Source organism: Thalassophryne amazonica, chromosome 2, assembly GCF_902500255.1.
Source record: "Thalassophryne amazonica chromosome 2, fThaAma1.1, whole genome shotgun sequence".
NCBI lineage: Eukaryota > Metazoa > Chordata > Actinopteri > Batrachoidiformes > Batrachoididae > Thalassophryne > Thalassophryne amazonica.
The window spans coordinates 133,101,864-133,229,684 of NC_047104.1; the positions used below are offsets into that span (position 1 = coordinate 133,101,864).

Here is a 127,821-nt window from a genome sequence, read left to right on the forward strand (position 1 = left end):
ATTCAAACTGATGAATAATTATGCTGCGTTCTACCTGTGGAACGCATATAGACAGCATTATGCACAGCCCTCATTCACTAGCTTGCTGCATGATGCACCATAAAACAAGAATTAAATGTCTGAAATAGAAGATTGTTTTATGTGTTTTTGTGTCCTACTAGCGTGTACATGAGGATGTTTATATGCTGTGCGGTCTTTGTTCACAGCTGTGATGCCAGATACACACTTTGATATGTGCCTCTGTTTTTGGTCTACCTGTTACACACGGACCCATTTATTCTTAACGAAACAAACACAAAGTAAAGTTAAATATGCCCAAAATATACAATGAATGATTTGTTTTGTTTTTTTACATTGTGTACAATCAGTTAATGCCAAGGTTTCAAACTTTACAATACAGACACTATCAGCACCTGTTAATTTTCCCTTTGACCTTGATAAATCATGTTGCATGTGCAAACCTCACTTATTTGCATGTTTCTTCAAACAGCTTTATACAAACAAACCCCAAATTGCATATTCATGAAGGAAGATGAACTAAACTGACAATACATGCTATTTGGGGCATTTCACAGACAGGTGCATTTGCAAGTTTTGCACACATTTATGCACTCACAAATCTTTGCCCTAACTCCTTAACTAGTCTCCTGAGTATTAACGGTAGAACTGCCTACTCCATACAGCACCATACTGTATTTCTTAATGTTTGTTATAAATGACGTCCAAGGCACATTCATTAATTTAGGAATGTACATGTATCCATCCGCTGAGATTTCTAAATGTAGCAGGATGAAGGTCCTGGGTCCTGATTGAAAAGACATTCCCACTAGCTTGGCTAACAGGGAATTCCCTGTAGCTGTGGTAGAGGAATGGTCTTTAGTGCGAGCTGTCCGGGGTCACATAAAGAACACTGGCAATAAAAGTGATGATTTATAGTTAAGATAATCCTTGTATTACTTTGCCCAATTAAGGTCTCTGAAAATGGGGGGACTGTTCATCTCATTTCTCATCTTTCATTTCATCTTCTACTGCTTATCTGGGATCAGATTGATTGTGGCCATGGGGGGGGGGGGGGGGGGGGGCTGTTCATAGTTTGAAATTCCAGAATAGTTCATGCAGTATTTTTGTTATGCACCTTGAATTTAAGCTGAAAGTCTACACTACAAGAAAATATTATTGTTTCTTTTCAACGGCATTCCAATTTTTTTGTCCAAATACTTATGGGCTTGGGTCTCTGTCTCTCTAATTACCCCCCCCCCCCCCCCCCCACACACACACACACTTTTGTTTGTCTGTAATACTGTATTTCTCCTTCATTTGTCATTACACTGACTTTAATGGGGGCAGCTCAGTGCAGCAAAAAGGATGTTACATCTTTAAGAGTCCAGAAACTTGAAACCATGTTTGCGCAACAATCCGAGCGTCTCCGAGCCGCCAAAGTGTCTAGACCGGCGCATGATGGCAGGATTCAACCGATGGCTCCAGAAAGAGAGAGAGAGAGAGAGAGAGAGAGAGAGAGAGAGAGAGAGAGAGAGAGAGAGAGAGAGAGAGAGAGAGAGAGAGAGAGAGAAAACGGGAAGCTGGATGCTTCCACCTTCAAAATAAAGGCATTCTTTTAACGCTAAAATGGGTGCATCATGTTTCTTTTTAAGATATTTAACATATCCATGGGCGTATATTATAGACTTATAAGATTTTTTCTTACTTTTAAATGTAATTTCTTACTTTCTTCCATAAAAAAACATTTCCATCGTTGTATGACATTATCTGTTTTATTTTGAAGTTTACATGAGGTTGATAAGTGGTGTCTTTTTGGCTGTTTTGACTGTGGTGCGTGAGTAGCAGTGTGTGTGTGTGTGTGTGTGTGTGCACGTGTGCGCGTCCGTAAAGGACTTGCAGGGGAGTGAGAACTTTAAACGTCCTCCTTGAGTTTGGCTGAATCCTGCGTCTCTGCACTAAAGCTCGGGTTTGTTGTGAGGCGCATGAAGACGTTTCGGGTCGTAGACCCGAATAACTGGATAACTTGTGGATCGGGACTTGCTGCAAGAACTTGGCGGTGTCAGGATGGTTTGGGGACTATATGCGGGATATCTGGAGGGCTTTGTGACAAACTGAATCTTCTTTACGCAAGATGCTTGACGCCACGCACATTTTCTGATGCTCCGGTGTGGCCATGAAACGGTGACCGCAGGCTGCGCATCTTGCGCGCAGCGTGCGCAAACCTCTGGGCACCTCAGGCGGACAGAGTAAATCAATGTGGCATCTCCCGAGACCCGATACCATACGACGATACGACGCGCCCAGAACTGTGTAGGTTGTCGTATGTTCACATCGAAACGCTCGGGTCTCGTGCGGCGACTGTGGAGAAGCCGTCTGGTTACAGAGAGCGATGGGAGGGAGGGAGGCCGGCGAGGTGAGGGGGCACGCAAACACGGAAAGGAGCAGCGGTCTGTGACCCGCGCTGACCCGGCTCCCGGTCTCACGGAGGTGACGGAGAAGGAGGACGAGGAGCAGCCGAATGGTGCCATGTGCGTCAAGGAGGCCGGTGCGCGGGCGCACGACGGCGACAGGAGGACGGTGACGTGTTGTTTGTTTGGCGAATGGGACCTTAGACCTCGCGGCCCTTATTGGGCCATGAGGAAAGACGGAGAGCGTCCTGGTCAGTGCGCGCACAGACACGCGGGGATGGAGGAGGAGCTGGCGAGCGCTGCTCACGCGTTTCTGAAGAGACTCAAAGAGAGATCTCTGGACGCGCTGCTGAAGGCTGTGGAGACCAATGGAGGGGTGCAGAGCGAGTGCGTGATGGTGCCGCGCACCGACCACATCCCTCCACAGTATCTCTTGTGTAAACTGTACCGTTGGAGCGACCTGCAGCACCCGGCGCGCCTCAAAGCGCTGTGCCACTGCCAAAGCTTCGGCGCGGTGGATAGCGCAAAGGTGTGCTGCAACCCCTATCACTACAGCCGTCTCTGTGGGCCAGGTAATGACGTCGTCACGGGGAGAGGGAGGGGTGTCAACAAGTTGTTCTTTCACATAGATGTGAAGAAGGAGGGGAGTGAAATGAAACCCACACTTTTTGGGATTCCACAAAGATCTGTCCTGGGGTCCCTTCCAGATCTGCACCCAAACTTTCCACCGATGACATAGGCAGAGTGAAGGCTTAGAGTATTTGACTTTGTACCAACTAACAGAAAACCTTTTAAAACTTCAGGAAAACAAGTTAACATCAGGTTGAGGCATTCAGGCAACAATTTAAAACACTAAAATATTTTTGATTAGATTTCAACTTGCATTTTTGTCAAAATGTTTATTTCAAGAATACAACAAACCAGATAACTGGATTAAGATTAGTAACATTGCAAAATATCTAAAGTCTAACTGCAAAGATTTGGAATTCTTGAACAAATTGAAAAAAGTTCTGAGATTTGGCACCATTGTTTTCACTTTTTGGCACAACATCAACAAAATGTTTTTCGCACAAAACCAAAACCAAATGCAAAATAACAACATATAAACAAGTGCAAATTCTCACTGTTTCTTACACACTGCAAACAAACAAACAAATCTCCCTTACCCCAATAAACATCATCACTTCCAAGTTTTTGATTTCTGGACATCTGTGCCAGAACTCAGCAACTATAAATTTTCGGCACAGAAACTGTACCTGCTGCCGTGGCTAAATAAAAGCTGACAAAGCCACTAACCCATCAAACAAAACTGCAAATACCTCCAAGTGGGATTAATAAAGTAATAACATATTATCAATTACAAACATTTTTTTTCTTCTAAGTATCAGAGGCTGTGAGAGTGAGGAGTTCAAATCCCCTTCAAACTTGGACCACCACTAAATGAACATCAGTATCTTTTCATACAAATTTCCCATCAGTGACTTTGACAGAGGTCACCAAAGGTCACACGCAAAATGACCAAAATATACAATTTGTTGTGATAAAAGTCTTTGATAGCCTGCTGTTTTTGACTTGTTTTCCTGCATTTTAAATTGTAACTGAGTGGCTCCAAATGTTGCCTTCTTGAGGTTCTTTCTGCACCAAACCCCAGGCCCAACATATGAATGGGTAAAGGGGTGACATGTGGGCAAGACCCACGTGACCTGGACAGAACAAATGAAATTCAAACACACCCCAATCTCATAGTTACCAAACAAGTGAAGCTATGCTAAAGTTAACAGGCTAACTTTGGTTCAGGTGTTTGATTAGCACATGTTTTTGTGGACTGGGTGATGGTTGGATGCAGGTTTTATAATGTCTGACCAGCATATTGGTTTAGTAACTGTTGCACCATGAACATAAATACTGCATAACCAACTTCTTTGATGTCCGTAAGCACAATTAACCACACAGCAAACATAGTATCTCCGATATTTGCAAATTGCTCAAAAAGGACAAAGGGTTGAACAGAACCATTTTTATTTTTGTAGCAGGCTGTAAACATGATTATTTCTTCTGTAAGATTGTACATTTTAACATGAGAGTCTATGGAAAGTGACTTGCCTTTGGAGCCAGCCTCAAGTGGCCATTCAGGGAATTGCAAGTTTTTTGGGAGCTCTGCATTGGCTTAATTTCTCAGCACTGGAGGTTGGGGATTGTATATAAAGTACACCCCCTCTCCGCCACCGCATCACCCCCTCATCAATATCTGTCCCTGACCGGATCTTGATCAGTGTCTAGATGTGCACCAAATTGTAGATATTTACAGTAATTAATGTATTAAATAAGCTTCTCTTAAAAAATGAAGATGCCATATATTTGTTGAGAATGTGAAGAAAATGACACACATATGCACGCACGCATGCACGCAGCCAGATTTCATAATGTTAAGGAACATAAATATTCTTGGATCGCCCGTTTTCCTGGATCACACTCCACCTGTCCATCAAGCTTCATAACATTTGGAATGTTAGTTTTTCTGTCCTGAAAACAAACACTGAAACAAACTCCATGTAGGTGTTTCTAAAAATTAAAATAACAATGGGAGCAAAATGTATCCATCTCCAAATGAAACAAGCATCATTTGGAGATGAAGTTAATATTACGATTAAAATGATAAATTATATGATACAAAAGTTAAATGTGTGCGGTTTGTCTCTGGCCTGCACCTCAGACACAGTGCTGTTTAAAACTCTATACGTTGCATAAAATCACCTGCTATATCTCAGCTCTTACAGCATATGTAATATGTGCCATATTTTGCAGGCGTTGATTACAGCAGGTGCATTTTGTGCCTTGTTTCCGTCTGACAGTTTTACAGCATTTTAATGTCATATTTTATTCTCTCCACATTCCAAACACGCTTGACCTTCATTTAAAATGGCACAAAACCTCACTTCCCACGTTATGTAGTCAAAGGTCGATCTGAAGTTGCACTTGCACTCTTTTTTTCCTGTGACAGGAGGTCCTCCACTTGTTTTTCAGCGAAGGAGTGCCGATAATATACAGTTTGCACAGTGCTGGCGCCACACTGACTCGCTGCTATCTCACCGACTGGGGAGTCCAACAATTACTGACTCCTCTTTTAAAGTCCCAGCGTCCCTGAAATGTGTCAGCTTTTCAGTGCAGCAATGTTTAGATCACCCAAAGGTTTTAGTGTGTGTGTGTGTGTGTGTTTGATAAATGGATTAAATTCTAATTGATTTTTCAAAGATATTATGGACAAGAACATATAAGAAATCTAATTTTAAAAAGGTGAATTAGTATCAGAGCAGCACAGTGGCATAGTGTTGTCTCACTGCGAGGAGGTCGAAGGTTCACTTTTGGACCTGGTCCTTTCTGTGTGGAGTTTGCATGTTTTCCACGTGTTTGCATGGGTTTTCTCCAGGTGCTCCGGCTTCCTCCCACTTCCAAAGACATGCGGGATAGGTAGATAGAAAACTTTAAATTTACTGTAGCTGTGAGCTCTGTCTGTGCTTGGCCCTGTGATAGACCAGGGTGTCCCCCACCTCTTGCCCTATTTATTTATTTACTTTTTTAAACCTTTATTTAAGGTTATTTCCACTGAGCTTGAGACCCCTTTTACAAGGGAAACCTGGACATTTATAAAGTTTCCAATCCACCTAACCTGCATGTCTTTAAATGTGGGAGGAAACCGGAGCACCCGGAGGAAATGCACACAAACACGGGGAGAACATACAAACTCCACGCAGAAAGGCCACAGGTGGGAATCAAACCCATGACCTTCTTGCTTTGAGGTAACAGTGCTAACCACTAATCCACTGTACTGCTGTGCCAAATGACCCATGACCAGTGGGATAAGGCTTCATGTTTTCCATGTGTATCTCCTGTGACAACGGTTGATTAGTCAGGTTTTGTTTTTCCAAGCTCTTGATTGGCTGAGTACACCTGGTTTAGTTAATTAGCAGTGGGCGGAGCAAGAAGAGTTGAAAAACATGCTGGACAGGTGATCTCCAGGATCAGGGTTGGTGAAGGATCACAGGGGGATAAAAGTGACAAAATGGTCTGACAGACTCTCACAAGCTGAAATGAAACAGTTGAACAGATTTTTGACTTGAAATGCAACAAATTATCTTAAGCAATCTCAGTGTTGCCTGACTGATTTAAATTCAGGTCTCTTGTTAGCGGTGTTTATTCTGTGCATTCAGAGTAAAGTTCAGTGCATACTTTATCTGACAGATTTTCTGATTTGGAACAGTTGGGTGATTCTATGGTAACGGAATTACGACAACGGGGAAATTGTCATTGGGACTGTAATTCCGTTACCATAGAATCGCCCAGTTACAAAATTCTCCCTGATTTGAACTGCCTGCACTCATCCTTGGTTCATCAAGCAGCATATGAAAATTTTGCTGGGCACATTTTACTTTTTATGCCCCCGCTCAGTGAAGACGGGGGAAATTATGCTTTCACCACATCTTGGTGTGCATCTGTAAACCTTTTGCTTCTGTACAATAACTAAAGAATGCCTTATCTGATTGAACCCTTTTGTTGTTGGTGTATTGGGGGGCAGCTAGAGGAAGGTTCCTTTCGAAAATGGCCACTGTTCATTATCCAATATGGCTGCTATGGACACCAGCTTGATTTAGGTTTTCTGCACAATAAATGAAAAACACCTCTTCTCATTGAAATTATTTCTTGGTGGTGTACTGGGGGAGCCAGAGGAAGGTTCCCTGAGAAAATGAGGATCATCCATAATCCATTATGTCTGCCAGAGGTGTTATCCAGATCTATGTTACTTTGCAATTAAAAAAATCTGATTGATTGAATTTCTTGGTGGTGCATTGGGGAAGTGTTGTGAAAGTGTAGTGACACGGACCCACAACCGGGGGGCGCAAATGAACGGACAATAGAAGAAGTCAAATATGAACACTTTACTGTTGTGAATGCCACAACTACACACAGCAGATTATAGAACGAATACAGAATCAATCAATCAAGGTGTCGTGTGGGCAGGCTCGACGATAGGAGACGTCCATCTGGAGAAGAACCGGAACCACACGATTTCCTCCGCCACCGAACCAGGAGAATCCTGGAGCCGCCAAGTTCCGAGTCCCCAGGTGGCCACCGTCTCCGCGTGTCGGATCTGGTACTGCTGGCGAAGAGCAAAAACAGTCAGGTGTGGGTGTGTGTACACCCCGTAACAAGTATGGTGGTTATTCCACCTCCACCTATAATCCACACTCGTGTAGCTACTGTCAATCACTTAACTGGCGGGATGCAGAGCGAAGCAGTCACGGCATACGCCGATTCCTCAGGAAAACAGCTGCAACAACGTATTCACTGAAACAATGTTAGTAGTGATAACACTCAAGCTGAGAACGTTACCTCCTTGGTAGAACAATATCTCGGCAACGTGGTGGAGGTGTCATCCTGCTTTTATTAGGGGTGAGGAGCAGATGATTGGTGACAGCTGTCATAGCCACTGAGTGACAGCCGTCACCCCGGCCGCTCTTGTGGGGCGGCAGCGCCCTCTCGTGCCTGAAGCCCGCACTTCAGGCAGGGCGCCATCTGGTGGTGGTGGGCCAGCAGTACCTCCTCTTCAGCGGCCCACACAACAGGACCCCCCCCTCAACGGGCGCCTCCTGGCGCCCGACCAGGCTTGTCCGGGTGGTGACGGTAAAAATCGGCCAGGAGGGCCGGGTCCAGGATGAAGCTCCTCTTCACCCAGGAGCGTTCTTCGGGTCCATACCCCTCCCAGTCCACCAAATACTGGAAACCCCGGCCCATTCGACGGACGTCCAGGAGCCGGCGCACTGTCCAAGCCGGCTCCCCGTCTATGATACAGGCAGGAGGCGGCGCTGGGCCGTGCATACAGAGGGGTGAGGTGTGATGTGTTTTGAGTCTCGACACGTGAAACACCGGATGGATCCGCAGTGAAGCCGGGAGTTGGAGCCTCACTGCGGCGGGACTGAGGATCCTGAGGATCTTATAGGGCCCAATGTACCGGTCCTTGAGTTTGGGGGAATCGACCTGGAGGGGGATGTCCCTCGTAGATAGCCACACCTCCTGCCCGGGCTGATATGCGGGGGCCGGGGACCGTCGGCGGTCTGCATGGGTCTTCGCCCTCGTCCGGGCCCTCAACAAGGCCGAACGGGCGGCGCGCCACACCCGACGGCATCTCCGCAGGTGGGCCTGAACCGAGGGCACACCGACCTCTCCCTCCACCACAGGAAACAAAGGGAGCTGGTACCCCAGACACACCTCGAATGGGGAGAGGCTGGTGGCAGAGGACACTTGGCTGTTATGCGCATACTCGATCCAGGCCAGGTGTTCATTCCAAGCCGTCGGGTGTGTGCGGATGTCGTACAGCGCAGGGCCTGCTCCAGCTCTTGGTTAGCCCGTTCTGCCTGTCCGTTGGTCTGTGGGTGATACCCAGATGAGAGGCTCACGGTGGCCCCCAGCTCCCGGCAGAAACTCCTCCAAACCTGCGAGAAAACTGGGGAACACGATCTGAGACAATGTCTGTTGGTATCCCATGCAGACGTACAACATGGTGGACCAGGAGGTCCGCTGTCTCCTGGGCTGACGGGAGCTTCGGGAGGGCCACAAAGTGGGCCACCTTAGAGAACCGGTCCACTATCGTGAGGATGGTGGTGTACCCCCGGGACGGCGGGAGGCCCGTGACGAAATCCAGACTGATGTGGGACCAGGGGCGATGAGGCACAGGAAGCGGCTGAAGGAGTCCCTGTGCCTTTTGGTGGTCCGCCTTGCCCCTGGCGCAGGTGGTGCAGGCCTGGATGTAGTCCCAGACGTCAGCCTCCAGGGACGCCCACCAGAAGCACTGCCGGACCACTGCCACGGTCCTTCGCACCCCCGGGTGGCAGAAGAGCTTGGAACCGTGACAGAAGTCCAGGACGGCAGCCCTGGCCTCTGGTGGGACGTAAAGTTTGTTCTTTGGCCCTGTTCCGGGGTCCGGGCTTCGTGCCAGGGCCTCCCGGACGGTCTTCTCCACATCCCAGGTAAGGGTGGCCACGATAGCGGACTCCGGGACGATGGGCTCCGGTGGATCCGACAGTTCGGTTTTGACTTCATTTTCATGCACCCGGGACAAGGCATCCGACCTCTGGTTCTTGGTCCCGGGGTGGTAGGTGATCTGGAAGTCAAAACGGCCGAAGAACAGTGACCAGCGGGCTTGCCTGGGGTTCAGCCGCCTGGCGGTACTGATATACTCCAGGTTCCGGTGGTCAGTAAAAACCGTGAATGGCACTGACGCTCCCTCCAACAGATGTCTCCACTCCTCAAGAGCCTCTTTCACCGCAAGGAGTTCTCGATTGCCCACGTCATAGTTCCGTTCTGCTGGGGTCAACCTGCGGGAAAAATAGGCACACGGGTGAAGAATCTTATCGTTCTCTCCGCTCTGGGATATCACGGCTCCTATCCCTGAGTCAGAGGCATCCACTTCAACCACAAACTGGAGGCTAGGGTCGGGCTGCACCAAGACGGGTGGAGCACTGTTTCAACTCCCTGAACGCGGCATTGCACCGATCCGACCAGGTGAAGGGAATCTTTGGTGAGGTCAGTGCTGTCAGGGGGCTAACTACCTGACTATAGCCCTTAATGAACCTCCTGTAAAAATCTGCAAAGCCGAGGAACTGTTGCAGCTTCCTACGGCTCGTAGGTTGGGGCCAGTCTCTCACCGCCGCGACCTTGGCCGGATCCGGGGCAACGGAGTTGGAGGAGATGATAAACCCCAGGAAGGACAAAGAGGTGCAGTGAAACTCACACTTCTCGCCCTTCACAAACAGCCGGTTCTCCAACAACCGCTGCAGGACCTGACGTACATGTCGGACAAGAGTCTCAGGGTCCGGAGAAAAAATGAGTATATCGTCCAGATATACGAAGACGAATCGGTGCAGGAAGTCCCGCAAGACGTCATTTACCAAAGCTTGGAACGTCGCGGGGGCATTAGTGAGGCCGAACGGCATGACCAGGTACTCAAAATGACCTAACGGGGTGTTGAATGCCGTCTTCCACTCGTCTCCCTTCCGGACCCGAATCAGGTGATATACATTCCTAAGATCCAGCTTTGTGAATATTTTGGCTCCATGCAGGGGGGTGAACACCGAATCCAACAAAGGCAACGGGTATCGGTTGCGAACCGTGATCTAGTTCAGCCCCCGATAATCAATGCATGGACAAAGACCGCCATCTTTCTTACCCACAAAAAAGAAACCCGCTCCCATCGGGGAGGTGGAGTTCCGGATCAGCCCGGCAGCTAAGGAGTCCCGGATGTAGGTCTCCATCGATTCGCGCTCAGGTCGTGAGAGGTTGTACAGCCTGCTGGACGGGAACTCCACGCCTGGAATCAAATCGATGGCACAATCGTACGGACGGTGCGGGGGAAGGGTGAGTGCCACATCCTTGCTGAAAACGTCAGCAAGATCGTGGTACTCAACCGGCACCGCCGACAGATTGGGAGGGACTTTGACCTGCTCCTTAGCCTGGGAACCAGGAGGAACCGAGGATCCTAAACACACCCGATGGCAGGTCTCGCTCCACTGAACCACTACCCCGGATGGCCAATCAATCCGGGGATTGTGTTTTAGCATCCATGGGAACCCCAGAATCACGCGGGAAGTAGAGGGAGTCACAAAAAACTCTATCTCCTCCCGATGATTCCCTGACACCACCAGAGTTACTGGTAGTGTCTTGTGTGTGATTAAAGGGAGAAGGGTGCCATCCAGTGCTCGCACCTGCAATGGCGAAGGAAGCGCCACCAGAGGGAGCCCTACCTCCCTGGCCCATCTGCTGTCTAGCAGATTCCCTTCTGACCCCGTGTCTACCAGTGCTGGGGCCTGAAGGGTTAAATCCCCGCTAAGGATTGTAACTGGGAGTCGTGTGGAAATATGTGTGTGTCCCATGTGAATGTCTTGGCCCACCCTAAGCCCAGTTTCTAGGGGCGGACGTTGGTGTTTAACCGCTCGGGGCAGTCTCTCAATTGATGCTCAATTGAGCTGCAAACAAAGCACGCCCCGCGGGCGGGCCTCCTCTGTCTATTCGGTGGTCTGAATGTGGCCCTGCTCGTGTCCGTAGCTTCGTCAGCAGGGGGAGCTGTAGCCACACGGAGTGTAGAGGCCATGGAGCGTGGGAAGGGCGGACCTTTTTCGGACCCGGAAGGAAGAGGGACGGCGCGTGCCCGGCCACGGCCCTCCTCTCGTTCCCGACGGCGTTCCTCCAACCGATTGTCTAACCGTATAACGAGGTCGATAAGCCCATCTAATTCCAGCGGTTCGTCCTTAGCCACCAGGTGCTCCTTCAGGACCGACGACAGTCTGTTTACGAAGGCGGCGTGGAGCGCAGCGTTATTCCAGCTGGACCTCGCAGCCGCAATGCGGAATTCGACCGCATAAGCGGCTGCGCTCCGGTATCCCTGTCTCATTGACAGCAGCACAGCTGAAGCGGTCTCTCCCCTGTTAGGGTGGTCAAAAACAGTTTTTGAACTCCCTCACAAACCCAGTGTACGTATGAAGGAGCTGTGAATTTTGCTCCCAAAGCGCCATAGCCCAAGCGCGTGCCTCTCCTCAAAGCAAATTAATCACATAAGCTACTTTACTAGCATCAGATGCGTACATGACGGGACGTTGTGCAAAGACGAGCGAGCACTGCATAAGAAAGTCCGCGCACGTCTCCACACAACCTCCGTACGGCTCTGGGGGGCTTATGTATGCTTCAGGGTATGGTGGGAGGGGTCGTTGAACAACCAGTGGAACATTTATATCCTGCACAGGGTCGGCAGGAGGAGAAGCTGCAGCAGCGCCCTGAGCGCTCGCTGCCACCTGTGCGGAGAGAGCCTCCACCCTGCGGTTCAGGAGGATGTTTTGCTCGGTCATCTGATCCAACCGAGCAGTAAAGGCGGTGAGGATGTGCTGCAACTCACCAATCACACCTCCTGCAGACGCCTGTGCACCCTGCTCTCCCATTGACTGTTCAACTGCTGGATGACGCCCCTCGGAGTCCATGACGCTGGCTGAGATATCCTGTTGTGAAAGTGTAGTGACACGGACCCACAACAGGGGGCGCAAATCAACGGACAATAGAAGAAGTCAAATATGAACACTTTACTGTTGTGAATGCCACAACTACACACAGCAGATTATAGAACGAATACAGAATCAATCAATCAAGGTGTCGTGTGGGCAGGCTCGACGATAGGAGACGTCCGTCTGGAGAAGAACCGGAACCACACGATTTCCTCCGCCACCGAACCAGGAGAATACTGGAGCCGCCAAGTTCTGAGTCCCCAGGTGGCCACCGTCTCCGCGTGTCGGATCTGGTACTGCTGGCGAAGAGCAAAAACAGTCAGGTGTGGGTGTGTGTACACCCCGTAACAAGTATGGTGGTTATTCCACCTCCACCTATAATCCACACTCGTGTAGCTACTGTCAATCACTTAACTGGCGGGATGCAGAGCGAAGCAGTCGCGGCATACGCCGATTCCTCAGGAAAACAGCTGCAACAACGTATTCACTGAAACAACGATAGTAGTGATAACACTCAAGCTGAGAACGTTACCTCCTTGGTAGAACAATATCTCGGCAACGTGGTGGAGGTGTCATCCTGCTTTTATTAGGGGTGAGGAGCAGATGATTGGTGACAGCTGTCATAGCCGCTGAGTGACAGCCGTCACCCCGGCCGCTCTTGTGGGGCGGCAGCGCCCTCTCGTGGCTGAAGCCCGCACTTCAGGCAGGGCGCCATCTGGTGGTGGTGGGCCAGCAGTACCTCCTCTTCAGCAGCCCACACAACAGGGAAGGTTCCTTTCCAAAAATGGCCATTGTCTCTTATCCAGTATGGCCAATTTGGATGCCATCTTGATTTTCATTTCCATCCAATAAGTAAAGAACACCTTATCTAATGCAAACCACTTTTTGGTGGTGGGTTTGGGGAGTCTTGAGGAAGTATACTTTAGAAAATGGGGGTCATTACATCACATCCTGCATGTAAATCAGCAATCTTTTCTGCACAAGTAGACCATATACCATGATAAAGGCAACAGTCTGTTACTATAGAAATAACTTCAAGACTTTATGATCACCATATACCAACTTAATATAAAAGTGCCCTGCTGACTTGAGATACCACACAGATGGTCAAACAACATGTTTGACCAAGTGTTGGAGTTCAAAGATACATATGAAGTCTGCAAACCAGCAGGGGAGGACATCAGATCTCTGTGACATCACAAGCCACAAACGTTAAAGAAAGAGAAGAAAATAAACAAAATTCTGGCATTCTTGGAAGAACGATATCTCGGCGACGTGGTGGAGGTGTCGTCCTGCTTTTATGCGGGGTGAGGCGCAGATGATTGGTGACAGCTGTCATAGCCGATGAGTGACAGCTGTCAACCCGGCTGCTCTTGGAAGGTGGCAGCGCCCTCCAGTGCCTGAAGCCCGCACTTCAGACAGGGTGCCCTCTGGTGGTGGGCCAGCAGTACCTCCTCTTCTGGCGGCCCACACAACACAGGGATTCAGATATGGCCCTCTGCTACGTATACGTAACAGACGTCTGTAATATATATATAGGATGTCTCAAAAAATGTACCCAAAAGCACTCTGAAATATGAATACCAGGAAATGGTTTAACTGGGAAATAATAGTGTTTTTCTCATTTCAGGAACCCTAAAATTTGTTCTGCAAGACCTTAAAGTTCAGGAAAAATGTTGCAGTTGACCCTGATTCAAAGAACACAAATCGTTGAGTTCTGTGCAACGCATCCTAAGGGCTAACTTGCATCTCTTTCCATACAAAATTCAGTCTCAGAGTGAACTAACTCAACCAGAAAATGGCAAGGAAACTTGAATTTGCTAGGTGGTTTTTCCAGAAAACTGGACATGGATGATTTGTTTCATAGGAAACTTCAGATGAGGAGGTTACATTGATCATGTGGTGTAACAGATAAAGGGTTAAAACATCAAAAACGAAAGACTGAACTAAAAACTGTGCATTGGGGAGAAACATTACATTTTTTGGCCACATGATCATGCAGAAAATGTCTAATTAAATATTCATTAGTTTTTCTGTGCTATCACAATACTTTTGATTTAATTTAATTTATTCAACTTATATCACACCAACTCACAACAATGTTGTCTCAAGGTGCCTCACACAAAAACAATTAAAAAACAACTAAAAATTAATTAAGAGATTTAAAAGCACAATTTAAAAGACACGATTAAAAGAATAAGAAAAAAATAAAGGCAGACTGTTCCACAGAGCAGGGGCACGGTAAGAGAAAGCTCTTTGACCTGCTGTCTTTTTCATCACCCTTGGAACACAAAGTAGTCCCGCATCCTGCGAACGCAGAGCCTGAGCCGGTACGTAGGGTTTCACCAAATCCGCCAGGTAGCGAGGCACCAGTTTGTGAACAATTTTATAGGTTAACAGTAAAACCTTAAAGTTTGCTCTTTTGGGTACATTTTTTGAGACACCGTATGTATGTATGTATATATGGTTGTCCATTCGGCTGCTCCCGTTTTGTGTTCGGGGTCGCCACAGTGGATACAACCAGATCTGCATTGATATTTGGCACAGGTTTTTTACGCCGGATGCCCTTCTTGACGCAACTCCAATGTTACCTGGAGAAACACACACAGCCGCTGGTGTTCCAAAGAGGTCTCCCATCCAATATATATATATATATATATATATATATATATATATATATATATATATATATATATATATATATATATATATATATATATATATATATATATATATATATATATACGAGGTCTATTAGAAAAGTATCCGACCTTATTATTTTTTCAAAAACCATATGGATTTGAATCACGTGTGATTACATCAGACATGCTTGAACCCTCGTGGGCATGCAAGAGTTTTTTCACGCCTGTCGGTTACGTCATTCGCCTGTGGGCAGTCTTTGAGTGAGGAGTCGTCCACCCGCTCGTCGATTTTTTTCATTGTTTAGGAATGGCTCAGAGACTGTTGCTTTGTTTGATAAAAATTTTTTCAAAACTGTAAGGCACAACTGAGTGGACACCATTCAATAAATTCAGCTGGTTTTCGGTAAAAATTTTAACGGCTGATGAGAGATTTTGGTCTGGTCGTGTCGCTTTAAGGACGGTCCACGGCGCCTGACGGCGATCTGCGCTTCGAGGCGGCAGCGTCTCGCCGTTTCAAGTTGAAAACTTCCACATTTCAGGCTCTGTTGACGCAGTAAGTCGTCAGAGAACAGAGAACTTTCAGAAGAAGTCGGCATGAGGAGTTTATTCGGACATTCCATTGTTAACGGTCATTTTGTAATGAAAGAACGTGCGGGCAGAGTCGCATGTCGGGCTGGACCCGACCGTGGGGGGTCGCGGCAGGAAAAACACCTCCGTTGGAAATCTTAACGGGCAAGTTGGAACATGCCCAAGCTGTTAAACAATTTCTCAGTTACTCACTTGTTGAAAGCCATTAAAAGCCGCCTGAATTCTACAAATGGTTTTCAACACGGAGGTGTTTTTCCTGTCGCGGCGCACACAGATTTGCCGAGTCATCACGGAAACGACTCGGCGAATTTGCGCGTACGTCTTTCATTAAAAAAATGTCCTTAAACAGTGGAATGTCCGCATAAATTCCTCATGCCGGCCTCTTCTGAATCTTCTCTGTTCTCTCACGATGTCCTGGGTGAATTAAGCCTTAAATTAGGATGTTTTAAGCTCGAAACAGGCCGACGACAGCGCCTGGAAGCGCTGCAGGACGTCCCGCTCCGTGGGAAGTCCTTACACCGACAGAAACACCCCATAATCTCTCATCAGCCGTTAAACTTTTCACAGAAAACCATCTTAATTTCTTGAATAGTGTCCACTCGGATATTCCCCACAGGTCCAGAAAAAATTTTGATAAAGCAACACGCGCCGTCTCGAGCAGCGTGTGAAACAAAGGAATTCAGCCGAGAGGGCGGGACCACATCTCACTCAAGGCCTGCCCACAGGGAAATGACGTCACCGACACGCGTGAAAAAACTCACGCATGCGCACGAGGGTTCAAGCATGATTGGTGTAATCGCATGTCATTCAAATCCATATAGTTAAAAAAAAAAATAAAAGGGTCGGTTTATTATCTAAGAGACCTCGTATATATATATATATATATATATATATATATATATATATATGTAAGCCTGATCCCGTCAGATCTCAGAAGCTAAGCAGTGCGAGACCTGGTTTGTACTTGGATGGGACATATATACATACATACATACGGTGTCTCAAAAAATGTACCCAAAAGAGCAGACTTTAAGGTTTTACTGTTAACCTATAAAATTGTTCACGAACTGGTGCCTCGCTACCTGGCGGATTTGGTGAAACCCTACGTACCGGCTCGGGCTCTGCGTTCGCAGGATGCGGGACTGCTTTGTGTTCCAAGGGTGATGAAAAAGACAGCAGGTCAAAGAGCTTTCTCTTACCGTGCCCCTGCTCTGTGGAACAGTCTGCCTTTATTTTTTTCTTATTCTTTTAATCGTGTCTTCTAATTGTGCTTTTTAATCTCTTAATTAATTTTTAGTTGTTTTTTAATTGTTTTTGTGTGAGGCACCTTGAGACAACATTGTTGTGAGTTGGTGTGATATAAGTTGAATAAATTAAATTAAATCAAAAGTATTTTGATAGCACAGAAAAACTAATCAATATTTAATTAGACATTTTCTGCATGATCATGTGGCCAAAAAATGTAATGTTTCTCCCCAATGCACAGTTTTTAGTTCAGTCTTTCGTTTTTGATGTTTTAACCCTTTATCTGTTACACCACATGATCAATGTAACCTCCTCATCTGAAGTTTCCTATGAAACAAATCATCCATGTCCAGTTTTCTGGAAAAACCACCTAGCAAATTCACGTTTCCTTGCCATTTTCTGGAGAGTTAGTTCACTCTGAGACTGAATTTTGTATGGAAAGAGATGCAAGTTAGCCCTTAGGATGCGTTGCACAGAACGCCACGATTTGTGTTCTTTGAATTAGGGTCAACTGCAACATTTTTCCTGAACTTTAATGTCTTGTAGAACAAATTTTAGGGTTCCTGAAATGAGAAAAACACTATTATTTCCCAGTTAAACCATTTCCTGGTATTCATATTTCAGAGTGCTTTTGGGTACATTTTTTGAGACATCCTATATATACGAGGGCTGTCAATAAAGTATAGGTCCTTTTTATTTTTTTTCAAAAACTATATGGATTTCATTCATATGTTTTTACGTCAGACATGCTTGAACCCTCGTGCACATGCGTGAGTTTTTCCCCGCCTGTCGGTGACGTCATTCGCCTGTGAGCACTCCTTGTGGGAGGAGTCGTCCAGCCCCTCGTCGGAATTCCTTTGTCTGAGAAGTTGCTGAGAGACTGGCGCTTTGTTTGATCAAAATTTTTTCTAAACCTGTGAGACACATCGAAGTGGACACGGTTCGAAAAATTAAGCTGGTTTTCGGTGAAAATTTTAACGGCTGATGAGAGATTTTGAGGTGATACTGTCGCTTTAAGGACTTCCCACGGAGCGAGACATCGTGCAGCACTCCCAGGCGCTGTCGTCAGCCTGTTTCAAGCTGAAAACCTCCACATTTCAGGCTCTATTGATCCAGGACGTCGTGAGAGAACAGAGAAGTTTCAGAAGAAGTCGGTTTCAGCATTTTATCCAGATATTCCACTGTTAAAGGAGATTTTTTTAATGAAAGGACGCAGCTGGTGCGGTGCGGCGGCACAGGAAAAACACCTCCATGTTGATAACCATTTGTAAAATCCAGGCGGCTTTTGATGGCTTTCAGTGGAGTGAGTATATGAGAAATTGTTTAACAGCTGGACATGTTCCAACTTGTCCTTAAGGCTTCCAACAGAGGTGTTTTTCCTGTGGTGAAGCGTCGCGGCGGCTGCGAGCCGACGCTGCAATCCGCCCGCACGTCTTTCATTAAAAAAAATCTCCTTTTAACAGTGGAATATCCGGATAAAATGCTGAAACTGACTTCTTCTGAAACTTCTCTGTTCTCTCACGACGTCCTGGATCAATAGAGCCTGAAATGTGGAGGTTTTCAGCTTGAAACAGGCTGACGACAGCGCCTGGGAGCGCTGCACGATGTCTCGCTCCGTGGGAAGTCCTTAAAGCGACAGAATCACCTCAAAATCTCTCATCAGCCGTTAAAATTTTCACCGAAAACCAGCTTAATTTTTTGAACTGTGTCCACTTCGATGTGTCTCACAGGTTTAGAAAAAAATTTGATCAAACAAAGCGCCAGTCTCTCAGCAACTTCTCAGACAAAGGAATTCCGATGAGGGGCTGGACGACTCCTCCCACAAGGAGTGCTCACAGGCGAATGACGTCACCGACAGGTGTGGAAAAACACACGCATGCGCACGAGGGTTCAAGCATGTCTGACGTAAAAACATATGAATGAAATCCATATAGTTTTTGAAAAAAATAAAAAGGACCTATACTTTATTGACAGACCTCGTATATTACAGAGGTCTGTTACGTATACGTAGCAGAGGGCCATATCTGAATCCCTGCTGGCTCTGTGAAGCTGTTCTCACGTTATCATAGCCAAATATTGTGTTACTTCTCTGTTATTGTACATGTGGTTCTTTATGATACAAACTGTGTGAACAAACTACTGATTTTGTTGCACTTTAACTCTGCAAAAGTGCTGGCTTTTGTAGGCACCCAGACACAAGTGGTGACTATACTCACAGTGCAAGTAAAGCTAATGACAATAACATACATGTCGGAATTTCAAGAAACATGCACCATCAGCATACTTTACTGTCAAGAAAAGGGACGTGCCTGGTAATGATGCCACCCTGGGTGAGGTTTTACGTTGAGTCCTCCACCCCCAACACACACATTGACACTTTTATTCCCATTGACCTACACAAGCAAGTATTCAACAATGGTTTTTGAAAACATGTTTACTATGATCCCTTTAAGAGATTTGTTTAAGAGTTTATCTGTAGCTAATGAAACATTACAATTGTTATGACTACACTAGTGTTCGTAGTAGTTAACATGCCACTCTGTCATAAATATACATAGCCACACTTCTGCAACAATCCAGGTAAGGTTGAGAATTTTGTGCTTCAGTGGACTCATCTTGACACTGGCAATATTGTTCAACTGCTTCAACACTGGGACCTGCTACTCCCTTAATGATCTGTTTAATCACCAGAAAACCTTTCACTCCACTTGCACATGAGTCCTAAAGGCAATAACAGAAGACACTTTGAAGACACAGATTGGTGGACCTCATGTTGCGCCCAAAACACACCCATGGTCAATAAAGTGATTAAATACAACCCTGTGTCTTACTTTGTGCCCAAGTGAAGTTGGACACGCCCAAAATGCACTTATGATATGAGCTTTAGAGTGTGTGCTATGGATGGTCAAGACAGAAGCAATATCCCAAACAAGTGGATTTGTGTAGAGAGGGTTGTTAGATAGCTTACATGTTCTTTTAGCTATCTCATGAACACATTTCTTATAACCACATAAAGGTCTGCTGGAGTAGAATGCCAGAATTTTGATTATTTTCTTCTCTTTCTTTAACATTTGTGGCTTGTGATGTCACACAGATCTGATGTCCTCCCCTGCTGGTTTGCAGACTTCATTTGTATCTTTGAACTCCAACACTTTAAAGGCTATGTCACTCTTACATGTTGTTTGACCATCTGTGTGGTATCTCAAGTCAGTAGGGCACTTTTATATTAAGTTGGTATATGGTGATCATAAAGTCTTGAAGTTATTTCTATAGTAACAGACTGTTGCCTTTATCATGGTATATGGTCTACTTGTGCAGAAAAGATTGCTGATTTACATGCAGGATGTGATGTAATGACCCCCATTTTCTAAAGTATACTTCCTCAAGACTCCCCAAACCCACCACCAACAAGTGGTTTGCATTAGATAAGGTGTTCTTTACTTATTGGATGGAAATGAAAATCAAGATGGCATCCAAATTAGCCATACTGGATAAGAGACAATGGCCATTTTTGGAAAGGAACCTTCCTCAATGCACCATCAAGAAATTCAATCAATCAGATTTTTTTAGTTGCAAAGTAACATAGATCTGGATAACACCTCTGGCAGACATAATGGATTATAGGATGATCCTCATTTTCTCAGGGAACCTTCCTCTGGCCTCCCCAAGTACATACAGAGCAGATCGGCTGCGTATGTGTGTATGTGTGTGTGTATATATATATATATATATATATATATATATATATATATATATATATATATATATATATATATATATATATATATATATGGTGTCCATACAGAGCAATTTCCAACCACAATTATGCTTATAGCAGGACAAGATGATGTGCAGTCAGAGAAGTGTGAGACCATGAGGACATTTAACCATAGACTGCACAAACTTTTTCTTGTTCTGAGTATGTCTTGTTCAGGACCGTCAAAGCTTACTGCTTGCATTATCATGTAATCTCAAGCATATGTAACAGCACCAAAATAAATTTTTATTTGTGTCCCCACACAGCATTCCTTTCTATTCACTAACTCACAGAGCAAGAAAAGACAGAAAAAGCAAATGATAAATTAAAACTGAACAACAGGAATTTGTGATAAATGCATAAGTCAGAAAGCAGCACCTGTGCCCTGAACAGCATCTCACAAACCTGCTGTGACCTGTGATCTGGAAAAGTTTAAATAACTTGGAAGTCCCACCGAACTGTCATCCAAATAAACACACTGTTGAGCTGAGCCTAAAGAGCATACTCCATAAAACATATTTTATGTCAGACTAAATGGCAGGTGAACAACAGACACATCAGTCTTAACATATGTTTTGAGTTTGATATTTGAAGGAAGCAAAATAGAATAAAGCAGATTTTGTTCAGATGTGTTTTAGTTTAAATTTAGAACTAAGTACATTAAACCTTTAACTTTTAATTTTTTGTTTTATTTTCAGACTCCCCTCCTCCTCCATATTCCCATTCAGATGAACACAAGCCACTGGGTGAGTGTGCAAAATATAATTTTTAATAATATATGTTCTAAACTCAATAAATGTAGTCCCGCCCCCCCCATACGTATAATTGCTCTTTTCCCTGCAGCTCTTCAGAAACCTTCAGTTATTGTTTATTGTAGGATGTGTGTGACTGAGAGTTTATTGGCATCAGTGCATTAGTTGAGAAATTGTTTAAAAAAATGGCAATGTTGATATTAAAAGAAAGATAAGAATAATCCAAAATCCACATATGAATCCTAATCAACACCAAAATTTAGTGGCTTTTGGTTGTTGACTCTCGGTTTACTGCAATGAGTGACATCTTGGTGAGGGAGACTTTTTTTGCAGCTTCTCTCTGTGAATGATGACTGACCCATATATATATATATATATATATATATATATATATATATATATATATATATATATATTCAAAGAAGAGATCACATGAGAGGTGTGAGGAGCAGACTAAACTAACAATGGTTACAAACACAGCAGTGAATAATGACACAATATGACACAAAAGGTGACCACATAAGAGACTAACATACACACGTAACTCAGGCAATCGACTGACAAATGAACAAGCAGACACATGTGACTTAAAAGCAAACAGAACAAATTGACTCAAGTGCAAGGAATCAGTGAGGACTAAAAGAACAAGGACACTTGAGGAACTAATGGAACATAAGGTGACTAAAGACGAAGCAGACATCAAAACAAGCATGGAAATAAAATCTAAACATGAAACAAAACCTGAGACATGAACCCAAAATACAGCATCAAGTACATAAAATGCAAAGGCACCCAGAGAGACACTGACCACCTGCATATCCTCTCTCACCACATCCATAAACCTCCTCTTTGGCCTCTGTTTTCTCCTCTTGCCTGGTGGCTCCATCCTCAGCATTCTCCTCCCTATATAGCCTGGGTCCCTCCTCTGCACATGTCCAAACCATCTCAATCTTGCCTCTCTGATTTTGTCTCCAAACCACCCCACCTGAGCTGTCCCTCTGATATGGTCCTTCATTGTCTTTTTGTTAATGCTACCATCTCTAAGCCGTACAACATGGCTGGTCTCACTACTGTCTTGTAAACTTTCCCCTTCACTCTTGCAGATATTCTTTGATCACAAATCACTCCTGCCACCTTTCTCCACCCACTCCACCCTGCCTGCACTCTCTTCTTCACTTCTCTATCACACTCTCTATTACTTTGGACAGTTAACCCCAAGGATTTAAATTCATCTACTTTCACCACTTCTACTCCTTGTAACCACACTATTCCACTGGGCTCCCTCTCATTCACACACATATACTCAGTCTTGCTACTGACGTTGATTCTCTTGCTCTCCAGAGCATATCACCTCCTCTCCAGGCTAGACTCAACTTGCTCTATACTCTCACTACAGATCACAATGTCATCTGCAAACATTATAGTTCTTGGAGACTCCTGTCTGATCTCATCAATCAACATGTCCATTATCATTGGAAACAAGAAACGACTCAGAGCTGATCCTTGGTGTAATCTCACCTCCACCTTGAATGAGTCTGTCATTCCTACTGCGCATCTCACCACTGTCACACTATTCTTGTACAGTTATATGCAAACGTTTGGGCATCTCTGATGATTTCCATCATTTTCCTTTATAAATCATTGGTTGTTTGGATCAGCAATTTCAGTTAAATATATCATATAACAGACAAACACAGTGATATTTGAGAAGTGAAATGAAGTTTACAGGATTTATAGAAAGTATGCAATAATTCTTTAACCCCCTACCATCCGCCTCATTTTGGCTTGTCAGTATCTCACAAATAAGTAAAATTTCACATCGATGGACTATACAGGCTTAGAAGGTCTTAAATAAAATTAGGCAGGTGCATAAATTTGGGCAACAGAAAAAATACATCAATATTTAGTAGATCCTCCTTTTGCAGAAATAGCCTGTAAACGCTTCCTATAGCTTCCAATGAGCGGCTGGATTCTGCTTGAAGGTATTTTGGACCATTCTTCTTTACAAAACATCTCCAGTTCAGTCAGCTTTGTTGGTTTCTGAGCATGGACAGCCCGCTTAAAATTGCACCACAGATGTTGTTTTGGTGGCCGGCCCTTCCTGATAGAAGCTGTCAGTTGGCTTTGATTAGGATGTTGTAGGCTGATCGGGAAGGGCGGATGGGGGTCACACACACACACCACATTCACTCATGCACTACATACCTTCTGTCTTGCAAGAATAAATTGCATATATGAGTATTAATGTTCATAAATGGTTCTGCCAGTGTGGCATTTACTATTACTATGTATGCAGATGGGGCAAAAAAATTGCACCACAGATTTTTAATAATATTCAGGTCTGGGGACTGAGATGGCCATTCCAGAACATTGTACTTGTTCCTCTGCATGAATGCCTTAGTAGATTTTGAGCAGTGTTTAGGGTCGTTGTCTTGTTGAAAGATCCAGCCCCGGTGCAACTTCAAATTTGTCACTGATCCATGAACATTGTTCTCAAGAATCTGCTGATAGTGACTGGAATCCATGTGACCCTCAACTTTAACAAGATTCCCAGTACCTGCACTGGTCACACAGCCCCACAGCATGATGGAACCACCTCCAAATTTTACTGTAGTTAGCAAGTGTTTTCTTGGAATACTGTGTTCTTTTTCAGCCATGCATACCTCCCCTTGTTATGTCCAAATAACTCAATTTTAGTTTCATCAGTCCACAACACCTTATTCCAAAATGAACCAGGCTTGTCCAAATGTGCTTTAGCATACCTCAAGCGACTCTGTTTGTGGTGTATATGCAGAAAAGTCTTCCTCTGCATTTCAGCATCTCCTTGTGCAAAGTGTGCTGTATAGTTGAACGATGCACAGAGACACTATCTGCAGCAAGATCATGTTGATTATGACTGTTCTCATCATCCTTCACTTCAGCTTATCTGAGATTTTTCTTGGTCTGCCACTTCGGCCTTAACTAGTACTGCACCTGCAGTCTTCCATTTCCTCACTATGTTCCTCACAGTGGAAACTGACAGCTGAAATCTCTGAGATAGCTTTTTGTATCCTTCCCCTAAACCATGATGTTGAACAATCTTTGCTTTCAGGTCATTTGAGAGTTGTTTAGAGGCTGCCATTTTATGGCCACCTTAAATACTCTTTCTTGTGATTGGATTCACCTGTGTAAGGAGGTCAAGGGTCAATGAGCTTACCAAACCAATTTTGTGTTACAGTAATTAGTATTAAGTGTATTCAAATCAATAAAATGACAAAGGTGCCCATATTTATGCACATGCCCAATTTTGTAAAATAATTATTGCACACTTTCTGTAAATTCTACAAACTTCATTTCACTTCTCAAATATCAGTGTTTGTCTGCTATATGATATATTTAACTGACATTTCTGATCCAGACAACCAATGATTTATAAAGGAAAATCATGAAAATAATCAGCGGTGCCCAAACGTTTGCATACAACTGTACATGTCCTACTCTACCCTAACATACTTCTCTGCCACTCCAGACTTCCTCATACAGTACCACCACTCTTCTCTTGGCACCCTGTCATAAGCTTTCTCTAAATCCACAAACACAATGTAACTCCTTCTGGCCGCCTTCTCTGTACTTCTCCATCAGTTTTCTCCAGAGTATTCTGTAAATCTCAGTCTCTAAATATTTTTGCTTTTCCTTCATTCACCAGATTTAATGCTGTCTTACACTGAAACTGCGGCCCCTCTCTGCCCCAACCCACCTCGCATCATGCCAGACTATACAGGTGAGTTACCTGCATTATTTCTGCAGAAGGACTGAAAGTCGCCTTCTTTTGAATAGTTGTTTGAGCAGGTCATTGTGATCAAAGGCCATCTGTAGTCATGAAGAAGGAGGTTTTCCCACAAACTGTTTGGGAAAACATAAGGAATAAAGAGAAAAATGACTGGAATGCTGAATGGGTTGTTTCTGCATTTGCAATTGTCCTGGATCAAGACTAAGGGCCCGGTCACACGGCACACGACGATAGCCGAATGAAGGAAAAAAGTCACAAAGTCACAAATCATCAAGAAAAGGTGGACGAATGAGCCGGCAATTCTATCACCGAAAAGCCTGCAAATCCAGAGCACATAACGGAATGTAACAACTGAACCTAACAAAGGAAAAATGAAGCGAACGCCGACCTTGACGCTTTAAACAAAATCAAAACAAAACATGCGAACCTGCGCAGAGCCATTCCAGCTGCCCATGGCCAGAACAGCTTTCGCACACAGATGCTCCAGCCGGCTGGAACGTGCACACAGCTGTTCCAGCCTCAAACAGCTGGAACATGCGTAAATAGTTGATAAAACATTCTTGCCGCTATTGTTTCTATATGAAAACATTGCTTTTTGTCCCACACATGGACGAGTCATGTTCAGCTGGTCGGACCTTTAGTTCTTGTTCCGTTAAGATAATGGCAACGTTCGTGCAAGACGTCAGACTTGGGAGGTTGGACGAAGTTGAACGACAGTCAACCTTTTAACGATGACTGTATAACGACTCACAGGACAATATCACGATTTTGCGATGCAGTAAATTGCGCAGGCTTATGATACAAACAGACAGGTTTGTGTGTGTGTTCTTAACAGTCAGCTGAACTTACCTCGTGTGGATCTGCAACAGGGCGCACAAACAGATACGACACTTTTCAACAATATGAGTTAGATTAGATAGAACATTACTAATCCCTAGGGAAAACTCCTTTAGTGAAATTGAGGCTCCAGCAGCATTGTATAGCAGCACATAGGGGAGGAAGCACACAAAAGTGAAAGTAAAAAAAAAAAAATTGCAAATATAAATATAAATACCACACATACTGATCGCTGCTGGTTTCCTGGCTACTACTGTTCCTCTCCTTCCCGTCCTCTGTCTTCCTGTTAAATTTATTCATGTCACACTAGTGGGTGTGAAAAGTTTTGACAGTATGGTATTTTAGGTTTGACATTTGATTGACAGTCAAATGCGTCTTGATTCTTGATTTCACAGTCTTGTGGTGTAATGACTTTTGCTTGAGGAGTCAAAAGCACAAATTTAAATTATTTCCTCATCAGGCTGCACTTGAACAAAATGTGTCCGACTGTACCTCTGCCTATATAAACGAGTAAAGTGCATTTTGTGGCGTTATTATGTTGTGCTTTCCTTCCTGTATTCAAAGGCTGTTAAGACAGCCAAAAATCCCGGGCATAAAGTGTCCATTGTTACAGAGGTATGGAGGGCTCGGTGGGGGTCGGGGGGGGGGGTCTCTCTCGCTATCTCAACGCCACAGCAGTGTAGCCTTTCTTTCTGTCTCTTGTTCTCTGTCCGTCTCTCCCTCTGCTTTCTCCACAGCAAAATATTTCACTGGGATGAAGCTGCAATAAGATCCTGCTGCAAACTCCCAATCCCCCTTTTCCACTCAAACCACCCATCCCCCTCTTTCCCTCATTCTTCCCTTAAATCCCTCCATTCCTGGCAGCAGTTGAGCAGTGGAAAGAAGCTGGCATTTTAGGGACGGGGGGCGAGTGGCCCTGATGAAGTGGAGGTGTAGATTTGTGTGTATTTTAATTTTTTTGGTGGGGGGGGGGGGGGGGGTGTTGAGAGGTAAATTGGACAGGAAACAGCTCCGTCTAGATGTTTAAACTGGAGTTTTATTATTATTTTTAACATGTTGAGGCCGTGTGGAAAGTCCATGTAGTGTTGGGAGAAACACACAGTTATTCCGTGGAGTCTCCTCGGACTCGCGTGTGGCTGGTGTTGAAAGGTGAACGGCGCTGATGGCATCCGTGTCGTGAACGTACAGCAGTCAGGACCCGTTTAGTCTGAAGAGGGTCCGCGTGAACCTTTTTGGTAACACTGATGTTCCATCACTGCTAACTACACTTTCCTAATTTACACAGTGGGCCTCATTCCATCAGGGAGCTGAACCCTGTTTGTTTGTCTTTCAACACAATGTGATAAAATTTTAGGGACGATTATGCTGACTTTTTTGTTTGTTTGTTTGTTTGTCTGTTTGTGGACAGCCTGGAGTCCACAATTTTTCATATATCGTTATGGATTTTTTTTTTTTTTTTTTTTTTTTTTTTTGGACTGAAGATTCATATCCTAATGGGCAAGAAGTGATAAAAGGTCATAGGTCAAAGGGCAAAGTCAGGAAAAATATTGGAAAAATCCCTATCTTTAACATTGAACAATTTTAAAAAATAAGACAAGAAAAGATCAACTTTATTTATCCCAAAGGAAATTATGTTGCCAGAGTACAGAAACAGTCAAGAGTCAACTTTTTTTTTTACAATAAGTACAACAATTTATGCGAAATGATTGGAAGACATTTGCAGAAAATGTTTGACAATATTACACATAACTCTGAATAACTGAATAACTCTGAATAACCCTGTTCATTATGTATTCATCCTGCTGAATGGGGAGGAATTATACAGTCTGATTCCCACAGGTAGAAAACACCTCCTGGTGCACCTCGGTGGTCTCAGTCTATGGCTGAAGGTGCTCTGATAGGATGTCAGTGTGGCCTGCAGGGGATGGGAGGTGTTTGTCCAGGATGCTGAGCAGCTTCCTCAGCATCCTCCTCTCTGACACCTCCACTACACAAAATTCATAACTGTCAAAAAAGATCAAACTTCTTTCATATTTGAAAGCGTTTTGTAGGATGGTATCTTTTATCGACTGACAAAGTTTGATCTGGATCTGATCCAGATTACAGCTTTTGTGGCCATTTAAAATAAACATTGGAAAGCCCATTTAATGTACGAGGTCTGTCCATAAAGTATCGTACCTTTTTATTATTTTTTTTAAACTATATGGATTTGATTCATATGTTTTCACGTCAGACAATCTTGAACCCTCGTGTGCATGCGTGAGTTTTTCCACACCTGTCGGTGATGTCATTCGCCTGTGAGCACGCCTTGTGGAAGGAGTGGTCCCGCCCCGTCGTCGCATTTTCATTGTCTGGAAATGGCGGAATGATTTGGGGTTTTTTTCCATCAGAATTTTTTCAGAAGCTGTTAGAGACTGGCACCTGGAAACCATTCGAAAAAATTTTCTCGCTTTCGGTGAAAATTTTACAGGCTTCACAGAGAATAAGGTCTGTTAGTACAGCTTTAAGGACCCCTTTAAGGACGTTCGGCACACCGCGCTCCGAGCTGCGACGACGCGGCACAAGCCACCGGACCATTTCTAAACGGATGGCTCTGTGGATACGAGAACGTCGTGTGCTCTTTTTCTGGTTATCACAAGAGCTGGACATCAACCATTTTCCGGCAGATTTCACTTGGGCCATCCTTAAAGCTGTAGTAATAGTCCTTATTCTCTGTGAAGCCCGTAAAATTTTCACCGAAAGCCAGATAAATTTTTCGAATGGTTTCCAGGTGCCAGTCTCTAACAGCTTCTGAAAAAATTCTGATGGAAAAAAACCCCAAATCATTCCGCCATTTCCAGACAATGAAAATCCGACGACGGGGCGGGACCACTCCTTCCACAAGGCGTGCTCACAGGTGAATGACGTCACCGACAGGCGTGGAAAAACTCACGCATGCACACAAGGGTTCAAGCTTGTCTGACTGAATCATATCCATATAGTTAAAAAAAAAAATAAAAAGGTACGATACTTTATGGACAGACCTCGTATATTTTATATTATACACTCAACAAAAATATAAACGCAACACTTTTGGTTTTGCTCCCATTTTGTATGAGATGAACTCAAAGATCTAAAACTTTTTCCACATACACAATATCACCATTTCCCTCAAATATTGTTCACAAACCAGTCAGGCCACTCTGAAAGGTGCAGTTTTATCACACAGCACAATGCCACAGATGTCGCAAGATTTGAGGGAGCGTGCAATTGGCATGCTGACAGCAGGAATGTCAACCAGAGCTGTTGCTCGTGTATTGAATGTTCATTTCTCTATCATAAGCCGTCTCCAAAGGCGTTTCAGAGAATTTGGCAGTACATCCAACCAGCCTCACAACCGCAGACCACGTGTAACCACACCAGCCCAGGACCTCCACATCCAGCATGTTCACCTCCAAGATCGTCTGAGACCAGCCACTCGGACAGCTGCTGAAACAATTGGTTTGCATAACCAAAGAATTTCTGCACAAACTGTCAGAAACCGTCTCAGGGAAGCTCATCTGCATGCTCGTCGTCCTCATCAGGGTCTCGACCTGACTCCAGTTCGTCGTCGTAACCGACTTGAGTGGGCAAATGCTCACATTCGCTGGCGTTTGGCACGTTGGAGAGGTGTTCTCTTCATGGATGAATCCCGGTTCACACTGTTCAGGGCAGATGGCAGACAGCGTGTGTGGCGTCGTGTGGGTGAGCGGTTTTCTGATGTCAATGTTGTGGATCGAGTGGCCCATGGTGGCGGTGGAGTTATGGTATGGGCAGGCGTCTGTTATGGCTGAAGAACACAGGTGCATTTTATTGATGGCATTTTGCTTGCACAGAGATACCGTGACGAGATCCTGAGGCCCATTGTTGTGCCATACATCCAAGAACATCACCTCATGTTGCAGCAGGATAATGCATGGCCCCATGTTGCAAGGATCTGTACACAATTCTTGGAAGCTGAAAATGTCCCAGTTCTTGCATGGCCGGCATACTCACCGGACATGTCACCCATTGAGCATGTTTGGGATGCTCTGGACCGGCGTATACGACAGCGTGTACCAGTTCCTGCCAATATCCAGCAACTTCGCACAGCCATTAAAGAGGAGTGGACCAACATTCCACAGGCCACAATTGACAACCTGATCAACTCTATGCGAAGGAGATGTGTTGCACTGCATGAGGCAAATGGTGATCACACCAGATACTGACTGGTATCCCCCCCCAATAAAACAAAACTGCACCTTTCAGAGTGGCCTTTTATTGTGGGCAGTCTAAGGCACACCTGTGCACTAATCATGGTGTCTAATCAGCATCTTGATATGGCACACCTGTGAGGTGGGATGGATTATCTCAGCAAAGGAGAAGTGCTCACTATCACAGATTTAGACTGGTTTGTGAACAATATTTGAGGGAAATGGTGATATTGTGTATGTGGAAAAAGTTTTAGATCTTTGAGTTCATCTCATACAAAATGGGAGCAAAACCAAAAGTGTTGCGTTTATATTTTTGTTGAGTGTATCTGAATTAAACATACCCAAATCACTCTCATATTTGAAAGTGAGGTGCAGACTGCCACTCACTATCACCTGACAAAGTTTGATCTGGATCTGATCCAGACTGTGGATTTTGTGGACATTTGAATTTAATATTGAAAAGCCCATTTGGTGTACATTTTGCATTATATCTCAATCAAAAGTGCCCCAATCACTCTCATTTGTGATAATGAGGTGCAAATTGGCACTCTCAGTGAATAGGCTAGGTTTGATCCGCATCTGATCCGTATTGTGGATTTAGCGGATATTTGATTTTTAAATGGTGCAGATGTACAGTATTGTGCCATTATAGTTTGGTGGTAGTCGAAGAAGTAATAATAGTGTTTATGCTGCAAAAGAGACAAAGCTGAAGGCAGCGGTGTAGATGGAGGTGGTCTGTGCAGTCTTTAAAAAATTGATGACATTATATACAGCAGGGGTGCCCCCATTTTTTCGGCTTGTAAGCTACGTTTAAAATGACCATGTCTAAATAATCTACCTACATTACAAACGCTAAACGCACATTGGCTCATCAATTAAACTTAGTGCAGAACTGTAGTAAAACTCGATCCCCAAGTAATACTGACTTAAACATTTTAGTTGTTAAAAATTATTATTATTATTATTATTGGCAGCATGGTGGCTTAGTGGTTAGCACTGTTGCCTCACAGCAGTAAGGTCATGGGAGCGATTCCCACCTGTAACCTTTCTGTGTGGAGTTTGCATGTTATCTCCGAGTTTGCGTGGGTTCCCTCTCGGTGCCCCGGCTTCCTTCTACATCCAACGACATGCAGGTTAGGTGGATTGGAAACTTTAAATTGTCTGTAGGTGTGCATGCGGGTTTGAATGTGTTTGTTTGTCTCTATGTGGCCGTTGTGACAGACAGGCGTCTTGTCCAGGGTGTACTCCGCCTCACGCCCTCTGACTGCTGGGATAGGCTCCAGCCCCTCCGTGACCCTTAATTGGAGTAAGTGGTTGAAGATGAGTGAGTGAGTATAAGTAGTAGTAGTAGTAGTAGTAGTAGTATTTAGTAGTATGAAAAAATGCCTTCAAAAGTGGATCTTTAATCTTTACGCCTGGATTCACCCCTGGTTTGCTGCCTGAGCAGAAAGAATGGATAAAGTGTGTATTTATGCAGAAAGCACGACCTGATTGACGTTTTTTAAGTCATGTTGTCCTTAGAAAGAGACCTCAGGTGCATTTGGGGGATAAAAAGCTTGTAGTAAGTCTGATTATTTGTTGTTAACGCGTCACAGATCTTTAGCTGTTTTTAGTTTAACCACAGCGAGGGCACCCACAGAGCGGCACAGAATTTTAAAGAAAAGTGTTAAATTGTCTTTGTAAAGCTTATTGCAGGTGTGCTGTCATTGCCATGCTTTGAGATACAGTGAGACAACGGGAAGTGTTTTTCAACTCAGAGCTGCTGCACAAAACAGCGGATGAACAGCTCACAACATCAAACACTAAAACTGGGCAAAGTGGGTGCACTATCTTTGCAATTGATCGGTCTGTCACGGTCAATGTAATGGGCAGCCCTGATATACAGGGTTACAGTTAATTGCGGTCCTCTATACAAAACACAAAGAAAATAAAAATAACAAGGATTTTTTTCATACATGTAGCATCCTCAGGATGTGAAATAACGGCATGTAAAGTCCACTGGTATAGGTTGTGTTTATAGTAGTCTCACTGCCAGAGCACAAAGCATAGCTTCGTTCATCATGGTTGGGTGACTGCATTTTTTTTCTTTCTTGGCTGCAGAGAGAATGCTTCAGTCAGAGCGAGTGAAAAAGTGATGAGCCACATCACTGTGCTCACCGTATTCACTTAAACAAAACTGTGAATCTGACAAAATCGTATTTTGTGATTGTTTCAGAGCAGTTAAGCTGTAAAACACATAAGAGATGTACGGCAGAAAAAGTTTATTATTTTGGAGGCTGGCTGTGTGAGTGGAGTTTGTGTGCACTGGTAGATCCCCACCCATATGGATATTTTTGGGGTCTGATGCTGATATTAGGGACCACATGATTAATGATACAGATAAAAATAGTTTTCAATAAATGCCTCACTGAAACAACTTTCCTGTTAATTTTAACACAGTATAAAAAACTTTTTTTTTTAAATTTTCGCTTGTTCCTGCAGCTGCAATTGCACCCCCCACCTCCAAAGAGCACCTTAAACTGTCACAACTTGCACTGCAACCTTTTATGCTGTGGGGATGTTTTTCAGAAGCAGGAACTGGGAGACTAGTCAGGATTGAGGGAAAGATGAATGCAGCAAGTACAGAGACATCCTGGATGAAAACCTGCTCCAGAGCGCTCTTGACCTCAGACTGGGTCAACGGTTCATCTTTCAGCAGGACACTGACCCTAAGCACACAGCCAAGATATCAAAGGAGTGGCTTCAGGACAACTCTGTGAATGTCCTTGAGTGGCCCAGCCCAGAGCCCAGACCTGAATCCGATTGAATATCTCTGGAGAGATGTGAAAGTGGCTGTGCACCGATGCTCCCCATCCAACCTGATGGAGCTTGAGAGGTGCTGCAAAGAGGAATGGCCAAAACTGCCCGAAGATAGGTGCAACGAGCTTGTGGAATCATATTCAAGAAGACTTGAGGCTGTAATTGCTGCAAAAGGTGCATCAACAAAGTATTGAGCAAAGGCTGTGAATACGTATGTACGGTAGTGTTCAGAATAATAGTAGTGCTATGTGACTAAAAAGATTAATCCAGGTTTTGAGTATATTTCTTATTGTTACATGGGAAACAAGGTACCAGTAGATTCAGTAGATTCTCACGAATCCAACAAGACCAAGCATTCATGATATGCACACTGTTAAGGCTATGAAATTGGGCTATTAGTAAAAAAAAGTAGAAAAGGGGGTGTTCACAATAATAGTAGTGTGGCATTCAGTCAGTGAGTTCGTCAATTTTGTGGAACAAACAGGTGTGAATCAGGTTCCCCTATTTAAGGATGAAGCCAGCACCTGTTGAATATGCTTTTCTCTTTAACAGCCTGAGGAAAATGGGACGTTCAAGACATTGTTCAGAAGAACAGCGTAGTTTGATTAAAAAGTTGATTGGCGAGGGGAAAACTTATATGCAGGTGGAAAAAATTATAGGCTGTTCATCTACAATGATCTCCAATGCTTGGACAAATGGAAAAAAAAAAAAAAAAAAAACAGAGACGCGTGGAAGAAAATGGAAAACAATCATCAAAATGGATAGAAGAATAACCAGAATGGCAAAGGCTCACCCATTGATCAGCTCCAGGATGATCAAAGACAGTCTGGAGTTACCTGTAAGTGCTGTGACAGTTAGAAGACGACTGTGTGAAGCTAACTTATTTGCAACAATCCCCTGCAAAGTCCCTCTGTTAAATAAAAGACATGTGCAGAAGAGGTTACAATTTGCCAAAGAACACATCAACTGGCCTAAAGAGAAATGGAGGAATATTGTGTGGACTGATGAGAGTAAAATTGTTCTTTTTGGGTCCAAGGGCCACAGACAGTTTGTGAGACGACCCCCAAACTCTGAATTCAAGCCACAGTTCACAGTGAAAACAGTGAAGCATGGTGATGCAAGCATTATGATATGGGCATGTTTCTCCTGCTATGGTGTTGGGCCTATATATCGTATACCAGGTATCATGGATCAGTTTGGATATGTTAAAATACTTGAAGAGGTCATGTTGCCTTATGCTGAAGAGGACATGCCCTTGAAATGGGTGTTTCAACAAGACAATGACCCCAAGCACACTAGTAAACAAGCAAAATCTTAGTGCCAAACCAACAAAATGAATGCCTCGCAGATGTGATTCACAGGGTTGCTAAAAAAGCAGTTTGAACATAATAGTTTTGAGTTTGTAGCGTCAACAGCATATAGTACTATTATTGTGAAGCTGTTGTGATTATTGTGCCTTTTCTACTTTTTTTTACTAATAGCCCAGTTTCATAGCCTTAAGAGTGTGAATATCATGAATGCTTGGTCTTGTTGGATTTGTGAGAATCTACTGAATCTACTGGTACCTTGTTTCCCATGTAACAATAAGAAATATACTCAAAACCTGGATTAATCTTTTTAGTTACATAGCACTACTATTATTCTGAACACTACTGTACATATGATTTCTTAGTTTGTTTTTTTTAATAAATTTGCAAAAATTTCAAAAGTTTTTTTCATGTTATCTTCATGGGGTGTTGTGAGTTGAATTTTGAGGGGAAAAAAATCACTCTATTTTTGGAAAAAGTGAAGCGATGTGAATCAATCAATCAATCAACTTTTTTCTTATATAGCGCCAAATCACAACAAACAGTTGCCCCAAGGCGAATCCTTTCCGGATGCATTGTAAATCAAGCCCTGATACATATAAAACTTTCTTCAAAATTTTGTGGACGGACAGCCTTCTCTGTGTCCTTTTGCTTATTTGTGTTACAATGACAACAACAGTGAAGTGGAAATGTTTATTGCTCTACTCTACAATCCCTTGTGCTGCATGTAGCAAGTCACAATATTTTAGAGATATCCATATCTAAGATCCAAATTGTCACGACACACCCACAACAATGTCACTTACTGAACATCCCTCTACCTATAAAGACTTGGGCTGACAAAACAAAGACACAATGGGCAAAATAGGCTATGACTCAGTCAAGTGTCATTCATGATTTCTGTCATATTTATGAAGTGGACATAATCCAATGAGTTTTCTTCCAGGATGTGGTGTGTGTTTGTGTGTGGTCTGCCCCTCACACCTCATCAATGGAGCCAAGAACACAAATGAGACATGCTGAGACGTCTGCATGGAGCTTTTGTCGTGTGCTGTAGCTCCTCTTCTGCCAACATGAATCAGTTAACTACCTTAAAAAAAAACCCTTGATGTGGGCCGAGCTTTGAATTCATCTTTCAAGAATGCAAATGACTGGGTGTGCGCGCGCACCCGTGTAAGTATGTGCACGCTGTAAATCCTCTGGCATGTCATCCAAAGCCTGCGATGTTTGGTTACAAACTAATACTAATAATGCAGTTGTAGTAGCAGCAGCAGGGTGTGGTCTGTAAATCCTTCTATTGTTGGATCTGTTAGCGTTCCCTTTATTCCACAGTAAAGAGTTTGGCTTTCAACAAGGAAATGTTTTCTGGATGTTTGTCAGCCTTATATCTGCTCAGGTTGACCCTTGGTGCTGCGCTGCGTGCCAGACACCAAAAGAGCCAGAAAGGAATTAATGTCCGTCTCCATGATAAGCTTGTCTCACAGTGTTTGTCTGGGGAAAACACACACACGTGCACGGACATTGCATGTTGATCTTCATTTAGGTGGCTGTGTTAACATGTTAATAAACCTTGTAGACCGCCAGGATGAGCAAAACCTCCCAGAAGTGTCCCAGATGTGTGTATTGTGTCGTGTACACCGCGCCCCTCTAGAGAATAGACCCAGCGCCTGTTTTTCCATCTGTGCCACGAGCAGCACACAGCTAAAATAGACAGAAAAAAGATCTGTAGACATTCATTTTGACATCGTACCAATTTCACTTCTGGTAATCTTTGTTTTTCCTAGTGTCCCAACTCTGTATTTTCTTTTCCCTTTATATAAGAACGGATTCCACATAAAGTGAAATATGTTACAAGGGCTGCCACATACTGTGTGTAATTACATGTTAGATGCCTATAAATACAGCTACATTAGTCATTACCAGCGCAGCCAGAGGGGTACACACTTGTGATCACTTTGGTCTTTGTGTAACTGTTCGTATCGCTCGAACACCTGATCTGATTCTAATAAAATTTCATAGGGACATTGGGCCTGTGGGTGAGAATGAAAGCAGCCAAAAGAAAAAAAAGAGTGTGCCTCGAAAGGTCATGCTGACCAGTTACCTAAGGTGATGATTGGATGTCTTTGATACAAGGTGTCTTCGGGGGTCCTTGGGTATTGCTGGAATAACTCTGTATCAAACAAGCACTTACTAAGAGAGTCTAGGATTAGGAGTATCACTTGCATTGTAAGGGAGTGTCAGCTTTGACATTTTGGCCATGTGGTCCATTTCTCTGTACATGATCCAGCACCCCAGGACCCCAATACCTGGAGAAGGCCAAGTGGACACCCACATGTCACCTGGATGTATCAGATAGATGGTTACTTTAGAGATATCAAGGATTCGTTATTGTCATTCCTACCATGTAAAACATGAAAGAATGAAATTACGTACTCAGGTCTCGACGATCATTAATAATAAATAGGATAATTACTTATAGATGGAACATGAACATAAACATAATGTAAACAATGTCAGCATCATGACCTCAAGCAATCCCCCGGAATAAATGTAATAATGGAAGATCTTACTAAAACTACCAGGACCTCAATGAAACCGCATGAGAGCATATAAAATCCAACAAAAATCTAATATAAGATCCTATAAATGCTAAAAGCAACACAGTAAAAGTAAACAGGTATGTGAGATGCATTCAGAAAGTATTCAGCCAAAATACAATCAGTCACGTGAGGATCTGAAATTCTAATCCCTTTCAAAGTAGTCTCCTTGGGATTGCACACAGTTCTCCCAGTGGTTCTGCCATTGTTGGAAGCATTACTGGAAGACCTTTTTTGGAATGGTGTCCACCTGGGCCATCACGTTCTGCATGATGTCTTCTCGCCACTCAAACTGAGTCCCTTTTAGTGTTGTTTTGGGCTTGGAGAGCAACCAAAAATCAGAGGGAGCCATGTCAGGGGAGTATGAAGCCTGATGAATCACAGGAGTGTTGTGTTTGGCCAGGAGAGCCTGAGTCAGCTGAGCAGAATCGGTGGGTGCATTATCATGATGGAGCTGTCAACTTTTTCCCGTCCACAGATCCGGTCATTTGTGGTGCACAGCATCACAAGGGCGATGTAGGACCTTCTGATAATCCTCTTTATTTTGGCCTTCTGGTGCATAATAATGGTGCAACGTTCCACAGGAGTCAAAAGAAAATGGTCAACATGATTTTGACATCGCTGCACATTGCTGCAAGTTTTGTTTCCGGGTTGTACCCATGTCATCAGCACGAATTTCCATTACACTCTCCGCACACCCAGATCCTCCATCAATGTGGAATGTGGCAAACCTGTGCTTATCCGCACCTTGTCCACAACTCCTTGGATGGTGACACAACAATCATCTACGACCAAAGTCTGTATTCTGTCAATCACTTGGTCATTTTGCCTTGTGGATGGCTTACCAGAATGTGCTTCACTCTCCATAGATGTGCACCCATTTTTGAAGCCGTTGTATAAATCTTTTAATTGCGTTATGTTCATGGCATCATCACCAAAAGCCTTCTGAATCTAGTGAATGGTTTGCACTTGGGTATCACCAAGAGTTTGGCAAAATTTGATGCAGTACCTTTGCTCAAACTATTCCCTCATGTTGTAGCAAATGAGAATCTGACGGGTGCTCACCACACGTGTTCATTCTAAGACAAAGTGCTAGCCACCTATGTGCCCTCTGGGCAGGAAAAACTTCATGCATATGAAGGTTCCCCCACCTCTCTACCAAACAACAACTCGCATGCTTCATTTCTTTCTGTGGGCTAAAATAAATTCGGATAGTTTTAAATGTGCATCATATACATATAAACACACACCCTATGGACTCATTGGGAATGAGCTGGTTGTCTGCCTGGGCCGTTGCCATGCAGGACCCAAGGTGGTTCATTTGTGTCACAGATGCGGCAAAGCAAAGCACCAGTGCATGCTCCCACAAGTGACTTGAAATTACCTGACTTTCAATGTGTGCCAATGAAGGTGCCCACATCCACGGAGCCCCAGAGTGGCCACAGAGAGTAAAAAAGATATTGTAGAGCGATTGAAATATGGTTGTGTGTGTTTAAATCACAGTTTAATTCATTCTTGTGCACAATATGAATCCAGTGCATAACCAAGACATTCATTCTTAGATCAGCACACGTATCTCTCTGAGCATGCAACTATTCTGTGGCCAATAAATGTATTTGTGTGTTTGTTATTATCCACACAAACACAAAATAGCCACTTCTGTCATTCATTGTCACTCACTCCCACCGTGTGCATCCAATGAATCAAATGTGAGAACTAATCAATCATGTCAAGCAAACAATTGTATCTTCTGCACATACTTGGGTTTTGAGTACTCAGACCTGGGCAAACTGCGGCTCGGGGGCCACATGCGGCCCTTTGCATACATATTGTTGTCTTTGGCTGCTTTCAGTAATGCTTTTATTTGGTTAGACTCTTTCTCTCCGATTGTTCTGTCTGAGTTATTTTCATTAGTCACTTCCTCCAAACCATCAACATGTCTATTAGACCCCATTCCTACCAGGCTGCTCAAGGAAGCCCTACCATTAATCAATGCTTTGATCTTAAATATGATTAGCTGGCTATGTACCACAGGCTTTTAAGGTGGCAGTAATTAAACCATTACTTAAAAAGCCATCACTTGACCCAGCTATCTTAGCTAATTATAGGCCAATCTCCAACCTTCCTTTTCTCTCAAAAATTCTTGAAAGGGTAGTTGTAAAACAGCTAACTGATCATCTGCAGAGGAATGGTCTATTTGAAGCGTTTCAGTCAGGTTTTAGAATTCATCATAGTACAGAAACAGCATTAGTGAAGGTTACAAATGATCTTCTTATGGCCTCAGACAGTGGACTCATCTCTGTGCTTGTTCTGTTAGACCTCAGTGCTGCTTTTGATACTGTTGACCATAAAATTTTATTACAGAGATTAGAGCATGCCATAGGTATTAAAGGCAGTGTGCTGCGGTGGTTTGAATCATATTTATCTAATAGATTACAGTTTGTTCATGTAAATGGGGAGTCTTCTTCACAGACTAAGGTTAATTATGGAGTTCCACAAGGTTCTGTGCTAGGACCAATTTTATTCACTTTATACATGCTTCCCTTAGGCAGTATTATTAGACAGCATTGCTTAAATTTTCATTGTTACGCAGATGCTACCCAGCTTTATCTACCCATGAAGCCAGAGGACACACACCAATTAGTTAAACTGCAGGAATGTCTTACAGACATAAAGACATAGATGACCTCTAATTTCCTGCTTTTAAATTCAGATAAAACTGAAGTTATTGTACTTGGCCCCACAAATCTTAGAAACATGGTGTCTAACCAGATCCTTACTCTGGATGGCATTACCCTGACCTCTAGTAATACTGTGAGAAATCTTGGAGTCATTTTTGATCAGGATATGTCATTCAATGCGCATATTAAACAAATATGTAGGACTGCTTTTTTGCATTTACGCAATATCTCTAAAATCAGAAAGGTCTTGTCTCAGAGTGATGCTGAAAAACTAATTCATGCATTTATTTCCTCTAGGCTGGACTATTGTAATTCATTATTATCAGGTTGTCCTAAATGTTCCCTGAAAAGCCTTCAGTTAATTCAAAATGCTGCAGTTAGAGTACTGACGGGGACTAGAAGGAGAGAGCATATTTCACCCATATTGGCTTCTCTTCATTGGCTTCCTGTTAATTCTAGAATGGAATTTAAAATTCTTCTTCTTACTTATAAGGTTTTGAATAATCAGGTCCCATCTTATCTTAGGGACCTTTTAGTACCATATCACCCCAATAGAGCGCTTCGCTCTCAGACTGCAGGCTTACTTGTAGTTCCTAGGGTTTTTAAGAGTAGAATGGGAGGCAGAGCCTTCAGCTTTCAGGCTCCTCTCCTGTGGAACCAGCTCCCAATTCAGATCAGGGAGACAGACACCCTCTCTACTTTTAAGATTAGGCTTAAAACTTTCCTTTTTGCTAAAGCTTATAGTTAGGGCTGGATCAGGTGACTCTGAACCATCCCTTAGTTATGCTGCTATAGACTTAGACTGCTGGGGGGTTCCCATGATGCACTGAGTGTTTCTTTCTCTTTTTGCTCTGTATGCACCACTCTGCATGTAATCATTAGTGATTGATCTGTGCTGTCTTCCACAGCATGTCTTTTTCCTGATTCTCTCCCCTCAGCCCGAACCAGTCCCAGCAGAAGACTGCCCCTCCCTGAGCCTGGTTCTGCTGGAGGTTTCTTCCTGTTAAAAGGGAGTTTTCCTTCCCACTGTCGCCAAGTGCTTGCTCATAGGGGGTCGTTTTGACCGTTGGGGTTTTTCTGTAATTATTGTATGGCTTTTGCCTTGCAATATAAAGCGCCTTGGGGCAGCTGTTGTGATTTGGCGCTATGTAAATAAATTGATTTGATTTGATTTGATATTAAAAATGTCAAGCTTGTGTGTTGCAAATCATTAGAGAGGTTTATTTAGGTATATTTAAATATTTACATATTATTACAATAATAAACATTACCTATAAAAGCTATTAAATAGGTAATTTTTTGTAAAATTTGTAATGGGAGACAGCCGAGTTATCGATGGTGTGGCCCTCAGACATAATTCAGGTTCCCTATGTGACCCCTTGTAAAAATTAATTGCCCACCCCTGCATTACACTAAACTATGACCTTATTTATGTCTCTCTGAATTTGGAGCTCTGCATCGAGCACATGTGGCAGGGGATGTTTGAGGTGCACGTTTTTCATCTGTAATTGTCTGTGTTACTTTTACACATCTGAATTGATTAAATTGAATTGAATTTATGATCCAGTAGCGCTCCGTGACCCTTGTGATCTAGTTAACACTATGTCACAGTCAAAACCAATACCTTCCTGGTATTGCTTTCATACTCTACTCCCTGGACCAAAATCTTGGATGAGTTTACACACGAGACTTCTGTGACCCATGTGTCCTCTGTGACCCACAGTCCAAACCTTGTCACCATAATAACTCATCAACACTTCCAGGTATCACTTCCACTTTGGATAAAATTGCTCTGTCGAACAAAATTCTCAAAGAGTTTGCATGTGAGAGCTCTGTGACCCTTGTGAACCTCATGACCTAGTCCAAAGCATGTCATAGTCCAAACACTGTCACCATGAGAACTCATCAACACTTCCAGGTATTGCTTTCATGTGTGTGTGTGTGTGTGTGTGTGTGTGTGTCTGTTTTCATACTTTAATGAAAACATACCCAGGCGAGGCAGCGGACACATTAGTTTGCCACTTGTTTTTTCCATGTCATATGTTAATATACATTAAAACGCCTGCTTACCTATATGAACATCCTGAAATGGTGTAAAAAATGACATCTTTAAAACTCTAAAATTTCCTCTGTGAATGTGAATCCTGTTCACGTAATGAATGTTAAAACACTCTGCGTGCTCTCTCGAGGGACTGACATGCGCTCGCTGCAGTATTAACCCTATGAATTGGCTCTTTGACTGATGGGGCAAGGCCCCTGGAATGTTGGGAAATTGGGAAAGTGAGGGGGAGTAGGGTCTTGCAGTGAACGAAGTGTGGGGGGGGAGGGGTAGGTAGGGGTTGGGTGGGGGTCAAACTTTGGAGAGTGACATCTGATACGTGTTTGAACATATCACCTTTAATACTTAAGAAAGGCAGAGCTGAGGCCACATTCTTGGAAGATTAGATGGAGGCTTTGAGTGCACGGCGCTGCTGCTGCTTCACAGTGCTGCTGCTGCAAGGTGCTGCTGCTGCTTCACGGTGCTGCTGCTGCTTCATGGCGCTGCTGCTGTACGGTGCTGCTGCTGCTTCACGGTGCTGCTGCTGCTTCATGGCGCTGCTGCTGTACGGTGCTGCTGCTGCTTCATGGCGCTGCTGCTGCACGGCGCTGCTGCTGCTTCACAGCGCTACTGCTGCACGGTGCTGCTGCTGCTTCACGGTGCTGCTGCTGCTTCACGGCACTGCTGCTGCACGGCGCTGCTGCTGCTGCATGGCGCTGCTCCTTCACGGTGTTGCTGCTGCAGGACAATGCTGCTGCTGCATGGCGCTGCTGCTGCACTGTGCTGCTGCTGCACAGCGATGTTGCTGCTTCACGGCGCTGCTGCTGCTTCATGGTGCTGATGTTGCACAGTGCTGCTGCTTCACGGCACTGCTGCTGCTGCACGGCGCTGCTGATGCTTCACGGTGCTGCTACTGCTTCATGGCGCTGCTGCTGCACGGTGCTGCTGCAGCTGCACGGTGCTGCTGCTGCTTCACGGTGCTGCTGCTGCATGATGTTGCTGCTGCTGCATGGTGCTGCTGCTGCACTGCGCTGCTGCACAGCGCTGCTGATGCTTCACGGTGCTGCTACTGCTTCACGGCGCTGCTGCTGCACGGTGCTGCTGCTGCTTCACAGCACTGCTGCTGCTGCACTGGTGCTGCTGCTGCTTCACGGTGCTGATGTTGCACAGTGCTGCTGCTTCACGGCACTGCTGCTGCTGCACGGCGCTGCTGATGCTTCATGGCGCTGCTGCTGCACGGTGCTGCTGCTGCTTCACAGCACTGCTGCTGCTGCACGGTGCTGCTGCTGCTTCACGGTGCTGCTGCTGCATGATGTTGCTGCTGCTGCATGGTGCTGCTGCTGCACTGCGCTGCTGCACGGCGCTGCTAATGCTTCACGGTGCTGCTATTGCTTCACGGCGCTGCTGCTGCACGGTGCTGCTGCTGCTTCACAGCACTGTTGCTGCTGCACGGTGCTGCTGCTGCTTCACGGTGCTGCTGCTGTATGATGCTGCTGCTGCTGCATGGCGCTGCTGCTGCACTGCGCTGCTGCACGGCGCTGCTGCATGGCACTGCTGCTGCACTGCGCTGCTGCTGCACGGTGCTGCTGCTGCTGCACTACGCTGCTGCTGCTTCACGGCGCTGCTGCTGCTGCATGGCACTGCTGCTGCACTGCGCTGCTGCTGCACGGCGCTGCTGCTGCTTCAGTTTTGGTAGGTATCGGTTCATGAAGTGTGAAGTTGTCCACGTCAGCTCAGGTTTTGCAAATGATCTACTGAGCATTAATCATTGCCACACAGGCGACAAAAAATGAGATTCATGTGCCAAACGTGAGTGATTTACTTAGATATGAAAAAGTTTTTTTTAATTTAATCATTTGTCCCAGTGTGATTTGCACAAAACACTCAAAGCCAACAAGTAATGCCCACTTCCTCCTGCAGCCGCTGAGAATGTGGACGGGTCCTCTCACTGACCTGAACCTCCAGCCTGTTTGCTGGCACTCGTACAGCACTCGCTCTTATGCCTGACTGAGGCACATTAGACTATGGAATTCGACATCAAGTGCTGGCCCATTAACCATTTGCCATTTCCTCAAATATTTTCCATCACGACCGTGTTACTCTACAAGCAGGGCACACTGCTGAGGACACACAGCACGGCCCAATCACAGCCCTGTTATGTTTGCATGGCTCTTTTTTCCTGACATGCTTTTTTATTTTTTAATAATGCATTTAATTTTGAATTTGGAGAGATTTATATTTTAGAACAGAACGTTGGCATCTTCAGCAGAGGAACATGAACATTACACTCCTATTCCCCAGGGTGCCATTCCACTACGATCGTGCACAATCAAAAAAATTGCAAAAATGGGTTGAAATGGCTCAGTCCAGCTTGCCTCCTAACAGACTGGCTCATAAAGTGCAGATCTGGCAACCGGCGGGCACATAAAGTGTAGAGTTGGCAATCCGACCAAAAACAAAAGTAAGGAGCTGCACCCTCAACCAGAACCACAACAAACTCTGCCTTGGCTTAACATTTTTACCCAGACGGAGCACGATCAAACAAGTTTCAAGCCGTACTCACTAGCAATACCTCATCTAAACAAGTTTGATCAGGATTGAAGCTGCTAAGACCGTGAACACCTGGAAGTTACTGTGCACTAGCGATGATTTTATGAATCGAGATGAACAATTTGAACAGTTTGAAAATTTGACCCCGATGTCAAAACATGTGCCGTTGATGACCGTAACTGCTACATATACCAAATTGGTTTAAGATGGATCAAGAAGTCAATATGATGCTTCCAAACACATCCCGCATTGTGATTCGGGGATTAAAAAGGAAGGTAGTGCGCTCTGTGGAATAGCTCCATTATCGGCAAATACAAGGTTAAACAACCACAACCACCACTTTAATGTTTTAGCCCAATTTCTATGAGTACAAATATACATTAATATTATGTTCAAAGCATATAACTGGAACAGTGGTTTCAAAATCACCTTCTCTGAGTCACCGTTTTATTCATTTCACTGTGGTCTCATCTTACAAGCAGTAGTGACCTTGGCGGGGGGGTGGGTGGTGGGCGTTTCACCAGACGTAGGCTTTGGAAATGAAAGAAACTGACAAACAAACTTATTTCAAGAAAAAGCAGTTTGTTTTGGCTCCGTTCATACAAGATCCTTTCTGCAGGGTTGTGTGGAGTTTCAAGGGCATTATTTGAGTTTTACAACGTAAATAAAATTTTCATAAACACTCAACTTTTGAGTCCTGCAGGTGTAGAAATGGATGGATGGCTCCATCATTTGTTGAAATTAGAATATCCCTCATAAAAAAGAACAAACATTTGCCTATTTGGAAAAGATATCAAAGAAAGGGGTGGGGAGGGGGTCGGAGAGGTTGTAGTCCTGGAAAAAGGACATAGCCCATCCACATGTTTTTTTTAAGACAGCATGCTTTGACTGTAGGACTAATTAAAAAGTAGACATTGTTTTCAGGCTGACAGGACTGTTTTTTTTTTTTTTTTTCTGAGCATTTAGTGGCAGTGTGATTCACTCTGACTCCTGAAGAAAACAACAGTGGTCTCTGAATGAACCTGGTGAAGAGGCAGAGAGAGATAGACCCATGTGAAATTCTCCAGGCTCTAGGATTGGCTGTGAGGCAAAGATCATCTAGAACAGGAAAGGAAACAAGAGGTGACACTCTGTAGTTTCAGAAAGTACATGAATGAGGTTTCTGTGAAATTCCATTGCTGATGTATTAATAGAAATGTGACAAAAAACAGAGTTGGACGCGTCCATCAACCTCAGAGGTTGTCCACAGGCACACTTGCCACCTATCCGTTAAAGAGAATGACAAAAGAACACTGGTGTTAACGGCCCCCAGGGTCGATAAAGGAATTCTTCAATTTGAAGAAACAGATTAGTCTAGAATGCAGCTGTTTTGTTTATGTAATATACCATAGACATAAACATCTGTTGGACATGCCCAGGCTTCTTGCAGGGAATAAACTTATCATCGCAAGCATTGTGGTTGAAGTTTCATGTACACTGAAATGACCTTGTCATTTTCATCATTTCCAAAGCCTAGGTCTGGTGAAAGCAATGTTTTCAGCCTGGTGTCTTTGTTTGTCTGGCTGTTTGTTTGCTTGATGCTTAGCTGGATAGCTCCAAAAAATACATAAACATATTTCAGTGACGCTCACTGGTGAGCTTTGTTCACAAAGCAGTTTGTTCAATTTGAAGCCAAATGTGGAGCCAGAATGACTTTTAATAAACATTTTTAACATGGTGGTGCAGTGGTTCGTATTTTTTCTTTACAGTAAGAATGGCGTGATCTCATCTGCTTGTCAGAGGTAGAAAAAACATACAAAAAATCTACAATGTAATCTGGATCTTCCTAAAAAAAAAATATATAACTTTCCTCTCCCAAAATGTATTCCTATATGAACATAATCAAAACCTTCCCTAGTTACTGCATCCTGACCACAGACAAACAAGCAAACCAAAATGATCAGTTACACCCGCTCCCCGAGAGGATGAGTAAAAAACAACAAAAAACAGCACAATGACATATTTTGTCCAATAGATTTGACTTTTTCCAGGAAAACTGAGTTTTTAATTCCATTTTTTCATCTGGTGCCAGATATTCAGTCACTGTAAAGGCGACACTGTTTCATGACGTACAGACAGTGTGATGTTCAACCTCATGCAGTTTTAAGAAATATTACACCTCAGTAACAACTAGAATGAAATGAAATACTTTTTGTATGTCCTGTATCATGTTAATGACTTTCGTAGCTGTCTTTATTTTTGTTTTTATTCCGCTTTTCTTTGCCATTGCGCCTGAGCTGTCCGTTCTCTGTTTGTTGTTCTTGCTCTGTCTCTTTCGGTTCATGTTGTCAGGCCATTGCAATTTAAAATACGGTTTAAATTACAGGACTCGCTGTGGCTTTCCCTTGTTCCCTCACGAGTTTTTGCCAACTTGCAATTTGGCTTTTAATGGAACGCTGCCATGCTGCTGAACCTACAGATTCTTTGCAGATGTCGGCGAGCTCCGGCTCAGTGAAATGTAGGAATGTAGGAAAGTGTCACATGTGCTGTGGATGCCGTGTTGAGCTCAGACAAAGGTTTATGTGAATGAAGTGCCAGTGCTTCGCTGCCACAAGTTATTGCTCCCTGTTGTGAGTGACAACAACTATGTACGCGACAGGGAGACTTTTTACAACCAGTTTATGCCACTGCGTTGGTGAGCGCTGGCTGTTATATGTACTGTACGCCCACAATGCACAGGCAAGTGCAAACTTCCTAACATTCAACAGCGCATCGTGTAGCTTGTGCGTCTTCACATCTGCAAGCATCTATGGGCCTTTCTTACCCATAATTCCCTTCTTTGTGTTGGCATAGAAAGGTGTTTCCACATAAAAAGCCAATAGTGGCCTATTTACATAAAGTGTTTAAATAAATAATCTCATTTAGTGCTCGGACACACCGTTTGACTAAAGAAGGAACCATTTTCAATTTCAATTTATTTTCATTTATATAGCGCCAAATCACAACAAAGTTGCCTCAAGGCACTTCACACAAGTAAGGTCTAACCTTACCAACCCCAAGAGCAACCACACACTTGACAGTGGTAAGGAAAAACTCCCTCTGAGGAAGAAACCTTAAGCAGACCAGACTCAAAGAGGTGACCCTCTGCTTGGGATATGCTAGTAACTGAACCATATAATGTTTTAGTCCATTTAAAATATTTTGTTCTTCCAGACTGGGCGGCACGGTGGATTAGTGGTTAGCACTGTTGCCTCACAGCGAGAAGGTCATGGGTTCAATTCCTGCCTGTGGCCTTTCTGTGTGGAGTTTGCACGTTCTCCCCATGTTTGTGTAGGTTTCCTCCGTGTGCTCCAGCTTCCTCCCACATCCAAAGACATGCTCGCTAGGTGGATTGGAATCTTTAAATTGTCCGTAGGTGTGCAAGTGGGTGTGACTGTGTTTGTCTGTTTGTCGCCCTGTGACAGACTGGCATCCTGTCATGGGTGTACCAAGCCTCATGCTCTATGACTGCTGGGATAGGCTCCAGCCCCCCGCAACCCTACGGTTGAAGATGAGTGTGTGTGTGTGTGTGTTCTTCCAGACTTTACTTACAAAAGATACGTCAATAATTATAATTCTTACACACAACAGACTCATCATGGTTAGGGGTTCAGTCATTCATGCTTTTGTCATTATCTTATGTTAATTAAGTTTTTTTTTTTACAGTAATTGTAATTTCATGGTTTTATGTTAATCCTTACAAATAAGTAAAAATATGAATTTTGTACAAGTTAATTCTTAACACCACAAGGTAGTTTTAACAGATACTCATATTTTAAGTAAAATGTTCTGAGTTCAAATGATCACATTGGATTAGAATGACGTAACACGTGATGAAATGCAAACATCAGCTGATAGGTTTTGTGATTTACACACCAAAGCACTATCACTCACAATCATATAATAGTCCAAAGAGCATTAGCTCAGAAATAACCAAATAATGGGAATTTTGCAGAACAAGTTGAAATTTTCAGGACAGGTCCAGAAAAATGTATAGAATCACGTTACACATCGCTGAAAATCCTTCTTGTGGCTTTTTCAAAATCTAAGATTGCGTCCAAAATGGCTGTTGTCTCAGTTTTAATAATCATTAAAAAATATCTTTACTTTTGGAAAGGTTACAAACCTGATGGTGTTTTAGGGCCACATTTATTTATTTATTTTTTTTTTAGACTTCGAGAATAAAGTCATAATATTCCGAGAATTAAGTCATAATTTTATGAGAAAAAACTTGTAATTTTACGAGAATGAAGTCATAATATTACGAGAACAAAGGCATAATTTTATGAGAAAAAAATGGAAATATTACAAGAATAAAGTAAAAATATTACGAGAAAAAAGTCGTAATTTACAAGAATAAAGTTGGAATTTTATGAGAAAAACCTTGTAATATTACAAGAATAAAGTCATAATATTACAAGAATAAAGTTGTATTTATACGAGAAGCGATTACCCTGCAGACTGTCAGTTCTAGCCATCTCCTCCTCCATGAAAGAGGTGATTTCGGAAGCTACTAATCGCTGGAACTACAGGGGAAGACTGTGTGGTTCCGCCTCCAGAATAGACCCATTTTCTTGCATATTCTTTACAAAAATCTGATGCTAATGATTATGTGGAGCAGCTGGGCCAAAAGATGAAGTAATTCCTTATTTGTAAAACCTATACTGAAGTACAACTTAGCAAAGCGCCAGCAGATGTGGACATGATCAGAGCACACTGCTTCTCATTTATGTCATTTCACAACTGTACGTCAGTGACCATGGGTCATGTACAGAGGAACAGACGGATCATATTTGAATTGCCCGCTTGATAAATGCAGTGTGTTTATATGGTGTATGGTTTGGTTTTGTTTTTAAATATGGCCATGTCCTTTCTGATATCAGGCAGTTTCCTGCAGTTTTCACAGGACAGCGACGGTAGCACAGTGGTAAAGTTTCTGACTGTAAATCAGAGCTTTTGGAAGGTGTGGGTTTGATTTCTGTGGGTGGCATGTAATTTTTATTTTATTTATTTTCAACCACATCGCACAGCTGCTGTGAAAAGCTGCTGTGTTTCCGCGTGCGCAGAACCATCACAGCATTTTTTTAAATTTAGTTTTTCTTCACAGCAGCTGTGCAATGTGGTTACACATCATGCAGCTGCTGGCACTGTGTTCCCGCATGCATGAACCATCGCACTAGCATCGTGCACGTCTGCCTGTCGGCGCAATGTTTCGTGGTGTGCTCGCACAAGCTCTTCCGCTGTCAGTCGCTCTGCAGTTGTACGTATTTGCACTATGTGTGAAGGAGCCCTAAGAAATGTACAATTGTGAAAACAATTTAATATCATGATGATGAAACTCAGCAAAATTAAATGAATTCTGACGCAGCTTCAAAATATTTCAACATATCTCATTCACATGTCGATTATCATACTGATTAGCTTATTGTTATGTTTACTCTCCATGCTCATAATTGCGCACAAGCGACGAATGTGAGAAGCGCTGGTGCACGCTGCAATCCATAGCCTGAGCAGAGATTGCAGCTTGCTGGCATCACTTACTTTGATATAAATAATTGTATGAATGTGAACGAATTTACATGCAATTTCCATTTTTCCCATAGCCAGGAATCGCAGTGGTGTGATGACCTTCATCTCAGGCGCTATTACATTATTACGCTGGGTGGGAAAAGTAAGATCGTTCATGATGAGGTCAACCGCAAGTGGCAAATTGAAAAGTGATGTAGCCAATATTGTGAGGGAACACAACACTTTTTGCAAGGGAAGGCAAAATAAGCTCTAAAAATAAATTCCCACTTCTGAAAAATAATTCCCTGCATGGCCCTTCAGGGGCTGTGTACTTTCCCACCAGAAAACAAAAACAAAAAAAAAAACAAAAAAACAAAACAAACAAACAAACAAACAAAAAACCAACAAAAAACAAAGAAACTGCTATATAGACAAGGGGATGACGGTACATTCAGCAATTAACTTTGGGTAAAATGTTCTTATTTAAATTGCTCAGTTGATTTGAGTGATTTAATACACGATTAAGTGCGAATGGCACTCAGTATAATACATGATTGTAATCTTTACCAAATAATTAAAATACCATTTCAAAAGTAATAATTTTTTTTGGGTGGGGTGGGGTGTTAAACATAATAATAGTTATAAAAGTGTTAAAACTCTACTGTCTGGATTGGTAGCAACACGTTTAAATAAAAATAAATACAAAAACATCTTTTAAGATTTACAAATTGGTGAATGTAAAATAAATTTGTTTAATTTATAATCACTTTTTCTTTGTGGTTTACATGCATGAATCATAGTCTTTTTTTATTACCTTCTGATCTAAAATGATTGTTGACTTTATTGTAGTTCTACTTGTCTATAGTGAACTTTCAAATTGAGATAATTCAACCCAAAGAGGTTTTGTCCAGAATTTCATAAATCTTTCTTCACAATGGAAAACCTATGAGCTATTCCACCAATAAATGTGTGTAATTATATTGTGAGGAGTGAAGCCTATAGAGCACAACCAGGAGAGACTCAATGACAGATTTGGCGACTTGACCTCTGTGACTGGTTGAGCAGGGGGAGGAAGTGCCGAGGAAGACGGCCTGTCTACGCCAGGAATGTGTTGGGAGGGTGCACTCACCATGATTTCTCTCTCTCTCTCTCTCTCTCTGATGCACGTGCACGCGCGCGCGCGCACACACACACACACACACACACACACACACACACACACACACACACACACACACACACACACACACACACCCACCCCTACCTGTCTGTCATCTGCTGAGCACTGCCATCTGCTGGCCATGTCTGGGCTTGTGCAGGAAATAATCTTATCTTCACATGCATGATGGAAAGTAGGACCAGGACTTACATGTGGTTTTAAATGAGCTTTTTTTTTTTTTTTGGTGAGTTTGTTTCATCCTAGGCCTGGTCATACTGTAAGTATTTCCGGGAGTCATATCAACATATTTTTGAAAATGTAGTGACACATGGAGCTGTGGATGAAGAATCTTGGCTTTATCAGTGATTGGGCCATATTAGTGATTTGTGGTGTAGTGTTTGTTAAATTCAATCAATCAATCAATCAATCAATCAATTTTATTTATATAGCGCCAAATCACAACAAACAGTTGCCCCAAGGCGCTTTATATTGTAAGGCAAGGCCATACAATAATTACGTAAAAACCCCAACGGTCAAAACGACCCCCTGTGAGCAAGCACTTGGCGACAGTGGGAAGGAAAAACTCCCTTTTAACAGGAAGAAACCTCCAGCAGAAGCAGGCTCAGGGTGGGGCAGTCTTCTGCTGGGACTGGTTGGGGCTGAGGGAGAGAACCAGGAAAAAGACATGCTGTGGAGGGGAGCAGAGATCAATCACTAATGATTAAATGCAGAGTGGTGCATACAGAGCAAAAAGAGAAAGAAACACTCAGTGCATCATGGGAACCCCCAGCAGTCTACGTCTATAGCAGCATAACTAAGGGATGGTTCAGGGTCACCTGATCCAGCCCTAACTATAAGCTTTAGCAAAAAGGAAAGTTTTAAGCCTAATCTTAAAAGTAGAGAGGGTGTCTGTCTCCCTGATCCGAATTGGGAGCTGGTTCCACAGGAGAGGAGCCTGAAAGCTGAAGGCTCTGCCTCCCATTCTACTCTTACAAACCTTAGGAACTACAAGTAAGCCTGCAGTCTGAGAGCGAAGCGCTCTATTGGGGTGATATGGTACTATGAGGTCCCTAAGATAAGATGGGACCTGATTATTCAAAACCTTATAAGTAAGAAGAAGAATTTTAAATTCTATTCTAGAATTAACAGGAAGCCAATGAAGAGGCCAATATGGGTGAGATATGCTCTCTCCTTCTAGTCCCCGTCAGTACTCTAACTGCAGCATTTTGAATTAACTGAAGGCTTTTCAGGGAACTTTTAGGACAACCTGATAATAATGAATTACAATAGTCCAGCCTAGAGGAAATAAATGCATGAATTACTTTTTCAGCATCACTCTGAGACAAGACCTTTCTAATTTTAGAGATATTGCGTAAATGAAAAAAAGCAGTCCTACATATTTGTTTAATATGCGCTTTGAATGACGTATCCTGATCAAAAATGACTCCAAGATTTCTCACAGTATTACTAGAGGTCAGGGTAATGCCATCCAGAGTAAGGATCTGGTTAGACACCATGTTTCTAAGATTTGTGGGGCCAAGTACAATAACTTCAGTTTTATCTGAGTTTAAAAGCAGGAAATTAGAGGTCATCTATGTCTTTATGTCTGTAAGACAATCCTGCAGTTTAGCTAATTGGTGTGTGTCCTCTGGCTTCATGGATAGATAAAGCTGGGTATCATCTGCGTAACAATGAAAATTTAAGCAATGCCGTCTAATAATACTGCCTAAGGGAAGCATGTATAAAGTGAATAAAATTGGTCCTAGCACAGAACCTTGTGGAAGTCCATAATTAACCTTAGTCTGTGAAGAAGATTTCCCATTTACATGAACAAATTGTAATCTATTAGATAAATATGATTCAAACCACCGCAGCGCAGTGCCTTTAATACCTATGGCATGCTCTAATCTCTGTAATAAAATTTTATGGTCAACAGTATCAAAAGCAGCACTGAGGTCTAACAGAACAAGCACAGAGATGAGTCCACTGTCTGAGGCCATAAGAAGATCATTTGTAACCTTCACTAATGCTGTTTCTGTACTATGATGAATTCTAAAACCTGACTGAAACTCTTCAAATAGACCATTCCTCTGCAGATGATCAGTTAGCTGTTTTACAACTACCCTTTCAAGAATTTTTGAGAGAAAAGGAAGGTTGGAGATTGGCCTATAATTATCTAAGATACCTGGGTCAAGTGATGGCTTTTTAAGTAATGGTTTAATTACTGCCACCTTAAAAGCCTGTGGTACATAGCCAACTAATAAAGATAGATTGATCATATTTAAGATCGAAGCATTAAATAATGGTAGGGCTTCCTTGAGCAGCCTGGTAGGAATGGGGTCTAATAGACATGTTGATGGTTTGGATGAAGTAACTAATGAAAATAACTCAGACAGAACAATCTGAGAGAAAGAATCTAACCAAATACCGGCATCACTGAAAGCAGACTGTTATGTGCAGATGCGAGTTGAGGAGCCCGACCAGCGTCTGACTGAACCCAGCGCTAAATAACCAGAAAGCGGTTCCAAAAACAAAATTTTATTTTTCTCCCGTGCAATAATTGGTGTACAACATAAATGTGCGTTTGTCTGGCGAGGTGAAGGACGGCGCGCTCTCCAGCGCCGAAATGGATCAAAGCTCGGCGCTTTTGGACCCAGACTCACCGCCGATCACCCCCCAGGTGGATACGACAAACTGACTCTGTGAAGGATGGAAAAGGTGAGGTAAGTCAACAGCTACAACAAATATCCTTCAAAGGCACACACTATCAGCAACACATTCAGGTCTGAATTTAAGCTTTATGTAAATGAGCAGCCTCTCACAACAGGTGGAGGATCATCATTCCGTACACCACGGCAGTGAGAAGCGAGCTGCACAATTGTCATCAATGTTCAAATATACTGCGTAACAAAATATCAAATTACTGTTAACACTTATTCAGACAATCATCACCTCTGATGTGTGCTGACAGCATGTGTCCCTCACCCATCCTCCTTCACAGGCACGATGTGTCAAACGCAGGCGCGGTCCTCAGCGTCTCACAAACGAACGTCACAAGGTCGAGTTCCCGGCAATTCTGCTTGAACCACTCATGGCTTAAATGCAGAACGCCATCTCATTATCTGCTTCAGCTGAAAGTCTTTAAGTTTACACGTGAGCATCATCCACAGGTGCTGCGAGTCAGTAGGCCTGCACGTAAACATCCTCCACAGGTGCAGCTAATTATGCTGATGAGGGTGAAGGACTCTTCTGCCAGCACCTTCTCCACAGACAAAAAACCAGTTTGCATACCACCTGGAGAGCAAAGAAAAGCAAACAACACCAAAATGTCCAGCCAAACCCCCCAACACACAACAGTACCCCCCCATCAACGGGAAGCCTCCCGGTGACCGAACAGACCAGGCCCGAGAACAGCACCTCCCTCCGGGGTCCTCGTCAGGAAGCAGACGGCGTAACGCTCCCAAGGTCCACCGCAGACAGCAGGACCGGGTACCGCGGCTGGAAGGCCGGCTGGCATCAACAAAAAACCCCAAAAAGTCCCATATACAACCCAACATACAAGAAAAAACACAAAACCCACCCAAACCCTCCCCAGGGGACCGTCCCATCCAACCCCGGGAAGAAAAGAAAAACACCCAAATCCAAAAACCCAACATAGCCCCAACAACACAATACCAACACAAATTCACCGAGAAAAATAACAAACAACCCCCCCAGAACGACTTGCAGAGCCCAACACCCCCCAGAAGACCTTTACCGCCAGTTCCAGGAGTAACAGCCAAAGCCGGAATCCCACAGAGGTCCCCAGGTATTCATGGAGGAACAGCGCCCCCCAGAGAACCATACCATCAACCCCAGGAGGCACCCTCCCCACAACCCAGGAACACCAGACCCGGCCACACTTGGCTAGTTGGCCCCACAAGCCAATTCCCCACCAGAGGACCATCCCATCAACCCTGGAGGTGGAACCTGGAAGGAAACATAACACAAAAATCCAACCCCCGGCGGACTTCATTAAAACACCCCGGGGGCAAAATAAAACAACTGGCAAACCCTGTTACCCCCCCCCCAGCACCCCGAAAGACCCCAGATCACTCCCAGAGCCTATTGTTAGCCCTATTTTGGCGAACAGCACAAAACTACTAAGCTGGGGAAGGAAACAGGAAAAACTAACCCGGTCCCATCCCCGAAGCGCAGCGGAAAACCGGAAAGACGTCCGGTGCCCCAACCCGACCATACCACCAGCCTATCGGGAGGGGTGGAACTACCGAAATGTCGAACGGCAACAGATCGGCCCACCACTCTGACTGAGGTATGTTCCCGCTGCACCACACCCCGGTAACACCAATGACGAACGGTCAAAGGCCCACCGGGGCTGGAGAGGAACCGGGCCCTAACCAAACCCCGTAACGCGGGCATCTGTTTGTTTAATTTGGTTTGTGAGATGCTGTAATTGCTCCCATATTTTCTCCAAGTGTTCTTGAACTCTTTCGGCAAACGGAACCGCTTCTGCCGCTGGGTCCATTTTGGAATGGCCGGGAACTACTGTTATGTGCAGACGCGAGTTGAGGAGCGCAACCAGCGTCTGACTGAACCCAGCGCTAAATAACCAGAAAGCGGTTCCAAAAACAAAACAATTTTATTTTTCTCCCGTGCAATAATTGGTGTACAACATAAATGTGCGTTTGTCTGGCGAGGTGAAGGACGGCGCGCTCTCCAGCACCGAAATGGATCAAAGCTCGGCGCTTCTGGACCCAGACTCACCGCCGAACACCCCCCAGGTGGATACGACAAACTGACTCTGTGAAGGATGGAAAAGGTGAGGTAAGTCAACAGCTACAACAAATATCCTTCAAAGGCACACAGTATCAGCAACACATTCAGGTCTGAATTTAAGCTTTATGTAAATGAGCAGCCTCTCACAACAGGTGGAGGATCATCATTCCGTACGCCACGGCAGTGAGAAACGAGCTGCACAATTCTCATCAATGTTCAAATATACTGCGTAACAAAATATCAAATTACTGTTAACACTTATTCAGACAATCATCACCTCTGATGTGTGCTGACAGCATGTGTCCCTCACCCGTCCTCCTTCACAGGCACGATGTGTCAAACCCAGGCGCGGTCCTCAGCGTCTCACAAACGAACGTCACAAGGTCGAGTTCCCGGCAATTCTGCTTGAACCACTCATGGCTTAAATGCAGAACGCCAACTCATTATCTGCTTCAGCTGAAAGTCTTTAAGTTTACACGTGAGCATCATCCACAGGTGCTGCGAGTCAGTAGGCCTGCACGTAAACATCCTCCACAGGTGCAGCTAATTATGCTGATGAGGGTGAAGGACTCTTCTGCCAGCACCTTCTCCACAGACAAAAAACCAGTTTGCATGCCACCTGGAGAGCAAAGAAAAGAAAACAACACCAAAATGTCCAGCCAAACCCCCCAACACACAACACAGCCAAAGATAACAATACATCTTTGGGATGGTTATGAGTAATTTTTTCTCTAATAGTTAAAATTTTATTAGCAAAGAAAGTCATGAAGTCATTACTAGTTAAAGTTAGAGGAATACTCGGCTCAATAGAGCTCTGACTCTTTGTCAGCCTGGCTACAGTGCTGAAAAGAAACCTGGGGTTGTTCTTATTTTCTTCAATTAGTGATGAGTAGTAAGATGTCCTAGCTTTACGGAGGGCTTTTTTTATAGAGCAACAGACTCTTTTTCCAGGCTAAGTGAAGATCTTCTAAATTAGTGAGACGCCATTTCCTCTCCAACTTACGGCTTATGTGCTTTAAGCTGCGAGTTTGTGAGTTATACCACGGAGTCAGGCACTTCTGATTTAAAGCTCTCTTTTTCAGAGGAGCTACAGCATCCAAAGTTGTCTTCAATGAAGATGTAAAACTATTGACGAGATACTCTATCTCACTTACAGAGTTTAGGTAGCTACTCTGCACTGTGTTGGTATATGGCATTAGAGAACATAAAGAAGGAATCATATCCTTAAACCTAGTTACAGCGCTTTCTGAAAGACTTCTAGTGTAATGAAACTTATTCCCCACTGCTGGGTAGTCCATCAGAGTAAATGTAAATGTTATTAAGAAATGATCAGACAGAAGGGAGTTTTCAGGGAATACTGTTAAGTCTTCAATTTCCATACCATAAGTCAGAACAAGATCTAAGATATGATTAAAGTGGTGGGTGGACTCATTTACATTTTGAGCAAAGCCAATTGAGTCTAACAATAGATTAAATGCAGTGTTGAGGCTGTCATTCTCAGCATCTGTGTGGATGTTAAAATCGCCCACTATAATTATCTTATCTGAGCTAAGCACTAAGTCAGACAAAAGGTCTGAAAATTCACAGAGAAACTCACAGTAACGACCAGGAGGACGATAGATAATAACAAATAAAACTGGTTTTTGGGACTTCCAATTTGGATGGACAAGACTAAGAGTCAAGCCTTCAAATGAATTAAAGCTCTGTCTGGGTTTTTGATTAATTAATAAGCTGGAATGGAAATTCAAGAACGTCTGTGCTGTTTCATAACTGAAAAAAGGCTAAACATTTTCTCATAGTAAACCTTAATTTACAACTTCCATATATTTAAGTTAGGTGAAAATAACATGGATGCCTTCAAAGTGCAATGCTATATTTTCAACGTCCTGATGTTTCACATAAGTATTCACACCCTTTGCTCAATACTTTGTTGATGCACCTTTTGCAGCAATTACAGCCTCAAGTCTTCTTGAATATGATTCCACAAGCTCGGTGCACCTATCTTCGGTCAGTTTTGCTCATTTCTCTTTGCAGCACATCTCAAGCTCCATCAGGTTGGATGGGGAACTTCGGTGCACAGCCATTTTCAGATCTCTCCAGAGATGTTCAATCAGATTCAGGTCTGGGCTTTGGCTGGGCCACTCAAGCACATTCACAGTGTTGTCCTGAAGCCACTGATATCTTAGCTGTGTGCTTAGAGTAATTGTCCTGCTGAAAGACTGTCGCCCAAGTCTGAGGTCAAGAGCGCTCTGGAGCAGGTTTTCATCCAGGATGTCTCTGTACATTACTGCACTCATCTTCCCCTCAATCCTGACTAGTCTCCCAGTTCCGTCTGCTGAATAACATCCCCGCAGCATGATGCTGCCACCATGCTTCACTGTAGGGATGTTGCCTGGTTTCCTCCAAACATGATGCCTGGCATTCACACCAAAGAGATCAATCTTTGTCTCATCAGACCAGAGAATTTTGTTTCTCGTGGTCTGAGAGTCCTTCAGGTGGGCTGCTATGTGCCCTTTACTAAGGAGTGGCTTTCGTCTGGCCACTCTACCATACAGGCCTGATTGATGGATTGCTGCAGACATGGTTGTCCTTCTGGAAGGTTCTCCTCGCTCCACAGAGGAATACTGGAGCTCTGCCAGAGTGACCATTGGGTTCTTGGTCCGCTCAGTTTAGACAGGCGGCCAGCTGTAGGAAGAGTCCTGGTGGATCCAAACTTCTTCCATTTACAGATGATGGAGGCCACTGTGCTCATTGGTACCTTCAAAGCAACAGAAAGTTTTCTGCACCCTTCCCCAGATTTGTGCCTCCAGACAATCCTGTCTCGGAGGTCTACAGACAATTCCTTTGACTTCATGCTTGGTTTGTGCTCTGACATGCACTGACAACTGTGGGACCTTATATATAAACAGGTGTGTGCCTTTTCATATCATGTCCAATCAACTGAATTTATCCCAGGTGGACTCCAACTAAACTGTAGAACCTTCTCAAGGATGATCAGTGGAAGATCATGCCTAAGATGATGACTTCAAATGTCTTGTTTTATCCCCAACTCAGTTTACTGCCAGATAAGATGAAAGAAACTGGCAAAATAAACCAAAAACCATTTGCATTTATGAAACAAACAATTTATATATATATATATATATATATATATATATATATATATATATATATATATATATATATATATATATATATAAATTGTTATATATATATATATATATTTTATATATCCAAACAATTTGGATATATAAAAAAGATTAATGAAAAATGATTAATCAAATATCAGAATTGTTGTCAATTAACTTAATATTTGATGATTCATTGCAGCTCTAACGTACAACAGATATGTTGAGTTCCCTTTCAGCCTGTGCAACACATTAGTTTGGGTATTTCATCTTCACGAGACTTAACTGATGGAACGTCAGTCATTTTTGTCCATGTTTACATGCCATTTGGGTTTTGCTAAGGTTGTGCTTGGCACATACCCACTGATTGTTTGTTTTATGAAAGACTTGTGTAAAGGCACATGATCCCCCAGTGGATCTGCTCCCTAGTTTTTGAGTGTTTTTGTGGTGCACTCTTTAATCCCTTGGACTTTCTTGGTCTGGATAGTGTCTCTTAAAAGACAACATTCCCTCTGGCACTTTGCACTGCCATGTGCATTGAGATAGTCATACTCTCTCTGTACTTAATAACTTTATTTGTATAAAACTTTCAGTTCACACATTTGAAAGTGCTTTACAACAGCAAATACATTCAAATACAGGATGTTCTAAACACAAAATGAAGCACAAAAATGAAACAAGTCCATCACAAGTGTGCAACAAGTCCATCTTGTAGCATAAGGTTTATCTCGGCGTTCAGATGATACTCTTCACACAGCGGAACTAGAGCACCGCGCTCGTACAGCGAAAACCTCCACCAACACTAGTTTCCAATTCCACAGTTTTACCTTGGAAAAACTTTTCAAGGTCAAAGTCCTGTTAGAAATGGCTTTTCATAAGCTAAAATATAATACAAAATATATATCAAAAGGAGAATCAAATATCTGCTAAATCTGCAATATATCACAATACACAATATCAACATACGTATGTGTTTATTCATTTGCCAAAGCAACATTAAGGGTTAGAGTGCCCTCCAAAAGTATTGGAACACTTGGTATTTCACATATTTTATTTGGATTATGCCATTTCAAATACAAAAATAAAATAAAATAAAATAAAAATACAAAAAAAATTTTTTTTTCCAAAAATTATTTTCCTTGAACTCCAACTGAAAGCAAATCTGTTGTGTGGGCCGCTGAAGAGGAGGTACTGCTGGCCCACCACCACCAGATGGCGCCCTGCTTGAAGTGAGGGCTTCAAGCACCAGAGGGCGTCATAGCAACCGGGAGTGACAGCTGTCACTCGTCATCAGCACCAGCTGTCACTCATCCACATCACCACCACCATAAAGGCCAGACTGCAACTCCACCTCCCCACTGAGAAATCAGCTACGTTGGAGGTAATTTCTCTGCTGAATTTAAACTGAGTCATAGTCTGATCTCTTTTGCAGCCATTTTCCTGTGGTGTTTCCTTATCTGCTGGATTGGCGTTTGGTGTGATTAGCGACGGCTTCGCCTCACACCCCAACCAGATAAGTGGTTAAACAGGAGCTGCACGAGTGTGTGATTGGAGGTGGAGGTGCTCCCTCCCAAAAGAACACGAACTGTGGGATTACTGAGTGTGCGTACTCACACTCACCTGTGCTGTTTTTGTTCTCTGCCAGCAGTGCCAGGTCTGACAGCTGGAGACAGTGGCCACCTGGGGACTCAGGACTTGGCGGCTCCGGTGTTCTTTGGATCCGTTGGCGGTGGGGGCCATGTGTGGGATCCGGCTCGGTTCTGGACGGGCGTCTCCTATCCTCAAGCCTGCCCACACGTCACCCAACGTGTAATTGACTGTAGTTCCAAACTTGTTGTTGTCTGTATTCCATTGTGCACAATTTACAACATTAAATTGTTACTGTTTGGCTTATCCATTGCCTGTTCATTTACACCCCATGTTGTGGGTCCGTGTACCTACACTTTCACAACAGATTTTCTCAGCCAGCATCACAGATCCCGAGGGGCGTCAACCATCGCTTGAACAGCCAATGGAAGAGCGTGGTGCACAGGCGCCAGCAGGAGGCGTGTTAGGTGAGCTGCAGCACATCTTAACCGCTTTTACTGCTCGGTTGGACTTAGTTACCGAGCAGAGCATTGTTCTCAATCGAAGGATGGAGGCTCTCACCGCCCAGGTGGAAGCGCATGCCCAGGGCGCTGCTGCAGCACCTCCTCCTGCTGACCGAATGCCAGAAACAGACATTCCACTGGTCGTTCAACGAACGCCCCCACCTTCCCCTGAAGCATACATAAGCCCTCCGGAGCCGTACGAAGGCTGTGTGGAGACGTGCGCGGACTTCTTGATGCAGTGCTCGCTTGTCTTTTCACAGCGTCCCGTCATGTACGCGTCAGACGCTAGCCGGGTAGCTTACGTTATAAATTTGCTTCGAGGAGAGGCACGCGCCTGGGCTACGGCGCTCTGGGAGCAGAATTCACGGGTCCTAATGACATACGCTGGGTTTGTGAGGGAGTTCCGACAGGTGTTCGACCACCCTCATAGAGGTGAGACCGCTTCAAGCGTGCTGCTGTCGATAAGACAGGGGTGTCGGAGCGCAGCGAAGTATGCAGTCGACTTCCGCATCGCGGCAGCGCGAGCCGGCTGGAATGCTGTTGCGCTCTGCGCCGCCTTTGTAAACGGACTGTCCCTGGTCCTTACGGAGCACCTGGTGGCGAAGGACGAGCCGCGGGATTTAGACGGGCTTATCGACCTGGTTATATGGTTAGACAACCGATTAACAGAACACCGACGGGAGCGAGACGAAGGGCGTGGTCAGGTACAAGCTGTCCCTCTTCCTCCCGGGTCCGAAAGGGAGCCGACTTCCCCATGCTCCACAGCCAGGGCACTCCACGTGATGACAGCTCCCCCTGCTGACGTTGCTATGGAAACGAGCAGGGCCAAAAGGCGATCAGATCAGAGACAAAGGAGGCTGATCTGTGGGGAGTGTTTTCTCTGCAGCTCAACCGAGCACACACATAAAAAATGCCCCAAACGGTCAATACAGCAGCACTTGTCCTTAGAGACTGGGCTAAGGGTGGGTCACAATACCCACGCGGGGAGACCCTGAAAATCTGCACGCATCCCAGTCACGATCCTGAGTGGGGATCTAACCCTTCACGCCCCAGCACTGGTGGACACGGGGTCGGAGGGGAATCTGCTGGATAGCAGATGGGCAAAGGAGGTTGGGCTCCCTCTAGTGGCCTTACCGTCACCATTGTCGGTGCGGGCACCCTTCTTCCACTAATCACACACCAGACACAGCCAGTGACATTGGTTGCATCTGGAAATCACAGGGAGGAGATTGTGTTTTATGTAACACCTTCTACCTCCCAAGTGATTTTGGGTTTTCCATGGGTGTTAAAACACAATCCCCGGATTAATTGGTCATCTGGGGTTGTGGTTCAGTGGAGCGAAACATGCCATATGGGAGTGTTTAGGATCCTCGGTTCCACCCGGTGTGACAGCTAAGGAGGAGGTTTTAGTCCCCCCCAATCTGGCGGCGGTGCCAGCCGAGTACCATGACCTTGCTGACGTCTTCATCAAGGATCTGGCACTCACGCTGCCCCCGCACCGTCCATACGATTGTGCCATTGATTTGATACCGGGCGCCAAGTACCTGTCCAGCAGGCTGTACAACCTCTCACGTCCGGAACGCGAATCAATGGAGACCTACATCCGGGACTCGTTAGCTGCCGGGTTGATCCAGAACTCCACCTCCCCGATGGGTGCTGGTTTCTTTTTTGTGGGCAAGAAGGACGGCGGACTCCGTCCATGCATTGATTACAGAGGGCTGAACGAGATCACGGTTCGCAACCGATACCTGTTACCTCTGTTGGATTCAGTGTTCACGCCCTTGCATGGAGCCCAAATTTTCACAAAATTGGATCTTAGGAATGCTTATCACCTGATTCGGATCCGGGAGGGAGACGAGTGGAAGACGACATTTAACACCCCGTTAGGTCACTTTGAGTACCTGGTCATGCCGTTCGGCCTCACCAATGCGCCCGCGACGTTCCAAGCGTTGGTTAATGACGTCTTGCGGGACTTCCTGCATTGGTTTGTCTTCGTATATCTAGACGATATACTCATCTTTTCTCTGGATCCTGAGACCCATGTCAAGCATGTACGTCAGGTCCTGCGGCGGCTGTTGGAGAACCGGCTGTTTGTGAAGGGCGAGAAGTGCGAGTTCCACCGCACTTCTTTGTCCTTCCTGGGGTTCATAATCTCCTCCAACTCTGTCACCCCTGATCCGGCCAAGGTTGCGGCGGTGAGAGATTGGTCCCAACCAACAAACCATAGGAAACTGCAACAGTTCCTCGGTTTTGCAAATTTCTACCGGAGGTTCATCAGGGGCTACAGTCAGGTAGTTAGCCCCCTGACAGCCCTGACCTCCATAAAAGTCCCCTTCACCTGGTCGGATCAGTGCGAAGCCGCGTTTAGGGAGTTGAAACGCCGGTTCTTGACTGCACCAGTTCTGGTGCAGCCCGATTCCAATCGCCAGTTTATAGTTGAAGTGGACACCTCTGACTCAGGGATAGGAGCCGTGCTATCCCAGAGCGGGGAGTCCGACAAGGTTCTCCATCCATGTGCCTACTTTTCCCGCAGGTTGACCCCAGCTGAAAGGAACTATGACATCAGCAATCGGGACCTTCTTGCGGTGAAGGAGGCTCTTGAGGAGTGGAGACACCTGTTGGAGGGAGCATTCGTACCATTAACGGTTTTCACGGACCATCGGAACCTGGAGTACATTCGGACCGCCAGGCGTCTGAACCCCAGGCAAGCCCGCTGGTCACTGTTCTTCGGGCGTTTTGACTTTCGGATCACCTACCGCCCCAGGACGAAGAACCAACGATCTGACGCCCTGTCCCGGGTGCACGAAGAGGAGGTCAGAGCTGTCAGACCCGACGGAAACCATCATCCCCGAGTCCACTGTCGTGGCCACCCTCACCTGGGACGTGGAGAAGACCATCCGGGAGGCCCTGACACTGAGCCTGGATCCGGGGACAGGTCCGAAGGACAAATTGTACGTCCCACCAGAGGCCAGGGCTGCAGTCCTAGACTTCTGTCACGGTTCCAAGCTCTCCTGTCATCCAGGGGTGCGAAGGACCATGGTAGTGGTCCGGCAGCACTTCTGGTGGGCGTCTATGGAAGCCGACGTCCGGGAGTATGTCCAGGCCTGCACCACCTGTGCCAGGGGCAAAGCCGACCACCACAAGGCCCAAGGCCTCCTCCAGCCTCTGCCCGTGCCTCATCGCCCCTGGTCTCACATCAGCCTAGACTTTGTCACGGGCCTCCCGCCGTCCCAGGGCATGACTACCATCCTCACGATAGTGGACCGGTTCTCCAAGGCGGCCCACTTCGTGGTCCTCCCGAAGCTCCCGACGGCCCAGGAGACTGCAGACCTCGTGGTCCACCACGTCGTGCGTCTGCATGGGATTCCATCGGATATTGTCTCAGACCGTGGTCCTCAGTTCTCCTCTCAGGTCTGGAGGAGTTTCTGCAGAGCGGGTACCATCCTCAGACAAACTGACAGGCAGAGCGGGCGAACCAGGAATTGGAGCAGGCCCTCCACTGCGTGACCTCCGTGCACCCGACAGCCTGGAGTAACCATCAGGCCTGGATCGAGTACGCTCATAATAGCCAAGTATCGTCTGCTACCGGCCTCTCCCCATTTGAGGTGTGTTTGGGGTACCAGCCCCCATTGTTCCCGCTAATGGAGGGAGAGGTCGGGGTGCCCTCGGTCCAGGCCATTCTGAAAAGGTGCAGTCGGGTGTGGCGTACCGCCCGCTCTGCCCTGCTCAAAGCCCAGACGAGGGCCAAGAACCATGCAGACCGCCGGCGTGCCCCGGCCCCTACGTATCAGCCTGGGCAGGAGGTTTGGCTTTCCACAAAAGACATTCCCCTGCAAGTGGAATCCCAGACGTTAAAGGACAGATACATTGGACCTTTCACCATACTCAAAATCCTCAGTCCAGCCACAGTGAAGCTGAAGCTGCCAGCTTCGCTGCGAATCCACCCGATTTTCCATGTGTCACGCATCAAACCTCACCACATTTCACCCCTCTGTACCCCCGGATCGGCGCCGCCTCCTGCCCGGATCATCGACGGGGAGCCGGCTTGGACCGTGCGCCGGCTCCTGAACGTCCGTCGGAAGGGCCGGGGGTTCCAGTATTTGGTGGACTGGGAGGGGTATGGACCCGAAGAACGCTCCTGGGTGAAGAGGAGCTTCATCCTGGACCCGGCCCTCCTGCCCGACTTCTACCGGCGGCACCCGGACAAGCCTGGTCGGGTGCCAGGAGGCGCCCGTTGAGGGGGGGGTCCTGTTGTGTGGGCCTCACACCCCAACCAGATAAGTGGTTAAACAGGAGCGGCACGAGTGTGTGATTGGAAGTGGAGGTGCTCCCTCCCAAAAGAACACGGACTGTGGGATTACTGAGTGTGCGTACTCACACTCACCTGTGCTGTTTTTGTTCTCTGCCAGCAGTGCCAGGTCTGACAGCTGGAGACGGTGGCCACCTGGGGACTCAGGGCTTGGCAGCTCCGGTGTTCTTCGGATCCGTTGGCGGTGGGGGCCGTGTGGGATTCGGCTCGGTTCTGGACGGGCGTCTCCTATCCTCAAACCTGCCCACACGTCACCCAACGTGTAATTGACTGTAGTTCCAAACTTCTTGTTGTCTGTATTCCGTTGTGCACAATTTACAACATTAAATTGTTACTGTTTGGCTTATCCATTGCCCGTTCATTTACGCCCCCTGTTGTGGGTCCGTGTACCTACACTTTCACAACACAAATCTCTACAACGTGCTATAAATTAATTAAAAATATAAAAGCCAAAGATGATGGGTTGCATGGAATGCTTTGGTATAATACCTTTAAATAATCAGTTTTATTTCCATTTTTTGTTTTTTTTTTTGTTTTTTTTAGACAAGTCAGGGGATGGATACATCAACATTTCCAAGCCATTGAATGGATTTTCTTTCACCAAAACAGATCAAATCAAGGTTTGCATCTCTGATGTACCTTCTGGCAAATTGTAGCTGAACTTTCAGGTCTTTAAGAAAATCCTCCCCTATACCACTTCATTGTGAAGTTGTATAACTGGGGATAAAAAAAAAATGCAAAGCTTGCACTGTGCACAATTTCTCCAATCACAGCCACAGAAGCCTGTAACTAACACCTTGTGGGTTGTCTGGGTGTCTTGGTGGCTTTCCTCACTCTTCTCCTTCTTGCACAATCACTTGGTTTTTGTGAACTGTCTACGCCACACAGATTTAGCATTAGAGTGCCATACTGTTTGTATTTCTTCATAAATGATGTAAATAAAGTCCAAGACATATTCACTCACTCAGTCATTCATCCCCAACCACTTACTCCAATTAAGAGTGATGGGGAGCTGGAGCCTATCCCAGCAGTCATAGGGTGTGAGGCGGGGTACACCCTGGACAGGATACCAGTCTGTTGCAGGGAAAACATTTTCAGTGACTTGGAAATGTTCATGTATCCATCCCCTGACATGTCTGAAGAAAACCGGAAATAAAACTGATTATTTACAGGTATTATACCAAAGCATTCCATTACTTATGCAACCAATCATCTTGGCCTTTATATTTTGAAATTAATTTATATCAAGCTGTATAAATTTGCTTTCAGTTTGACTTTATGGAAGATAGTTCTAGAAATTTAAATTTTTGTATTTTTTGTATTGTTTATTGCTATTTTATTTATTTATTTTTGTATTTGAAATGGCAAAAGCAAATTAGTGTTCCAATACTTCTGGCGGGCACTGTATGTTCCAGCTGATCACAGGCGTGCTTGCCTTGTTGATGCAGATTGTTTCCTTCACCAGAAATCACACTTTTCTCTTGCATCCATGCACACAACATTGCACAGCTTATTTTCCAGTTTAAAAAGGGACGACAGGATTGGTTGATATTATGATATACATGCAAAATGTCCACATCATGCCCTTGCTTTAATCCATCGCTTATGCATCTATCGTTCAACTTTTCGCTCAGTCAATCAATTCAATCAATTTTATTTATATAGCGCCAAATCACAACAAACAGTTGCCCCAAGGCGCTTTATATTGTAAGGCAAGGCCATACAATAATTACGTAAAAACCCCAACGGTCAAAACAACCCCCTGTGGGAAGGAAAAACTCCCTTTTAACAGGAAGAAACCTCCAGCAGAACCAGGCTCAGGGAGGGGCAGTCTTCTGCTGGGACTGGTTGGGGCTGAGGGAGAGAACCAGGAAAAAGACATGCTGTGGAGGGGAGCAGAGATCAATCACTAATGATTAAATGCAGAGTGGTGCATACAGAGCAAAAGGAGAAAGAAACACTCAGTGCATCATGGGAACCCCCCAGCAGTCTACGTCTATAGCAGCATAACTAAGGGATGGTTCAGGGTCACCTGATCCAGCCCTAACTATAAGCTTTAGCAAAAAGGAAAGTTTTAAGCCTAATCTTAAAAGTAGAGAGGGTGTCTGTCTCCCTGATCCGAATTGAGAGCTGGTTCCACAGGAGAGGAGCCTGAAAGCTGAAGGCTCTGCCTCCCATTCTACTCTTACAAACCCTAGGAACTACAAGTAAGCCTGCAGTCTGAGAGCGAAGCGCTCTATTGGGGTGATATGGTACTATGAGGTCCCTAAGATAAGATGGGATCTGATTATTCAAAACCTTATAAGTAAGAAGAAGAATTTTAAATTCTATTCTAGAATTGACAGGAAGCCAATGAAGAAAGGCCAATATGGGTGAGATATGCTCTCTCCTTCTAGTCCCCGTTAGTACACTAGCTGCAGCATTTTGAATTAACTGAAGGCTTTTCAGGGAACTTTTAGGAAAACCTGATAATAATGAATTACAATAGTCCAGCCTAGAGGAAATAAATGCATGAATTAGTTTTTCAGCATCACTCTGAGACAAGACCTTTCTCATTTTCGAGATATTGCACAAATGTAAAAAAGCAGTCCTACATATTTGTTTAATATGCGCATTGAATGACATATCCTGATCAAAAATGACTCCAGGATTTCTCACAGTATTACTAGAGGTCAGGGTAATGCCATCCAGAGTAAGGATCTGGTTAGACACCATGTTTCTAAGATTTGTGGGGCCAAGTACAATAACTTCAGTTTTATCTGAGTTTAAAAGCAGGAAATTAGAGGTCATCCATGTCTTTATGTCTGTAAGACAATCCTGCAGTTTAGCTAATTGGTGTGTGTCCTCTGGCTTCATGGATAGATAAAGCTGGGTATCATCTGCATAACAATGAAAATTTAAGCAATGCCGTCTAATAATACTGCCTAAGGGAAACATGTATAAAGTGAATAAAATTGGTCCTAGCACAGAACCTTGTGGAACTCCATAATTAACCTTAGTCTGTGAAGAAGATTCCCCATTTACATGAACAAATTGTAATCTATTAGATAAATATGATTCAAACCACCGCAGCGCAGTGCCTTTAATACCTATGGCATGCTCTAATCTCTGTAATAAAATTCTATGGTCAACAGTATCAAAAGCAGCACTGAGGTCTAACAGAACAAGCACAGAGAAGAGTCCACTGTCTGAGGCCATAAGAAGATCATTTGTAACCTTCACTAATGCTGTTTCTGTACTATGATGAATTCTAAAACCTGACTGAAACTCTTCAAATAGACCATTCCTCTGCAGATGATCAGTTAGCTGTTTTACAACTACCCTTTCAAGAATTTTTGAGAGAAAAGGAAGGTTGGAGATTGGCCTATAATTAGCTAAGATAGCTGGGTCAAGTGATGGCTTTTTAAGTAATGGTTTAATTACTGCCACCTTAAAAGCCTGTGGTACATAGCCAACTAATAAAGATAGATTGATCATATTTAAGATCGAAGCATTAAATAATGGTAGGGCTTCCTTGAGCAGCCTGGTAGGAATGGGGTCTAATAGACATGTTGATGGTTTGGATGAAGTAACTAATGAAAATAATTCAGACAGAACAATCGGAGAGAAAGAGTCTAACCAAATACCGGCATCACTGAAAGCAGCCAAAGATAACGATACGTCTTTGGGATGGTTATGAGTAATTTTTTCTCTAATAGTTAAAATTTTATTAGCAAAGAAAGTCATGAAGTCATTACTAGTTAAAGTTAAAGGAATACTCGGCTCAATAGAGCTCTGACTCTTTGTCAGCCTGGCTACAGTGCTGAAAAGAAACCTGGGGTTGTTCTTATTTTCTTCAATTAGTGATGAGTAGTAAGATGTCCTAGCTTTACGGAGGGCTTTTTTATAGAGCAACAGACTCTTTGTCCAGGCTAAGTGAAGATCTTCTAAATTAGTGAGATGCCATTTCCTCTCCAACTTATGGGTTATCTGCTTTAAGCTGCGAGTTTGTGAGTTATACCACAGAGTCAGGCACTTCTGATTTAAAGCTCTCTTTTTCAGAGGAGCTACAGCATCCAAAGTTGTCTTCAATGAGGATGTAAAACTATTGACGAGATACTCTATCTCACTTACAGAGTTTAGGTAGCTACTCTGCACTGTGTTGGTATATGGCATTAGAGAACATAAAGAAGGAATCATATCCTTAAACCTAGTTACAGCGCTTTCTGAAAGACTTCTAGTGTAATGAAACTTATTCCCCACTGCTGGGTAGTCCATCAGAGTAAATGTAAATGTTATTAAGAAATGATCAGTCAGAAGGGAGTTTTCAGGGAATACTGTTAAGTCTTCAATTTCCATACCATAAGTCAGAACAAGATCTAAGATATGATTAAAGTGGTGGGTGGAGTAATTTACATTTTGAGCAAAGCCAATTGAGTCTAATAATAGATTAAATGCAGTGTTGAGGCTGTCATTCTCAGCATCTGTGTGGATGTTAAAATCGCCCACTATAATTATCTTATCTGAGCTAAGCACTAAGTCAGACAAAAGGTCTGAAAATTCACAGAGAAACTCACAGTAACGACCAGGTGGACGATAGATAATAACAAATAAAACTGGTTTTTGGGACTTTTGGGACCAATTTGGATGGACAAGACTAAGAGTCAAGCTTTCAAATGAATTAAAGCTCTGTCTGGGTTTTTGATTAATTAATAAGCTGGAATGGAAGATTGCTGCTAATCCTCCGCCTCGGCCCGTGCTACGAGCATTCTGGCAGTTAGTGTGACTCGGGGGTGTTGACTCATTTAAACTAACATATTCATCCTGCTGTAACCAGGTTTCCGTAAGGCAGAATAAATCAATATATCAATTATTATATCATTTACTAACAGGGACTTAGAAGAGAGAGACCTAATGTTTAATAGACCACATTTAACTGTTTTAGTCTGTGGTGCAGTTGAAGGTGCTATATTATTTTTTCTTTTTGAATTTTTATGCTTAAATAGATTTTTGCTGGTTATTGGTGGTCTGGGAGCAGGCACCGTCTCTACGGGGATGGGGTAATGAGGGGATGGCAGGGGGAGAGAAGCTGCAGAGAGGTGTGTAAGACTACAACTCTGCTTCCTGGTCCCAACCCCCCTGGATAGTCACGGTTTGGAGGATTAAAGAAAATTGGCCAGATTTCTAGAAATGAGAGCTGCTCCATCCAAAGTGGGATGGATGCCGTCTCTCCTAACAAGACCAGGTTTTCCCCAGAAGCTTTGACAATTATCTATGAAGCCCACCTCATTTTTTGGACACCACTCAGACAGCCAGCAATTCAAGGAGAACATGCGGCTAAACATGTCACTCCCGGTCCGATTGGGGAGGGGCCCAGAGGAAACTACAGAGTCCGACATTGTTTTTGCAAAGTTACACACCGATTCAATGTTAATTTTAGTGACATCCGATTGGTGTAACCGGGTGTCATTACTGCCGACGTGAATTACAATCTTACCAAATTTACGCTTAGCCTTAGCCAGCAGTTTCAAATTTCCTTCAATGTCGCCTGCTCTGGCCCCCGGAAGACAATTGACTATGGTTGCTGGTGTCGCTAACTTCACATTTCTCAAAACAGAGTCGCCAATAACCAGAGTTTGATCCTCGGCGGGTGTGTCGTCGGGTGGGGAAAAACGGTTAGAAATGTGAATGGGTTGGCGGTGTACATGGGGCTTCTGTTTAGGACTACGCTTCCTCCTCACAGTCACCCAGTCGGTCTGCTTTCCCAGCTGCTCGGGATCTGCCAGAGGGAAACTAATGGTGGCTAAGCTACCTTGGTCCACACCGACTACAGGGGCCTGGCTAGCTGTAGAATTTTCCACGGTGCGGAGCCGAGTCTCCAATTCGCCCAGCCTGGCCTCCAAAGCTATGAATAAACTACACTTATTACAAGTACCATTACTACTAAAGGAGGCCGAGGAATAACTAAACATTTCACACCCAGAGCAGAAAAGTGCGGGAGAGACAGGAGAAGCCGCCATGCTAAACCGGCTAAGAGCTAGTAGCTGCGCTAAGCTAGCGGATTCCTAAAAACACACAAAGTGAATAATGTGTAAATAATTCAGAGGTGATTCAGCAGAGGGAGTGCTTTAGTTAAGGCACGTGAAGATTACACTGTGAAACAAATTGTTATCTAGTTAACTAGATCAATCTAACTGCGCAGATTAAACAGCTAACAGATACAGCAAAACACTGCTGTGCTCTGGAACAGGAAGTGATACAATACCGCAGTGACAGCCAACCACCAGTAGATGCAAGCAAGCCTCTACTGGTGGTTGGCTCAGAATATGCATCCTGTAGATAGCAATGTGCATTCAGACAAGCTCCAAATGGATTTGCAACATGCATTTTAGACTAGAGTGGTAGCAGGCCAAGAGAATCCTGAAGTAACCCATAATTTACTGTGGAAAATTTGGTAAAACAAGCAGTACATTCAGCACCCATTATAATCTTAGATTTTGCAGAAACTCTCATTACTGCATTCAGTTTGCCTTGGACAGACCCAACGTGTCTTCATGTCCCAACCCATATGATATTCCCAAAGTGGTCATTTGCGTTGTGGCATATTTCTTCCCCAGAAAACCAAATGCATCTCCACAACGTGTGACCTGCACAGGCATTACACATTTACACCACAGTACATAGGATATTCACAGAACCCATCATATCTTTGTCTGTTTTGCTAAAGCACTGTCAAACCAACATCTCACCCAGTGGAATACAGAAACTTTCTTCCTGGTCAAAATTATTGGCACCTCTAAATGTTAAGTACAAATTTTAAAACACTTTTTCTTTCAGCTGGGGTCACCACAGCAGATCAGTCATTTCAATCTCACCTTGTCCTCTGTATCTTCCTCTGTCACACCAACCACCTGCATGTCCTCCCTCACCACATCCATAAACCTCCTCTTTGGCCTCCCTCTTCTCCTCCTGCCTGTTGGCTCCATCCTCAGCATCCTTTTCCCTATATATCCTGGGTGGTACGTCCCTGTGGAAGAGAAGACTCCCAGCAGGTCCATGGCTTCCATCATCAACCAGCATGCAGCAGCTGAACCCGCAGTAAACTCCTGGGTCCCTCCTCTACACATGTTCAAACCATCTCAATCTCGCCTGTGAATTTATCTCCAAACCATCCTACCTGTGCTGTCTCTCACATATGTTCATTCCTAATCCTCACTACTGTCTTGTAAAGTTGCCTCTTCACTTTTGCAGATATCCTTCTGTCACAAATCACTCCTGCCACCTTTCTCCACCTACTCCACCCTGCATCCAATCTTTTCTTCACTTCAGTCTCTATTATATTGGATAATTGACCCCAAGTATTGTAAGCCACTGATTTTCACAACTTCTCCTCCTTGTAACCTTGCTATTCCACCGGGCTCCCTCCTATTCACACATATGCACTAAGTCTTGTTCCGACTAACTTTCATTCCCCTTCTCTCCAGAGTATTTCATCACCTCTTCAGGCTCACCGTAACTTGCTCTGTGCTCTCATTACATCATCACCACTGAAAACAAGAAAAGTCTCAGAGCCAATCCTTGATGTATTCCCTCCTTCACTTTGGATGTATCTGTCATTCTCTCTGAGTATCCACGTAGATGTTGTCAGTCAGTGTGCAGATGCTCAAACCTCAAATAGTGTTTTAAGATTATGTGAAAACTGTGGAGAGAGATGTCTTGAGTCTAGGAAACAAATTTAATGGTGTTCCAGATCTGTAACCTCTTTCTTCAAATTGTTTTAAAATGAAAACCTTTTGAATGATCACTTTAAGATGTCACAAACACAAGAAGGCATGGGCTTCAAGTGACCATTTTGCCTGTCCTACTCTGTGATTTGTCAGAGGCCATTACCCTGGTAGAGATATGGGCTTTCCAAGTGTGCCTCAGTTTACATTTTGCAGCCCTGAAAGGAATTTGCAGAATGATTGGCATCTTGGATAGATTATGGGCTAAGATTCTGCCATTACAAAAAGAAAGTAATTCCTATATATATATATATATATATATATATATATATATATATATATATATATATGTCATAGCATAGATAGTTTTTAATTGTGTGCAATCAAATCAAATCAATTTTATTTATATAGCGCCAAATCACAACAAACACTTGCCCCAAGGCGCTTTATATTATAAGGCAAAGCCATACAATAATTACGGAAAAACCCCAACGGTCAAAACGAACCCCTGTGAGCAAGCACTTGGCGACAGTGGGAAGGAAAAACTCCCTTTTTTAAAAGGAAGAAACCTCCAGCAGAACCAGGCTCAGGGAGGGGCAGTCTTCTGCTGGGACTGGTTGGGGCTGAGGGAGAGAACCAGGAAAAAGACATGCTGTGGAGTGGAGCAGAGATCAATCACTAATGATTAAATGCAGAGTGGTGCATACAGAGCAAAAAGAGAAAGAAACACTCAGTGCATCATGGGAACCCCCCAGCAGTCTAAGTCTATAGCAGCATAACTAAGGGATGGTTCAGGGTCACCTGATCTAGCCCTAACTATAAGCTTTAGCAAAAAGGAAAGTTTTAAGTCTAATCTTAAAAGTAGAGAGGGTGTCTGTCTCCCTGATCTGAATTGGGAGCTGGTTCCACAGGAGAGGAGCCTGAAAGCTGAAGGCTCTGCCTCCCATTCTACTCTTACAAACCCTAGGAACTACAAGTAAGCCTGCAGTCTGAGAGCGAAGTGCTCTATTGGGGTGATATGGTACTATGAGGTCCCTAAGATAAGATGGGACCTGATTATTCAAAACCTTATAAGTAAGAAGAAGAATTTTAAATTCTATTCTAGAATTAACAGGAAGCCAATGAAGAGAGGCCAATATGGGTGAAATATGCTCTCTCCTTCTAGTCCCCGTCAGTACTCTAGCTGCAGCATTTTGAATTAAATGAAGGCTTTTCAGGGAACTTTTAGGACAACCTGACAATAATGAATTACAGTAGTCCAGCCTAGAGGAAATAAATGCATGAATTAGTTTTTCAGCATCACTCTGAGACAAGACCTTTCTAATTTTAGAGATATTGCGCAAATGCAAAAAAGCAGTCCTACATATTTGCTTAATATGCGCATTGAAGGACATATCCTGATCAAAAATGACTCCAAGATTTCTCACAGTATTACTAGAGGTCAGGGTAATGCCATCCAGAGTAAGGATCTGGTTAGACACCATGTTTCTAAGATTTGTGGGGCCAAGTACAATAACTTCAGTTTTATCTGAGTTTAAAAGCAGGAAATTAGAGGTCATCCATGTCTTTATGTCTGTAAGACAATCCTGCAGTTTAGCTAATTGGTGTGTGTCCTCTGGCTTCATGGATAGATAAAGCTGGGTATCATCTGCGTAACAATGAAAATTTAAGCAATGCTGTCTAATAATACTGCCTAAGGGAAGCATGTATAAAGTGAATAAAACTGGTCCTAGCACAGAACCTTGTGGAACTCCATAATTAACCTTAGTCTGTGAAGAAGATTCCCCATTTACATGAACAAATTGTAATCTATTAGATAAATATGATTCAAACCACTGCAGCGCAGTGCCTTTAATACCTATGGCATACTCTAATCTCTGTAATAAAATTTTATGGTCAACAGTATCAAAAGCAGCACTGAGGTCTAACAGGACAAGCACAGAGATGAGTCCACTGTCTGAGGCCAAAAGAAGATCATTTGTAACCTTCACTAATGCTGTTTCTGTACTATGATGAATTCTAAAACCTGACTGAAACTCTTCAAATAGACCATTCCTCTGCAGATGATCAGTTAGCTGTTTTACAACTACCCTTTCAAGACTTTTTGAGAGAAAAGGAAGGTTGGAGATTGGCCTATAATTAGCTAAGATAGCTGGGTCAAGTGATGGCTTTTTAAGTAATGGTTTAATTACTGCCACCTTAAAAGCCTGTGGTACATAGCCAACTAATAAAGACAGATTGATCATATTTAAGATCGAAGCATTAATTAATGGTAGGGCTTCCTTGAGCAGCCTGGTAGGAATGGGGTCTAATAGACATGTTGACGGTTTGGAGGAAGTAACTAATGAAAATAACTCAGACAGAACAATCGGAGAGAAAGAGTCTAACCAAATACCGGCATCACTGAAAGCAGCCAAAGAGAACGATATGTCTTTGGGATGGTTATGAGTAATTTTTTCTCTAATAGTTAAAATTTTATTAGCAAAGAAAGTCATGAAGTCATTACTAGTTAAAGTTAAAGGAATACTCGGCTCAATAGAGCTCTGACTCTTTGTCAGCCTGGCTACAGTGCTGAAAAGAAACCTGGGGTTGTTCTTATTTTCTTCAATAAGTGATGAGTAGTAAGATGTCCTAGCTTTACGGAGGGCTTTTTTATAGAGCAACAGGCTCTTTTTCCAGGCTACGTGAAGATCTTCTAAATTAGTGAGACGCCATTTCCTCTCCAACTTACGGGTTATCTGCTATAAGCTGCGAGTCTGTGAGTTATACCACGGAGTCAGGCACTTCTGATTTAAGGCTCTCTTTTTCAGAGGAGCTACAGCATCCTAAGTTGTCCTCAATGAGGATGTAAAACTATTGACGAGATAATCTATCTCACTCACAGAGTTTAGGTAGCTTAGGTAGTCATCCCATCGATGCTTGTTTGTAGTTTCTGTAGTGTCAGATGAGAGTCTATGATTCCCCCCCATATGGGATACCAGTCCTGTGTAGATTACTTCCCCAACCAAGGATGGTACCCATTTACTGCTGGATGGACTGGGGCAATGCAGATGAAGTGTCTTGTCCAAGGAAACAGGCAGGTCGTCATCAGGAATTACACCCAGGTCTTCTTCATATTGATGGACCAACTCTTTGGATGGATGGATTTGTAAAACAGTTGCATTTTCATTCCTTTTCTTGAATTAGATAATGTATCTGCAAAGTTATGTTTATTATAGATGTAACATCTCGTCATAATTGTTCAGATGCGCTGAGCGCAGTGAGATGCAGTGACATGCAGTGTTTTTGAATAGGTTGCACAATGTTAATGACTAGTTCACTCACTCAATTATCACTTATTCATCTTCAACCGCTTCTCCGGGATCGGGTCGTGGGGCAACAGCTCCAGCAGGGGCCCCCACTTTCGTTCCACTTGTGTGAACTAGCTAGATTAGCTGGAAATAAAGCTAGTTCATGTAGGTGGAATGAAATTAACGCGTGTCAGATATTTTGAAAATTTCAAAAAGCCGCGCAGAGTTTATGCACACTTTACGATGGGTTTACTCATTGGCATGCAAGATTGCGTGCCAGTGTAGGGATCAAATTTATGCAAGTGTCAAGGTGCCTTAACAGTAATTTGCGCTACCACTTGAAGCAAGCAAAAATCTGACCCACAAGCTCTTTTTTGGATATGACTTTACACATGACTGTTTATACATACTGTCTCACATGAGCCTCGCCATGGTGGCATGGTAGCACGTTGAACTTGGCCAGATGTTAGCAATAACTTCCATTAGCTTCACTTTGAGGCTACTGTTTTCACCATTTTTTACTTCATGGATTTGGCATTTTTGGCATTTATTTCATTATCATGCTTGTCATTTTTCAAAGCAGGTTACAGCTGAGCATGAACCACAGTGGCAAAGAAAAAGGGCCGCTTTCTAAATATGAAATATAAGGTCAGTACCAAGAAATCTCCTGTGTAGAGCCAAGGTCTACTCAACAACGGAAAATGGAGAGCAAGTGTGCAAAAATGTGTGTGTCTGTGAGTGAGAGGCCGTTGTTTTCAACCGTAAAGCCTGTGTCTGGTGATAACGCAGGCCTCTGATGGCAGAGATAGTCCAGACGCCAGTTTAAATGTGACTCGTTGGACTGAAGTTGCCCTGTAATGATAGTTGTCTCAAACAACACAGAACTTTCCATTTGCAGACAGGGAGGGGTGTTTTCTTTTCTTCACCCATTTTATTTCAAGTCTTGTAGCGCTTTGAGAAGAAATTTGAGGAAGTTGAATCAAACAAAGCATCACAGAGGTAGCCGACAATGATCGGTGGTTGGATTCTATCCCCTCCGATTCTCCCTCTGTCCCCCCGTACGCCCTCCACCCCACAACCCACCCACTTCTTTCAGCACAGTGGAAGAGTCTAATAACTGGAGGGGAATCTAATCCTTGGCACTGGATGAAAGATGAAGGTCTCCCTCCCTCTCTTTCTCACAGCCTCTTTCTCTCTCGCCCACTTATTTTTTCCATGGATGCTGGTTATGCTTGGCAGGTTCTTGCTCTCCTCTCATTTTCACATTCACTCTTTCCCTCATTCACTCTCTTTTTTTTACTGTGACACTTCCCCTTCTTTTTCTCCAATGCTCCCTGAGCAGGTACATGTGAGCAGGAAGGAACGTTCACTCCCCCGACTACCAGGACAGGAGAACGAAGAGTTTAAAATTAACATGACGTGAATGAACGGATAAAAAACACAGGGGAAGAGAAGAAAATGGGGGTAGAATGAGTGTTGCTGTAGTTGGTTGAATTCCAGGTTCAACAGTTTGTGGAGAAGCAGTAAGAAACTGTCCGTTCCTTGAACCTTGATGTACTGGACAAACCCTCTGTGATGTCACCCAGAGGTTTTCTGAAGGGCGGTTTTGAAGCCCAAATATTGTGACTGGATGTGGCCATGTTGACAATGCTTACTCCGTCTGCGTACCAGCCAACCAATAAATGGGTAATCAGGTGGCATGTGAGCCAGACCCTGTGTGAGCTGGGTGGGACGAATCAAACCCAAACATATGCTCCCATCTCAGAGTTACTGAACAAGCTAAAGCTACCAGGCTAACCTGGGTTCCGATGCTTAATAAAGCTTATTTTTGTGGACTGGGTGGTGGTTTTTCATGACTGGTGACTTGGGTGCAGGTATTACAAATTATGACTGTCTTATTGCCTCAGCAACCATGAAGTAACAGTGGATCTAACGTCACCATGCTACTGGTACCTGCTAACAGTGCTAACAGTGTTTATATACAAATTAAATGATGAAACTTTCACTCAGTGGAAATATTGGAACACATATTTGTTAGATTATATTAGATTAGTTAATGTGTTTCAAGGAACTGCAAGATTTACCACTTCTAACATTAAGACTCATGAGGTAAATGGCTTGAACATTTATTCCATAAATAAAACTGTACAAATGAGATAATCTTTGTTTTGGGACTGGTCCCTTTCCTGATGGCATTGGGGTATATTACACTCAAATCCTGCCATCGGAAGAAGGCAGGGGCAGAGCCTACCCCCACCCATCAAACGGGGATCAACTGATGGTGGTGGGGTGGAGGATGGTGACAAAGGAGGATGCAGGAATCACAGAAGGAGACAGAAAGAGGAGGCAGAGGTGACGCTAACAACAGACATGGACCAAGGGGAGGCAGCAGAACACAGAGGCATATCCAGAATCAACCAGGAGGTGGCAGGGTGGAGGAGGTAAAGCCTCAGACAGCATCTGTAAACAGGCAAAAGGTGAATCAGGATTGCCATCTATAACTGGCTTCGGCATTTTCTATTGGTCACCGTTGATGCCGAAATTGGGAATAGCTGCTTCTGATTAGCTAACAGATGATGCTAATTAGCGAATGTGAGGAGAGCTAAAACCTGACTCTTGGTAGAACCTGTGCTTCGGTTCATTCCCTGGTTTGTTTGATTTCTGATGACTGGAGGTTGGGGCTTGGTTGCACACCTAAACAAGTGATAAGTAATGTGAATTATCATCTTATCGACCCTGTTCTCAATATAATATCACAACAGGTAGTCATTTTGGATTAGGTGATATTGGCCATAAGAGAGAATGTTGATTTAGTTCAAGATCCTATAACTGCCTGTCACACTATGACAGATTAAGGAAACATTTGAGTGACATATACAAAATTTTGAAATCCATTTGTGTCCATTTTGTTCTGTACAATCTGTTTTCTCATTTCTTAAATGCGTGTCTTATCATCAGATGTACAGTGACTCCTTTGGAAAGTTTTGTGCATGCTCAGAATTTGACTGGACATCAGAGAGAGAGAGAGAGAGAGAGAGAGAGAGTTTCCCAGTGATTGTAAGTTTGTTAACTATTTTGTCCCCCAACTGTTTGTTACTTCTACAATACTCAAGCATTCATATCCTGTGGCTGTTTGATGCTTCAGACTGAGCTTCTGATTGGCAAAGGCTCCAGCTCAAGGTGGGAATTCAGTACAAAGGGAAAGAGGACATTTCCCAATGCAGCACCATGCACAGCAGCTGTTCATTTACTGAAGAAAAGACAGTGCACATGTTTTTATCTGGATGTCAGCGAACACCTGGTGGATTTTCTTGGCAAGAAGGCACCTTAGAGGATGTAGAAGCAAAAAACTGAAGAATGAAATGGTAATAGTCTGTATTTCTTAGAACCAAATAGTATACTTTATTGTTGTCCTGAACTCAAAAGTAATAGTTGCCACAGACATGGACATTTAGAATAATTTTAAATTAAGAGAATACTCAGTTAAATATGAAACTGTTGATTTATGACAACTGCATTGTTTGTTGTAGCACACAGTAATTTGAGGAAGCACACAAAACCCGGATGTCTTTATTTGCTCTGCATCTCATTGCACGGGGCAGGGTTGGGATCCGCTCCACATATAGCTACATATTACAAAAGGTGAAGGCCTGAATAGGGTTAGACACTCATGATAATTAGGGAATAACCCTGTTTTGTCTGATTTGTGGATGTTAATGCTGGATTTTATGGTCGCAAATTGAGTTTTACCCGTGGCACGTTAGCGGAGCCGGTAAAATGGATATTTGTGACTGTAATCCAGCATTACTGTCCGCAAGTCATCAGACACAGCGGGGTTATTCTCATTCTATTCCAGTTCCATCGTTTGCACGGTTTATTTTTCTGTAAGTAATTTGGTCGGTGAAGCTTACTGGCATCATTGTTACTGCACTAGTTTCTCTTACTCTCAGCTGACAGCGCCATTATTGACATCTGCGTAGCAAGGCGGTCATGGCGCGGAGTAATACATCAAATGTGAAATGGTAGAATATTTTGCCACCATTAACGTAATATTTTATGGTCGAAAATCTCACACGGTTAACCAATCAGATTTGTTTAACAAATGTAATTGGATTAGAATTATAATGCAGGTCAAATGCATGGTTTAGTAAGTTGTCTCAAGTACATAACGCTGATCACAAATTAAGCCTTAATTAACCTAATTAAGGCTTTAAATGGAAAGTTATAAAGAATTCTGAGGGTCTACTGGGAATAAACTAAAAAAGAACAAAGCGCTTGACCCACTCCAGCCTTTTCCCCAACACGTGTGCTTAAGTTCAAACTCTGTGTGTATGACTGTGAAGTGTACGGCACATTTCGCCGAGACTGACATTAAGGGACGGTGATTTTGCAGTGAAATAACAAAGGCTACTTACCTAATTGGTAAACAGAGCTCTTAAATGGTGTTTGGGTTAAATGGTTGCAGGATGCTGTAATTGCTGCCAGCCCTCACATACAGATGAACACACACACAGTTGTGCACACTCACAGGCTTTTTTGTTTTCTTCACTCAGATGTAATTATAATAACTGATAACCTCCCGTTTGAACCCTTCTTTAAAATTCCATTGCAGAAGTAGGTTGTCTGCCATCCCGCCCCTTTTTCTCCCCTCCCGTTCCTCTTCCTTATCCACACACGAGGTGGATGGTGATACTAACAGCTAGGCCAGAAGCATTAACCATGTTGTACCACTCAGGTGTGTAAACATAGGGAATACAAGTTGTCGATGGAAAAAAATATGAACTAAATATTTGTTTCTTTTGCAGTTATTGATGCCTCAGTGTGTCAGAGTTTGCATTGTAAGACTCCACTCACACATGGATTTTGACAGCAAATTTTTGGATAAAATATTAAATTGCTACAGTGTGTGCAATGGATAAATGAAAAATCATTCAAATGGTGATACAAGCATCAGCTTTTGTATGAATAAGCTGAAGCCTCTTTTATGGGGGGACATGACCGTCATAGTCCTGTCAGACTTGGTAGTGTGAAGTGGTAGGTCACAAATGCAGGATTCAGACATGAGATTGACAGGGTTTAATTACAGTTCGAGCAGGGTTCAGTACACAAAAAGCTGCCCATTACAAACAAAAGTATCCAAAGCATTAGGCAGAGAATAGGGTCCAAAAACAGGCAGGCAGGTCAAAAATGTGGATAAGCAAAACAGGACTAGACACTCGGAGGAAAATGCTCGAATGAGGCACAAAGCACAACAGTCTTGCAACCAGGTGAGGGAAAAGGTGCAATTAATAAAGAGAGAGTGATAAGGAGGGAATGCAGGACAGGTGTGGCGGAGGGATCTGGAACGGGGCGTGGCAAGCAGGAAGGAGGACAGGAGAGAAACCCAAGCAAGAACAAAAGGACAGAAAAATAATACAGTAAACCCCCAATAAACCCCACAAGCCCAATCATGACAAATCCACAGTATTCAGCGATCAGTAAATGGGACTGGAGATTCACAGAATTCCAAAGGATAAAGCAAGGAGAAAACAGTGGTTAAGAGTTATCAACAGGAGGGACCCAAGTCATGGAAATACTCGTACATTGGGAACCATCACCCCCAGGACAGAACCAGCTCTCCTAAGGAGCTGGTTAAGTCTGTTTGTGTCAGCTTCCTTCAGCCTGCTGCCCAAGCACACTACAGCGTAGAAGATGATGCTGGAGACCACCAAGTGATAAAACATCTGCAACATATTTTTGCAAACATTCTAAGATCTGAGCCTTCTGAACCACACCTCAGCTTGGTGAGGTATATCTGCTGAGATTCAGCATCGAACAACCTTCACATGTGCTAAAACATCAGACACAATTTCGTCTGTTACAAGAACTGTTGACGGTGTTACACTTCAAATGGTATCAACAATGGCATGCTTGGCCGTTCTGTTAACAGCCATTGTCACGCACATGCATGAGAATGATGTTACTTTCAGGATCCCTGAGTTCTCCCATAATATGCCGTATCTTTGAGTATATTATACAATAATACAGAATGCAATACTAATGTACCCTTGGCCCATATGAGCATGTAATCAATGAAAGAGTGTGTTGAAAGAATCCGACCTTTTGACCACTTAAAATAGGTCAAGGTTAGCCATCTTTGAACTTGTCCAAGGTCTGTGTCCCACAAATGCTCTCTGTGAATTTGAAGATCCTGGCAGTAATAGGACCGGAGTTATGCTGAGTACAATCAGACAGACAGACAGACGGGTGGATAAATGGATGGATGCAAAGTCTTCGCAATACCCGATGGCCATGTTTTGGCCTCGGAAAGGGTCCTGGATCATTTTATGTCTTGTGTGGAAATTGATTTGAGAATGAGCTCATAAAGTGCTTCTGTATTTCTGCAGGTGTGTTTGTGTTGCTTTATTACAGGGAAGAGCAAAACTTGTAAAAGTGTGTGTGTGTGTGTGTGTGTGTGTGTGTGTGTGTGTGTGTGTGTGTGTGTGTGTGTGTGTGTGTGTGTGTGTGTGTGTGTGTGTGTGTGTGTGTGTGAGAGAGGAGGGGGTGGATGAGAGAAAATGACACAAAGAAAAAGCATGAGATCCTCGTAGCTGAGCAGCCTGTGCTCTTACTGGAGACCTGTAAAAACTCCAGGCTGCTGGAGTTGCCAGCCTGGAATTCACTAATGACACACGTGGGCCTCAGATGAGAAGTGCAATTTTGTGTGTGTGCGTGTGTGTGCCATAGACACACGGTTCTCATCAGTGCCAACCATTTGTGTACAAGTGTGTGGCCCGTACTCATTATTTAACGTGTGTGTGTTATGGTATTTGTGTACAAACAGTAACTTGTATGTGGAGCCACCTCTTGCATCGCACCATCTACCAGAAATCAAACTGGCCTCTTTGAGAACAGAGCGCGTCTCAACTAATCATCAGTGCTGCTTTTCAGCACGTTCACGTCCGAAGGTCCTGCTGGATGAAGAGTGCGTGCCAACAGGCTCTTCAAATCAGTGTGCGTAGTCTGTGGAGCACAGTAATGGCATCGCTCTGTGTGGGTGTTAATGTGAGTTGATAGCATGAGGGCGAGTGGTGGGCGGGGTCACAAGCTTTTGCTAAATTGACTGAGAGCTGAATATTTCCCGTCATCTGCATTCTTTCTGTCATACTAAGAACTGAGGGGCTGGTATCCTTGTAAAATAGAATCAGAATCAGAATCAAATTTATTGCCAAATAAGTTCACACATACAAGGAATTGGACCTGGTGTTATTGGTGCATAAATAATAAGAAAAGAAAAGAGAAACACTTCTGTAAGAAGTAAAAGAGTCAACTAGGCAAAACAAATAAATATAACATAATGGAATGGGACTGTGCAAAAACAGGTGATTGCAGTACAGATGTACAGTATCTGTCAGTGCAGGGATGAACAATCTGTACTTTATGGTAGTGTGTGTGTGGGGGGGGGGGGGAGCAGGGTAAGTGAGGGGGGGTCTCTGGCATTATTTATTAGTCTAATTGTGGACGGAAATGAGATGTTTTTGTGTCTTAAGGTTTTGGTCCTGATGGACCTCAAAGTTTGTGACCTGGGTGGGAGGGTGTCTCAGGGCCCTGGAGGCATACAGGTCCTGTAGAGACAGCAGACTAGTCACTCATCTTCTCTTAAATAGCCAAATTAAGTTTGGAATTTAAACATTTTCTGCCACACCTGGCCTGATAATTACTGAAAAACATTAATTTGAGTTTCATATTTTAATTTAATTTAAATATTGTTGAAGAGATTTGTATAAAGTAAAACACTAAAGTAAAATATATAAAGTAGCCTGAATTTTCCAAAAAATCAAAAGTGATGAATACTTCCTTGAGGCATGGTTCAGTTCCCCACGTGTCTTGATACAGTTGTATCTTCTGTGTCCAGCTAGCGGTTTTACGCAAAGGGAACAATATTAACAAAATGCACTTGTACTGTACACTTTAGACTTAGCATAATAGATCATCAAGATTGTGCTCTGAATCGTGCTCTACCTTATAATAATAATTGCCCTACCTTCGAGTTGAATTACAGTTCAGATGAAGTCAGTATATTTACTCATGCAAACCATTGTTTTCCTTGTTTTTTGCCTTCCTCAGACACTGGGACCTCTCTCGGTTCCTCGACTTCCAGTGGCCATCGCTCTCATTGGTGCAGTGTTGCCTATTGGGAAGAGCGGACACGTGTGGGTCGCCTGTATCCAGCCTATGAATCCTCGTTCAGCATCTTCTATGACCTACCTCAGGGCACAGGCCTTTGCCTTGGCCAGCTCCACAACAACGCCTACACCAGTCACCGTGACAACAGTCGTGGCATGTCAGGTCTCCACTACAGTGGAAGTGGAGGGACTACCAGCAGCAGTATGGCTAGTTGTATACAACAGATACGCAGTAAAATTGGCTACGGTATAACACTGAGCCGTGAGCCAGATGGCGTGTGGGTGTACAACCGCAGTCAGCACCCGGTGTTTGTCCACTCACCCACTCTGGACCCACCCGGTGCTCGAGGGCTTAGCGTAACGAGGGTGACATCAGGCTTTTCCCTGAAGGTGTTTGACTATGAACACTCCAACTGGATGGCCATGCACGGTGTGAAGCCAGAGAGCCAGGAGGGGCCATGGGACCCCCACAGTGTTCGCATCAGTTTTGCTAAGGGCTGGGGCCCCTGCTATTCCAGACAGTTCATCACCTCCTGTCCATGCTGGCTGGAGGTGCTGCTGAACAACCACAGATAACACACACACACACACACACAACACACACACACACACACACACACACACACACACACACACACACACACACACACACACACACACACACACACACACACACACACACACACACACACAAGGTTTCTCAAGCCAATATCCTATTTGTAATCTACCGAGATTTAATATAAAATTTATATATTATGTAACATATACTTGTAAATACTTGAGTCCTTTTACAATACAATTATTTATGTATAGTGTAATGTTTGTATGGACAAAATAAAAAAGGAAAAAACAATTCCATACCTGCATTGTCAATAAAGCATATTTGTATTGCATGAAACTTTATTTTCTTTTGTATTTTTGTGTTTTTACCTTTGCCCTTTGCTACAGCACAGCAATATTTACATACATTTGGTGCCTTTCCTACAATAATAAAGACATATATCCTGGATTAATCCAAAATGGTGCTTTTCAGCATTAAGACAAATATGTAGTTTACAATAAAGGCAATGAACTGATCTGAATTGGGTTCTTGAAGGAGAAAAAAAAAAGTGTTGCTAAGCTATGAATGACATGAATGAATTGATGGACAGATTTAATGATTTAGTATTGATATTTTTGTGGGTTACAAACCATATCATGTCATCAGACCTACATACAGTATGCACAACATCAGGTATCATCCAAGTTCCACCTCAAAGTTAGCAGTTCTGGTCCAGGCCTCTCTCTGTCTCTTTATCCACATTAGTTTTAATCAGTATATATATATATAAAAAAAAAAAATTCACAGCCAGGGCTTTGAACCTGAAACAGTATTTTAATGTCTCTGGTTTTGGGTTCCACCCCAAAACTGACTATCCTGACCCGGTTAGAACAAAAAAATATGGTTCCCGAGCGAGTTAATACCGCTCCATGTTAGCTGTGGTGGAACACTGAAAACATTACACACACCAGGCCTGTATGTGGCACTGTAGCACTTCCACGAAAAACAAAGAAGAAGACAATAGAGCATGCATGGAGATAAATAAACAATAATAAACAATAACCTCTCCTTTGTAGGTTTTGTTAATGACTTTAAATTATTTTTCTTGTCTCTCTAAAAAGTGAAATCTAAGCTGGCGTGTAAAATCCACAAGGATATAAACTCTATGTTACTTTTATGAAATGACATGCTCCTTGCTCCTTATCTGTCACTGGGTAATGCCCGTTTTGAATTCGTTCTTGTTTGTTTGTTTTTGTTTGAGTAATAGTCTCCTCTACGAGATGTTGTAATTCAATTTCTTCTTAATGAATAATAAATAAATAAATAAACAATGTAGCAGCAGACACTACTTTTCAAAGTGGCACACTGAGTAAAATAAAGCCTTTTACAACAAAGAAGGTTCACGCTGATCATCTGAAACAGACCTATTGTGTATTTAAAGTGAAGCAGTCTGTTCGTGTACTTTTAAAAACATGGTGTTGTGTGTATATTATCTATATACGAGTTTTTTCTTAGCCAGTATGGTTAAATTATGTATTTTCTCATTAGCCACAATTACTTTCCTTGAGCCACATAATGTATTCAGAAGTGATACCAACTGCATCGGCAGCCAAATTCAAATATTATATATTTATTCACAGATGTTGGACGAGATAGTTCGCCCACGAGGGGTAGCGTGCCCCCACTAGTGGCAATCCGAGCACACCCAGGGGTGCACACACCCCAGTTTAGGAAACTCAGCATGAAAGTATGGGTTGCCGCAGAGCCATGTCACTTCCGGTGAAATGGCCAATCCAAAGGCAAGAATTCGTACTTCCGTGACTGGCCACCTGATGAAAACCACCTCGGGCTGCACTGATGTCTGTTGAAATCATCTGGTTTTGTTTTGTCTCTAACCTGCTTCTAACAGCCAGCTGACGGCTGTCATTGCCTGAAATGATGAGATTCATACACCAAGCTGAACTGAAATGAACCATTGTACATTAAATTGACTTTATTGATGAGTCTGACCCCTTTGAAAAGTGACCAAATTACATGTATTTGTATTGAGCTCAGCAATTTTTTCATCGGCCGGAAATGGCGCCAGAGGGCGCTTTGTGTAAAGTCTGTGGCAACCCATAGCTGGGCTAATGCTACCTGACAGCCACGTAGACAAATGCTAAGTGAAACGCCATGATGCTTATATGAAATGAACTGACCATAAACTCATTAAAAATAAAAATGGTGAACTACGAACACGAATGTATTCATTTTAACCGTACGAATTGAGCTATGAGCTGCTTCTTGCACAACACTGATTATTGTTGGTCTTGAAATGTAATTGATACTTACTTGATTAGTCTTTAGTGAGAGCTGTCCAGGTTCGATCCCACCGCCGTCCCAGCCACAAAGGTCCTGCGGTCACAATCTAGCGTCACGAACAGGATGTGACTTCGGGACGGAGTCAAAAATGGTGGGGAGATATGTAGCGGGATGAAGGTCCCGGGTCCTGATTGAAAAGATGTTCCCGTTAGTTTGGCTAGCGGGGAATTATAGAGGAATGGTAGAGGAATGGTCTTTAGTGCGAGCCGTCTGGGTTTGATCCCACCGCCGTCCCAGCCACAAAGGTCCCGGGACCTTCATCCCGCTACATTATTATTATTGTTATTATGGATTATTTCATTTTAATGGGGGGGAAGCGTGTTCAGGGAAAGACAGGTAACATTATTGTTGACTTTTGTTCAGTTTGATATTTTATAAAATTGGTTTATTTCAGTATTTGAGGCCCCAACTTCAGTATGGTCCTTTAATCCTACGTTCTTGTTTGCCTGTTGTCTATCGTCTTCATACTAAAAGGGAGTGGCAGCAACTAAAAACACCAAGAGGCGTTACAGTGCCAGTGGTAAGAAAATAAAATGCATAACTGAGAGATTACACAACAAACCACAGTAGGGTACCAGGATCCAGAAGAACATTGTACGTTTATAGCATAATAGCAGCTTGTTAGTTAATTTTAACAACATTATAGCTCGAAATAAATATCTTGGTAAAAGTCTAAAAACCAATGACACCAAGCTAAAAACATAGCATAAGCGCTAATAAAGCTAAGCTTTCTAGAGCTTTTTGCTGAAGCTCTAAACATGTGAGCTGCCTGCCCAAACCTGTAATTTAACTTCAGTTTGAAAAGAGGGGTTAATTACAGCACTTGTGAGAGAAAACTGAGGTACTACAGTACTATTCCCAAACCTCCCTGCTGTTGGAATACACTCGCAGCTTTAGCTTAAAATAGTACTCGTGTCATTGCGGACGCAAAGAATAATCATATTAAGTCACAGGAGGAGTGGATTTTTTTTTTTTTTTTTTGTTAAACGCATTATTACTGTCCAACTGAGCAAAGATAAAGTGAAAGTAATAACAAGTACGACGACTTTCAACACTGAATAAAACATTTTAGCAAAGTTCTTTCCAATGTATCCACTCACAACCAGCCAAATATACATTTCAGTGAAGACTCTGATTTTCCAGGCAATGTGTGGGATTTGTGGTTAGGAAACAATGGAGGGGCTGTGGTGGGAAACTCGCTGCGAACAGGACCAGTCCAAAGTCTGCCATGTTTCTCCAGTGAAAACACCCCGACAGTCTCCTCTCTAATTGTTTTCTTTTGTCAGGATTCAGAGTAATGGAGGTGATGAATCTCAGCCAGTCTTGGAGGAAGTCTTGGGCTTTGTGGCTTTTGGTCTCACAGAGAACAGTATTAAACCCCACTGCTGCCTCAGTTCACTATATCCTAATTACAACCACATTAGGTTTCTGAATATCTTCTCTATGTGTAATTAAGATATTTTTAATTTGTGCCAAAAACTATCTCAGTGACCAGTATCCAAATAATGAATGTTTATGAGTTTAATGGTAGGAATATTTCATGAGGTGAAAGATGGAATGGTCCATTCAACAATGGCCTGGATCCTCCATCGTTTTAGTCTGACAGCACTGTTGCAAAAATTCTGCTCACTTTTCAATAGCTTGGTTCAACAGCCTACACAACAGGTGACCTATAAACAGAGATTGATCGACAGTGAACTCCAGCATCTGCAGACCCCTGTGAAGACATCAGAGCATCTCCCAAAGGACAAAATTTCATATTTACAATGCGTAGTGTTACTCCAGGATCAGGATCTGAGACCTGGCCACTAAATAACACCTTGGTGGCCAGGATCGATGGCTTTGACATTAGAGTCCTCTAGAGGATTACAGTGTTTTCACTCAGCTCAAGCTGCATACCAACTGCCATCTGCCTCCTGCCTCTCTAGTAACACAGAGTCTGATGGCATGGACATATCTTGAGCCTCCCTCCTGAACATCCAACCTTAGCCATCATGGACCTCAATCCCCATCAGGCTGGGTGGAAGTTGGCCAAGAGTAGTGACCCTCTGCACCTGTTGGGTGGATGTTATAGTCTGGGACCTCAAGACAAGTAACATCACGCTGGACCAATCTCAAAAGCTGGCACATTTTTCTGCCCATCATCAAGCTTGAGCCCAAGGTCTTCAAAGTGTGTGGTGACTGACATTTTTTTGGATGTTTCATGATCCTGCATTTGATTAGTAGACTTGATTTTTTTTTTTCTTTGCTTCAGGCTGTTGTCCAAGTTGCTTGGAGTCACCATATTGGTTCATATACAGGTTTTACACTCAATTCTCTCACTTACTCAGCTCCAGTTCCACATGGAGAATCAAATGGAGTCCCCGATGTTCCTAAGCACTCTTCCAGCCAAGTACTAATCGGGATCTTCTCTGCTTCACTCGTGACATCTGACAGGATCAGGTGTGCACAATGCAGCATGGCTGCAGGTAAATGGTAGATTCTTATGGAACTTTATTCAAAGGAGAAAGTAGCTATTACATTTACAACACTGTACCTTGAATTCTAGATTCTGCTTTCCTCTGTTTTCTAATTTGCACAAGACTGCATGTGAAAGTCACTGTGCACACATTACATGCACATAAACATGAAATCCTTTTTTTTTTTTTTTTTGGATGTCTTCCATTTTTAAGTGATCCCCACAATGATTCATCCACAGAGTGACAAAGTGATTAAAGCTGTGAAGTTAAGCTCCACCTTCAGCATGAAGCACTTTATGAAGGGATGATGGGTACATATTTAAAAAAAAACTTTATAAACACTAATAATGTAAACAGATTGCATTGAAGCATAACTATTTTTGCATGAAATTTTTTAATTATGTCATTTGGATTTTAAATAAATCAGTGTCTTCTTCATATGCAATCATTTGTTCTTTCTCTACAATACTGAATTTGCTAACATTGATAAATTTTAAACACATGCACGCACGCACATCTCCATGAGGATGGGATGATTTAATTTTTTGCCACCTTTGGACTGTTACCTCTGGTTCAACAAGCAGCAGTGGCCTTGGTGGCTTCCAGGGCGAGAATTAGGAAATGAAAAGGTTTAATATATAAACTGACAAACAGACTCATTTCAAGCTACGTGTAACTTCAAAAATGACACAGCAGAGCACCACAAAGAGAAAGAAGAAATGTGTGCTTCAGCTACATTCATACAAATTCCTTTCGACACAGTTGTGTGAACGTGTGAGTGTGTTATTTGGGTTTTTGAACATAGTAGCTGATAAATACTCAGAAAATAATGATTATTTCTGCACTTCTGCAAACTTATTTATTGCATTTCTCTGTGGACATGGTCTGGTGCTTGCACTGGCAATCACATCTGCTCCTATTCTGTCATCCACCCAGAATGCATGAAGCATCCAGCAGATGGCAGTGTCCAGCAGCTGGCAGGCAGACCTGTAGGATATTTGGATATTACATAAGCAAAATTAAATTGCTTTTTCAATTGATGGTGCATCCAGAAGTACACACACACACACACACACACACACACACACACACACACACACACACACACACACACACACACACACACACACACACACACACACACACACCAGTCGTGCATCTAAATATCATAACACACTGACACTAGTTTTAAACTTTGCACTCAACAATCTGGATTGTGTTCTTTCTTGTTTGTTCCAGAAAAAACACCATCTGTTGTTTAAATAAACAATCTTCAAAGGCTGACTCACACATCAGACCACATTAAACATTTCCAGTTCATTTCAGACGAATCGGAGCACAGGCGCCTTTTGGCGTGTGGCTTCTACACAGCACAGTCTCTGTGGGCATGTATGAACGCTGTAACAACGGTTTGTCAAAGCACTTTAAAGTTCATGTGTTCATATCCATTACAGGACATGATGTTTTTTTCCATGGAAGAAAGAGGTTTTCTGGTTTTGGCTATGCCCTTTGTGTAAAAAACATTGATTGTTATTACACTACATTAAGTCTTTTTTTAAAACTAAATCTTTGATGTTTTTTAAGTTCAGGAATATTCCTTTTTAACTGGTGAAATATGTGCTGACATTTTTGTCAATGCCACAATTCTCAAAGCAACCTTTTTCATTTTGTACTATGGCACTGCTCCCCAACCTTTGAGTCATGACTTCATGATCAAACTGATCCCAGTAAGTGCAGTCCTGGGCAAAATTATCAGCTCCCCTGACATTTGAGTACAGAATTCATGTAAATGAACCAATTTCTGTTATCAGAAAATTTAATAAAATGTCCAATCATACTGTTGTGATGTTAGACATGTGCTTTAGATTAGATTACATAGAACTTTACTGATCCATTGGGAAGACTACCTCAGGGAAAGTGAGGTTCCGGCAGCATTGTATAGCAGCACACAGTGTAAGAAGCACACAGAGTATCAAAAGTGAAAGTTAAAAAAAATGTTTGCAAATATAAATATAAATACACAACAAATATACATACCAGACATACTAATACAATAACATGCTTTTGGAGGGCGGTATGCATTTTCAGAGGCATGACGTTCATGCCCAGTCATCCAAAATGACAGATATCTGTCATTTTGGATGACTGGGCATGAACTCAGAAAATGCATACCGCACGACAACAACATGTTATTTGCATTATTATCACTTTTTACTGAGATACACAACACGTAACATGTACCTAAAAAGTTGGCTCACTTTAACTTTTGTTGTGTCGGCTGGTGCGCGCGCTGCTCTCCAAATTTGGCAGTGCATTCTCATCAAGCTGGCTGCTTAATTAGCTGCTGTTCAATGTTGTACTATCCATGAGAAAATCATCCGGAATATCCATATTGGGACCAAAACACACTTCACTTTTATCTTTTCCTCTGCGGATAGTTTTTTTTCCCCTCTGCGGACAGTTCATGGGCTGCGCGCTATGACATCATTTGTTTACGCACAGCGGGCGGGTATAGCCAGGTAGCGTCGACGTAAATCTACGATACCGGCCTAGCAACGCCTCGGTAAAGTGATAATAATGATGAATACTGGTTTACTGGCTGCTGCTGTTCCTCTCCTTCCCGTCCCCTGTCTTCCTGTTACTCCTCCTCCCCCTGAGTGAGGAGTTGAACAGTCTAAGGGACAAAGGAGTTTTTCAGTCTGTTGGTCCTGCACTTGGGAAGGAGCAGTCTGTGGCTGAAGAGGCTGGACGTGTCCTTCTTGGATGTGCTGCCCCCCCAGCACACCACAGTGTAAAAGAGGACACTGGCTACTACAGACTGGTAGAACATCCACAGGAGTTTCTTGCAGATGTTAAACGACCGCAACCTTTGGGTCATTGTTCTCATTCAGTCAGACCTAGTGTTCTGGCATTTTGCTCTAAAATGCTTTGGTAATCTGATTTTATCATTCTTTTGATGTATTCATTGCCACCAATACCAGAGGTAGCAACGCAGCCCCACTGACAGAACCACCAGGATGTTTTACTGTAGGGTGTTCTTTTGTCTTTTGGTTTTGTCTGCATTGAACGCTACTTATACTTTGTATCTTTCTTACAATAGTGCCTCCTTGCTCTTCACAGATGGAGCACTGCTTGATTATGTGTGCAGCATGTGGTACAGACTGAAACCATCACTCCAGACTGCTCCAGGTCAGTCTGGAGCTCTTCAGATGATGTGCATTTATATTTTTCCACAAAACCACATCAACCTTCCAACACACACACACACACACACACACACACACACACACACACACACACACACACACACACACACACACACACACACACACACACACACACACACACACACACACACACACAAAAAAAAACAGAAATCTTAGTTTTGCACACAGGAATGAATAAAATTGAATAGTTTTGTTGAATGCTTCATTTCCAAAGTAAAAGTAAAACAATGTCAACATCCACTATACAAATAATGAATGTTTATGAATTCAATGGTATGAATATTTAAATATTAGTTCCATTAAAAGAATGGAAAAAACATTCATTATTTGTTTTATATAACGGCGAAAATAGATCTTTGTCATTTGATATTTTATTAATTTATAAACAACAGAAAAGGGACATTTTGGTGTTCTTCACTGGTGCTTAACAGTTCAACACAAACTTTAAATAGGAGTCCAAAATTGTTCTCAGTAGTCTGCAATGCCGTCCACTGACTTTGTGTACAGACTACCGTCTGCTTTCCTCAGTCCACCAAAAAATCGCTACAGAAATTTGTCCAGCTTTTCATCCTAACAGCTCTTCATGCCTCCAGACGGCTTACAGCGTAGTGGCTTTGGTTTCTTTTTTGTATTAGAAGAATTAGCAGTGTCAGCTCCTTCAAATCATCATTTGCCAGCAAAACAAACTCCGCCTTGTTTAGCTAAACACTGCCCCCGGTAGTGTGAGCATCTATGCTTGTTGGGCGCGCAATAGCACATTTCATACAGCACCAAAATTGCACTCTAAAAAAGAACTATTGCACAGTCAATGAAACACAATGGCAAATGGTATGAATAATCCATGTCATGTGACATACAAGCCACAAATCCAATGACAAGGATCCACTCAGCCGGTACCCAGCGCTGCCCAGGTTAACCTGCTTTAGACATAAGCCAAATGCCAATCATTTTAATCAGAACAATTGCCTAACATTTGTTTTTGTAATGCTGATGTTTTATAAATACTCAAATACAACTATAAGGGGTAGACTCCCCAAACTAAGTGGAAATAACTGGTTAAAAGACAAACAAAGTCCTTCATGCAGACTTTGTTTTGCAATCAAATTTGTAATAAAGTGACACACAAAAGGTAGGTAACAGTAAATGTAAATATCAATTAATCAAAACTGAGATAGTGGTGTATTTCACTGTTTTTACATTGCAATTTTACAAACATAAAATGAATGTATTCAGACAGGAAGGCAAACTGGGTTGTACAGGACAGTCAGGTGCTTAACAGTTGAGAACATAAATTAGCTGAAGGAAGGGATTAAACAAACATAGATGGCCAACACATATACAGGGTTGGAAATTTGAATCTGCCTGGTCATACCCACACCCTCAGCCTAAGCATGTTGTTGTTTTGCTGAGTGTGCTGTGGCTGTGCTGTGCTGAGTGTGCTGCAGAAAGGGATTAAATAAACAGAGATGGCCAACACATATACAGGGCTGGAAATCTGAATCTTCCTGGTCATACCCACAGCCTCAGCCTAAGCATGTTGTTGTTTTGCTGAGTGTGCTGTAGAAAGGGATTAAATAAACAGAGATGGCCAACACATATACAGGGCTGGAAATTTGAATCTGCCTGGTCATACCCACAGCCTCAGCCTAAGCATGTTGTTGTTTTGCTGAGTGTGCTGTAGAAAGGGATTAAATAAACAGAGATGGCCAACACATATACAGGGCTGGAAATTTGAATCTGCCTGGTCATACCCACAGCCGGCTATTTTGGGGGTAATTTTCAGTTCAACTTTTAAATAAATGGTACCAGTTTGTTCCCCATGTCATGAGGATTCAGAATATATATAGTTTTTAGGGCTACATATTATAGTTTGGGAGTTTATCCCGGACAGACAGACAGACAGACAGACAGACAGGCAGACAGACATAGCCTTTTATGTATATAGATGGTGCAAACTATTCCTTTTTATAACCCTATTAACTCAACCAATTTGCAACAACACTTACCAAAACTGAAGCAACTTTAACTTTTGACCCCTGTACAAACTGAAATTGACCTTTCTCACCATTTTTGCTGTTTTTACCCCATAACTCCATAGAATTCAGTCATGGGTGGTCCAAACTATACCTTTTAGGAATCTTTATGATCAGATAAATAATGCAATATACATTTCAATATGACTGGAGCATTTTAAAATTTTGACCCTATGTATGAGTAATTCTTCACGGAGCCCTACCTGGCTCAAGAGTAATGTCTAAGGAGTATTTGTGCTGAATTTGGTGCTTGTATCACCATTTCAAAAATTCTTCTAAAATATTATGCTATCTACTGCACAAAGCTTACAAAGAAATTCTGAGCGACAAACGGGGGTGTTTACTGCATATAACAGCACCCACAGGAAGCAAAGGTCATTGCAAGTTGTGTTTTGGATGCTTACAACCCCAATTCCAATGAAGTTGGGACAATTGTGTAAAATGTAAATAAAAACAGAATATAATGATTTGCAAATCCTGTTTAACCTATACTCAATTGAATATCAAATCAAATCAATTTTATTTATATAGCGCCAAATCACAACAAACAGTTGCCCCAAGGTGCTTTATATTGTAAGGCAAAAGCCATACAATAATTACAGAAAAACCCCAACGGTCAAAACGACCCCCTGTGAGTAAGCACTTGGCAACAGTGGGAAGGAAAAACTCCCTTTTAACAGGAAGAAACCTCCAGCAGAACCAGGCTCAGGGAGGGGCAGTCTTCTGCTGGGACTGGTTGGGGCTGAGGGGAGAGAATCAGGAAAAAGACATGCTGAATACACCATAGAATACACCATAAAGACGAGATATTTAATGTTCAAACTGATAAACTTTATTGTTTTGTGCAAATATGGCTGCAACACATTTCAAAAACACAAGAAAGGTGATGTAACACAGTGGTATGTTTACCACTGTGTTACATCACCTTTCCTTCTAACAACACTCAATAAGCGTTTGGGAACCGAGGACACTAATTGTGAGTGTCATGATTGGGTATAAAAGGAACATCCCCAAAAGGCTCAGCCGTTCACAAGCAAAGATGGGACGAGGATCACCACTTTGTGAACAACTGCGTGAAAAAAATAGTCCAACAGTTTAGGAACAATGTTTCACAATGTTCAATTGCAAGGAATTTAGGGATTCCATCATCTACAGTCCATAATATAAACAGAAGATTCAGAAAATCTGGAAAACTTTCTACACGTAAGCGGCAAGGCCGAAAACCAACATTGAATGCCCGTGACCTTTGATCCCTCAGGCAGCACTGTATTAAAAACCGACATCATTGTGTAAAGTGTTGTGTGGGCCGCTGAAGAGGAGGTACTGCTGGCCACCACCAGAGGGCGCCCTGCCTGAAGTGCGGGCTTCAGGCACGAGAGGGTGCTGCCGCCTCTTCAGGACAGTCAGACGTGGCAGCTGTCAATCATCATCTCCAACAGCTGTCATTCATCAACCACTCCATAAAGCCGGATGACATCTCCACCTCGCTGCCGAGATATCTTCAAGCCAAGAAGGTAATACCTCAGCCGTGATTGTGCCATGCGCACATTATTTTCTCCATTCTTTGATATTGTTTCAGGAGTCTACTCGCTGTTGTTGTTCTGTCTGGAGTACGGAGTGGTGACGAAGTGAAGGGCGTTCACTTGTCACACCAAACTACAGAGACAACCGGAGTTTAACTGTCAATAAAAGGTGGAGGTGTTCTTTCCCACTTTAAAAGGAGAAGTCTATCTGTTCTGACTGTGTTACTGGGTGTGCACACACCCACCCTTGATTGTTTCTGCTTCCTGCCAGCAGTACCAGATCCGACAGCCGGAGACGGTGACCACCTGGGGACTCGGGACTTGGCGGCTCTAGTATTCTTCGGGTTTGGTGGAGTTGGAAATGGTATGGGTTCCGGCTCCTCTCTGGATGGACGTCTTCTATCCTTGAGCCTGCCCACACGTCACCTTTGTAGATTGACTACATACAAATTCTGTAATCGTCTGTATTTCATTGTGCACATTCACAACAGTAAAGTGTTCTATTTTCGGCTCATTCATTGTCCATTCATTTATGCCCCCTGTTGTGGGTCCATGTCACTACACTTTCCCAACATAAAGGATCTTACCGCGTGGGCTCAGGAACACTTCAAGAAACCATTGTCAGTTAACACAGTTCATGGCTACATCTACAAGTGCAAGTTAAAACTCTACCATGCAAAGTGAAAGCCATACATCAACAACATCCAGAAATGCCACCACCTTCTCTGGGCCTGAGCTCATTTGAAATGAACAGACGCAAAGTGGAAAAGTGTGCTGTGGTCTGATGAGTCCACATTTCAAATTGTTTTTGGAAATCATGGACGTCGTGTCCTCCGGACAAAAGAGGAAAAAGACCATCCAGATTGTTACCAGCGCAAAGTTCAAAAGCCAGCATCTGTGATGGTATGGGGGTGTGCTAGTGCCCATGACATGGGCAACTTACACATCTGTGATGGCACCATCAATGCTGAAAGGTACGTCCAGGTTTTGGAGAAACACATGCTGCCATCCAAGCAACGTCTTTTTCAGGGACGTCCCTGCTTATTTCAGCAAGGCAATGCCAAGCCACATTCTGCACGTGTTACAACAACGTGGCTTCGTAGTAAAAGAGTGCGGGTACTAGACTGACCTGCCTGCAGTCCAGACCTGTCGTCCACTGAAAAAGTGTGGCGCATTATGAAGCGCAAAAACGACAACAGAGACCCCGGATCATAAATATTCAATATTTGTATACCGTATTTTTACGGGATTTGTGGACTGTTGAACAACTGAAGTTGTACATCAAGCAAGAATGGGAAAGAATTCGACCTACAAAGCTTCAATAATTAGTGTCCTCAGTTCCCAAATGCTTATTGAGTGTTTTTAGAAGGAAAGGTGATGTAACACAGTGGTAAACATACCACTGTCTCAACTTTTTTGAAACGTGTTGCAGGCATGATCCATTTTAAAATGAGCAAATATTTGCACAAAAACAATAAACATTATCAGGTTGAACATTAAATATTTTGTCTTTGTGGTTTATTCAATTGAATATAGGTTGAAGAGGATTTGCAAATCATTGTATTCTGTTTTTATTTACATTTTACACAATGTCCCAATTTCATTGGAATTGGAGTTGTATTTCATGAATACACAGAATAGAATAGAATAGAATAGAATAGAATAGAATAGAATAGAATAGAAAACAAATAATGAATGTTTATGAGTTCAATGGTATTCACCTCGTTGAATGGTATCTTCCAGCTTTCACCTCATTAAATATTTGTTCCATTGAAAGAATGTAAAAACATTCATTATTTGTTTTATATAACGGCTAAAATAGATCCTTGTCATTTCACATTTTATTAAGTTATAAACAACAGAAAAGGGACTTACATTTTGGTGTTCCACTGCTGCTAAAGTCCAAATTGTAACGTGTGGTCCAGTGATGCTGTGCACTGACTTCAGACTTCCATAAAAAAAGAAAAAAAAAGACTTTGTGTAGTTCCTCAGTCCATCCAAAAATCACTTCAGCTTTTCATCTGAACAGTTCTTCATGCATCCAGACAGCTTACAGTGGAGTGGATTTTGTGTGTGTGTGTGTGTGTGTTACAAGAATTACCAGCATCAGTCAGCTCAATCAAATCATGTCTTGGTAGAGTCGCTGTCCCCGTGCGCACATACACACAACCTGGTCGGCGCTTGTGCACACATGTACTACCAAAAAAGATTGTTTACATCCTCAGTGCTGTGAAAAAAACATCACATCAGAAATTAGTCCAGCTTTTCATTCCAACTTGCTGCCAACAGCCTCCAGACACCACAGTGGATTTGTTTTGTGTGTGCGTGCTCGCGCACGTTGAGTGTGTGTGAGCGTGCATGCGCATATGTGGGTGCGCATGAATGTGCGTGCAAGAGCACATGTGGGTGCATGCACGTGCATGAGCATGTGCCGCGTGCATGTGTGTGCACGTGTACAGAGTGCAGAGTGCAATGGTACCAAACGTATGGCACCAAATTTGCATTCTAAATGGAACCAAACTGTACTCTAAATGCAATGCAACACAAATAGGATGAATTAATCCATGCCATGTGACATACAAAGCACCAATCAAATGACAAGGATCCATTCAGCCATTATATAAAATAGAATAGAATAGAATAGAAGCTTTATTTGTCATTGTACACATACGAGATTAGGGGTGCCACTCCACAACTGAGTTTGAGAATAAGAAAAGATAAAAAGAAGTCATCACCTGTGACTTGTAAATAACTAACTTAGCGGATCAAGTGAAAAATGTAAGTTATAAATAAGTGAATATATGTATAAGCTATTTAAAATGAATAAATATACATTCTAGAATAGAAATGGCAAATTCTAGAAATGGGGAATATGAGGACCGACTGGTTTGCGTCCAGTGTTTCCGATCCAAAGTTTTAACATAAAAGTTATATGTTTTGGGCTCTCCCTTTCAAAGAATAAGTGAGGTGCTGTTTATTTTCCAGTCTGTCTTTGTTTTGTTACTTTAAGCACCGCGTCTGTCAGCCGTGGTGTAATTATATGGAGACAGAGACACAGGAGGGGGGAGGCCTTGGAGACAGCCTTCTCTTTCAGCTGCTGGGAGCTGAGACCAGCTCTGCCTGAAGCTGCTCACCACTTGAACAGCAGCCAAGAGACTCTTCGACTCCCATTGTAACCCCTTAGGTCATCCAAAGAGGGCTTTCCTCTAATTTGCCTCGTGGTTTTCTCTAAATACTGCTGATCTCAGAGACAAATTGGAATATGTCACTACATGAATATATGGATCGGTTTTTGTGGACTAAGCAATTACGAATTTAGGCCAGTTCCTTGAACAGTTATCTGTGATGTCTCAGAAAGTCCATGGTGGAAGATTTTATTTCTCCTCATGCCTTCAGGAATATACTGGCAATAATTATGGAATCACCGGCCTCGGAGGCTGTTCATTCAGTTGTTTAATTTTGTAGAAAAAAAGCAGATCACAGATATGACACAAAACTAAAGTCATTTCAAATGGCAACTTTCTGGCTTTAAGAAACACTATAAGAAATCAGGAAAAAAAAAATTGTGGCAGTCAGTAACGGTTACTTTTTTAGACCAAGCAGAGGGAAAAAAAATATGGAATCACTCAATTCTGATGAATAAATTATGGAATCACCCTGTAAATTTTCATCCCCAAAACAACACCTGCATTAAATCAGATCTGCTCGTCAGTCTGCATCTAAAAAGGAGTGATCACACCTTGGAGAGCTGTTGCACCAAGTGGACTGACATGAATCATGGCTCCAACATGAGAGATGTCAATTGAAACAAAGGACAGGATTATCAAACTCTTAAAAGAGGGTAAATCATCACGCAATGTTGCAAAAGATGTTGGTTGTTCACAGTCAGCTGTGTCTAAACTCTGGACCAAATACAAACAACATGGGAAGGTTGTTAAAGGCAAACATACTGGTAGACCAAGGAAGACATCAAAGCGTCAAGACAGAAGACTTAAAGCTATATGTCTCAAAAATCGAAAATGCACAACAAAACAAATGAGGAACGAATGGGAGGAAACTGGATTCAGCGTCTGTGACAGAACTGTAAGAAACCGCCTAAAGGAAATGGGATTTACATACAGAAAAGCTAAACGAAAGCCATCATTAACACCTAAACAGAAAAAAACAAGGTTACAATGGGCTAAGAAAAAGCAATCGTGGACTGTGGATGACTGGATGAGAGTCATATTCAGTGATGAATCTCGAATCTGCATTGCGCACGGTGATGATGCTGGAACTTGTTTGGTGCCGTTCCAATGAGATTTATAAAGATGACTGCCTGAAGAGAACATGTAAATTTCCACAGTCATTGATGACATGGGGCTGCATGTCAGGTAAAGGCACTGGGGAGATGGCTGTCATTACATCATCAATAAATGCACAAGTTTACGTTGATATTTTGGACACTGTTCTTATCCTATCAATTGAAAGGATGTTTGGGGATCAATCAATCAATCAATCAATTTTTTTATATAGCGCCAAATCACAACAAACAGTTGCCCCAAGGCGCTTTATATTGTAAGGCAAGGCCATACAATAATTATGTAAAACCCCAACGGTCAAAACGACCCCCTGTGAGCAAGCACTTGGCTACAGTGGGAAGGAAAAACTCCCTTTTAACAGGAAGAAACCTCCAGCAGAACCAGGCTCAGGGAGGGGCAGTCTTCTGCTGGGACTGGTTGGGGCTGAGGGAGAGAACCAGGAAAAAGACATGCTGTGGAGGGGAGCAGAGATCGATCACTAATGATTAAATGCAGAGTGTTGCATACAGAGCAAAAAGAGAAAGAAACAGTGCATCATGGGAACCCCCCAGCAGTCTACGTCTATAGCAGCATAACTAAGGGATGGTTCAGGGTCACCTGATCCAGCCCTAACTATAAGCTTTAGCAAAAAGGAAAGTTTTAAGCCTAATCTTAAAAGTAGAGAGGGTGTCTGTCTCCCTGATCTGAATTGGGAGCTGGTTCCACAGGAGAGGAGCCTGAAAGCTGAAGGCTCTGCCTCCCATTCTACTCTTACAAACCCTAGGAACTACAAGTAAGCCTGCAGTCTGAGAGCGAAGCGCTCTATTGGGATGATGAAATCATTTTTCAAGATGATAATGCATCTTGCCATAGAGCAAAAACTGAAAACATTCCTTGCAAAAAGACACATAGGGTCAATGTCATGGCCTGCAAATAGTCCGGATCTTAATCCAATTGAAAATCTTTGGTGGAAGTTGAAGAAAATGGTCCATGACAAGGCTCCAACCTGCAAAGCTGATCTGGCAACAGCAATCAGAGAAAGTTGGAGCCAGATTGATGAAGAGTACTGTTTGTCACTCATTAAGTCCATGCCTCAGAGACTGCAAGCTGTTATAAAAGCCAGAGGTGGTGCAACAAAATACTAGTGATGTGTTGGAGCATTCTTTTGTTTTTCATGATTCCATAATTTTTTCCTCAAAATTGAGTGATTCCATATTTTTTTTCCCTCTGCTTGGTCTAAAAAAGTAACTGTTACTGACAGCCACAATTTTTTTTCCTGATTTCTTATAGTGTTTCTTAAAGCCAGAAAGTTGCCATTTGAAATTACTTTAGTTTTGTGTCATGTCTGTGATCTGCTTTTTTCTACAAAATTAAACAACTGAATGAATATCCTCCGAGGCCAGTGATTCCATAATTTTTGCCAGGGGTTGTATGTATGTGTTTGCCTGATTTTATGACTACTTGTCACCATTTCAGTACACTCAAAAAATGGCTCTTTGGATGACCTCAATTCAATTATGTGCAGGATTTCCATCTAATAAATATATGTAGCCCCAACTCAAATAAAACACATCCATGCAAGACAATTTACACTCAACAAAAATATAAACGCAACACTTTTGGTTTTGCTCCCATTTTCTATGAGATGAACTCAAAGATCTAAAACTTTTTCCACATACACAATATCACCATTTCCCTCAAATATTGTTCACAAACCAGTCTAAATCTGTGATAGTGAGCACTTCTCCTTTGCTGAGATAATCCATCCCACCTCACAGGTGTGCCATATCAAGATGCTGATTAGACACCATGATTAGTGCACAGGTGTGCCTTAGACTGCCCACAATAAAAGGCCACTCTGAAAGGTGCAGTTTTGTTTTATTGGGGGGGATACCAGTCAGTATCTGGTGTGACTGTTGTGTGGGCCGCTGAAGAGGAGGTACTGCTGGCCCACCACCACCAGATGGCGCCCTGCTTGGAGTGCGGGCTTCAAGCACGAGAGGGCGCCGGAGCTACTGGGAGTGACAGCTGTCACTCTTCATCAGCACCAGCTGTCACTCAGTCATCTCATCGCCATCACCATAAAGGCCGAACTGCAACTCCACCTCCTCGCCGAGAAATCAGCTACCATTCAGGTAACTTCTCTGCTGAATCTTAATCGAGCATTAGTCTGATCTCTTTTGCAGCCGTTTTCCTGGGACGGATTCCTTGTCTGCTGTGTTGGCGTTTGGTGTGGACTGCGACGGCTTCGCCTCACACCCCAAACCAGATAAGTGGTTGTCTCAGGAGCTGCACGAGTGTGTGATTGGAGGTGGAGGTTCTCCCTCCTAACTGAACACTGACTGTGGGATTACTGAGTGTGCGAACTCACACTCATCAGTTCTGTTTCTGTTCTCTGCCAGCAGTACCGGGTCTGACTGCTGAAGACAGTGGCCACCTGGGGCGCAGGGCTTGGCGGCTCCGGTGTTCTTCAGATCCGTTGGTGGTGGAAGCTGTGTGGGATCCGGCTCTTCTCTCGCCAGACGTCTTCTATCTTCGAGCCTGCCCACACGTCACCTTGTGTAAAATTGACATTCCACCACATTGTTATTGTCTGTACTTCGTTGTGCGATTCACAACATTAAATTGTTACTTTTTGGCTTATCCATTGTCCGTTCATTAACGCCCCCTGTTGTGGGTCTGTGTCACGACACTTTCACAACAGTGACCACCATTTGCCTCATGCAGTGCAACACATCTCCTTCGCATAGAGTTGATCAGGTTGTCAGTTGTGGCCTGTGGAATGTTGGTCCACTCCTCTTTAATGGCTATGCGAAGTTGCTGGATATTGGCAGGAACTGGTACACGCTGTCGTATACGCCAGACCAGAGCATCCCAAACATGCTCAATGGGTGACATGTCCGGTGAGTATGCCGGCCATGCAAGAACTGGGACATTTTCAGCTTCCAAGAATTGTGTACAGATCCTTGCAACATGGGGCCGTGCATTATCCTGCTGCAACATGAGGTGATGTTTTTGGATGTATGGCACAACAATGGGCCTCAGGATCTCGTCACGGTGTCTGTGCATTCAAAATGCCATCAATAAAATGCACCTGTGTTCTTCATCCATAACAGACGCCTGCCCATACCATAACCCCACCGCCACCATGGGCCACTCGATCCACAAAATTGACATCAGAAAACCGCTCACCCACACGATGCCACACACGCTGTCTGCCATCTGCCCTGGACAGTGTGAACCGGGATTCATCCGTGAAGAGAACACCTCTCCAACATGCCAAACGCCAGCAAATGTGAGCATTTGCCCACTCAAGTCGGTTACGACGACGAACTGGAGTCAGGTTGAGACCCCGATGAGGACGACGAGCATGCAGATGAGCTTCCCTGAGATGGTTTCTGACAGTTTGTGCAGAAATTCTTTGGTTATGCAAACCGACTGTTTCAGCAGCTGTCCGAGTGGCTGGTCTCAGACGATCTTGGAGGTGAACATGCTGGATGTGGAGGTCCTGGACTGGTGTGGTTACACGTGGTCTGCGGTTGTGAGGCTGGTTGGATGTACTGCCAAATTCTCTGAAACGCCTTTGGAGGCGGCTTATGGTAGAGAAATGAACATTCAATACACGAGCAACAGCTCTGGTTGACATTCCTGCTGTCAGCATGCCAATTGCACGCTCCCTCAAATCTTGCGACATCTGTGGCATTGTGCTGTGTGATAAAACTGCACCTTTCAGAGTGGCCTTTTATTGTGGGCAGTCTAAGGCACACCTGTGCACTAATCATGGTGTCTAATCAGCATCTTGATATGGCACACCTGTGAGGTGGGATGGATTATCTCAGCAAAGGAGAAGTGCTCCCTATCACAGATTTAGACTGGTTTGTGAACAATATTTGAGGGAAATGGTGATATTGTGTATGTGGAAAAAGTTTTAGATCTTTGAGTTCATCTCATACAAAATGGGAGCAAAACCAAAAGTGTTGCGTTTATATTTTTGTTGAGTGTAATTTAATTTAGTTGGGACTACATATATTTATTAGGTGGAATTCAATCCAGTGAGTCAGGTTTTTTTTGTGTATCACTCAAACAAATGACTCATTGGATGAACTCAATTCAATTATGTGCAAGATTTCCATCTAATAAATATATGTAGCCCCAACTCAAATAAAGTGTATCGATGCAAGATAATTTAATTTAATTTAGTTGCATTAGTTGTTTTAGTGTACTCTAAAACGTGACAGCTGATAGTGCTCCTCCTTGAGCTGGTCCTCTCCATGTTTGAGTAAGTCTTTTTGGTGGTTCCCTTTTTTCCACTCGGGGTCAGCAGATCACACAGATAACGGTGCTAATTCTCGTAACATGCGCACACACACAAAATTCACACCACTGTAAGCTGTCTGGATGCATGAAGAGCTATTAAGATGAAAAGCTGAAAAGCTGATGTGATGTTTGGCTGGACCGAGGAACTACACAGTGGAAGTCTAACGTCAGTGCACAGCATCACCGGACTACACATCACAATTTGGACTTTAGCAGCAGTGGAACACCAAAATGTAAGTCCCTTTTCTGTTGTTTATAAATTAATAAAATATAAAATGACAAGGATCTATTTTAGCCCTTATATAAAAGAAATAATGTTTTTACATTCTTTCAATGCGCGAATATTTCATGAGGTGAAAGCTGGAACGTTCCAGCTTTCACCTCAAGAAATATTTGTACCACTGAACTCATAAACATTCATTATTTGTATGCCGTATTTTTACGGGATTCGTGGACTGACAATGTACTAACCATCAAAGCCCATGCTCCAAAATCGATACCTTCAAGCTAGACTGAAATTAGCAGCTGCCCACATGGACAAGACAAAAGCCTTCTGGAGAAAGGTATTATGGTCAGTGGAGACAAATATTGAGCTATTTGGCCAAAATAACAAGAGTGTTTGGGTGTTTGGACAAGTAAAGGTGAGGTTTTCAAACCTATGAACACTGTACCAATTGTCAAACATGGAGCTATTTTGCTGCCAGTGGTACTGGTGCATTGTGCAAAGTGGATGGAACAATGAAGAAGGAGGACTACCACCAAATTCTTCAGCATCATCTCAAATCACCAGCTGCATGGTTGAAACATGGTTACAAGAGGATGTTCCAACAGGAAAATGATCTTAAACACACGTTAAAACTGGTTGTACAGTAGTGTTCAGAATAATAGTGCTATGTGACCAAAAAGATTAATCCAGGTTTTGAGTATATTTCCTATTGTTACATGGGAAACAAGGTACCAGTAGATTCAGTAGATTCTCACAAATCCAACAAGACCAAGCATTCATGATATGCACACTCTTAAGGCTATGAAATTGGGCTATTAGTAAAAAAAATTAGAAAAGGGGGTGTTCACAATAATTGTAGCATCTGCTGTTGACGCTACAAATTCAAAACTATTATGTTCAAAGTGCTTTTTTTAGCAATCCTGTGAATTACTAAACTAGTATTTAGTTGTATAACCACAGTTTTTCATGATTTCTTCACATCTGCGAGGCATTAATTTTGTTGGTTTGGAACCAAGATTTTGCTTGTTTACTAGTGTCCTTGGGGTCATTGTCTTGTTGAAACACCCATTTCAAGGGCATGACCTCTTCAGCATAAGGTAACATGACCTCTTCAAGTATTTTGACATATCCAAACTGATCCATGATACCTGGTATGCGATATATAGGCCCAACACCATAGTAGGAGAAACATGCCCATATCATGATGCTTGCACCACCATGCTTCACTGTCTTCACTGTGAACTGTGGCTTGAATTCAGAGTTTGGGGGTCGTCTCACAAACTGTCTGCGGCCCTTGGACCCAAAAAGAACAATTTTAATCTCATCAGTCCACAAAATATTCCTCCATTTCTCTTTAGGCCAGTTGATGTGTTGTTTGGCAAATTGTAACCTCTTCTGCACATGTCTTTTACTCGTATTTAACAGATGGACTTTGCGGGGGATTCTTGTAAATAAATTAGCTTCACACAGGTGTCTTCTAACTGTCACAGCACTTACAGGTAACTCCAGACTATCTTTGATCATCCTGGAGCTGATCAATGGGTGAGCCTTTGCCATTCTGGTTATTCTTCTATCCATTTTGATGGTTGTTTTCCATTTTCTTCCACGCGTCTCTGTTTTTCTTGTCCATTTTAAAGCATTGCAGATCATTGTAGATGAACAGCCTATAATTTTTTGCACCGGCGTATAAGTTTTCCCCTCTCCAATCAACTTTTTAATCAAACTACGCTGTTCTTCTGAACAATGTCTTGAACGTCCCATTTTCCTCAGGCTGTCAAAGAGAAAAGCCTGTTCAACAGGTGCTGGCTTCATCCTTAAATAGGGGACACCTGATTCACACCTGTTTGTTCCACAAAACTGACAAACTCACTGACTGAATGCCACACTACTATTATTGTGAACACCCCCTTTTCTACTTTTTTTTTTTTTTTTTTCTAATAGCCCAATTTCATAGCCTTAAGAGTGTGCATATCATGAATGCTTGGTCTTGTTGGATTTGTGAGAATCTACTGGTACCTTGTTTCCCATGTAACAATAAGAAATATACTCAAAACCTGGATTAATCTTTTTAGTCACATGGCACTACTATTATTCTGAACACTACTGTAGGTTGGAAAAAGCAGGCTAACTTTAAGTTTCTGGAATGACATTCCCAAAGCCCTGACATCAACTCTGTTGAAAATTTGTGGAATACACTTAAAAACAGGGTCTTTGCCAGGAAACCAAACAATTTAAATTAAGTCTACCAATTCTGCCAAGAAGACTGCTCAAATATCCAGCCAGCCAGAATTATACCAAAAGCCTGCAGACTGTTACCTAAAGCATCTGGTTAAGATGCAGCTTGCTAAGGGACTATATTAGTGGGGGTGTATGTATAGATTTGAGCCTGTATGTATAATTTTGACCCTGTAAATGGTAAAATGCTAAATGGACTGCATCAGATGCTCAAAGCACTTTACAATTATGCCTCACATTCACCCCGATGTCAGGGTGCTGCCATACAAGGCGCTCACTACACACCGGGAGCAATAGGGGATTAAAGGCCTTGCCCAAGAGCCCTTAGTGATTTTCCAGTCAGGTGTGGATTTGAACCCATGATCTTCTGGACTCAAGCCCAACACCTTAACCACTAGACCATCACCTCCCCGTGACCCTGTGTGAATTAGAGAAGATACCAATTTTTTTGATGTATGTTCAAAGACATCTTTAAAAGCCCAAAATTACCATGATGTTCATACCTATGATTAGTATATGTATGTAAACATCTGACCACAACTGTGTAACTCCTAATCTGGATTCCAGTTATGCCAGCATATTTTAGAATTGCCATTGCTAGTGTCTTAATAGACAGGGCTGCCCCCTCTTGCCTCTACTGTTTACTCTGTCTTGTTCCCCGAGCAAGTTTAAAGGATGCTGACATAACTCCAATGGTTAGTATTTTTGCTTGTGGTTTAGAGTACAGAAGTTGGACCCATCTGAAAAATTTCCTGCCAATACTGAATCTCTGCACAGCATCAAATAAATTACTATATGCTATTGAAGGTCTTCCCTGCATCCAGTGACGGAGTGGTCAGGAACAACAGACTTTTAAAAAAATACGTAACGCAGCATTTTTAGATTATGGAAGCCCTGTCATCCTTGCATAAAACCATTTTGGTCTAGGTTGTCCATTTGTGGTAGTAGTGGTTCCAATCATTTGGCAAAAATTTAACATAAAATTTTAAGGTCATCATCCCCGTAGAGACGGTGCCTGCTCCCAGACTACCAATAACCAGCAAAAATCTATTTAAGCATAAAAATTCAAAAAGAAAAATTAATATAGCACCTTCAACTGCACCACAGACTAAAACAGTTAAATGTGGTCTATTAAACATTAGGTCTCTCTCTTCTAAGTCCCTGTTGGTAAATGATATAATAATTGATCAACATATTGATTTATTCTGCCTAACAGAAACCTGGTTACAGCAGGATGAATATGTTAGTTTAAATGAGTCAACACCCCCGAGTCACACTAACTGTCAGAATGCTCGTAGCACGGGCCGAGGAGGAGGAGTAGCAGCAATCTTCCATTCCAGCTTATTAATTAATCAAAAACCCAGACAGAGCTTTAATTCATTTGAAAGCTTGTCTCTTAGTCTTGTCCATCCAAATTGGAAGTCCCAAAAACCAGTTTTATTTGTTATTATCTATCGTCCACCTGGTCGTTACTGTGAGTTTCTTTGTGAATTTTCAGACCTTTTGTCTGACTTAGTGCTTAGCTCAGATAAGATAATTATAGTGGGCGATTTTAACATCCACACAGATGCTGAGAATGACAGCCTCAACACTGCATTTAATCTATTATTAGACTCTATTGGCTTTGCTCAAAAAGTAAATGAGTCCACCCACCACTTTAATCATATCTTAGATCTTGTTCTGACTTATGGTATGGAAATAGAAGACTTAACAGTATTCCCTGAAAACTCCCTTCTGTCTGATCATTTCTTAATAACATTTACATTTACTCTGATGGACTACCCAGCAGTAGGGAATAAGTTTCATTACACTAGAAGTCTTTCAGAAAGCGCTGTAACTAGGTTTAAGGATATGATTCCTTCTTTATGTTCTCTAATGCCATATACCAACACAGTGCAGAGTAGCTACCTAAACTCTGTAAGTGAGATAGAGTATCTCGTCAATAGTTTTACATCCTCATTGAAGACAACTTTGGATGCTGTAGCTCCTCTGAAAAAGAGAGCTTTAAATCAGAAGTGTCTGACTCCGTGGTATAACTCACAAACTCGTAGCTTAAAGCAGATAACCCGTAAGTTGGAGAGGAAATGGCGTCTCACTAATTTAGAAGATCTTCACTTAGCCTGGAAAAAGAGTCTGTTGCTCTATAAAAAAGCCCTCCGTAAAGCTAGGACATCTTTCTACTCATCACTAATTGAAGAAAATAAGAACAACCCCAGGTTTCTTTTCAGCACTGTAGCCAGGCTGACAAAGAGTCAGAGCTCTATTGAGCTGAGTATTCCATTAACTTTAACTAGTAATGACTTCATGACTTTCTTTGCTAACAAAATTTTAACTATTAGAGAAAAAATTACTCATAACCATCCCAAAGACGTATCGTTATCTTTGGCTGCTTTCAGTGATGCCGGTATTTGGACAGACTCTTTCTCTCCTATTGTTCTGTCTGAGTTATTTTCATTAGTTACTTCATCCAAACCATCAACATGTTTATTAGACCCCATTCCTACCAGGCTGCTCAAGGAAGCCCTACCATTATTTAATGCTTCGATCTTAAATATGATCAATCTATCTTTGTTAGTTGGCTATGTACCACAGGCTTTTAAGGTGGCAGTAATTAAACCATTACTTAAAAAGCCATCACTTGACCCAGCTATCTTAGCTAATTATAGGCCAATCTCCAACCTTCCTTTTCTCTCAAAAATTCTTGAAAGGGTAGTTGTAAAACAGCTAACTGATCATGTGCAGAGGAATGGTCTATTTGAAGAGTTTCAGTCAGGTTTTAGAATTCATCATAGTACAGAAACAGCATTAGTGAAGGTTACAAATGATCTTCTTATGGCCTCGGACAGTGGACTCATCTCTGTGCTTGTTCTGTTAGACCTCAGTGCTGCTTTTGATACTGTTGACCATAAAATTTTATTACAGAGATTAGAGCATGCCATAGGTATTAAAGGCACTGCGCTGCGGTGGTTTGAATCATATTTGTCTAATAGATTACAATTTGTTCATGTAAATGGGGAATCTTCCTCACAGACTAAAGTTAATTATGGAGTTCCACAAGGTTCTGTGCTAGGACCAATTTTATTCACTTTATACATGCTTCCCTTAGGCAGTATTATTAGTCGGTATTGCTTAAATTTTCATTGTTACGCAGATGATACCCAGCTTTATCTATCCATGAAGCCAGAGGACACACACCAATTAGCTAAACTGCAGGATTGTCTTACAGACATAAAGACATGGATGACCTCTAATTTCCTGCTTTTAAACTCAGATAAAACTGAAGTTATTGTACTTGGCCCCACAAATCTTAGAAACATGGTGTCTAACCAAATCCTTACTCTGGATGGCATTACCCTGACCTCTAGTAATACTGTGAGAAATCTTGGAGTCATTTTTGATCAGGATATGTCATTCAAAGCGCATATTAAACAAATATGTAGGACTGCTTTTTTGCATTTACGCAATATCTCTAAAATCAGAAAGGTCTTGTCTCAGAGTGATGCTGAAAAACTAATTCATGCATTTATTTCCTCTAGGCTGGACTATTGTAATTCATTATTATCAGGTTGTCCTAAAAGTTCCCTAAAAAGCCTTCAGTTAATTCAAAATGCTGCAGCTAGAGTACTGACGGGGACTAGAAGGAGAGAGCATATCTCACCCATATTGGCCTCTCTTCATTGGCTTCCTGTTAATTCTAGAATAGAATTTAAAATTCTTCTTCTTACTTATAAGGTTTTGAATAATCAGGTCCCATCTTATCTTAGGGACCTCGTAGTACCATATCACCCCAATAGAGCGCTTCGCTCTCAGACTGCAGGCTTACTTGTAGTTCCTAGGGTTTGTAAGAGTAGAATGGGAGGCAGAGCCTTCAGCTTTCAGGCTCCTCTCCTGTGGAACCAGCTCCCAATTCAGATCAGGGAGACAGGCACCCTCTCTACTTTTAAGATTAGGCTTAAAACTTTCCTTTTTGCTAAAGCTTATAGTTAGGGCTGGATCAGGTGACCCTGAACCATCCCTTAGTTATGCTGCTATAGACGTAGACTGCTGGGGGGTTCCCATGATGCACTGTTTCTTTCTCTTTTTGCTCTGTATGCACCACTCAGCATTTAATCATTAGTGATCGATCTCTGCTCCCCTCCACAGCATGTCTTTTTCCTGGTTCTCTCCCTCAGCCCCAACCAGTCCCAGCAGAAGACTGCCCCTCCCTGAGCCTGGTTCTGCTGGAGGTTTCTTCCTGTTAAAAGGGAGTTTTTCCTTCCCACTGTAGCCAAGTGCTTGCTCACAGGGGGTCGTTTTGACCGTTGGGGTTTTACATAATTATTGTATGGCCTTGCCTTACAATATAAAGCCCCTTGGGGCAACTGTTTGTTGTGATTTGGCGCTATATAAAAAAATTGATTGATTTAAAAGCCTGTAAGAAGTACCACTGGGTTGGTACCTTTCCCAGTTTCGCTAATAATAAAATTATGACTCTGTTTAACATTGGGGTAGGTGGGGGGAGAGCTCTTGACTCAAATGATTCTTGGCACAGCAAGCAGAGGCGGCATCAATTTGTGTATTTCAATTGTTATTGCATCTTGCCTGGGGGTTTCCCTCTTTTGAAGTCAGATATGACCTCAAAACATCTTGGGAACTAAGATCATGGTTTAGTGGCATGAAAGATTCCTCATCTAGAAGGACAAAGTTTAATGGGTCAAAAAACTTTTTTTTTTTTTAAGTATATCTGAATGACTGGAACTATACGGCTGATAAAAGCACTGGAAACTGTCCATTTCGTTAGGATCCAAAGTTAACTCCCCCTTAATTGTCAGGGTGATATGTAACACATTACTTCAAAAGCACCAGTATGGGTTTTGTCATTTCTTTTTTCATACCTTCCAACCTAATAGTAAGTAAGTCCCTTCGGCTGCTCCCTTGTTTTGTACTCGGCGTCGCCACAGCAAATCCAAGGTGGATCTGCATGTTGGATTGGCACAAGTTTTACGCTGGATGCCCTTCCTGACGCAACTCATGGAGAAATGTGGTAGGGGTGGGATTCGAACCGATAACCTTCCGCACTGAAACCAAGTGCATTAACCACTTGGCCACCACCCCTACATACCTTCCAAACTAATAAGGACACATAATCAAAAATAGAGTTTTTTATTGACATAGGCAATATAGCATAAGACAGTAAACAGACATCAACTTCACCAGTTTCATACAAAAGCTTTAAATATCACTTCACACAATATTTGGTTTAAAAATGGTATATCAATGCGAATAAAACATTTATTTAATTTTAAAGTTTAAATTGTAGAAATTTCACACAACACTTTTTAACCAACAAGCCAACAGGTGTGTTTGATAGAAAGAATTTTAATATAAAAATATGTCACTCAACAAAAACATTCAAAAACATCTTTTAGGAAATATATAATGACCCACAAAACATTAAAACATCCTTAAGATTTTGTTTCTCCACTTTTTTTTGTTGGACAGAGGCTGTGTAAATTTGCATTGATGTGTTTTTGTAACTGAGGACTCTTCAACCAGGGTGCACTTGGATCAATGCACAGTGTTTTATCACACACAGTGGTAACTCTGTAAAAATAAAAATAAAGAAATTATTGCCCACTGTAAATAAAGACAATGACAGTGAACCACATAATGAATCAAATACCACCCAATTTGTACACTCTGCTGCCTGTTAAATCTAAATGTGTGAGATCGTGAGTTGCATGATGTCCTTCACATCAAATCCCACAGTGACTTCACATTCACTAAATGTTAAATTAAAAATAATTCATTTGTATGAGATTTGTTTTTTGTTATTTTAGCTGCTACAAGTAAAGATTTCAATTAAAACACATGGCAAACTCACACAACACCTTCCTGACAAGCATGCCAAAATCATTCCAATAAATCCTGCTTTGAAACAATGATCAGGTACATTTGTATTAATCTGAATTAAAAAAAATGGGAGAATTTTGCTAATCGAGCAAATGTTCACAAAAGGAAACTTCATGTTAGACAATGATGGAATATAAAGATATTTAACTTAATTAGAAGCTGCTAGACTTTAGTCTGGACTGTATAAGCAGTCAACCAACAGATTGGAAGAACAATGGCACAACTTGGATATGAGGGAAATGTGATGACATATATCAAGATTCTTGGTAATTATATTCCATATTCTCATATCAGTGGTGCTTTTATATATCAGATCTCTAAACATCATTTTTGTTTTTTAACCAGTGAGGGAGCTAATCCTAGTCTAAGCTCACATGGGACTAATGAATGATTTAAGTCCCATTTTCACTTACTGCCTTTTATGTGACTGATAAAAATACATTAACACAAAAGTCACACAAACAATAAGTCTGTTTTGAATTCCTGGCTTTGTCCTGGAATGCACTTCAGAGCCGTGGGAGCCTTAGGCAGCAACTTTAGTAATAGATTGTTGCAACCTCAGTGCAAAACAGAATGCCTCCATGGATCATTATTCCAACTGCAGTCAGACTGTATAATACCTCAACATGTTTCTAGCACCATAATCATCTGCTGATTCTGGACTATAAACTACATTTACCATCACCTTTTGTGCTTTATTACATGCAGAACTGTGCAATTTATCCTGTGCAATAATTTTACCATATCTATACATATAGTATAGTCCACCTGTCCACCATGGCCAAGACCAAGGAGCTGTATCTATACCATATCTATACATATAGTATAGTCCACCTGTCTACCATGGCCAAGACCAAAAAGCTGTATCTATACCATATCTATACATATAGTATAGTCCACCTGTCTACCATGGCCAAGACCAAAGAGCTGTATCTATACCATATCTATACATATAGTATAGAAATGGTATAGATACAGCTCTTTGGTCTTGTCTATGGTGGACAGGTTGGAGTGTGATTGATTGAGTTTGTGGACAGGTGTCTTTTATACAGGTAACAAGTTCAAACAGGTACAATTAATACAGGTAAAGAGTGCAGAATAGGAGGGCTTCTTAAAGAAAAACTAACAGGTCTGTGAGAGCCAGAATTCTTGCTGGTTGGTTGGTGATCAAATACTTATTTCATGCAGTAAAATGCAAATTGTTTATTTAAAAATCATACAATGTGATTTTCTGATTTTTTTTTTTTTTTTTTTTTTTAGATTCTGTCTGTCACAGTTGAAGTGTACCTATGATAAAAATTACAGACCTCTCCATTCTTTGTACAGTAGTGTTCAGAATCATAGTAGTGCTATGTGACCAAAAAGATTAAAGCCCAATTTCATAGCCTTAAGAGTGTGCATATCATGAATGCTTGGTCTTGTTGGATTTATGATAATCTACTGAATCTACTGGTACCTTGTTTCCCATGTAACAACAAGAAATATACTCAAAACCTGGATTAATCTTTTTAGTCACATGGCACTACTATTATTCTGAACACTACTGTAGGTGGGAAAACTTGCAAAATCGACAGTGGATCAAATAATTATTTACCTCACTGTAGTCACTATATTAAATTTTTCACATAATCTCTTCACATCAGTATTTAAGCATCTACTAATGTCGCAATATACTTTAGTCACCTTTCTTTCATGTAAATGTTTTTTTTTTCTTTACTACTGTACGACTCTAGCTGATGCAACAAGTGATTTTCCCCACTGTGGGATCAATAAAGTTCATCTTATCTTACCTTATTTTGAAATATTTGCTGCAGACTGATGTGCACCTGACTTTGTCCATTTATGCTACAAAGCTAAATATTCCTGCATTCGCTGAGTGATGTCAAGTGTAATAAATAGCATCTCAAATTTAAGGCAAGATGAAAGTCCATGTAATTTAAGGGCTAAAACTTTAAATTAATGATGTTTTGAATGTAGTATCTTTAAATGTTATTATACAAATACTTTTTTCCCCATTACCATTAAAGAGTTAAATAAAAAAAGACTATGCAAGACTGTTAATATTATTATTGGAACAGTCACAGTACATTTAAAGAATTTGCATTTAATATTTTAAGTACTTGTAGTAAACCAGTAAATAGTGATGAGAACAAGCTTTTGGAGGTTATGTGGACTGTAAAGGTGATGATCACACTGTGTTTATTGAGACCATACTTACATCATCGCCTCAAGTTGACAACGGCTCGGAGTTATTTTCATGCTTTTCACCATTTTCAAGGGAACACGTACTTTCGTGGTGGTGCTGCAGCAGCCATCCTCACCGTACCAACTTGTCAGTCCAACTCCAGCTGTGGACACACACAAACACACATTTGCCAACAATTAAAAAAAACTATGACATTTTAGCTTTTAATTTCAATTTAAATAAAAATGGAAGAAATCAATAACTGACCACCAGGTTTGCAGTGCAGGATGCAGATTAGAGCCAGAACAGCCACCAGCATCTTCATGTATCCCCAACAAAGAAAGACGTGCATTTGGTTGGATGGACTTTGATCTTCTAGTCTGACCTTCTAACTTGATCTCTCTTTTATGTAGTGTTGATGGCTGCTATTTACAGAATTGTGTTCTGAGAAACATGCTTCCTCTTTTTTTCCCTGTCATTTACAAAGTAAAAATGTTTTGACTGCTAAGAAATATTCAGATGAATTCTGCTAAGCAGCCTTACAAGGAATGAAACATTTTCATTAACTTCTTGGGATATTGCTTTTGACTTAATGATCTTGTTCTTCCAGTAATTTCGTCAAGGGCTGTAGCAGAGAATTTATCATCAGCAACAGTAGTAGGAAAATAAATGCTAGGCTTTAAAACAAAAGTAGTTGCAGCATTTGCAATAGAGCTGTCGGTATACAAATAATAAATGTTTGTGAGTACAATGGTCAGAATATTTGCATAAGTTAAAAGAGGAAACATACATTCAATGAGGTGCTATTGGACATCTTTTGCTGAAAAATCTCTGGGGCTCACATTATGCCAAAAGGAAGTGCTGTGAAACAGAAATTACCCACTGGTGTGATGAAGGTCGTGAGCATCCTGCTGTTGGCAACAAGTTGCATTTGCCCAAATCCACTGGAGGCATCAGTGGTGGAGAAAACAGTTGCACCTGAAAGCTTTGTACTATATCTTCATGAGTGGGTAGAATGAACCTCTCTCATTTCACCGCTTTTTGGTCATTGTTAAGTCCACACAAATTCTAGGTTTCTTATTCTTCTTAATCACATTTTAATGTGCGCAGTTTACTGCCCAAATTGGACATGGTCAGAATTTGGGTTGGATCAACAGACGCAGATATTGTGGTGATCTCTGAAACGTGGCTAACTAAATCTATTAAAAATGATGATATTAATATCAATGGATACAATGTCTATTGTACTGACAGGCTTAAAAAGGGTGGTGGTGTATAGCCATCTATCTTAAGTCAAGATCTGATGCTTCAACTGTCATGTCTCAATCTATTTGTAAGCAAATGGAGTTTTTGGCTTTAAATGTAAATATAGCCAAATCCTTCTCTTTAACTGTTGTTGGTTATTATATACCCCCATCTGCCAGCAGGGAAGCATTGTCAACTTTAAAGCATCTTCTGTCTAAATTAAATTACAATGAGATTTTAATGGCACGAGACCTCAACTGGGATTGGTTAAATGCAGCTTCTGATGAATTTAAATGCTTCTGTGACTCTGTACATTTTAGCCAGTTGATCAGTCAACCAACTAGGCCAAATATTAAAAATCCGGAAAAGTCCACTTTGATTGATCTAATTCTAACAAATTCTCCCCACAAATTTTCCTCTGTGGGTGTTTTCTGCAATGATTTGAGTGACCATTGTGTAGTTGCAGCTTGCAGAGACACAAAAATCCCTAAATGTAAAGCGCGCATTATTTTCAAGAGGAATTTAAAGAAGTTTAATGAACAAGCTTATCACCATGATCTGTCTTTGGTTAACTGGGAACATACAAGTCTGTTGCCAGATGAGCTAGCTTGGATATATTTTAAGGAAAACTTTGATAAAATTGTAAATAAACATGCTCCCATGAGAAAATTTAGAGTGAAGGGGCGAGAAAACCCCTGGTTCTCTCCAGAACTGTCTGACGCCCTTCATCAGCGTAACGTGGCATGGGCCAAAGCCAGAAGAAGGGACTCTGCCAGTGATTGGTCTATTTTTAGACAACTAAGAAATAAATGCACATCTTTAATTAAAAGAGCCAAATCTGAATATTTCTTATCTGTCAGTACTGAGAATCTTAATAACCCACAGAGATTTTGGAAGGTCATCAAGTCTTTCTCTGTAAATAAGAAACCCCAGGTTCTTCCCCATTTTGTTTTAAAAGAGTCAGTTCCAGTGTATGATAGAGCTGAAGTCTTAAATTGCTTCAATAAGCACTTTGTGGTTATTTATTTGACTCAACATGTGGATCTGCCCCTGTGTCTCACTGTACAAACTCTCAAATATTTTCTGGGGGACCTTTTTCATTTGTGCCTTTTACTGTACAGCAAGTTTGCAATGCTCTGAAAGCTCTGAATCACAGAAAGCCTCCTGGGCCTGACTTGATAGAGCCTTACTTTTTGAAAATGGCTGCTGATTTTATTGCACAGCCTCTCACAATACAAAGTACTTTTTAATCTAACAATCGAGAGCAAAGAAATTCCTTTAGTTTGGAAGGCAGCATTTGTTGTTCCTCTATTAAAAGGAGGGGACCCTGCAGTTTTAACTAATTACAGACCAATATCAAATTTGTGTGTTTTATCAAAAATTATTGAATCTCTTGTATGTGATCAACTTAAAGAGTTTTTATACTCAAATGAGCTTCTTTCAAAATTGCAATCAGGCTTTAGAAAAAAGCACAGTACCATCACTGCTGCAACAAAAGTGATCAATTATATACTGATTGCTCTTGATAAAAAGCAGTACTGTGCAGCGCTCTTCATTGATCTGTCAAGAGCCTTTGACACTGTGGATCACCTTGTCTTAAATCGTAGGCTCGTCAGCTTTGGTCTGTCAGATGATGTAGTTTCCTGGTTCACAAATTATTTGAGTGACAGGAGCCAGTGTATTAAATGTGATGCGTTGTGTTCTGAATTTATGAGTATTCACAAAGGGGTGCCACAGGGTTCTGTATTAAGACCTTTGTTATTTATCATGTATGTAAATGATTTAGGACATAATGTCTCTGATGCCAGTGTGCATTTTTATGCTGATGATACAATCATTTACTGCTTTGGTTCATCCCCGGTCAGTGCTGTCAAATCTTTGCAAAAAGCTTTTGATGTGGTGCAGCACAAACTGCTGCAGCTAAAACTTGTCCTTAACTCTGACAAAACTAAACTCATGTTATTTTCAAATTCTAGAAAAGGTCCTCAAATTGCCCCTACAGTGTCCATGCTTGAGGGAAATGAAATTGTGGTGGTTCATTCATACAAATATCTTGGTATCTTGCTTGACGACACTCTTACCTTCAAACCCCACATCGAGAATCTTGTGAAGAAACTTAAATTGAAACTGGGATTTTTCTTTTGAAATAAATGTTTTTCTTTTGAGGTTAGAAAGCGCCTTGTTACTGCAACTTTTTTTTAATCTATTTTAGATTATGGAGACCTGTTATATATGAATGCTTCAGCTCAGTGCCTGAGAAAGATTGACTCTGTATATCATGCTTCCTTGAGGTTCATTACGAACTGTAGGATCCTGACTCATCATTGTGAACTGTATTCTCGAGTGAGATGGCCTTCTTTGTCCACCAGGAGGTTGATCCACTGGTATACTTTTATTTATAAGGCCATGCTTGGATTACTGCCCTCGTACATCTGTAACTTAATCACACAGAGAAGGGTTGATTCTTATGGTTTGTGTTCCAACGAACATTTGCTACTCTCTGTTCCTTATGTCCGCACTGAAACTGGAAAAAGGTCCTTCACCTTCTCTGCCCCTTCTTCATGGAACACTTTGCAAAAGGACTGGAAACTTACAGAACTGATCACATTAAATTACTTTAAAGCCAGACAGAGCACTTGAGACAGCCTCCTTCACATGTACTTGTTTTAATTAACTCATTTATTAATTTATTTGTTAAACTGTAACTGTATTTTTATTGCTGCATCTTGGCTAGGGCTCCCTTGAAAAAGAGGTTTTTAATCTCAATGGGACTTCCCTGGTAAAATAAAGGTTAAATAAAAATTAAAAAAAAAAAAACAAAACACTGGCACCATAGGGCGCGCCAACTGGTGGCTTCCTTCACCTCCTGAATGATGCCTAGAGACTCCATTCATGTCAGGTCTATCTCCACTTGAGATAGGATGGGGAAAGGGATGTGTTGAAGGTGTGGCATTAGGCTGGAGCTCTATTTTCACTGGTTTGCATTTCAGAAGTCCAATGTCCCCAAAAACATCCTCAAATGACTCAAGTCCACCCACTCTGGGAACTAATCCCATTTTAATTGTTGTTTCCCTTCCGAGCAGATTGGTAGCAAATGGGCCATGTCTTTCACAGTTCATTGAGAATTTGCCTTTGCATTCAAGCTTCCCATCAGGAGTAGTGAATTTCAATTTATTTCATTTATATAGCACCAAATCACAACAAAGTTGCCTCAAGGCGCTTCACACAAGTCAAATCAAATCAAATCAATTTTATTTATATAGCGCCAAATCACAACAAACAGTTGCCCCAAGGTGCTTTATATTGTAAGGCAAAGCCATACAATAATTACGGAAAAACCCCAACGGTCAAAACGACCCCCTGTGAGCAAGCACGTGGCGACAGTGGGAAGGAAAAACTCCCTTTTAACAGGAAGAAACCTCCAGCAGAACCATGATCAGGGAGGGGCAGTCTTCTGCTGGGACTGGTTGGGGCTGAGTGAGAGAACCAGGAAAAAGACATGCTGTGGAGGGGAGCAGAGATCAATCACTAATGATTAAATGCAGAGTGGTGCATACAGAGCAAAAAGAGAAAGAAACACTCAGTGCATCATGGGAACCCCCCAGCAGTCTAAGTCTATAGCAGCATAACTAAGGGATGGTTCAGGGTCACCTGATCCAGCCCTAACTATAAGCTTTAGCAAAAAGGAAAGTTTTACGCCTAATCTTAAAAGTAGAGAGGGTGTCTGTCTCCCTGATCCGAATTGGGAGCTGGTTCCAGAGGAGAGGAGCCTGAAAGCTGAAGGCTCTGCCTCCCATTCTACTCTTACAAACCCTAGGAACTACAAGTAAGCCTGCAGTCTGAGAGCGAAGTGCTCTATTGGGGTGATATGGTACTATGAGGTCCCTAAGATAAGATGGGACCTGATTATTCAAAACCTTATAAGTAAGAAGAAGAATTTTAAATTCTATTCTAGAATTAACAGGAAGCCAATGACGAGAGGCCAATATGGGTGAGACATGCTCTCTCCTTCTAGTCCCTGTCAGCACTCTAGCTGCAGCATTTTGAATTAACTGAAGGCTTTTCAGGGAACGTTTAGGACAACCTGATAATAATGAATTACAATAGTCCAGCCTAGAGGAAATAAATGCATGAATTAGTTTTTCAGCATCACTCTGAGACAAGACCTTTCTAATTTTAGAGATATTGCGTAAATGCAAAAAAGCAGTCCTACATATTTGTTTAATATGCGCTGTGAATGACATATCCTGATCAAAAATGACTCCAAGATTTCTCACAGTATTACTAGAGGTCAGGGTAATGCCATCCAGAGTAAGGATCTGGTTAGACACCATGTTTCTAAGATTTGTGGGGCCAAGTACAATAACTTCAGTTTTATCTGAGTTTAAAAGCAGGAAATTAGAGGTAAGATCTAACCTTAACAGTGAAGTACCTTAGTATACCAGTACCAGTACCTTAGTGAAGTCTGCTTTAGTTCTTTTAAAACAGGGCACTGGGGTAGGCTGAGCTATGTCTGTTCCAATGTTACTGTTATATCTATACCTATGTCAATTCTAAATTGCACAGCGGTACCATTGATTTGCAGATTTGCAGTTGTGAGCATCTGTGGAAGCACACATGTTGTTCATCAAATTGCTTGATAACGTCTCTGTAATAGTTCTCAAAGTCCTTCGGAAAAGTGAACATGCTGAATATAGACTCTGCCTCCTTACCCATGGCATACAGCAATGTGTTAACTTGAATTTCACCATCTTCTCAGTCAAGCTTCGGAACAATCCAACAGTGAGAAAAACGTTGTCTCCAGACCAGGCATGTCGATGGCTAGGTGAAGTTAAACAACTCTGGGGTATGAAACGTTGCCATTTCGCTGCCTCAGACTTGTTTGTCTCACAGTCAGTCAGAAGAGCATCCCACTTCTGACACCATGTCATGAACTACCCAGACTTTGTTCATTTTACTGGTTTTATTAACCTTTTTGGACACATAAAGTCCAGAACGACATGCTCAGCTATTAGCCGAGCAGTTCTTTTATATAGAAAATGTATACATAGCCAACTTTCATACCCAAAACATCAAGTAAATCCACTCATCACATCATATGCTGGATTCACTAAACTGGTTGTAAGTGCACATCTACTCACAAGAGAGAGCTTACAGTTGTGATCGTCACTGGTGTTTACATCCCACGAGATGCTAATGCTAGCATGGCTCTCTCTCTCTGGCTGAGCGCCATAAATGAACAGCAGCGGGTCCACCCTGATGGCATTCACATTATAGCTGGGGACTTTAATATGACCAATTTAAAGGCCCCTTCACACAGTGCGAATTTGGTCGAATTGCGCATTAAGTGCGCATGAAGCAGGAATCGTATGCAAACCATGTAATTTCATAGCTGCTTCCAATGCCTCGTACACCTGCTGCTACAACTATTTGTGCACAGCGTGCACTGTGTGCGCCCATCAAGCCCTCTCTCGGCAGGTGTCGGCCAAATTCCAGGTGACATGCACGAACATCTAACACCGCTCATATGGCACTTAGAAAATGTGTGGCCATTCGCACTCTTAGCATGACAACAGTCTGCAGACAATCACAATCGTACTTGCAGTGAAATTTGTCTACGTGCCCCATAAGTGTGGCTTTGGTGTGTGCATTGAACTGACAGGAGGTATGGCTATGACAGAAGCGGCCGTGAAGATCTGTCATTCTGGACATCCCAGCTGGACAGTACTGTGTTTGGCTGGACATGGACTAACAACTGACCACTGTGGCGTGCGTGTGTCAGTGTCTATCACTGTGGCGATGGGCTGCAGCAAGCGAGCACGTGTGCACATGACAGGCTGCCCCCCAGGTTGAAATGGACCATTAGATCATAACACGCAGCAGGTGAGCTGACCACGTGAGCAGCACCCACATGAGCTCTGTTCCAGATGATGTGGTGTCCTGCGGCACGCCGTCCATAAGACATGCATGTCGGCGACACGCGCTGGCAGATGTGGACGTGAATGAGATGAGCGAACTGCTTCCCATTCATGTGATTTCATGACTATGTCAGTGACCATGGGTCATCTACAGAGGAACAGGCGGATCATATTTGTATTGCCGGCTTGATGAGAGGGATTTAATACAATGTGATATTTTTTATATGGTGCGTCGTTTATATTTTTTTAAAATATGTCCATGTGCTACCTGATATAAGGCAATGTTCAGCACCTTTACAGGACAGTGATGGAAGCTTACTTGCTAAAGTTTCTGGTTGCAATCAGAGCTTTTGGAAGGCATGGGTTCGAATCCTGTTGTGACATGTTTTTTTGTTGTTTTTTTTCAGCTGCACGATGTAGTTGGGTGATTCTTTAACTACGGGCACTATTGGCCTTGTAAATGTAATTACCACCACATCATTGCCATACAATATAAAGCGCCTTGGGGCAACTGTTTGTTGTGATTTGGCGCTATATACATGTGCTCTGATGTCACTGTGATCTCCATAGAAACTACCCAAACAATCTTTCATACAAACTGTTAAAGGGACATTACAGTGTTGTGGTGGAAATTACGGCAATAGTGTGGGACAACTACATTTTGTTTAAAAAACTCACAACAGTTGTATGACATTGAATACCCCAATTATGTTTTGATTATTTTACTGATATTTTATTCAGAGATATTTTAAAACATTAGAAAAAAACGTTTCTTTACCATTAATTTTTAATCATTGAAGATCAAAAGTCTGGGTGTGGGACAAGCACAAAACGGCAATATTTGCATATAATGATGCTGAAAAAAGGTGAAAAAGTCATCATAGACTACTAGAACAAATTTCTTAACACACTTTCATTGTAAAGATAACTATAAAAGTGTGAAATTTCCCCTTTTTTCTGTTTTTCATACAATATGATCAAAGGACATAATAAGTGCCCGTAGTCTAAGAATCACCCAGTTACACATGCAGCAGCGGTGCAGCTAGTGGCACTGTATTCCCGCATGCACGCCTGCCCATCGGCGCATGTTTTGTAGTGCGCACATACCAGCTGCACCGACGGGTGTTGCCCTGGAGTTGTACATATTCGCACTGTGTGAAGGGGCCTTAAAGACTGTTCTCCTGAGGTTGCAGCATGTTAAGTGCCCAACAAGTCGAGGAAACACTCTTGATCATGTGCACTCTAACATCAAGCATGGTTACAGAGCCATGCCCCTCCCCCGCCTCGGCCAGTCAGACCATCTCTCGCTTTTGCTCACCGATGTATACACACCCCAAAGACAATAACAATTTGGCCTGAGATTGCACTCAGTGAACTACAGGACTGCGTGCAACACCAGGACCTGGAAACATTCACAGCGACGGTACTGGACAACATCAACTTCTGTATGGGAACTGTGTCTGTGAACAAAATTATCAAGGTTTTTACAAACCAGATGTCCTGGATGACCAGCCAGGTTCTCTCACCCCTCAAAACCTGCGACACTGGCTTCAGGTCAGACGATGCAGCTCTTTACAGTGTGGCAAGTCCCATCTTGTCAGTACTAAACCAAAGGAAGTGTGGTAGACTCTACAGAGCATCACTCATTTCAGAACCTGTGATGTGGCTTCTGAAGACCTGAGCATGTCACTAGCATAGGAACTAAACTGCTTCTACCTCCTTACCCTGAGAGTCCTCAGGAAGAACAACCTGAACAGGAAGCTGCTGCTGGCCTTTCATCACACATCCATGGAGAGCCTGCTGAGGTATTGCTTCAGAGGACAGTCAAAGCAGTGCAGAAGATTGCAGGCTGCTCTCTCCCTCCTTGATGGACATCGACATCACCCGGTGAATCGGCAGAGCTCAGAACATCATCATCTTTCTTTTTTACTTTCCCTTTTGATACTCTGTGTGCTTCTTATCCTGTGTGCTGCTATAATGCTGCTGGAGCTTCAATTTCCCTGAAGGAGACTTCCCAAAGGATCAGTAAAGTTCTGTCTAATCTAATCATCACATCCTGGCTCAAGCTGTTTGACTTGTTGCCCTCTGACAGGTGCTACAGGTGCATCAAAACAAGGACAAACAGACTGAAAAACAGTTTCATTGCGAGAGCCATCACCACCCTGAACTCTCACATGCAATGATGCCAGTCATCAATATAAGGTACAGTGTGACATATATGTATCAGTGTCACTGCTGCTGCTGCTCTGCTTTAAACACTACCTCAATATTTATTCATCGCTTGCAATACAATCATCTTATAGTTTCATCTTATATTTGTACGAGGTCTGTCCAAAAAGTATCGTACCTTTTTATTTTTTGCAAAAACCATATGGATTTGAATCACGTGTGATTGCATCAGCCAAGCTTGAACCTTTGTGCACATGCGTGAGTTTTTTCATGCCTGTCGGTTGCGTCATTCGCCTGTGAGCAGGCTTTGTGTGAGCAGTGGTCCACCCCTCTCGTCGGAATTTTATTGCGAATAAATGTCTGAACGATTTGAAGCTTTGCTGCATCAAATTTTTCCAGAAACTGTGAGAGACCTCCAGGTGGACACCATTCAGAAAATTTAGATGGCTTTCAGCGACGATTTTATGGGGATTACACAGATTAAGGAGTGCTCCAGCCGGTTTAAAGACCGCCTACAGCGTCTGAGAGCGCGGCGCGCTCCGAGCGCTGATCGACAGGCTCAAACCCCACTCAAACAACCAGATCATTTCCAACGTGAAGGCTTTGTTGATCCGGGACGTCGTCTAACTTTCACAAAAAAGGCAGAAGTCGTGGACATCAGCACTTTTTCGGCACATTCTACTGTTACAGGAGTTTTTTTCATGGAAAGAGAAGCGGAGGATTGCGCCACCATGCCGCTCATGGCGCGGGACAAAACCACCTCCGTGCTGGTCTCACAGGACGGCTTTCAGATGGCTCAGACGGCTTCCGCTTGCTTTTCAGTCTTGTGAGTATCCGAGAAATTGTGCATGAGCTGGACATGCCTCAACATGTCCTGTGAGCCTTCATCACGACGTTGCTTTGCGCCATGCAGCTCCGCCACGACGCGCGGAGTTCCTCCGCTCCTCTTTCCATGACAAAAACTCCTGTAACAGTGGAATGTGCCCTTCATTTCTAAACTGGATGCTGTCTTGATCCGGTATGCATGGCGCAAGGCACCGCCATGATGAAGCCTCACAGGACATGTTGGTCTTCTGAAACAGTTGATAGATGTATTTTATAACTTAAAAACGGGACCGATGCTAATGTGTTAGCATGTCTATGGCGTTTTCAATGCTGAAATTAGCATTAAGCTGTTGCAGCTGTCAGCACATTTGTTTTCTGTATAATAATTCATGGCTCAGCGTTTGTTGTCGTAAAAGAGTCAAATGTATTACAAATTGTAATATTTTATTCATTTATTTGTATTTATATATCTCAATAATAATAATAATAATAATAATAACTAGGACTGCAAGCAGTCATATACGGGCCCTCGTTCCGCGCGACCGCCTACCCAGGGCAGTGTGTTCTCTTGTGACCACATGTGGGCATGTGCATGCAGGGGCAACCACTCATCACACAGTTAAAATTTTAAACAAATCATACAATGCATCAAGGAGTTATGACATGTTGATTGTTCATCCACTAGGGGGCACTCAGTGTACAAACAGAGGGGCTGGGTGTGTTCAGGAGCCAACCGTCATCATACATGTGAAGTTTCAAGTCAATCAGGCAAAGCATGAAGGAGTTATCATGACTTGATGTTCCATGGCAAAGGGTCAAAATGGCGGCACCATAGCGGCCACACCCTTCAACATAGGGAAAAGCTTTCGATAACTTTTGGTCAGTGTCATCTCTGGATGCTGTCAAAGAAATTTAAAGTGCATTGGACAAAATCCCTAGGAGGAGTTCGTTCAAATACAACATGTGGAAATCACGCCAAAAAGAAAAGAAAATTCAAAATGGCCGACTTCCTGTTTGGAGTAGACCCATGGTGCAAGAGACTTTTTTGTACGTCTATGCAAGTCACACATGTACCAATTTTCATCTCCCTACTCCAAAAAACCCCCTATGTGGAGGGGTTTTTGAAAGTTTCAAGGGGGCACTATTGAGGCATTTTGCCCTGCCCATGTGCGAAGCCCCTATGAATTGTAAGAGGTTGTCGTGCTCGACCTGTGTATCAATTTTCATGATGATGTGACAAAATTAAAGCCGTCAAAAGGAAGAACGTAATTTCATGGCGAATGAGCAATATTCGGCACGCTGCCACATGGACGCCATTACTCGTAACTTCACGGCGTTCATCGCCTACGTTCACCAATTTGTTCTGCATGTTTTAGAAGTGGAATGAAGTTGATTGGGTTAAGTATGTGACATCAGGACCTCTTAAAATAAAAATAGGACATTTCCCGCCACCATCGGGGGCGCTATGGCGCAGGTGGGAACTTAAGATATGTAGACGTTCAGGGCGGAGCCCTCATCATGTCCAGCAAGTTTGAAGGATCTACGATGAAGTATGTAGGCGTGACAGCCGTTCGAAGTGAAATGACATGCTCCGAAAAGCTCGCCAAAGTTTGACGACCCCTAGCAGCCACGCCTTTTGACTTAATTAGAATCTTTTGATACCTTTTGATCAACATTGTGTTGTGATGATTTTGACCAAATTTGAAGACAATCGGATGAAATCCCTAGGACGAGTTCGTTCAAATGTAAGTAGTGGAAATGGCCAAAAATGGCAAAAATTTGCTCAAAATCGAAAATTAAAATCAAAATGGCCGACTTCCTGTCGATATTTCACCATGACAGTAAGAGACTTTTTCATGCGTCCTCGCATGGTAAATATGTGTACCGAATTTCATGAGGCTACGATAAAAAAAGCCCAATGAGGAGGGGTTTTTCAAAATTTCTAGGGGGCGCTATTTCGTGATTTTTCTGTGACCATGTGCGATGCCCCCAAAATATCGAATTTCAGATCCGGC

General features: G+C 42.8%; 1 protein-coding gene and 2 long non-coding RNA genes across 4 annotated transcripts; 2 read left to right on the forward strand and 1 right to left on the reverse strand.

The window, feature by feature from the left end:
- The first annotated feature begins 1,913 nt into the window (after nucleotides 1–1,913).
- On the forward strand, nucleotides 1,914–85,240 carry LOC117530842 (mothers against decapentaplegic homolog 6-like). 2 transcript variants are annotated; one of them, XM_034193786.1, is made up of 4 exons: nucleotides 1,915–2,980; nucleotides 21,382–21,429; nucleotides 25,121–25,195; nucleotides 84,312–85,240. In XM_034193786.1, the coding sequence occupies exons 1-4, from the start codon at nucleotides 2,323–2,325 to the stop codon at nucleotides 84,944–84,946; spliced, it is 1,416 nt and encodes a 471-aa protein (XP_034049677.1). In that variant the 5' UTR covers nucleotides 1,915–2,322; the 3' UTR covers nucleotides 84,947–85,240. The 2 variants fall into 2 exon arrangements, with proteins under 2 accessions (XP_034049684.1, XP_034049677.1); XM_034193793.1 differs by lacking the exon at nucleotides 21,382–21,429 and having other exon boundaries at nucleotides 1,914–2,980.
- LOC117530858 lies at nucleotides 49,865–64,448 on the forward strand. Its single transcript, XR_004566461.1, has 4 exons — nucleotides 49,865–49,944; nucleotides 53,258–53,261; nucleotides 57,387–57,390; nucleotides 64,436–64,448. It is a non-coding gene; the product is annotated as an uncharacterized LOC117530858 (long non-coding RNA).
- A 27,493-nt stretch (nucleotides 85,241–112,733) lies between the features above and the next one.
- Nucleotides 112,734–116,300, reverse strand: LOC117503021. The gene is made up of 3 exons (XR_004558458.1): nucleotides 115,917–116,300; nucleotides 115,683–115,812; nucleotides 112,734–113,155 (listed from the first exon to the last, which is right to left on the reverse strand). It is a non-coding gene; the product is annotated as an uncharacterized LOC117503021 (long non-coding RNA).
- Between the last annotated feature and the right edge of the window lie 11,521 nt (nucleotides 116,301–127,821).

Excerpts from the sequence above, each read along its gene's own strand:
- LOC117530842 (XM_034193786.1), top strand. The coding sequence starts at position 2,323 with ATGTTCACATCGAAACGCTCGGGTCTCGTGCGGCGACTGTGGAGAAGC. Across the intron at positions 21,430-25,120 it reads AGATGAACACAAGCCACTGG|ATTTAATGCTGTCTTACACT; the intron begins GTGAGTGTGCAA and ends TTCATTCACCAG. Across the intron at positions 25,196-84,311 it reads CATCATGCCAGACTATACAG|ACACTGGGACCTCTCTCGGT; the intron begins GTGAGTTACCTG and ends TGCCTTCCTCAG.